The sequence below is a fragment of the Macaca thibetana genome, chromosome 8 (assembly GCF_024542745.1).
Source record: "Macaca thibetana thibetana isolate TM-01 chromosome 8, ASM2454274v1, whole genome shotgun sequence".
Lineage (NCBI taxonomy): Eukaryota > Metazoa > Chordata > Mammalia > Primates > Cercopithecidae > Macaca > Macaca thibetana.
Genome location: NC_065585.1, coordinates 70,766,416 through 70,910,594, shown reverse-complemented (window position 1 = coordinate 70,910,594; position 144,179 = coordinate 70,766,416). Strand labels below are relative to the sequence as shown.

Sequence of the window (144,179 nt, the reverse complement as noted above, 5' to 3'; positions counted from 1 at the left end):
CCTGTGTGGCAGAGTGAGACTCTGTCTCAAAAAAAAAAAGAAAAAAAAAAGAAAAGAAGAAAAAATTCAGTATGATGAAAAAACAAAGATGGAGGATTGCTCTATAATTAAAAGATTTAAGAGACAACCATTAAAGACAATAATTAATCTTCAGTAAATTCCAGTTTAAAAAAATTATTGGGATAATTGGGCAAAGAGTAATGTTGTTGTGTGAAAGTTAAATTACCTTATTGTACCAACAGTACAGTAGTTATAAAGAAAGTCCCAGTCCCTAGTAGAAACAGGTTGACATATTTATGGATGAAGTGTGAGGATTCTGCAATTTGCTGACAAATGATCCATTAAAAATACAAATTTTGTGGCTGGGCATAGTGCCTCAGGCCTGTAATCCTAGCACTTTGGGAGGCTGAGGTGGGTGGATCACCTGAGGTCAGGAGTTGGAGACTAGCCTGGCCAACATGGCGAAACCCCATCTCGACTAAAAATACAAAAATTAGCCAGGCATGGTGGTGGAAGCCTGTAATCCCAACTACTCAGGAGGCTGACATAGAAGAATCACTTGAACCCAGGAGGCAGAGGGTGCAGTGAGCCAAGATCACACCACTGCACTGTAGCCTGGGTGACAGAGTGACACTCCATCTCAGAAAAAAAATACAAATTTTGTGAACACATGCACAAATATATGTATTTATATTATATACAATGAGGGATGGAGAAATATATAGAGAAATACATAATTTTTTTTTTTTGAGAGGAGTCTCGTTCTTGTCACCCAGGAGGGAGTGCAATGGCTTGATCTCGGCTCACTGTAACCTCCGCCTCCTGGGTTCAAGCGATTCTCCTGCCTCAGCCTCCCAAGTTGCTGGGATTACAGGCGCCACCACACCCGGCTAATTTTTGTATTTTTATTAGAGACAAGGTTTCACCATGTTGGCCAGGCTGGTCTCGAACTCCTGACCTCAGGTGATCTGCCCACCTCGGCCTCCCAAAGTGCTGGGATTACAGGCATGAGCCACCGCGCCCGGCCTCTATAGATAATTTTGATGGTTAATTTCTTGCTTTTTTTTTTTTGAGACAAGGCCTAACTCTGTTGCCTAGGTTAGAGTGTGGTGTCTCGATCACTGCTCACTGCAGCGCTTACCTCCCAGGCTTCAGTGATCCTCCAACCTTAGCCTCCCAAGTAACTGGGACTACAGGCACATTCCACCATGCTGAGTTAATTTTTGTATTTTTAGTAGAGACAGGGTTTCACCATGTTGCCAAGGCTGGTCTCAAACTCCTGGGCTCAAGCAATCCGTCTGCTTTGGCTTTCCAAAGTGCTGGGATTACCAGTGTGAGCCACGGCACCTGGCCTGATAGTTAATTTCAAGTATCAATTCTTATAGGCTATAGTACCTAACTTACAATCAAACACTAATTTAGGTGATGCTGTGAAGGTATTTTGTAAACCTAGTTAACATGTATAATCTGTTGACCTTCATAAAATTTACCATCAGTAATCTGTGTGAGGCCTCATTCAATCAGTTGAAGGCTTTAAGAGCAAAAACAGGTTTTTCCTGGAGAATAATCTCCCTTAAGATTGCAGCATCAACTCCTTCCTGAGTTGCCAGCTTGCTACCCTACCCTCCAGATTTCAGACTTGCCAGCCCTCACATTGCATGAGCCAATTCCTTAAAACATATATGCAGATTGAGAGAGAGAATTATTTCTATATAAAGATACAGATAGATGATAGATATTGATATAGATACAGTCTCTTGGCTCTGTTTTGGAAAATCTTGACTGATAGAATAATATAAATACATATATACATAACAGATACCTATACGTATATATAAAGACAGACATACAGCAAATGTGACAAAATGTTAACTGACACACATAAGTGAAGAGTATTCATTGTACTGTTTTTAACTTTTTTCAAGGTATGAAAATTTTTATAATAAAAAATTGGGAGAAAAGATTAAAAAATGTAATTTAGGCCTGGCGAGGTGGCTCTCGCCTGTAATCCCAGCACTTTTTGGGAAGCCGAAGTGGGAGGATTACCTGAGGTCAGGAATGTGAGACCAGCCTGGCCAACATAGTGAAACCCCAACTCTACTAAAAATACAAAATTAGCCCAGGCAAGGTGGCGGGCGCCTGTAATCCCAGCTACTCCAGAGACTGATGCAGGAGAATCGCTTGAATCCGGGAGGTGGAGGTTGCAGTGAGCCAAGATCATGCCACTGCACTCCAGCCTGGGCGACAGAGCAAGACTCTATCTCAAAAAAAAAAAAAAAAAGTAATTTAATAAAGTTGTTCGTTAGGGTAATACCGATCAATCAGCTCAGAGGAGACAGAGGGAGAGTCTGTCTCAAAAAAACATTTTTTTTTTTGTTAGGATAATACTGATTGATCAGCTCAGAGACTTATCCTAATGAAAATACTAAAATTTAAATATAAATGAAAACTCCTATAAATACTGACTTTTAAAAAATCAAGAACAAATCAGTCTGGCATCAGAATTCTCCATTGTAACTGGGTTCGGTGACTCACACCTGTAATCCCAGCACTTTGGGGGGCCGAGGCGGGCAGATCACATGAGGTCAGGAGTTCTAGACCAGCCTGGCCAACATGGCGAAACCCCTCTCTACTAAAAACACAAAATTAGCCGGGCATGGTGGTGCATGCCTGTAGTCTCAGCTACTTGGGAGGCTGAAGCACGAGAATTGCTTGAGCCTGGGAGGCAGAGGCTGCAGTGAGCCAACATTGTGCCCTGTACTCCAGCCTGGGGGACAGAGTGAGACACTGACTCAAAAAAAAAAAAAAAGAAAAGAAAAAAAGAAAAAAATTCTCCACTGTCTTACTAGAAAACTGTTAACTAGTATCTAAAAGAAATTCTTCAAAGAAAGGATAATGTGACCCCAAATTTAAAACCATCTACGCAAAAGCTCATGGAATTTAGTTTCAGAGCCCTTTTATAACCAACTAAAAAAAGAAAAAACATTTTCTTTGAGACAGAGTCTCGCTGTTGCCTAGGCTAGAGGCAGTGGTGTGATCTTGGCTCACTGCAACCTCCACCTCCTGGTTTCAAGTGATTATCCTGCCATAGTCTCCCAAGTAGCTGGGATTACAAGCGTGCACCACCATGCCTGGCTAATTTTTGTATTTTTGTATTTGTTTTGGAGACGGAGTTTCGTTCTTGTTGCCCAGGCTGGAGTGCGATGGCGCGGTCTCCGCTCACTGCAACCTCCGCCTCTCAGGCTCAAGCAATTCTCCCATCTCAGCCTCCCGAGTAGCTGGGACTATAGGCGCCCACCACCATGCCTGGCTAAGTTTTGTGTTTTTTAGTAAAGACGAGGTTTCACCACGTTGGCTTGGCTGGTCCTGAACTCCTGATCTTAGGTAGTCCACCCACCTTGGCCTCCCAAAGTGCTGGGATTACAGGTGTGAGCCACCTCGCCTGACATTTTTTTGTTTTTAGTAGAGACAGGGTTTCACTTTGTTGGCCAGGCTGCTCTCAAACTCCTGACTTCATGTGATCTGCCCGCCTCTGCCTCTCAAAGTGCAGGGATTACAGGCGTGAGCCACCGTGCCTGGTCTTCTCATTTGCTTTTATTTGTACATCAGTTTCAGCATGGATCACTATTAGCCTTAGATCATAAGTAATTACAATTATGTATGTCTATATCATTGCATAGCTGCATTTGCCTGTTTCTCTTACGGATTGTGGCACACTAGACATTTTTATTTCCCATAAATCCTAGTACAGAGCCTTGTACATAGCCGAGTTGATAAATATTTACTGTCTTTAACTAAGCTGAACCCTAGAGATTGCATATCCATGGGGCTGTGTGATTTAGAAAAAAAGACATGATTGAATATTGGCTCTATCACTTATTCACCTGCTACGTGACCTTGGCCAAGTCATTTAATTTCTGATTTTGTTTCCTCAACAGCAAAAAATGGGAATAGTTATCTGAGTGTGGTGGCACGTGTCTGTAGTCTGAGCTACTCTGGAGGCTGAGGAAAGATGATTGCCTGAACCCAAGAGTTCGAGGCTGCAGTGAGCTATGATCATGCCACTCCAGTCTGCCTGTGCAACAGAGTAAGACCCTGTCTCAACAAAGGCGGATGGGGTAGGGGAATTGTTAAATACCTTCTAGTTTATGATTACATGACATAATATGTATAAGGGTACCTAGCACAGAGTGGTCTCACAGTACAGTTTTTTAAATGGAAAGTTTTCTTAACTACATAAAGGAATATAGAATTAGCACATATTGGCTAGGCGCAGTGGCTCATGCCTGTAATCCCAGCACTTTGGGACACCGAGGTGGGCGGATCACCAGAGGTCAGGAGTTCAAGATCAGCCTGGCCAACATGGTGAAACTCTGTCTCTACTAAAAATACAAAATTAGCCGGGCATGGTGGTGCATGCCTGTAATCCCAGCTACTCAGGAGGCTGAGGCAGGAGAATTGCTTGAACCGGGGGGTGGAGGTTGCAGTGAGCTGAGATTGCGCCATTGCACTCCAGCTCTAGGAAACAGAGCAAGACTCCGTCTCAAAAAAAAAAAAAAAACAACAAAACAAAACAAAACAAAAAACACACACACACATATTAAATAACCCAAGCTTCCCAAAAATAAATAATTGGAAAATAAATAAATGCTACATTACCATCATTTTCTGCCTAATAGAAAAGCATCCTACAGTATTAAAGTAGGGGTATTTAATTTAAGATTTTAACCTGGGCCCGGCGTGGTGGCTCACGGCTGTAATCCCAGCACTTTGGGAGGCTGAGGTGGGTGGATCATGAGGTCAGGAGCTTGACACCAGCCTGACTGACATGGTGAAACCCCATCTCTACTAAAAATATAAAAATTAGCCAGGCATGGTGGTGGGCACCTGTAATCCCAGCTACTGGGAAGGCTGAGGCAGGAGAATTGCTTGAACCCGGGAAGTGGAGGTTGCAGTGAGCTGAGATCGTGCCACTGCACTCCAGCCTGGGCTGCAGAGAGAGACTCGTCTCAAAAAAAAAAAAAAAAAAAAAAAAAAAGAAAGAAAAAGAAAGACAAAAAAAAAGATCTTGCTCACCCCAGATCAAGTGAGCAATCCCACTCCCACTACCTCACTTTCATATCTGCTCCAAGAAGATAATTCTGAAAGAAATAAGAAGGAATGATAGAAACGGGCTGCTACAGGATGCAGGGCCCTCAGTTCCCTAGTGCATGAGAACTGAAGGAGTCCAGATAGAGCCCCCCTCGCACACACTGTAACCTAAGGCAACTCTGCGGTACAGCAGGAAAAGAATGGCCTTTTCGGTCAATGACACTGGGTCGACTGGATATTAATATCAGAAAATAAATCTTAACCAACCTCTAACACCATATAGAAACATTAATTCTAGATGGATTGTAATTCTAAGTGTAAAAGGGAGAACTACACTTTCTAGAAGAAAACATAAGAGAATAGCTCTGTGACCTTCAGGTGAACAAAGATGTCTTAAACAGAACAAAGAAAGCACTAAACAGAAAGAAAAAAAATTATTTATTTTTATTTATTTGTTTTTCTTGAGACGGAGTTTCGCTCTTGTTGCCCAGGCTGAAGTACAGTGATACCATCTCGGGTCACTGCAACCTCCACCTCCTGGGTTCAAGCGATTCTCCTGCCTCAGCCTCCCAAGTAGCTGGGATTACAGGCACGTACCACCACACCTGGCTAATTTTGTATTTTTTTTTAGTAGAGATGGTGTTTCTCCATGTTGGTCAGGCTGGTCTCAAACTCCAGACCTCAGGTGATCCGCCACCTCGGCCTCCCAAAGTGCTAGGATTACAGGCATAAGCCACTGTGCCTGGCCTTAAAAAAATATTTATTTATTTATTATTATTATTATTTTTTGAGATGGAGTCTCACTATGTCACCAAGGCTGGAGTTCAGTGGCCTCATCTCGGTTCACTGCAACCTCTGCCTCCCAGGTTCAAGCGATTCTCCTGCCTCAGCCTCCCATGCAGTTGAGATTACAGGCATGCCATCACCATGACTGGCTAATTTTTGCATTTTTAGTAGAGATGGGTTTTCACCAGGTTGGCCAGGCTGGTCTCAAACTCCTGACCTTCGGTGATCTGCCTGTCTTGACCCCCCAAATTGTTGGGATTACAGGCATGAGCCACCATGCCAAGCCTGAAAAAAAAATAATCTGAATGATCTTATAATTAAGAACTTTTGTTCACAAAAATTCAACATTAAGAGTGAAAGCCAAACCACAGACTGATAGAATATATTTTAATACATATAGCAAAAAAAAAAAAAAAGTATATATATAAAGAAGTCCTATAAACCAACAAGAAAGAGACAGGCAACCCAACAGAAAACCAGGAAAAAGGTCTGGTGCAGTGGCTCATGCCTGTAATCCCAGCACTTCGGGAGGCCAAGGCCAGCGATTGGATCGCTTGAGCTCAGGAGTTTGAGACCAGCCTGGGCAACATAGTGAGATGCCCCATCTCTACAAAAAATACAAAAGCTAGCCGGGTGTAGTGGCGTGCATCTGTGTGCCCAGCTACTTGGGAGGTCGAGGTGGGAGGATTGCTTGAGCCCAGGAGGCAGAGGTTGCAGAGATCACAGCACTGCCTTCCAGCCTGGGAGACAGGAGACACTGCCAAAAAAAAAAGCTGAACATATGCATTCCCTGTGAATCAGCAATTTTACTTCTGGGTATTTCTGGGTATTTCCACAAAATGCATATAATTTGAGCACCAAACGTCATGTACAAAAATGTTCACAGTAGCTTTATGCATAACAGCTCAAAACTGGAAACAACCTAAATGTCTATCAACAGTAGAATTGATAAATTTGTCTCTCTCACACACACACACACGCACAGACACACACACACACACAGAGACACACACACACAATGGAATACTTCACAGCAGTGCAAAAAAACTATTTCTAAATGCCACAGAGATGAATCTCACAAACAACACTGAGCAAAAATGCCAGAAATGGCTGGGCATGGGGGCTCATGCTTGTAATCTCAGCATTTTGGGAGGCCAAGGCAGTCAGACTGCTTGAAGCCAGGAGTTTGAGACCAAATTTGGGCAGCAAGGTGAGACCCTGTCTCTACAAAAAACACAAAAATTAGCCAGGTGTGGTGGTAGGTGCCTGTAGTCCCAGCTACTCAGGAGCTGAGGTGGGAGGATCACCTGAGCCTGGGAGGTCAAGGCTGCAGTGAGTCATGATTGCGCCGCTGCACTCCAGCCTGGGTGACAGAGTGAGATCCAGTCTCCGAGAAAAAAAAAAAAAAAGGTGGGGGGGGAGAGCATTCAGCTGCTTGATATCAAAGTTTCTCTCCTATATCAAATACAGTTCACCCCTTGTAGACTTGCACTTCTGGAAAAAAAAAAAAAAAAGGCTACTGACTAAAATAATGCAATGATTCTTGTTGTAATAACTAATGCACTAGCCATACCCCCACAGAGGAGCAACTCAATATCTTGTCAATTATCATTTTTTTTTCTTTTTTTTCTTTTTTGAGATAGAGTCTTGCTCTGTTTCCTTGGCTGGAGTGCAGTGGCACCACGTCTGTTCACTGCAACCTCCGCCTCCTGAGTAGCAGTGATTACAGGTTTGCACCACCACACCCAGCTAATTTTTATATTTTTAGTAAAGACGGAGTTTCACCATGTTGGTCAGGCTGGACTCAAATTCCTGACCTCCGGTGATCCGCCCACCCTGGCCTCCCAAAGTGCTGGGATTACAGGTTTGAACCACCTCGCCCGGCCAATTATTAAATTTAAAAAAATTATTTATTTTTTTGGACAGGGTCTCACTCTGTTGCCCAGGCTGGAGCATAGTGGTGCAATAATGGCTTACTTCAGCCTCAACCTCACCTTAGTGATTCTCCTACCTTAGCCCCCTAAGTAGCTGGGGCTCTCTCTGCAGGGTAATGAGCTCACTCTGCAGGTAACTCCAGGTAAGCGTGTTCCTGCTTCTTCACTCCAAGAAGATGGTAGCAGATTTAGCCGTTGAGGAGAGTCACTGGGGTTGGGAAAATGAGTCCTGTTTAACTTTTGAGGTTCCCACTCTTTTCTCCATCAATGTGCCATATTTTACATGGCAAGCGTCAACTCAATGGACACTTTAATTCAGCTTCTTATTTGATTAAACTTCAAGTTTGCTTTTTCAATTATCAGAAAGCTGTTTGTGGCTGAAGAAGAGTACTAGAAATTTCCTAGGAAGATTCTGACTGTGCCTGGCAATGAGGCTCAGAGATTTAAGGTTGTACTCTTTCTTTAATCCATCCAATACCATTACAAGCAACCATTTCACTTCTCAGGCTATAAATTATGAAAGTTAATTCTTCACATTTTCCATCCTGGGTTTTTTTTTTTTTTTTTTATTAAATAAGCGTTTAATTGAAGCAAGATCAGCCACACCACATGGGAGATGGAGTTATTACTCAAATCAACCTCGCTGAAGGCTCAAAGGTTAGAGGTTTTTGAAAAACAGTTTGATGGGCAGCTGGCTAGTGTATGGGTGCTACTGATCGGTTGGGGATGCAATCATAGGGGTGTGAAAAATGGTCCTCATGCACTGAGTCTGCTTCTGGGTGGAAGCCACAGGACCAGTGGAGTCAGAGGTCCAGGTTGGGCCATCCGGTTGTTAGAAATGCAAAAGCCGGAAAAGACATCTCCAAAGACCAATCTTCATTTCTACAATGGTGATGTTATCTACAGGAGTAACTGGGGGAGTTGCAAATCTATGACCTCCAGAATAATGACTGAATTCAGGCCACTTTCATTCACCTAACTTGGTGGCCTTTTATTAGTTTCATGAGGGCAGTTTAGTTTTGGGGGGGATGATGATTTTTTTTTTCTTAAACTTTTAAGTTCACGGGTACATGTGCAGGATGTGCACACAGGTAAGTATGTACCATGGTGGTTTGCTGTACAGATCATCCCAATACCTAGGTATTAAGCCCAGCATCCATTAGCTATTCTTCCTGATGCTCTCCCTCCCCCACCCCCATCCTGTTTTATTTATTTATGTTATTATTATTTTTTTTGAGATAGGGTCTTGCTCTGTTGCCCAGACTGGAGGCTGGAGTGCAGTGGCACAATCTCTGCTCACTGCAACCTCTGCCTCCTGGGCTTAAGCAATCCTCCCACCTCAGGCTCCAAGTAGCTGGGATTACTGGGGTGTGCCACCATGCTCAGCTAATTTTTGTGTTTTTTGTAGAGACAGGGTTTCGCCATGTTGCCCAGGCTGGTCTCGAACGCCTGAGCTCAAGCGATCTGCCTGCCACGACTTCTCAAAGTGCTGGTATTACAGGCATGAGCTACCGCGCTCAGCCCTATCCTGTTTTTTGATAGGTGCATTGCAAGCATCCAAAGCTCTGCCCTCAATGGGCACTATATGTGTACTTTTAAAAATTATTATTATTTTTATTTATTTATTTTTATTTATTGAGACGGAGTCTCCCTCTGTTGCCCAGGCTGGAGTGCAGTGGCACGATCTGGGCTCACTGCAAGCTCTGCCTCCCGGGTTCACACCATTCTCCTGCCTCAGCCTCCTGAGTAGCTGGGACTACAGGCGTCCGCCACCACGCCCGGCTTTTTTTTTTTTTTTCTTTCTGTATTTTTAGTAGAGACGGGGTTTCACCATGTTAGCCAGGATGGTCTCGGTCTCCTGACCTCGTGATTCGCCCGCCTCGGCCTCCCAAAGTGCTGGGATTACAGATGTGAGCCACCGTGCCCGTCCTCTCTCTTCTCTTCCCTCCGTCTGTCCCTTCTTTCTTTCTTTTTTTTTTTTTTTTTTTGACAGTCTCCCTCTGTCACCCAGGCTGGAATGCAATGGCGCGATCTTGGCTCACTGCAACCTCCGCCTCCCTGGTTCAAGCAATTCTTCTGCCTCAGCCTCACGAGTAGCTGGGATTACAGACACGACGCCCAGCTAATTTTTGTGTTTTTAGTAGAGAAGGGGTTTCACCATGTTGGCCAGGCTGGTCTGGAACTTCCGATTTCAGGTGATCCAACCGCCTCGGCCTACCAAAGTGCTGGGATTACAGGTGTGAACCACTGTCCCTGGCCCATCTTTGCTTTCTTAGAATAAACATTACTTAATCATGGTATAATGGTCCTTGACTACAGTCTGGGTTTAATTTGTTAGTATTTTATTCAGGAATATTGCTTCTATTTGCCTGTGGACCTCTTTTTTAGGGGGTGGCATTCTCATGGTTTATCAGGATTATATCAGCTTGGTAACATTGACTTGGAAATTTGTCATTTTTTTCTATATGCTAGAACAGTTTAGTGTGGGAATCATGTTACTTAAAGATTAAAATACACTCAACCATAAAACAGTCATCTCATGCCTCTTTGGAAGAGATATCTTAACAATTACTTCACTTTCTTCCATGGTTGTTGGTCTATTCACATTTTGTCTTAGGTTAAGTTTTATAATTATTTTCCCAGAAAATCACGCACTTACAATGTAAAAGTTTTTGGTATGGTATAAGTAATAATCGCTTGTGGTCTAAAAGACTTTTCTCTATTTCTGGGTATATAACCTTTCTCATAGCAACATATCTATGCATTTTTGCTTCCTTATTTTTTCCCTTGGTATGTCCTACAAGTTCATCTACTGTTTTGAACCAGCTTTCTTACATTCTGATTTACTGAGTCCTATTTTCTAATTGTTTCTATTTTTGCTAATTCTTTTATCCACTTTCCTTAGCATTGTCTTCAGATTTTTTGAATTTAGTCACTTTTCTTTACTAGTTATTTTGATGTCTAAATGTTCAATAGGGCCTTATGAGTTTATACCTACCCGAATTGCTGATCATATGGTAATTCTATTTAACTTTTATTAAAAGAACTGCCAAACTTTATCACAGCAGCTGGACCATTTTACATTCCCACCAGCAATGCATACATCCTAGACAATATTTGCTATTGTAGCTATGGTATCTCATTGTGGTTTTGATTAGAATTTCCCTGATGACTCATGACTTGAGCATCTTTTCATGTATTGTTGAGGTTATTAATATATCTTCTTTGGAGAAATGACTATTCAGAAGCCTATTCATTTTTCATAGAGTGCCAAAGACTATTCATTTTTCATAGAGTGCCAAATATCTAGATTGGCAATTAACAATCTAGAACCCAGCTTTCCTACTTCCAATTCGGTATCCTTTTCTGAAAGTGGGAGACTGGATGATGTGCAGACATCCCCAGTTAGGCTACTTAAGATCAAATCTTTTATTTCAGCACTTATACACAGTTAAGATGTAACACCAAAGGATCCAGAGGAATGTAATTGAGACACTACCCCTACACATCAATAAATTCAACCCCATAAACATTTACTGAATGCTCACTATGTGTAAAGCATCTGTGCTTGGCACTGGGGGAGATACTGAGATAAACACAACAAACAAGGCCAGGTGCAGTGGCTCACACCTGTAATCCCAGCACTTTGGGAGGCCCAGGGGGGAATATCAAGAGGTCAGGAGTTCAAGACCAGCCTGGACAATATGGTGAAATCCCGTCTCTACTAAAAATACACAAATTAGCTGGGCGTGGTGGCACGCACCTGTAGTCCCAGCTACTCGGGAGGCTGAAGCAGAAGAATTGCTTGATCCCAGGTGGCAGAGGTTGCAGTGAGTTGAGATAGTGCCACTGCACTCCAGCCTGGGCAACAGAGTGAGACTCTGTCTCAAAAAAACAAAAAACAGAAACAAAAAACAAATTAGCTGGGCGTGGTGGCAGGTGCCTGTAATCCCAGCTACTTGGGAAGCTAAGGCAGGGAGAACTGCCTGCACCCGGGAGGCAGAGGTTGCAGTGAGCGGATATCACACCACTGTACTTCAGCCTGGGCAATGGAGTGAGACTCCGTCTTAAAAACAAACAAACCCCACTCCTACTCTCATTCCTGCTGTCTTACAATCTAGTCTTTAGAAGATATATATAGGACAAAAACTGCCACTAGGAAAATAACGAAAACATAGTTACATTTGAAAACAAATCGTGTAACTTTAAATCATGGTTTCATAAGCTTTTGGCCTTTTATGACTCAAAGTACAGCCATTCCACCAGTCCATGTCACTTCATGGACACAAATCTTTAGGAATAGGTTTTCATCAGACAATATCACCACTGTAAGGATATGGTGGTACTTTATCAGGTAGATACTACACTTGTCCAGAACAGGAAAATCATCTTTCAGTGCGATGTTGCAAAAACACCGACAAGTTGGAGTCACAATGCTTAAATCCTGTCTACTTTGAGTGGAGTAACAGAGATGATGTTTTGCATTGTATGACAGCGTTTTATAAAATCCATTTGAATTACAATTTTGATGCAGCTTCTTTCTTCAAAAAGCAAATGCTTGGTGACTGCTTTACCAAAGAAAATTGAATAGAGGTTACCTTTTGAAATTAGTGTTTTCACAAATATACCAGAAAGAAATATTTGAAGTCATGTTAAAGAAAATTTGATTAATTACTTTTATTTCCAAGGTTAGGCTTGCAACTTTAAATTTGGTTCTGTGATGTGACCACTATCTGAGCCAGTTACTGGTTATGTGAGAAAGCTACTCTTAATTTCTTTAGTTGTGCATCTTCTTCCAACCCAGCCTGGCCACTCACCTCTATTCAGAAGGTTTGGATAAAAAACCATTTTACTGACTATTGCAAGACACTGAAAGAAAAGTATCTCCCACCACTGAGGCTATTCAAAAGAACATTTATTATAAGCTCTAAAGGCAGTTCCAGACACATTTGGAGCAACAATAGCCTTATTAAAGATGATGTTCATTTATATAGAAATATTATATATTTATTAAAGTATTTATGTTATAGGCACATCTCATGCATTAATTCCCTACCTCAGTTTGCCATTTTAATATTCTGTATATTGTGTATTTGAATACTTTAACAAAGATGACTTTCACTTCTTGGTGTCTTTCTCTAAAATCTGAGCACCATGTTTGTTCTAATTAACCTGAACTACAATCTGGATCTAGAATCTCACTGCAAGTCAGCTTGTAACCTTAAATTCTCATGGTTTTGTCTTGGACTCTTGTTTTTCAAAAAAACCTCCACACCGAAAATCAAAAGGGCACATAATGGGATTCAAATGGTGGCTTTAAGAAACTAAAGAAACCTGAATTTTCAAAAATCGTTGAATGAAATTATGGAAAGACAAAAACTGCTCTTGATGGTCTGAAGAAAATGCACTTTCCAATTCAAAATTATACTTCATGGAAGCACATTCTTGCCATTTTCTACAGCAGAAATGACGCTACACTGATTTAAAAGATATTTGATAAGTCTACATCAAAATGCCTATAGTTAAAATCCTACTGATGTATTAACAAAACAAAACAAAACACTAACAGTGGATTGGAGCCAATTAGTATGTGTAGGTAGGATTAACCACAAGCTTTACCTCATGTAAAAAGGAGGCTCTGATGAGATCTTAGCTAATTCTGATTAAAAAGTCACCAAATTTGAATTCTTCTTATCCTCACCTGTCATCTTATGCATGCTTTTCTAATGAAGCAACAAAGCCTATCTCAAGTCTTAGTATATAAAATATATGTAGGTCAAATGTAACAAAGTTTTTTATATTAAAATAACTGCAAGCATCTAACACTATAAAGAGGGTGACATGGTTTGGCTGTGCCCCACCCAAATCTCATCTTGAATTCCCACGTGTTGCGGGAGGGACCCAGTGGCAGGCAATTGAATAATGGGGGGCAGGTCTTTCCCATGTTGTTCTCATACAGTGAATAAGTCTCATGAGAGCTGATTATCTTAGAAAAGGGGAGTTTCTCTGCACAAGATCTCTTCTCTGGTATGCTGGCGTGTGAGATGTGCCTTTCACCTTCCACCATGATTATGAGGCTTCCACAGCCACATGGAAACATAAGTTGATTAAACCTTTTTTTTTTTTTTGGTAAATTGCACAGTGTCGGGTAGGTCTTTATCAGCAGCATGAAAATGGACTAATACAGTAAATTGGTACCAGGAGGGTGAGGCGCTGCTGAAAAGGTACCTGAAAATGTGGAAGTGACTTTGAAATGGGGTAACAGGCAGAGGTTGGAACAGTTTGGAGGGCTCAGAAGACAGAAAAATGTGGTAAAGTTTGGAACTTCCTAGAGACTTGTTGAATGGCTTTGCCCAAAATGCTGATAGCAATATGGACAATAAAATCCAGGCTGAGGTGGTCTCAGATGGAGAGGGGGAACTTGTTGGGGACTAGAGTAAAGGAGACTCTTGACATGTTTTAGCAAAGAGACTGGTGGCATTTTGCCCCTGCACTAGAGATTTTTGAAACTTTAAACCTGAGAGAGATGATTTAGGGTATTTAGTGGAAAAAATTTCTAAGCAGCAAAGCATTCAAGAGGTGACTTGGGTGCTGTTAAAGGCATTCAGTTTTTTGTTTTTTGTTTTTGATTTTAGGCATTCAGTTTGATAAGGGAAGCAGAGCATAAAAGTTCAGAAAATTTGCAGCCTGAAAATGCAATAGAAAAGAAAATTCCATTTTCTGAGGAGAAATCTAAGCCTGTGGCAGAAATTTGCATAAGTAACAAGGAGCGGATGTTGATCCCCAAGACAATGGGAAAAATGTCTTCAGGGCATGTCAGAGGTCTTTGTGGCGGCCCCTCTCATCACAGGCCTGGAGACCTAGGAGGAAAAAGTGGTTTCAGGGTGGGCACAGGGGCTCATGCCCGTAATCTCAGCACTTTGAGAGGCTGAGGTGGGCGGATCACTTGAGGTCAGGAGTTTGAAACCAGCCTGGCCAAAATAGCAAAACCCTGTCTCTACAAAAAATACAAAAATTAGCCAGGCGTCTCAGCACGGCATGTGCCCATCATCCCAGCTACTCAGGAGGCTAAGGCAGGAGAAGCACTTGAACCTGCAAGGCAGAGGTTGCAGTGAGCTGAGATTGTGCCACTGCACTCTAGCCTGGGCAAGAGTGACTCTGAAAAAACAGCGGTTTCTGGGACTGGGCTCAGGGTCCCCGTGCTGTGTGAAGCCTGGGCACTTAGTGCCATGCGTCCTAGTCACTCCAGCCATAGCTGAAAGGGGCCAACATAGAGTTTGGGCCATGGCTTCAGAGAGTGCAAGCCTCAAACCTTGGCAGCCTTCACATGGTGTTGAGCCTCCAAGTGCACAGATGTCAAGAATTGAGGTCTGGGAACCTCTGTCTAGATTTTAGAAGATACATGGAAATGCATGGAAGTCCAGGCAGAAGTTTGCTGCAGGGGCAGGGGTCTCATGGGGAACCTCTGATAGGACAATGTGGAAGAAAAATGTGAAATCAGAGTTGGGTGTGGTGGCTCACTCCTGTAATCCCAGCACTTTGGGAGGCCGAGAAGGGTGGATCACCTGAGGTTAGGAGTTCGAGACCGGCCTGGCCAACGTGGTGAAACCCCATCTCTACTAAAAATACAAAAACATTAGCCGGGCATGGTGGCAACATGCCTGTAATCCCAGCTACTTGGGAGGCTGAGGCAGGAAAACTGCTTGAATCCGGGAGATGGAGGTTGCAGTGAGCTGAGATTGCACCACTGCACTCCAGACTGGAGAGTGAAACTTTGTCTCAAAAAAAAAAAAAAAAAAGAATAAAGAAGAATGTGGAGTCAGAGGCCCCCACACAGAGTCCCTACTGGGGCACTCCTAGAGTAGCTGTGAGAAGGCCATCCTCCAGACCCCAGAATGGTGGATCCACTGACAGCTTGCCCTGTGTGCCTGGAAAAGTTGGAGACACTCAATACCAGCCCATGAAAGCAGTCAGAAGGGAGGCTGTACCCTGCAAAGCCACAGGGGTGGAGCTGCCCACGTGAACTCACCTCTTGCATCAACATGATGTGGATGTGAGACATGGAGTCAAAGGAGATAATTTTGGAGCTTTGACTACCCCACTGGATTTCGGACTTGCATAGGGCCTGTAGCCCCTTTGTTTTGGTCAATTTCTCCCATTTGGAATGGCTGTATTTACCCAATGCCTATTCCCCCATTGTATCTAGAAAGTAACTAACTTGCTCTTGATTTTACAGGCTCATAGGTGGAAGAGACTTGCCTTGTCTCAGATGAGACTTTGGACTGTGGACTTCTGAGTGAATGCTGAAATGAGTTATAGTGGGACTGTTGCGCAGGCATGATTCTTTTTTTTTTTTTGAGACAGCGTTTTGCTCTGTCGTCCAGGCTGGAGTGCAGTGGTACAATCTGTTCACTGCAACCTCTGCCTCCCGGGTTCAAGCAATTCTCCTGTCTTAGTCTCCCTACTGGCTGGGATCACAGGCGTCTGCCACTATGTCTGGTTAATTTTGGTATTTTTAGTAAAAACGGGGTTTTGCCATGTTGGTCAGGGTGGTCTCAAACCCCTGACCTCAAGTGATCCTCCTGCCTTGGCCTCCCAAAGCGCTGGGATTACAGGTGTGAGCCACCACGTCTGGCCCATGATTGGTTTTGAAATGTGAGGACATGAGATTTGGGAGGGGCCAGGAGTGGAATGATATATATGGTTTGGCTGTTTCCCCACCCAAATCTCATCTTGAACTCTCACATGTTGTGGGAGGGACCCAGTAGGAGGTAACTGAATCATGGGGGCTGGTCTTTCCTATACTGTCCTTGTGATAATGAGTAAGTCTCAGATCTGATGGTTTTAAAAATCTAATTCTGATGTACCTGTGTCTGTCCTATATGAGAATACCATCATACAAAAATACAAAATTTATAGAATAATTTGATGATTAAGAACATGAGATCTCAAAGCAACTTTAAAATTTCCCCAGCTGGGTGCAGTGGTGTGTGCCTTTAGTCCCAGCTATGGGAGGCTGAGGCAGGGTGATCGCTTGAGGCCATGAGTGGAAGGCTGCAGTGTGCTATGATTGTGCGCCTATGAATAGCCACTGCACTTCAGCCTGGGCAACACAGTGGAGACCATGTCTGTTAAAAAAAAAAAAAAAAAAAAAAATACCAATTAAAAAAACTTGAGGGTGAAGGAATCAAACTACAGAATGAGGATGTAAACTGAATACTCCACAGGGCATTAAAAGTTCATCTTCTGTTTTCAGCTAGAGATCCACAAAGGAGATAAATCATGTATATGCCTAATTCAGGATAACTTACCACATTAGTACATGAATGCAAAGTAAGTTGGAGGTTCACCTGGCATTAAATATATTGGCATGAAATCATAGCACATAAATTTTCCTTTATATCAGCAGTGACTGACAACCAGAGCTAAAACAGGATTTTCTCTATATAGCGGGCAATAAAAACAACTACAAGAATTCTAAATTCATCTAGCTGATATATTTAGTAATGACTGTAATACTTCATGCTTAATCCAGAGGCAGCAAAAAGTCCCATTTTCTCTCTAGTTCATAATTCTAATCTGACCATCTGTAATGTTACACAATCTTAGGCTTAAGCAACATCCACAAACACAATCTTGTTCATTAATTTTTTAAAAGTTGGTAAACATTACCTTATAGATGGATGTGTAACCTCCTAATTCTATAGATGTAAAATGGAGGCCCAGGGCCTTGTTCAAGGTTGCATGGCTAATCAACACAAGATCCCAGACTTTCTCACTCTCAGGTTGGTATGCTAATATACCACAATATTTCTAAGCTAATAAATATTTGTTTAAATACACCATGGCTGGGCGTGGTGGCTCATGCCTGTAATCTCAGCACTTTGGGAGGCCAAGGCAGGCGGATCACAAGGTCAGGAGATCGAGACCATTCTGGCCAACATGGTGAAACTCTGTCCTGTTAAAAATACAAAAATATTAGCTGGGTGTGGTGGTATGCACCTGTAGTCCCAGATATTCGGGAGGCTGAGGCAGGAGAATCACTTGAACCCGGGAGGTGGAGGTTGCAGCGAGCTGAGACTGCGCCACTACACTCTAGCCTGGTGACAGAGCGAGACTCCATCTCAAAAATAAACAAACAAACAAATAAATACACCATTAGGTTTAATACTTAAAAGAGTTAAGCCTAATAGCAATATAAAACCTTATGACAAATATAACTGGCCTGGAAATAAACCAGATTTATATACTGCAAAAAAAAAACAATACACAAAAGATTAATGGCATCTCTGACTACCGGACATTAAGTGTTCTATCAATATAATCTATGTACACACTCTTTACTTTTAAACAGCAATTTAAAAAAGCATTTTTTTTTTTTGAGATGAGTCTCGCTTTGTCTCCCAGGCTGGAGGGCAATGGCGTGATCTTGGCTCGCTGCAACCTCCACCTCCCAGGTTTAAGTGATTCTCCTGCCTCAGCTTCCCGAGTAGCGGGGATTACAGGCATGTGCCACCATGCCTGGCTAATTTTTTATATTTTTAGAAACAGGATTTCACTATGTTGGCCAGGCTGAACTCCTGACCGCAAGTGATCTGCTCACCTCAGCCTCTCAAAGAGCTGGATTACAGGTGTGAGCCACTGTGCCCAGCCAAGAATTTCTTTTTTTCAGAGACAGGATCTTGCTGTGTCACCCAGCTGGAGTGCTGCAGTGTGATCTCAGGTCACTGCGACCTCCACCTCTGTGGTTCAAGTGATCCTCCTGCCTCAGCCTCCTAACTGGCACTACAGGCACATGCCACTGCACCCAGTTAATTTTTGTATTTTTAGTAGAGATGGGGTTTCACTATGTTCCCCAAGCTGGTCTTGAACTCCTGGCCTTAAGTGATCCTCCAACCTCAGCTTCCCAAAGTACTGGGAAAACAGGCATGAGCCACTGTGCCTGGCCATTAAACAATAATTTCATATTATTTCTCAGAATATGTGCACTATTTTCAAATAGCATTGATAAGCTTAGCAAAATTACACTAAGATGACAGCTCCATGCATAGTAAGATGTCTCTAAATGTATTTCTTTGTTAGCATGAGCTGAATTTGCCACCTAAGATAAATCCTTTTTCACAGTATCAACAAATATCTCCCTACTTTTAAGCAGAGATTGGCTGGGTATGGTGGCTCACACCTGTAACACCAGCACTTCGGGAGGCTGAGACGGAAGGACTGCTTGAACCCAGGAGTTTGAGATGAAGCTGGGCAACAAAGTGAGACTCTGTATCTACAAAAGATTAAAAAGAAAAAAAAAATCAGCCAGGTGTGGTAGTGCATGCCTGTAGTTCTAGCTACTAGGTAGCCCAGGAGGCCAAGGTTGCAGTGAGTGGTGATCACACCACTGCACTCCAGTGTGGGCAACAGAGCAAGACTCTCTAAAAAACAAAACGAAAAAATAAAATAAAATAGGAAGACTATCTTGATAATAACTGCATGAAAGATAAGCAATTTAAAAAGTATAACCTAGTGTAAAAATGAAATAACTGAATAATAGAAAGAATTTTGTGGTAATTTTTATGCAGAAAAAAATATACAGAATCTGCACATAATTTGAAAAGTAAACTAATCACCAAGTGTCAGAGAACTGTTAAGATTTCCATGTTATATCTTAAATTTAACCAAGTAAAAATTTCCCATATTCAATCATATGGCAGAAATGTCCTGAGGCAGTTTAACAAATCCTCAGAAAATTAAGGCTAAAAGAAAAATAAATAAATAAGGCTAAAATAAATAAAAATAGAAAAAACAGAAAATTAAGGCTAAAAAAAAAAAAATCAAACACCAAGTGTTCATCATACCTTTCAGTCAACTCAGCCTTTATTAACGTGCAAGCACCATGTGCTTCAAGATATACAGGCTTACCTAGTCTTTGATTCAGTTTAATGTCTTAAGGTTATTCTGATTCCAACACATAAAATAACCTATAAAAACTGGTCAAAGTTAAACTTTATTTCTAGCTATGACCTAGAAATAGCTAGTGAGTTAATAGTGAATTAATAAATAGTGAGTTAATAAAGTAATAAAGGTAATAGTGACCTAGAAATAGGTCATAGCTATTTTTTCTTTTTTGAGACGGAGTTTTGTTCTCATCGCCCAGGCTGGAGTGCAGTGGCACCATCTTGGCTCACTGCAACCTCTGCCTCCCAACCTCTGCCTCCCAGGTTCAAGCAATTCTCCTGCATCAGCCTCCCAAGTAGCTGGGATCACAGGTGAGTGCCACCACATCCAGCTAATTTTTCTATTTTTAGTACAGATGGAGTTTCACCATGTTGGCCAGGCTGCTCTTGAACTCCTAACCTCAAGTGATCCACCCGCCTCAGCCTCCCCAAGTGCTGGGATTACAGGCATGAGCCACTGCGCCTGGCCTGACCTTGACTTTTGAAATCATCATTCAGGTTTATACTTGGCATTATTTGTCACCAAGTGGCAGAATATAATTCTTGTACTTGATAAATAATCTTCTATACTAATATATGTAATAGTATAGCTTAAGAAGTTGCTAAGGCGGCTCTGGGCGCACTGCCTAGAAGTTAGCCCTGCTCTGCAAGGAGTAGCTTAAAAAAAAGTTACTAAAAATATGTAATTTATATTTAACTCCTTTCAATAAGCTGGAATGTATAATGTTTAAGTACAAGAGAAAACATTTCTTTTGTGTATGGTTTTTGCAGTTTCCAGAAAAGCTGGTCCATATCAGGCCAGTCTTTTCTTTTTTTCTTTTGAGACAGTCTTGCTCTCTCACCCAGGTTGGAGTGCAGTGGTGCGATCTCGGCTCAGTGTCACCTCCACCTCCCAGGTTCAAGCGATTCCCATGTCTCAGCCTCACAAGTAGCTGGGATTACAGGCGTGTGCCACCATGGCCTGGCTAATTTTTGCATTTTTAGTAGACGGCGTTTTGCCATGTTGGCCAGGCTGGCCTCAAGTGATCTACCCGCCTCGTCCTCCGAAAGTGCTGGGATTACAGGTATAAGCCACCGAGCTCAGCCATATTAAGTCAGTCTCAAATAAGCTGAAGACTTAAGTTTACAGACCCTATAATGACAACTTTGTTCCACCTCTGAGATAAAGACAATACTAAACCCATCAGGAGTGCTTCTTTTCCCATGCATAAGGAATGATGCTGTCATATTTTTTCAAAAAAGTTTTTGGCTGCTTAATAGAAAAGCTGAATGAGCTTGATTTCAGTAGAAGACCCACTGATTATGGGTATATTTATTGGGACATATTTTAATAGAAGATAATTCATGTAGGATATCTTCAATGCATTGTAAGATTTTCACTGTATCTCTTCACATGTTATTCTATAACATTCTAACTGGATGGAGAAAGACTGGAATAGTTCAGAAACGTGTAGCTTTTAAGATCTGAATAAAGTTAATAGTGAGTCTTTTAAAACACATTTAAACAACTGGAAGTGTAATCACAACAAGGGACTATGAAGGAAGAATAAAAATTGCAAAAGACACTTTATAGTCAATGCAAATACAGTACTTTGAATTATCCGAAATGTATAATGCACAAGAACTCTAAGTCATGTAGTTTACTTGTTGACCATCTGGCTACAGTTCAGTTACTTCTGCAAAAGCTATACCTAGTAACCTTCCAAAATTGTTTTTAAATAAAGTTCTTAAATTATAGCAATAAACAAAAGGACAAAGCACACTTAAAGAATACTGCAGTTTATCAAAAGACATAAGAAATTTCAACTCATACTTGGAGAGTTATAAAAATGTTTTGGCTAAGTTATAAACATGTTTATAATGCAATTATTCGCATAACTCTAGTAATGCTAACGGCAGCTATAAGATCAGAATAGGTTTCTAAAAAACCACTAAAAACATAAAAATACTTAGCCCCATTATTTCCCTGTAGAACGTGTTCATTTATGCCTAAATTTCAGTATTTACTATATCATCATTGCTGATTTTAAGTCACATTCAAAGGATAAGGCAAAACCACCTACAAATTGGCATATTTGTTTATTTCTCAGTTTGTGAAAATGTCCTTAATTTGTTGATGTAGCAAACAAATTTCAACTTTGATTGCTATGCAAAAAAACAGAAGATAATCTGCTTTGCAATGAACTTTATATAGTTCAACTGCATACAGGCAACATGCTATATATGAAAAAGTTACTAACTGAACTACAGGTATTAAATACTGAAAAGAGTTAACAGTTTATTATAATTTATTTTATTTAACAATCTAGGAAGTTCGCAGCCATCAGCAGTTCTAGTGCAATTTCAGGTGCAATTGGGAATTCGGGAATCTCGGTGGAGCTGTTAGTGTAGCGAACCTTGTACGTAAAATACATGCATACTTTTGATAGCACATGTGAAGGTATCTCTCTAAAATTGACCTCATTGGTTTCGTTCTCAGCAAACTGACCTGTAAAACAAAAGAATTATGTATGTTATTGGCTGAATTGTGTCCTCCAAATTTGTATGTTGAAGTCTTAACCCCTAGTACCACAGAATGTGACTGTATTTAGAGATAAGTTCTTTAAAGAGGTAATTAAAAGAGGTCATTGGGGTTGGAATCTAATATGATTGGTGGTTTTTTTTTTTTTTTTCCCCCCGAGACGGAGTCATGCTCTTGTCACCCAGGCTGAAGTGCAATGGCGTGATCTCGGCTCACTGCAACCTCCACCTCCCAGGTTCAAGCGATTCTCCTGCCTCAGTCTCCTGAGCAGCTGGGATTACAGGTGCATGCCATCACGCCCGGCTAATTTTTGTATTTTTAGTAGAGACAGGGTTTCACCATGTTGGTCAGGCTGGTCTTAAACTCCTGACCTCGTGATCCGCCCACCTCTGCCTCCCAAAGTGCTGGGATTACAGGAATGTGCCACTGCACCCAGCCATGATTGGTGTTCTCATAAGAAGAGATCCGGACAGAGATGGGCACAGAGGGAAAACTGTGTGAAGACACGGAGAAGATGGCCACGTACAAGACAAGAAGAGAGCCTCAGAAGAGACCAACTCTACCAATACCTTAATTTTTAACCTCTATACTCCAGAATTGTTAGAAAATAAAGTTCTGTTGTTCAAGCCATCCAGTTGTGGTACTTTGTTATGGCAGCCCTAGCAAACTAATCATCATTAAAACAACCTCAATTAGCACCAAATAAATTACGGAATTCTGATTTTTTTAGTATTAATGACATAATAATTTTTTTTTTTTTTTGACACAGGGTCTTGATCTGTTGCCCAGGCTGGAGTGCAGTGGCATGGTTATGGCTCACTACAACCCCTGCCTTCCGGGCTCAAGTGATCCTCCCACCTCAGCCTCCTCGAGTAGCTGGGACCACAGGTTAGTGCCACCATGCCTGGCTAATTTTTGTATTTTCTGTAGAGACAGGGTTTTGCCATGTTGCCCAGGCTGGTCTTGAACTACTGGACTCAAGTGATTCCCCTGCCTCAGAATCCCAAAGTGCTAAGATTACAGGCTTGGCCACTTGCACCCGGCCAACAACATTAAAAAACCTTCACTAAAATAGTACTTGGGGGCCGGGCGGGGTGGCTCACACCTGTAATCCCAGCACTTTGGGAGGCCGAGGTCGGTGATCACTTGAGGTCAGGAGTTCGAGACCAGCCTGGCCAACATGGTGAAACCCCATGTCTACTAAAAATACAAAATTAGCTGGGCGTGGTGGCGAGTGCCAGTAATCCCAGGTACTCGGGAGGCTGAGGCAGGAGAATTTCTGGAACCCAGGAGGCAGAGGTTGCAGTGAGCCATGATTGCGCCATTGCACTCCAGCCTGGGCAACAAGAACGAAACTCCATCTCAAAAAAAGATAGTACTTGAGATTCATCAAAACTGAATTTTAAAATTCTCTCCCTGTGGGTTGGAAACTTAAGTAGCTTTTCCTAAGAATCTTGGTGATATGATTACTGAAGGGTGAGCAGGATGAAAAAGTAAATCGTTTTTAAAAAAGATCAATCCAGGCAATCAAGTCTTTATGGATCATCAGGATCCCTGTGTTGTACTGAATTGCCATTTAAAAATAAAGCCAGGGCACATAACGGGTTTTTTGATTTGGATTTTCTGAGAATTAGTGAATATATAAAATCACTTGAATCCAGGAGGCGGAAGTTGCAGTGAGCTGAGATCATACCATTGCACTCTAGCCTGGGTGACAGAGCAAGACTCCGTCTTAAAAGATAAAACAAACAAACAAAAAAACTATTTAAACTATTTAACTATTTACCTAAAATAAGAAAAATTCTACTTAAAAGAAATGGGCTGAGCATGGTGGCTCACGCCTGTAATCACAGCACTTTGGGAGACCCACTTGTAGTCTCAGCTACTAAGGAGGCTCAGGTAGGAGGACCGCTAGAGCCTGGGAGTTCGAGGCTGCAGAGTGCCATGATGGCGCCACTGTACTCCAGCGTGGGCAACAGACAGAGACCCTGCCACAAACAAGCAAGCAAGCAAGCAAGCAAGCAAAAGAAACATTTCAGGAAAGGAATTCCATTGTTTCCTCCTTCAGTTTTTTAAAAATATGATCATGTTAATGAGATCTCTTCACAAGACATTTTCCTTTAACAGCATATCATAAACAGTTTTTCAGTCATTCCTCAAAATTTCTGTAGCTACACAAAGGTTGTATCATTTAGCCTTTACATATAGGGATAAAATATTTTCTTAGCAGTCTAGTACTAGCACTGTGTACTAAATATAAAAGGCATTTCACATCTACAAATATACTTTGAGAATACAGTATTTGAGAATATAATATTTTAAAATACTAAAATATATATAAAATGCCTTTTACATATCTGTTGGTTGGGAGTATACTGTAGTAGGAAGAAAGCAGTACAGCAGGACTCAGCAAATAATTCACAACAATAAGGTAAATTTTGGTTTGCCAATAACTAGAACTTCCTTTCTTGAATACATATCTGAAATATTACCAATAGGCACTTATTAAGCTGTTGATACTAAACAAACATTAGTGATTTTTCTAAAAGATGAGATTTATATAACATAAAATTAACCATTTTAAAGTGTACAATTCAGTGGTATTTAGTATATTTACAACGTTGTACAACTATCCCTTCTATTTAGTTCCAAAACATTTTCATCACCCCAAATTAAAACCCAGTAATCCATTAAGCAGTTATTCTTCATCTTCCTCACTCCACCCCCAGCCTCTGGCAAACACCAATCTGCTTTCTGTCTCTATGGATTTACCTATTCTGGATATTTCATATAAACGGAATCATACAAATGTGTGACGTTTTGTGTCTGAGTTCTTTTACTTAGCATGCTGTGGAGGTGCATACGTACTGTAGCATGTTATCAGTACTTCATTCCTTTTCATGCAAACAGTAATTTGAGGCTGAATGTTTTCCTGATCTTTCCAAGATAAAAATCTCCTGTTTAAATTAAAGATCAAATTTATAAAAAGCAAAAGTTCTTTGCTTCTAGCCTGTTATAAAATTAATTTTTAATTAAAATTCTGTTGGCATTTGTGATTTTTTTTTCCCCCTAAAGTACCTCCTTGCATTGTCCTGTGGAAAAGCCCAAAATCAATTCATCATATTCATCAGAGCCATGTTGTATGTGTGTGTATGAGGAGTGAAGGGTGCAATTCAACCAAGGAGCAATGAGTGTCTTTAGCACCCAGATTGGGGCCCCTAAATACCATTTTCTACTAAAACAAAACAGCGATTTTTGAAGAAACAGCTGTTTTCAGGATTGGGGAACAATGTACATGACACGCCTAAGAAATCTTATTACAGAAAGCAGTATAACTACTCAAGACTAACAGAGCCATGTCAAAAGGACATAGGAGTTAACACAATGTGGCTCTTTCTGACATAAAAATGAAGCAAATGGAACAATCTGAGCATCAGTAAGAATGACTGCAACAGACTGAAAAACATGAAATATAAAGTCATGAATTCATGATGACATGCACTCAAGAACAAAACACTCTTTACTACTGGATGATGCTGAAGAACCAATTCATTACTCTGAAAAATTATATTTAAAAGGAAAAAAATCAAGTCTTTATCATCTTTCCCATATAGACCGTATTTCAATGTAACCAAATAGTATCTTATAGGACAATTTTAGCTAATAAATGCAAAAAAATTTTACAGAATTGGAAAGTCACTGTTTTGTAATCTCAAAGCAAATCTTAACAATAATCACATGAATGCTAATTCAGAGTGGGAAATTTTTAATGGATGAATCAGCCTGACAACCTGGAACCCACTGATCAAGCATGACACTGCTAAAAGACATGATATAACAGGAATACAAGAGTGCTACCTACAAAGTATCCTTTGCCTACAAAAATGTACCAGAGTCTAGTCAAGTCTCTGGAATTTTAACTATGAGTTTACAGAATAAAACTCAAATATAATTCAATATGAAATATGGACAGCATACAAATGACCTTGCTTCTCTGTAAAATTAAACGATGGCCTGGAAAAAAAAGAAAAGGTGCAGGGGAACTATTGCAGATTTTGCAAGTGAAATGGCACAACATCAGGCATGTGCTTGAAATACTCCAAAAAAGTAGGGATAATGAAACAACTTAAGATTGGCAAAATGGGCTAGGCACAGGGGCTCATGCTTGTAATCCCAACACTTTGGGAGGCCGAGGCAGATGGATTGCTTGAGGTCAGGAGTTCAAGAACACCCTGACCAACATCTCTACTAAAGGTCAGGAGTTCAAGAACAGCCTGACCCCATCTCTACTAAAAATACTAAAATTAGCTGGGTGTGGTGGTGGCATGCCTGTAATACCAGCTACTGGGGAGGCTGAGGGAGGAGAATCGCTTGAACCCAGGAGGCAGAGGTTGCAGTGAGCTGAGACTGCGCCACTGCACTCCAGTCTGGGAGACAGAGTGAAAGGCTGACAAAATGTTAATAACTATTGAAGCTGGATGATGGGTACATGGAGCTGTATTATACAGTTCTCTTTACTTCTGTGTAGGTTTTAAAATCTCCATAGTAAAAACAGAAAAAGAATTGTGGCCACACACGGTGGCTCACACCTGTAACCCCAGCACTTTAGGAGGCCAAGTCGGGAGGACTGCTTGAGCCCAGGAGTTCAAGATCAACCTGGGCAACATCGCTACAGTAAATAAAATTTTAAAAAAGGTGCACGCCTGTGGTTCCAGCTACTCAGGAGGTTGAGGTGGGAGGACTGCTTGAGCCTAGGAGGGCTTGTGCCACTATACTCCAGCCTGGGCAACACAGCAAGACCCTATCTCAAAAACAAACAAAAAACCCCACAACAACAACAACAACAAAAAAAACCAGACAACACCAGAAAGAATTGCAAGGGATCCCAAATAGCCCAAACAATCTGGAAATAGAAATACAAAGTTGGAAGCCTCATACTTTCTGATTTTGAAACTTACTACAAAGCTACGGTAATCAAAACAGCATGGTACTGGCATAAGAACAGACATACGGATCAATGGAATATAAGTGAGAGCCCAGAAATACAAACATCTACAGTCAACTGAATTTTAACAAGGATGCCATGGGGAAACGGTCTCTTCAATAAATGGTAGTGGAAGAGCCACATGCAAAAGAATGAAGCTGATCTCTTACCTCACAGGATAAACAAAAATTAACTTAAGACCAAAGACCTAAATTAAAGAGCCAAACCCATAAAAGCCTATAAGAAAACACAGGGGAAAACACAGGGTTAGATTTGACAACAGATTCTTATATATGACACAAAAACCAAAGGAAAAATAAGTTACACTTCAAAATTAAAACTTTGGAAGGCCAAGGTGAGTGGATCACTTGAGGCTGGGATTTCAAGACCAGCCTGGCCAACACGGTGAAACTCCATCTCCACTAAAAATACAAAAATTAGCCAGGTGTGGTGGTGGGCACATGTAATCCCAGCTACTCAGGAGGCTGAGACAGGAGAATTGGTTGAACCGGGAGGTAGAGGGTACAGTGAGTCGAGACTGTGCCACTGCACTCCAGCTTGGGCAACAGAGCGAGACTCTGTCTCAAAATAAATAAATATATTAATTAATTTAAAAAGATAAATAAAAATAAAAATGTGCTTCAAATGACACCATAAAAGGCGCGGTGGCTCACGCCTGTAATCTCAGCACTTTGGGAGGCCGAGATGGGCGGATCACGAGGTCAGGAGATTGAGACCATCCTGGCTAAGACAGTGAAACCCCGTCTCTACTAAAAATACAAAAAAATTAGTTAGGCATGGTGGCGGGTGCCTGTGGTCCCAGCTACTCAGGAGGCTGAGGCAGGAGAATGGCGTGAACCCGGGAGGTGGAGCTTGTAGTGAGCCAAAGTTGAGCCACTGCACTCCAGCCTGGGTGACAGAGCAATACTCGATCTCAAAAAAAACAAAAAACAAAAAACAAAAACTATGGAATGAGAGAAAGTATTAGCAAATCATGTATCTGATAAGGGTCTACTACTGAGAATTAATAAAGAACTCTCACAATTCAACAACAAAAATACAAACCACCCAATTCAAAAATAGGCAAAATACTTGAATAGACGTTTCTCCAAAGGAGATACAAAAATGTCTAGGAAGCGTATTAAATAATGTTCAACATCATTAGTCATTAAGGAAATGCAAATCAAAATCACCAGAGAGGCTGGGTGTGGTGGCAGTAATCCCAGCACTTTGAGAGGCCAAGGAGGGCTGATCACTTGAAGCCAGGAGTTTTCAAGACCAGCCTGGCCAACACAGCGAGATCCCGTCTCTACCAAATATACAAAAAGTTAGCTGGGCGTGGTGGCGTGCACCTATAACCCCAGGTACTCAGGAGGCTGAGGCATGAGAATTGTTTGAACCTGGGAGGTGGAAGCTGCAGTGAGTGGAGATTGTGCCACTGCACTCCAGCCTGGGTAAGAGTGAGACTATCTCAAAAAACCACCACCACCACCACCACCACCACCACCAAACAAACAAAAACCCACCAGATAACCACTTCACACCCATTAAGATAGCAGCTTCACGCCTGTAATCCCAGCATTTTGGGAGGTCAAGGTGGACGGATCACCTGAGAGGCAGATGGATCACCTGAGGTTGGGAATTCGAGACCAGCCTGACCAACATGGAGAAACCCCATCTCTACTAAAAATACAAAATTAGCCGGGCATGGTGGTGCATGCCTGTAATCCCAGCTACTCAGGAGGTTGAAGCAGGAGAACTGCTTGAACCTGGGAGGTGGAGGCTGCAGTGAGCCAAGATCTGACCATTACACTCCAGCCTGGACGAGAGCAAAACTCCGTCTCAAAAAAAAAAAAAAAAGGCCGGGCGCGGTGGCTCACGCCTGTAATCCCAGCACTTTGGGAGGCCGAGGCGGGCGGATCACGAGGTCAGGAGATCGAGACCATCCTGGCTAACACGGTGAAACCCCGTCTCTACTAAAATATAAAAAAAAAAAAATTAGCCGGGCGCGGTGGCGGGCGCCTGTAGTCCCAGCTACTTGGGAGGCTGAGGCAGGAGAATGGCGCGAACCCGGGAGGCGGAGCTTGCAGTGAGCCGAGATGGTGCCACTGCACTCCAGCCTGGGCGACAGAGTGAAGACTCCGCCTCAAAAAAAAAAAAAAAAAAAAAAAGACAGTAACGAATATTGGCCAAGATGTGTACAAAGTGGAACCCTTGCACATTGTTGGTAGAAATGTAAAACAATTCAGCCACTATGGAAAGAGTTTTGTGGCTCCTCCAAAAGTTAAACAGAACTGTCATATTTGTCATATAATCAAGCAACTACACTCCTAAGAAGACATCCAAAAGAACTGAAAGTAGGTATTCAAACAATTATTTGTACACAAATGTTCACAGAACTATACATGGTAGCCAAAATGTGTCAACAACCCAAATATTTATCAACTGATGAATAAGCAAATTGTGGTATATTCACATCTGGCTGAATGGATTATTATTCAGTCATAAAAAAGAAAGAAGTACTGTGAACGCACCACATAAATGAACCTTGGAAACATGAAAAATAACAAAAGCCAGATACAAAAGGCCATATACTGTATGATTCAATTTATACAAAATGTCCAGAATAGGTAAATTAGAAAGCAGACTGGTGGTGGTCAGACACTGAGGGTAGAGAATGGGAAGGGATAGTGACAGCTAATGAGTATGGGGCTTGCTTTTGGAGTAATAAAATGTTTTGGAACTAGATAGAGATGATGGCTGCAAAATATTGTGAATGTAGTAAATGCCACTAAATTGTACACTTTAAAACAGCTGCTTTTACATTATGTGAATTTTACTTCAAGAAAAAAACGTTAAGAATAGAGACTTGGACTGGGTGAGGTGGCTCACGCCTGTAATCCCAGCACTTTGGGAGGCCAAGTCAGGCGGATCACAAGGTCAGATGAGAACATACTGGCTAACACAGTGAAGCCCCGTCTCTACTAAAAATACAAAAAATTAGCCAGGCATGGTGGTGGGCACCTGTAGTCCCAAATACTTGGGAGGCTTTTGGCATGATAATTGCTTGAACCCGGGAGGCGGAGGTTGCAGCGAGCTGAGATGCCACCACTGCACTCCAGCCTGGGCGGCAGAGCAAGACACCGTCTCGAAATGAAAAAAAAAAGAATAGAGATTTGGAAGGTGGCAACTTGTATAAACTTTTTATCTAGCTAGGAACACAAATCACCAGTCTGTGGTTAAAAGGCTGACAATGGGCCGGGTGCAGTGGCTCATGTCTATAATCCCTGCACTTTGGGAGGCTGAGGCGGGTGCATCGCCTGAGGTCAGGAGATCAAGACCAGCCTGACCAATATAGTGAAACCCTGCCTATACTAAAAATACAAAAAATTAGCCAGGCTTGGTGGCAGGTGCCTGTAATCCCAGTTACTCGGGAGGCTGAGGCAGAATGACTTGAACCTGGGAGGTGGAGGTTGCAGGTTGCAGTGAGCCGAGATGTCACCACTGCACTCCAGCCTGGGCGACAGAGTGAGACTCCATCTCAAAAAAAAAAAAAAAAAAAAAAAAAAAAAGGCCGACTATGGAAAACTAATGTAGGGAAATCCATTCAGTCTTGTTGAAACGTATAGGATAAATAACTGAAAACAGAAAATGGCAGAAATCAATTTTTTCCCATTGCAACATAATCAAGCAAAAGGCCAGGCACAGTGGCTCATGCCTGTAATCCCTGCACTTTGGGAGGCTGAGATGGGCGGATCACCTGAGGTAAGGAGTTCAAGACCAGCCTGGCCAACATGGTGAAACCCCATCTCTACTAAAAACACAACAGTTAGCCAGGGATGGTGGCACACACCTGTAATTCCAGCTACTCGGGAGTCTGAGGCAGGAGAATCACCTGAACCCAGGAGGGGAGGTTGCAGTGAGCTGAGATCACACCATCGCACTCCAGCCTGGGCAACAGAACGAAACTCTGTCTCTCTCAAACAAACAAACAAAGAAAATAACAAAAATGTAATCATACAACAATGTTAGAAGACTTACTCTCTTTAAATGCTGAATCATTTAATTCAACTTACAAACATCCATCAAACATTAAAAGCGAACATATGAAGAAGACAGAACTGTGCTTACCTGGGCCACTCAACATGGCTTTTATCGTGCCTGATGTTAATGCATGTTCTCTTTTTACAATAAATTCATGGCCATCAGATGATATCAATTTGACATACATGGCATCAGGGCCTTCACAGCCACCATAGGTTTTCTCCTCTCCATCTAAAGTAAAGTAAGTAGTAAAACAATTTTTGAATCACACAATGTATTAAAAATAAACAGGTTTGGCCAGGCGCAGTGGTTCACACCTGTAATCCCAGCACTTTGGCAGGCGGATCACCTGAGGTCAGGAGTTCAAGACCAGCCTGGTCAACATGGTAAAACCCTGTCTCTACTAAAAATACAAAAATCCAGCCTGGGTGACAGAGCAAAACTCTGCCTCAAATAAATAAATAAAAGGTTTATTAACAAGGTTAATATTTGAAGAACTCAGACCAGAAACATTTCTGAAAGGTATTATAATAGTCACCAAGACTTTAACAGTTTTTAACTCCTTGTTTTATACTTCTCTATAAACATCTTCCAATATCAGAATAAACTGTAGATTTAAGAATGCTACTTCAGTGAAAATTTACTAGTATTTTTCAAGGAGGTATTAACAGTTGTTTTGTAACCAAAGCAGCCCATTCAAATTTGGAGACTAAGACAAAATATTTAACTAGTATGACTTTAATTCTATCACCTGAAATATTCATTTTTAAAAATAAGATGTATAGCAGATTTACAAATCAGTGTTTATATGCCATGTGAGCTCGACTTCCTTTGACAAGCCCCAAATTCTAAAAGACTTCTTTTACTCAGCATTTCACACTTGATGGTTAAAAATAATGATAAAAGTACACATTTAAACAATACTCAGTTTAAATTCATGCAAGATTAAAAGTAATTAATACGGACAAAATATTGGTCTTTAAAAAACACCCAAAGCTGACATGAGGAGACAGAGTACACAGATGTTACTCTGCTACCGCCACTGCTGCTGTACTGGCTTCAGTCACAGTAGCCACATACATAGAGCGTAAAAGTTACATACGCGAGTAAAAATCTCCTTAATTTTTACAATTTTGTACTGTAACAGAATTTTAACTTTTATAATTATTAACATGTGAAATAAAATAGCTTAAGGTTTATTCTAAAAACTTAGGAAGCCCTAGAAAGAAGCAGAAGGATGAAGCTGAAGTACTGTTCGGCCACAGATATCCATTTGTTAATTAATTCAGAAATCTCTAAAATTAAAATTAATATAAATCTCAAAATCACTCATGTGCTATCACTGCCAAAAATGTTTAATTTGATTTAAATCACAACAACCAGACAAATTTAAATTGAGGAACAGTCTTTGAAGTAGAAAACTATTTAGAGACTAAAGAGACAAGTTAATGCAGTATGATAATTTAAAAATGTTTTTATCTATCCATCTATTTATTCATCCATCCATCCATCCATCCACCCACCCACCCACCCGCCTATTTATTTGTTTATTTATTTTTTATTTTTTGAGACGGAGTCTCACTCTTGTTGTGGAGTACAGTAGCACAATCTTGGCTTACTGCAACTTCCTTCCACCTCCCAGGTTCAAGAGGTTCTCCTGCCTCAGCCTCCCCAGCAGCTGGGATTACAGGCACCCATCACCATGCCCAGCTAAATTTTGTATTTAGTAGTAGACCACGTTGGCCAGGATGTCTCGAACTCCTGACCTCAAGTGATCCACCTGCCTTGGCCTCCCAAAGTGCTGGGATTACAGGGATGAGCTGCTGCACCCGGACTAGTTATTTATTTATGTTTTATTTTTTTTAAGAGACAGGGCCTTGCTCTGTTACCCACGCTGGAGTGCCGTGGTGCAATCATAGCTCACAGTAACCTGGAACTCCTGGGTTCAAGAGATCCTTTTGCCTCAGCCTCCAAAGTAGCTGGGAAACAGGCATGCACCACCATGCCTGGCATTGGTCTTTGTTTTTTTAAAAAGGGCTTCTGTTCCATGTAAAACTTGTAATAAATATTCCATCTGTGTTATGTCATCTTATGTTATGTAACAAATGTTCATCTATGTTATGTCGATTTAATTCTCAGACCCAGCCAGGACCCTAAGAGGACTGAGATGGAGTTTTGCCAACTCTACAGTATGAATACACACACACACACACACGAAAGCAAACGTGGCAAAACATTAACAATCTGGTGAAAGCTATCTTTTTTTGTCTAATTTTTCATAAAAAGCTGGAGGACCCATAAAGATGTAAGTAGCTTCTAAATTATAGACTATTCAGGTATATAGATTTTTAGCAATTTTTGCCAACCTCTAAAAAGAAAGTAATAATGGTTATTATTTCAATTTATGCTTCTAATATTTTTTGCAACAGAAACCATTTCATGTTTGTCGTGAAAGTTTCAAATTTCTTAAGGTAAAATTACTCACTAAAAATCACAAATTGGAGTTACCAAGATATTATTACTGATCTGCCTATCAGGAATATACAGTCATGCATTGCTTAATGATGGAGATACCTTCCAAGACAAGAAATGCATCATTAGGCAATTTTGTCATGACGCAAACATCCTAAGAGTATACTTACTAAATCTAGAGTGTACTTACACCTAGGCTATATGGTGTAGCCTACTACTCCTAGGCTACAAACCTGTTACTGTAAGCAACTCTAACATGATAGTATTTGTGTATCAAAACATAGAAAAGGTACAGTAGAAATATAGCATAAAAGAGTTTAAAAGGTATACCTGTATAGGTCACTCACCAAGAATGGAGTTTGCAGGACTGGAAATTGCTCTGGGTGAGTGGTGAGTGAATGTGAAGGTCTAACACAGTACTATACTACTACAGACTTCATAAATACTGCACACTTAGGCTACAGTAAATTTACCTGTTGCTCAGGTTGGAGTGCAGTCACACAATCATGGCTTATTTCTGCCTTGAACTCCTGGGCTCACTCAAGCAACTCTCTTGTCTCAGCCTCCCAGGCAGTTGGGACTATAAGCATGAGCCACTGTACCCAGCACAATTTTTCTTTATATCCTTATTCTATATGCTTTTTTCTATTTTAAAAAATTGTAATTTTTGTTCTACTTTTTAAATATTTTTGTTAAAAACTAAGATACAATCACACATTAGCCTAGGCCTACACAAGGACAGGATCATCAAGATGTCACCGTAGGCAACAGGAATTTTTCAGCTCTATTATAATCTTTATGAGACCATGTCACACATGTGGTTCAACACTGACCGAAACATCATTATGCAGGGCATGACTGTGTAGTAAAAATAAGCTGTTGATATGGACAACTAATTTCAGTCTACTGAAATTTCACTTGCGTTCACTGATTTTGAAGATCTTTGAAACAAAAAACCAGTTTCTACTAGTTAAAACACAAAATTAATTATCTTTAGCTTACCCATTTTGTTCTTATGAAATTCTACTTTGCTTCCCCAGGAACTTTAGTAGTTTCCTGAAAATATAACAATATCATATTAAGATTAATGTTGCAAGAGACAAGTTTTCACTCATTGTTATTTAATATGTCCTTGGTGTTAAAAGTTTAAGAACTCTCCCTCCTGGTTACATTACGAGCTCACCATTCCTACGCAGCAAAAACACTGCACTTTAACAAAATCAATTGAATAGCAAAATGCTTTGAGAGCTTGATCAGCTGCCACTTTTGAATTGGAAAAAGACTACTTAAAATAGAAACAATCATTATAAATTGATTGGGGGTGGGGTTGTTGAAGAGGTTATAAGTGTGACATGTTAAAAGTAACAGACATGTAAAAATGTTCATTCCATTAAAATACATACACAGAACATAATTATCAAGAAAAAACTGCCATACTGAGGTGTTCTAAGGCAGAGGTCCTTTATTCTTTTTCTGGGTAAAGGACTCTGCTGAAAATCCGAACAAAACTATCGGTCCTGTTGCATAACAAAGAAGTTGGCTGGTTTTTGATCCTCGTTTTGAGATATGGCCTCTAAATCCTTGGAATTTCCCTAGTGATGCAAGTCTCTGCTATTCATCATGGGTCCTGGTAGTTTACGTTAAACAGGTAACTCACAGTGGGCCTTTGGATAGTTTAACAAGAGGACTCAGGACAAATGGTTCCGAGGTGGCTTTTTGATATCTCCATCACCTCCAGTTGGAGGGGTGCTGAAGACTGAGCTCAGTCTTGTTGCTTATGACTCACCAATCATGTCTACAGAATGAAACCCCAAGAAAATCCCTGGACACCAAAGCTCAAGTGAGCTTTTGAGGTTAGCAATGCTCTGTACACCTCGTTATGGTACACATCAATGTGCTGGAAGGAAGGATGATGCATATTGACTTAACACAGGGAGGACAGAGCAAGTTCTGGATCTTGTACTTAGTACACAGTAGTAGACAATAAGCAAATATTTGCTTGAATGAATGGCATGATATAATAACCAAGGACATTCCAGTAACTTCCATGAGAATAAAAAAGCACAGGGCTGGGTACAGTGGCTCACACCTGTAATCCCAGCACTTTGGGAGGCTGAGGCAGGAGGACTGCTTGAGCCCAGGAGATTGATACCAGCCTGGACAACATATTGAGACCCTATCTCTAAAGTAAATATAGAAATAAATAAATAAGAAAAAAGAGAAGTCTTGCTCTTTAATTAGATAAGCATACACATACATATTTTTATGCTTCCATCTGTTCCATATACAGGCTACCTAAGTTTTGAAATTTAACAATAAAGTGGTCAAAAATTTACAATTTTTTGAGAAATTATAAATTTGACAAAATAACAAGATGATTGCTAAAGAAAATGTTTCACTTTCTCAGTAATTTGTATTTTAGTAACATACTACAGCATTTATTCAGAGAAGGATCTTATTCATACTGATATTCTTTTTTATGTCATTTATAGGAAAAAAGCATTTCCTAACTATCCAGCTCTAAGAAATTCCTGACAAATTTTCTTTCTGGCATTAAGAGAAGGATCAAGAAAATGAACCATAACACTTCAGAGCAGAAAAGGAACTTGCAGGTAACCTCTCTAATGCCTCAGGTTTGAATGTCATCCATGTAGAGAGGCTAAACAATTTGTTTCAGGTAGTGACAGAGCAGGAGCAGAAATCAAATCTTAGTCTAGAACACTTGCTAAGCATGGAGACAGATATTCAAAAATACCTTTTTTTTTTTTTTTTTTTTGAGAGGGAGTCTTGCTCTGTTGCCCAGGCTAGAGTGTGTAGCGTGATCTCAGCTCACTGCAACCTCTGCCTCCCAGGTTCAAACAATTCGCCTGCCTCAGCCTCCTGAGTAGCTGGGATTACAGGTGTCTGCCACCATGTCTGGCTAATTTATGTATTTTAGTAAAGACCAGGTTTCGCCATGTTGGCCAGGCTGGTCTCGAACTCCTGACCTCAGGTGATCCACTTGCCTCAGCCTCCCAAAGTACCATTTCCAATGTGAGATAAAGCAGAGAAAACAGGCAGCAGTAACAATGAAATACGATGAACATTTTGCAGGCCTAATAAGTGGTAAACATTGTACTAAATGCCTTATATACATTAAGTAATTAATTAATTTGTTTTGTTTTGAGACAGAGTCTTACTCTTTGGCCCAGGCCAGAGTGCAGTGGCGTGATCTTGGCCAACTTCTGCCTTCTGGGTTCAAAAGATTCTTGTGCCTCAGCCTCCCGAGTAGCTGAGACTACAGGTGCATGGGATCATGCCTGGCTAATTTTTGTATTTTCAGTAGAGACAGGATTTCACCATGTTAGCCAGGCTGGTCTCGAGCTCCCAACCTCAAGTGATCCACGCAATTCAGCCTCCCAAAGTGCTGGGAGTACAGGTGTGAGCCACTGTGCCTGGCCTATCTTATTTAAAAACAACTCTTCCACAAGGGAATTATTCTGATTTTAGAGATGAGGAACACTGGAAGAGTCTGCTACTTGCTCAAGGCTTCTACAGCTTAAGTGGCATCATTAGGATTTAAACCTAGGTAGGTTTGCCTTCACAGTCCACATTCCACTCCTTCCATTATTGCCTACTGCCACAGTAAAAAATTCTGGCTCCAGTTAAACTTAATTGCCACAATTCTCAACAGCTACTGATGTAAATCCTCAAAGAGTTCTCTAAAATTTAAAAATAGTACTGTCATTTTATGATATTACATAATTTAAAAATTCACAACAGCCATTATTATTTTCTTTTCATTATACTTTGTAATTACTCTTTTAAAAAACAAGAAAAGGCCGGGCGTGGTGGCTCAAGCCTGTAATCCCAGCACTTTGGGAGGCCGAGACGGGCGGATCACGAGGTCAGGAGATCGAGACCATCCTGGCTAACACGGTAAAACCCCGTCTCTACCAAAAATACAAAAAACTAGCCGGGCGCGGTGGCGGGCGCCTGTAGTCCCAGCTACTCCGGAGGCTGAGGCAGGAGAATGGCGTAAACCCGGGAGGCAGAGCTTGCAGTGAGCTGAGATCAGGCCACTGCACTCCAGCCCGGGTGACAGAGCAAGACTCCGTCTCAAAAAAAAATAAAAAATAAAAAAAATAAAAAACAAGAAAAGAAAAAATGCTAGAAAGATTGAAGTGCAAGAATTTCAAGGGCCAACTCTTCTATCTGGAAAATCTCTAGAATAAAACATTGAGGATGTTTATTTAACTAGCAGTAGCTAAGCAACAACGCAAAGTCACATCTTAGGAGCCCTTTGGGCAGCAACAGTTTCTCTAGAGAGTTAATGTAGTAAATCAATTCCATTTATACAACAGAGATTAAGCAGAGGAAGAGGAGACCCACCCTTTCTCCCAACATTGAGAGGGAAAATCAACATTAAGAGTTAAAATTCCTAATTCTTAGGTAGAAGTTAGAAATATTTAAAATATGATTACATTTGGACCTAACCCATAAGTTATCTAAAGAAAATAAGTTTGAGGAGACAAAAATCTCAGCTTGAACATCTATTGCATGACAGAGCTGAATTCTGGAAGTATGAATTGAGCAGGTAAACGCCAGTCATAAGGGAACCGTTGGATTGAGAATAGTTCTAGGCAGAAGAAAGAACATGAACAATGGCCTGAGACGTCATTATGCTTTTAGGGTGTTACATATAAACATTAATCTCTTCAAGTTTTTCTGTGTATGTGTATGTTTAATAACAAATACTTTACAGATCACTCACAAAAATACACTACAGATTAAAGACTCAAATGTAAAAAATCCACGAACTCTGGAAAAACACCAGAAAAAAGAATACAACTAGCTTACACAGGTATAAAAATGCTTGATGGGGCTGGGTACAGTGGCTCACGCCTGTAATTCCAGCACTGTGGGAGGCCAAGGTGGGTGGATCACGAGGTCAAGAGATGGAGACCATCCTGGCCAACATGGTGAAAACCCATCTCTACTAAAAATACAAAAATTAGTTGGGTGTGGTGGTGGCAGCCTGTAGTTCCAGCTATTCTGGAGGCTGAGGCTGAGGCAGGAGAATTGCTTGAACCCGGGAGGCAGAGGTTGCAGTACGCCAAGATTGCGCCACTGCACTCCACCCTGGCAACAGAGCAAGACTCTATCTCCAAAAAAAAAAAAAGCTTGATGGGCTGGGCATGGTGGTTCATGTTTGTAATCCCAGCACTTTGGAAGGACAAGGCAGGCGGATGACCTGAGGTCGGGAGTTTGAGACCAGCCTGACCAACATGGAGAAACCCCGTCTTCACTAAAATACAACATTAGCTGGGTGTGGTGGCACATGCCTGGAATCCCAGCTACCCAGGAGGCTGAGGCAGGAGAATCGCTTGAACCTGGGAGGCCGAGGTTGCGGTGAGCCAAGATCGTGCCATGGCACTCCAGCCTGGGTAACAAGAGTGAAACTCCATCTCAAAAACAAAAACAAAAACAAAAATTAGCTGGGCGTGGGGTGGTGTGCGCCTGTAATCCCAGTTACTCTGGAGGCTGAGGCAGGAGAACTGCTTAAGCAACCTCTCAGGGGCAGAGGTTGCAGTGAGCCGAGATCGCGCCACTGTTGTCCAGCCTGGGTGACAGAGCAAGACTCTGTCTCGAGAAAAAAAAAAAAAAAATTATAGGACACAGGCATATCTTATAAAATTAGGATACCTAAAATAGCAGTCTCCCAATTATGTACCCACTACCATAACTGTTAATAATATATGCGAGTGTATGAAACATGTATTCCTGTACAAGATTTCTGGAATTTCGTGTTTCTTAGAACAGATACAGTTGTTTGAAGATGTTAATTATTTGATATGTCCTCAAATTTCCTAGCACTAAAGCTATCTGCTCTCTTAGCATTAAGACTCTGAGTTTCTGTTCTGAGCTTGTTGTTCCAGTTTTGTCTTCAGTGGCAGTGGGTCAAAGACGGAAGTTCTCTGTTTTTACTAAGAATTCTATCAGGTCATTAAAGTAAACACACTTCTATCTTGAGGGGAGCTCTCAAAAAAAATTAAAATTAAAACACAAAGTAAAAGCATTGATCTCAATTTCCAATCTGTTTCTGATAGCTAATACTTAGTAACAGCTGAACTGTGCTTCCAAATGGTCAAACTTTTAGTAATAAAATGACGACTCATCTAATAATACCCAGTAATCAATGTTTTAATATCTCATTAGCAGGGTCTCAATTTCTAGTAACACACCCTCACAAATGCCAGTCCTATGATCTGTCATGTATTGTGGGGCTTAAGGAATTTTGATCAGAAGAAATCTCTGATACTTAAGAACTGTATTTTAGACCAACCACAAATCACCAATCAGAAATATGACACATGGGCCAGGCGTAGCAGCTCTTGCCTGTAATCCCAGCACTTTGGGAGGTCAAGATGGGTGGACCACCTGAGGTCAGGAGCTCGAGGCCAGCCTGACCAACATGGTGAAACCCCACCTCCACGAAAAATACAATAATTAGCTGGGTGTAGTAGTGGGTGCCTGTAATCCCAGCTACTTGGGAGGCTGAGGCAGGAGAATGGCTTGAACCCAGGAGGCGGAAGTTGCAGTGAGCCGAGATCGTGCCACTGCACTCCAGCCTGGGCGACAAGAGTGAAACTCCGTCTCAAAAAAAAAAAAAAAAAAAAAAAGAGGTATTACATATGGTAGTGGACTGCAACAGGCAATCACAGTAATGTTAAGCGGTCCCTGGATAGTGAATGATGGTTATTTATATTTTGGTGGGCTGCAGTCGTTTCATATCAAATTATAAATGGCAAAAAAAACCCAAAAACAAAACAAAAAAACAGACTTCCTGAATCCTTATACTGGAAAAGTGAGTCAAAGTGTATGGCGAGAAAGGACAGTCTCTTCAACAAAGGAAGCTGGAACAATAGCCATATGGATTAGAAGCTCACTGTTAAACCATACACAAAAAACAATTTCAGATGGTTCACAGAATTCAACTTAAAATGCAAAAGGAGGCTACTAAAAGAAAACAAATTATTTTCATACCCTCACTGTAGGCAAAGATTTCTCAGCGGCTAGATGCAGTGGCCACACCTGCAATCGCAGCACTCTGGGAGGGAGATCACTTGAAGTCAGGAATTTGAGACCAGCCAGGCACTCCAGCCTGGGTGACAGAGCGAGACTTTCTCAAAAAACAAAACAAAAATCTCAGAAAAGATGCAAAAAGCACAAATTGTAAATGAAAAACTTGATAAACTGGATTTCTCCAAAACAAAATTTCTGTTCATCAACTACCACAGCTGGGCATCATGGCTCACACGTATAATCTCAGCACTTTGGGAGGCCGAGGCAAGCCGAATGTTTGAGCCCAGGAGTTTGAGACCAGCCTGGGCAACATAGTGGTGAAACCCTATTTCTATAAAAAATAGAAAAATTAGCTGGGCATGGTGGTGCATGCCCGTAGTCCCATGTATTTGGGAGGCTGAGATGGGAGAATCACCCCAGCCCAGGGAAGTTGAGGTTGCAGCAGGCCATGATGGTTCTACTGCATTCCAGCCTGAGCAACAGTAAGACTCTGTCTCAAATACAAACCAAAAAACCCCCTCAAAAACCAAAAAGAAAAATGAAAAAAATGAGAACTCAAGCCACATATTGGAAAAAAATATTCACAACGCATATCTGACAATGGCTTTGCATCCAGAGTAAATTAAAAAATGCCTGTATGTCAATAAAAAAAATCCAATTAAAGTTGGACAGAAGAATTGAATGACCACATTAAAAAGTGCTCAACATTATTACTTATCAGTGAAATGAAACTCAAAACTGCAACAAAATACTACTATACAGCCACCAGTATAGCTAAAATTAAAAAGACCGTCAACATTAAATGCTGGAGAGGATGTAGAGCAAATGAACTCTCATACACTGCTGATGGGGAGTCCATCATAATAGGAGAATGGATCAATAAGCTGTGGTACATTCATACAGAGCAATACTATTCACAAAAAGGGATGATCTACTGATATAACATGGAAGAATATAAAAATATTACACTAAGTGGAAAAGCCAAACAAAAAAGTATACATTGTATTATCCGATTTATATAAAATTATACAACAGGCAAAACAAACCAATGATGATAGCTCAGCAAGTGACTAGAAAGGAACATTCTGGAGTGATAAAAATGTCAAAACTAAATGGTACAATTAGCATTTCACCATATGTAGGTTATATTAAAGCTAGAATTTTAAAAAATGATAGCATTTCTGAAGTTTACTTTACCTTAACTCCAAAGATATCATCATTCTAGGATGGTTTTCTGCCTAATTAAGCTTTCAAAAGTGACACCAGTAATAAAATTAACCCAAATTCTCTAGATATGCAAATACTAACAGAGGAGGAATAAGCATTGGTCATCCCAAAGAAAGGAAATATGAGACTACAAATCTGCAACAGAAAATCTGTTAAGTGAACAGCTATAAAAGGAAAGTAGCTTTTGATCTGGGTCTCGATGGATGGAGGTTTTTTTTTTTTTTTTTTTTTTTGAGACAGAGTCTCACTCTGTTGCCCAGGCTGGAGTGCAGTGGCGCAATCTCAGCTCACTGCAAGCTGGTAGAGGTATTTTTACCAGGCAAAACTGGAAAGAGAGGGAGATCCAGACAAAGTGAACAGTATGACCTGAGTCAGGCAGCTTGGGGCACATAATGCAACTCAGTGTTGTTGGAAATCAGTTTACAAATTCATTCATTCAATAAATATTTACCAAGGGTTAGTATGCTAGATGCTCGCCTAGGCACTGGGGACAGAGATGAACATAACAAAGATTCCAACCTCATGGGAAGAATGGTGGGGACAGAAAACCAAAACAAAATAATACATACAGCATGGTGAAGAACTAACATTAACAGAGACCTGAAGAAAGCAAGGGAATGAGTCACGGATATCTGAAGGAAGAGCCTTTTATGGAGGGAGAATGGCAAGGAGACCAGTCCGGCCAGAGGAGTGAGTCAAGAAGACAGTGTAGGAAAACAGGAAAAGAGGTGAGAGTTTGGGAAGTTGGACTTCATCAAAGAGGCAAACAGCGATACACATAAGGAGCACACATTGAGATACTGACCAAGCCATGGGTTTTTTTTTTTTTTGAGACAGGTTCTTGCTCTGTCACCCAGGTTGAAGTACAGTGGTGCAATCCGGGCTCACTGCAGCTTCAATCTCCCGAGCTCAAAGGATTCTCCCACCTTAGCCTCCTGAGTAGCCTGCTACCAAGCCTGGCTAAATTTCTTTTTTTTTTAAATAGAGGTCTCCTTTGACCTCTATTTGTTGCCCAGGCTGGTCTCGAACTTCTGAGTTCATGTAAACCTCCTGCCTTGATCTCCCAAGGTGCTGCGATTACAGGTGTGAGCCACCACACCCAGTCCAAGACATGGGTCTTGAATGTCTTAATAGTAAACAATGCTACAGAAGAATGTATTCCTTCTTTGCTACATTACCCTGTTTCATCACTCCTATTTATCCTTTTGCTGCTTTCTATCATTTCTGAAGACTTGATTTCAGCCTTCCATATAATGCAGTGCTTAAAATCAGTCAAACTCCTAGCTATATCACTGTGGGAAAACTAACCTAATCTTTCTGTGCCTAGTTTCCTCAATGGTAAAATGAGGATAATACAGCATCTATCTCACAGAGCTGTTCTGAAGAATAAATGGCTTTACATATACAAGCACTCAGAATACTGCCTAGCACACATTACAACACTGGCCATTATTCTATTTTTGAACCAGAGGTTCATTCCCATATGTATCGAGGGCCTACCATGTGCCAGGCACTGCTCTACATGCTTGGGAGGAATCTGTGGACAAAATAAATCCAATAACCTCTCCTCCACCCGTATCCTGGAATTCACATTTTTAGTGTGGTGGATGACACACTAAAGGACCAGAAAGTAAATACTGTTTGCTTAGCAGGCTGTAAGGTCTCTGTTACAACTATTCCAACTCTGCCACTGGAGTGCAAAAGCAGCCACAGACAAGATGTAAACGATTGAGTGTGGCTATGATCCAACAAAACTTTATTTATGGGCAAAAAAAGGGTAAATTTTATATAATTTGCTCTCTTTTTTTTTTTTTTTTTTTTAAGAGACAGAGTTTCACTATTGTTACCCAGGCTGAAGTGCGGTGGCGCAACCTTGGCTCTCACTGCAACCTCCACCTCCCGGGTTCAAGTGATTCTCCTGCCTCAGCCTCCCGAGTAGCTGGGATTACAGGCAAGCACCACCATGCCTAGCTAATTTTTTGTATTTTTAGTGGAGATGGGATTTCACTATTTGGTCAGGCTGGTCTCAAACTTCTGAACTCAGGTAATCTGCCCACCTTGGCCTCGAGAAGTGCTGGGATTACAGGCGTGAGCCACTGCATTCAGCCAATAATTTTCATGTTATAAAATACGTATTTACTTCGAATTTTTGTCCAACTATTAAAAAATTTAAAAACCATTCTTAGCATTCTTAGCTTGCGGGTAGTATAAAAGCAGGTAGTGGGTCAGATGTGGCCTGTGGTTCTAACTTGCTGACCCTGTTCTAGCAGGTTCTTAATCTGCAGTCCCTTACTCCTCGAGGTTCATAGATAAGCAGCAGAATCCCAAATCCTTGAACCTGTAAGCACAATTTTGTGCCTATGTGCAGTTCAGGGTAAGCGGAATGAGGAGGTCCACAGCTTTTCTCTCTTATCATAAATTAAGAACTAGCCCTGTTGAATGAAAGTCAATGGCTACCTTATATAGACGCGAACCCATCTCCACATCTGAATTTCTACTGTTAGGTATTTCTATCTTGAAACTCAGATAAATTAAGTGATAGGACTTCTGTTTCTTCATCTTCCAAATGAGAGAATTGGACTCATTTATGTACAAAAGTCCATTCTGGCTCCACTATATCATGACTAAATCCATCTGAAATTCATCCTTCCCTAACAACCACCTCTAACTCAGCTTCCCATGTTTATTACCCAGAGTTGCTCTCCCACAACACAGAACTTAAGGGCTCCAGAGTACTGCATATTCTCACTGAGTCTGTCTGCCTCACCCCTGCAAACGACCTAATTATTCTCTCAAATAATATCTACAAACCCCCTTGTTTCAGTTTTAAAATTATGAGCAGATATTCCCAACTTACAATGTGTATGAATCATAGATTTTACATATTATAATTAACAGAACCTTTAGAAAGATTGGCTAAAAATAAACTGAAACCAATCACTTCAGTTGCCTTGTCTCTCCACCTTCAGCGTTCCTGTTTTTGTATAACATACATTTTGTCCACCCTGCTGTTTCAAAATACTGAATAAAAACTGTCCTTCCTACCAAAGGTCAATCTTTCCACTTAAGCAATGATTGCTATCCCCTCACCTAACTAAAGACTCTGCTATGGCCATTATTCCCACCCACACACCAATCTACTATCTACTTCTTAACCTATTCTGATCAGCCTTTTGGCCCACCAGTCCATGTTAGGGGTTCTTATCAAATTTCAATTACTTCACTCAGTCACAGGGTCAATCTTTAATGCTCATTTAGCAGTGTTTTAAACAGTTGCCTACTCCCTCCATCATGAAACACTTTTTCCTTAGTACTCCAGATGTCACACACTCCTTCCATTACTTTTCTGCTTCCATTACTGTATGCTCCTCTTCTGACTGGAGTGCTCCCAGTCATCTGCCTTCTCCATTTAACATTCTCTATTTGATGTCCTCCAGACCACAGGTTATCATCTATAAAATATGACTCCCAGTCATCTCCCTAGTTTTTCTCCTGAGTGCCAGTCGTGAATATACAACTTTTCTACTGCACATATTCTCAGGTGCCTACTAGTTATTGAACTCAGTTAATTCCCATACAGAACTTCTGATTTATCAATCTCAGAAACTGATACACCCTTCCCAGTCTTCCACATTTCAGTACATGCACTGCTGTTTACCCAGATGCTTGGAAAAATGATTGGTTATTCAAAAAACATTTTTTTTTTTGGTTATTTTATTCCTGGGAAGAAAGCTAAACCCATTTGGTTCCAGCTTCAAATTACATTCCAAATCAGACTACTACTCACTTTCAACTCTACACTTCTAGTTCAAATTACCATATCTCAACTGGACATTTGATTTACTTTCCTGCTTACCACTCTGATCTTGTCTCCCACCACTCTTCCTTCACTATGCTCCAGCTACACTGGCCTTTTTGGTATTCCTCGAAATCAGTCAAGTTCACTCTTACCTCAAGGTCTTTGTATTTGTAATTGCTGTTGTCTCAAAAGCTTTTAAATCCTCATCATTTAGATCTCTAAGTAAAATATCAACTCGTCAGAGAGCTCTTCCTTCCCTGATGATCTTACCAAAATTAGACACTCCCATCCCAGTCACTCTAACCCTTAACGTTGCTATATATTTTTTTCACATTTATCACTTCTTGAAACTATACTCGCTTACTTACACATATCCTTTCTTTCCTCAAGTTCCTTGACAGCAGGCCTAGAATAGTGCCTGGCACTTTGTAGATGCTCAATAAATATTCCTTGAGTGAATGTACTATTATTTTCCTAATCGCTGAGGCTTGAAATTCAGGCATTACTGGATGAGCTTTTTCTGCTCTTACTTAATAACAGAACAATAAAGAATTTAGGATAGTTTAGCTGAAATGCATTAACACATAAATATGACCATAGCCGGCCAGATTTGGTGGCTCACGCCTGTAATTCTGGCACTTTCGGAGGCCAAGGTAGGAAGACCACTTGAGCCACCCAAACAAAAAATAAGCTGGGTGTGGTGGTGGGCACCTATAGTCCCAACTACTAGGGAGGCTGAGGCAGGTGGATAGTTTGAGCCCAGGAGGTTGAGGCTGCAGTGAGCTGTGATCATACTACTGTACTCCAGCCTGGGAATGCAGAACAGAGTGAGACTCTGACTCAAAAATACGTATGAGCATAACAGCAAAGACTCCCCTGATTATTTTCCAGTACTAAAAAATCTACCAAAAAAACCCAGATAAACATTTTAGAAGATTTAAACAATTAAGTATCACTTTAGAACTTGATGTATAGGACTGACTATAACTTCTGGCTGTGAACTAGTGCCTATTATATTAGGGAATTACTATCTGGTAATGCATACATGCATATTTTTTGAATGGTAGTTATTAAATTTCATATTTAAGTAAAAGAGGAATGGTCATTTAAAATTAAACAGGGACCCCAAATCATCATTGGCAAGAAACAATAAATACCCATTATAGTACGTACCACAGCTGTTTCCTTGCCATTGTATGTCCAGAATGAATAAATCCACATGTAAACTGCTACGTTTCAACAACATGATTATAATGTAAATGAGATCAGAGATATGTCATTTTAGGTCAATGAACAGAAAAGGAAACAACTTTCGGGGATCAAAAAGCAAATATGGAGCCGAGCGCGGTGGCTCACGCCTGTAATCCTAGCTCTTTGGGAGGCGGAGGCGGGCGGATCACCTGAGGTCAGGAGTTCGAGTCCAGCCTGACCAACATGGTGAAACCTCGTCTCTACTAAAAAACAAAACAAAACAAAACAAAAAAAAACAAACAAAAAAAACCAAAATTAGCTGGGAGTGGTGGTGCGCGCCTGTAGTCCCAGCTGCTCCATAGGCTGAGGCAGGACAATAACCTGAACCCCGGAGACGGAGGCTACCGTGAGCCGAGATCACCCCACTGCACTCCAGCCTCAGGACAGAGCAAGACTCCGTCTCAAGAAAAAAAAAAAAAAAAAAAAAAAAAAAAAAGCAAGCAAAGAAAAAGAAAAAAGAAAAAAAAAAAAAAGCCAAGACGGCAGTTAAAAAGTGAGGTTTTAAGACACTAAAGAATTTCAAGGCCAGGCGCAGTGGCTTACGCCTGTAATCCCAACACTTCGGGAGGCCGACAGGGGGCGGATTACTTGAGGTCAGGAGTTCGAGACTGGCCTGGCCAACCCAACATGTCGAAACCCCGTCTCTACTAATAATAGAAATATTAGTCAGGCGTAGTGGCATGCGTCTTGGTCCCAGCTACTTGGGAGGCTGAGGCAGGAGAATCACTTGAACCTGGGAGGCAGAGGTGGCAGCAAGCCGAAATCGCACCACTGCACTCTAGCCTGGGCAACAAGAGCAAAAGTCTGTCTCCCCCGGCCCTCTAAAAAAGAATTTCGGTTTTCTACACTAAAAGCAATGTGGAGTACAAATGCTCACTCTAAAATGGCACAAACTCTACAGTTATATGTTACTAAACAGATCTCAGTTCCTTAAGAGAAACTCACTGGGCACAGTATTTCACACTAGATACCTCCTTTCAGACAAGACTGGACGGGCAATAGATGCACGAAACCCCCAACTCATGAAGTCGAGCATAGATCATCCAACGAGTTACCCAGAAGGTAAACTTCTCGGGTACTGCTGCTGGAAGAAGCGAGAGACCTCTCCTTGGGCTAGGGACTGGCTTCAAGAAAATAACGAATCTGAGCGGACACGAGGAAAGCAGAAAAAAAAAGCGACAGGGCTACCATGCTCCTAACTCCACCCTCCCGCGCTCAGCCCGGAGAAGGCCCAGTCTCGCTGGCTGCTGCCCCTCCTTCCACCTCTTTCCAAACCCACCGAGCGGCGCCAGGAAAGGTCCCGCCGCCATCCCCTCCCCCAAACCAGGGGCTGGGAAGGCCCAGGGAGGTTAACAGCTTCCGTTCCTTCCCCGCCCAGAAGGGAAGGGGTGGGAAGTGGGATTGCGAGCTCGTCCCCTCTCGGCCTCCCTCGCCCTCCACCCTTACCCGGAGCTCCGTTTCCGCCCCAGCCCGAGACTCAATCGTCAGCCCCGCAGCCACCGCAGCCGGGTCCCCGCGTACTGCCACAGCCCCTATCCCAGGGCCGCCCCCCCCGCCCCCAGCTGCCTGCTTCTGTGGGTTCCGGGGCAGTCGAAAGAATTACTTCCGCTGGGTCACAGCAGCTTTCTGCGACGCTCGGGAGATCCGTACCTGTTGAGGCGAGGACGCAGAGTGCGTCGCTCACTTCCGTCTGGAGGTAGTGCGTAGCGCCCTACTCTCTTCCCCTATAGTAGGCCAGCCTATGAACGACACCGGCAAATTTCGACCAATCCGAGTCTAGCTCTTCTGGATTCCCAGCATGCAGCGCAGACCCTGATCCAATTACTGTAAAGACGCATCCTTAGAGAGGCTCTCGGGAGTCCGAGACAGCACTGCATTCTGGGATTTGTAGTTTCTCTGGTGGATACCGTCGGCCTTGGGACCGAGGCAGCCCTGCATCCTGGGACTTGTAGTTTCTCGCACTGCGTGTGAAGATTTTGGTGGTTTTAGAGACTGTCCCTGCCTCTCATTTAGGGGTACGCCTGGAGGTGGGAGACTGCTGAGGAAAGATTGAAACGTGGGAGGGCGGTTTCTTTGCTAACGAGATCGTGCTCTTTATGAAGCAGCATCTGTCCCTCGTGAAAAGTTGCTGTGCGTGCAGAAGAGCCAGCACAGCAACGACTAGCGCAATCGGCTAGCCTCATTTCCTCTCTTCCCGGTAGAATTCAATGCTAACTGAAAACTAACCAACCCCCCTCCCCCCGCACTACACCCCCGAGGGTCCTGCCTCTGACTCTGGGTTAGCTCAGCTATTCTGGATCCTGAGCTCACGCACAGAAAATCCAGGCGCCTGCCAATACCGTTACTCAGTTTTGGGGACCTTCTTTCTCATTCCACGCCCCCCTTCCCACCCCCAGCGTTTCCTGTGGTAAGATATACAGGCACCTTTCCAGGAAGGCTGAAACAGCTAAATAAAGTTCACCTTCTACTGTTTTCCAGGAGTGTGGCATGAAGAGAATGTATGTAGGGCCAAGACAACATTGCAAGTTGCTCAACGAAGCACTCTGTGTGCTCAAAAAATAGATAACAGGCTATCCGGAGTTTATTGAACTGAGGACTTGACAGAAAGGCCTTTTTTCTTTTTTTAATTTGGTTGATTTGGTAGATAAAAGCATTGGCTTTTTATAATTAATTGCAATAATCAAGATTGTCTTGGATAAATTTTTCAAAGCCTTTGCAGAAATCAGAACAAAGATTTTTTGATAGTAACGGTAGCTCGAAGTAGAGTTTGGTGGGGAGGACAGGCATGGAGATGCAGATGAGGAGGCTAGGATGTAGGCCCCTTTTCTTTTTTCTTTCCTTCTTTTTTATTGAGAGGGTGTCTCGCTCTGTCTCCCAGGCTGGAGTGCAGTGGCGCAATCTTGGCTCGCTGCGGCCTCCACCTCCCAGGCCCAAGCAACTCTTGTGCCTCTCAGCCCCCTGAGTAGCTGGGATTACGGGTGTGCTCCACCACGCCGGGCGACTTTTTTGTGTGTTTTTAGTGGAGACGGGGTTTCACCATGTTGGCCAGGCGGGTCTCAAACTCCTGACCAAAGTGATCAGCCCACCTTGGCCTCCCAAAGTGCTGGGATTACAGGCGTGAGCCACCACGCCCGGCCTAAAAACATCCTTAAAATCGTTCTAAAATCCCATTAGTTTATATTTAACAAATGTCTCTAAATTACTGGAACTGGAAAATCCATCTAACATAAATAACAATTCTATGTAAATCTATAGTACAGAGTTTTCAGAATATAATCTCATTTTATCTATTTAGAAATTTTGAGAACTAGATCAAACAAATGTTTTTATTTTTATCTACTTACAGTATTTGTAGGGGGAACAGCTTTACAGAAGATAAAAAATTTGAGTTCTCTCAATATAGTTAAGAAAAACATTTTTACATTAAAAATTTAAATATATCAGCAAAATAATATAGTGAATATTGATTGTGAATGAATTACCCTAAACAGAAGAGTTTTTAAAATGTAAATAAGCCAAGTGTGGTAGCTTAGGTTCATCCGACACTTTGGGAGGCCCAGGTGGGAGGATCCCTTGATTCCAGGAGCTCAAGACCAGCCTGGGCAACTAAAGGAGACCCTGTCTCCACTAAAAATACAAAAATTAGCTTGGTATGGTGGCATGGCCAGTAGTCCCAGGTACTTGGGAGGCTGAAGTGGGAGGGACACTTGAGCCTGGAAAGTCAAGGCTGCAGTGAGCTATGATGGTGCCACTGCACTCCAGCCTGGGTGACAGAGCAAGACCCTGTCTCAAAAACAAAATAAAAGGTGGGCACAGTGGCTTGCCCTTGTAATTCCAGCACTTTGAGAGGCTGAGGTGAGCGGATAGCTTGAGCCTCAGGAGTTTGAGAACAACCTGGGCTATATGGTGAAACTCCATCTCTACTATTAAAACAAATATTAAAATAAAAAGAAACAAAATGTAAGTAGAAGCTAACTTTTTATAAAATAAAGTTATCCGTATAGAGGTATTATCATTATCTCCTTCTGAATACTCCCCCCAATAGACAGTATTTGGAGTTGCCAACATGATCATGTTGTTCTATTGATTTATTTTTATTTTTACTTTTATTTTTGAGACAGGATCTAGCCCTGGCACCCAGTGTAGTAGTGCAATCAGGGCTCACTGCAGCCTCAACCTCTTGGGCTCAAGTGATCCTTCCGCCTCAGCTTCCCAAGTAGCTGGGACTACAGGTAGGCACCACAACACCCAGTTAAATTTAAAATTTTTTGTAGAGACAGGGTCTCACTTTGTTGCCCAGGCTGTTCTCAAACTCCTGGAATCAAGGGATCCTCTCACCTGGCCCTCCATGTAGTGTTGGAATTACAGGCATGAGTTCCCGCCCTTGGCCACACATTATTTTAAACTATGAATTTGTTCCTCTCCAGTGCAAATAACATACCAAATCAAAAAACAGTTATAGTTCTGCAGTGGTAAACAAAAGTGTGTCTCTATTACTAAGATGCTCATCCTTCAAGACTGAGCTAAATGTGAAGCCAGTCTGAAGACATTCTGAGGCAAAATTAATCATGTTCTTCTTTGCACTTCTGTGGCATTTGTTTGTTCCTTTTTTGAGACACGGTGTCACTTTGTGGTCCAGGCTAGAGTGCAGTGGTGTGGTCTTGGCTCACTGAAGCCTCGAGTTTGGACTCAAGCAATCCTACCATGTCAGCCTCCTGGGTAGCTGGGACCACAAGCACACACTACCATGTGTGGTGTATTTTTTGTTTTAGGTTTTTAAATTTTTTATTTTGTAGTGACGGGGTCTCCCTGTATTGCTTAGGCTGGTCTCAAACTCCTGGCCTCAAGAGATCTTCCTGCCTAAACCTCCCAAAGCGCTGGGATTACAGGTGCAAGCCACGACGGCCGGCCACATTTTGTATATTGCGGTATCTCAATTATATCACATTATATTCTAGCCAATTTTCAGGTGTTTTCCTCCACTATTTAAGCACTGTGGAGTCCCAATTTTATCTAGTATCTTTGTATCCTCTGCTCCTAGCTCAGTCCTGACAAGTCACTCAGTACCTCTTTAACAAGTAATGAATCAATGTGTATATAGTTGTGAATGATTTCCGAAGACAAATCTGATAACACCTATCAATATTACACGAACAAATTCCATTTATTTTCCTCCAACCCGATGATTGAATTAAGTTATCATTCATTTTTGTTCAAATCGTATATTCTTCCTTCTGTGCCAAGAGGCTGGAATCATTTTCCGCAAAGGAAACAGTTTTTAGGGATGTCGTCCACGAGAAAAAAAAGATTTAACCCTGGCTTCTGGGCTTTGTCATTCTCGCACAGCCCTCTGCTCTTCCACACTGTTATAAAGAAGGTAAAACTCTAGGAAGGAGGAGCCGCTCAGCCAAGGACAGAGCGGCGGGCTCCCAGCTCAGCTGGCAGGTAACGCGCGCTGCGGAGAAGGCGGAAGGCGGGCGGCAGATTCTGCGCACGCGCGGGCAGCCCAGCTGCTCGCCAGGCGTCCGGGGCGGTGCTTGCGCCGCTTCTGCAACAGTAGGGTGGGAAGCCGTGTCTTGCCGGCGTGGGCCTCTGCAGCTGGGGCGTCCGCAGCCGGTAGTCACTCGCGGGATGCTGTTTGTGGCCTTAGGCCGCCCGTGGGCGGTCGAACTGCATCTCGGCGGAAGTAGGATTGCATTGTGTGCGGCCGCCGCGCTCCGAGGTCCCCGGGCCTTTGTCTCCCGGGCGTCCTCCTGCTGCAGGCCTTCGGGGCTGGTAGCCGGCGGGAGTACGGGGCCCTGGGGAGCCGCGCGCCTTCTCCGGCGTCCGGGCCGAGCGCAGGTGGGGCGTCCGAGGTCTGGTGTCCCAAGTGAGGCGGGGAGGGCGGGCGTCGCGTCGGGCCTGGGGAGCCCCGGCGGCTCTTCGCGACCTCTCCCGGGTGTCCGTGACTGGAGCGCGGGAGGAGCCCCCTCTGCGGGGCTTGGAGAAGTAGCAGGCCGAGGGCCCCGGGGTCCTCAGTCTCCGCGAGTCCGGGAGAAAGGCTGGAAAGTGCTTACTTTTGTGGTGGTTCCAAATCCACAGGGTTTGTGTTGACGACTATATGTAGTTTTCTACCCTTGAGCAGAAGCTTAGAAGTGTAATAATTTGCAAGAAATTGGATGCAGCACCTGGAAATAGAACCGAAAGAGCCAGGTTAACCTGACTTTGAGCTTGTTTTACTTTTATTAGGTGGCTGTACTTTTAAGAATTACTTTGGTCCCTTGGAAAGGGGGAGGATGCAGATGTTAATTCTTTTATTTTGGTCTGAATAAATTGTCTCCTAATTGTACTCTGTAAAATATCAGGATTGGCAAACCTGGTTAAAACTTGGAAGAAATGCTTAAAATGGAAATTGGAATCTAATTACATTTCAGGATTGAGGAATTAGGCATGCCTTTTACATTTTGAAGTGTGCACTGTGAAACTCCTTTTCAGATGTTTGGGGAACTCTTCTTTTCCCTTGAAATTTGATGTAGGATTTCAAGTAAATTTTATTTCTTTTTTTTGGAGGTGAAGTCTCACTCTGTCACCCAGGCTGGAGTGCAGCGACGTGATCTTGGCTCACTGCAACCTCCGCCTTCCGGGTTCAAGCGATTCTCCTGCCTCAGCCTCCCCAGTAGTTGGGATTACAGGCGCGCTCCACCACACCCCGGCTGATTTTTTTGTATTTTTAGTACTGACGGGATTTTACCGTGTTGGCCAGGCTAGTCTTAAACTCCTTACCTCAAATGATCCTCCTGCCTCGGCCTGTGAAAGTGCTGGAATTACAGGCGTGAGCCGCTGTGCCCAGCCAAATTTTGTTTCTTGGCAAGAAATAAGAAGACCAGGGGATACACAGTATTTACAAGGTCTTTAGAGAAAGAATTGATATCTTTTAATACTATTGTACAAATATTTTAGAAGTATTTATAAAAGGCCTGGACTTGAAATATAATCTGAACTTGCAGAGTGTTTTACTTAAATTATTTTAGTAAAATTAAATTTTATTTTTTAGAGATGGGGTCTTGCCATGTTGCCCCGGCTGACCTTGAACTGCTAGGCTCAAGTGATCCACCTCAGCCTCCCCAGTAGCTGGGGCTACAGACATGTTCCATTACACCTGCTAAATGTATTTATTTTTTGAAAAGGTGTTGCATTTAAATAGAATGGAAATGATGTCCTCATTAACAGTGGAGTAGAAGAAACTGTTCCACTATTTTTACTTGTTCAAGGTCATACTAGAAACCTGAGAGCTGGGATGCAAAGCTAACAAACTCCAACTCTGCAGTTTTCTACTTGTGACTAGAATTAAGGCAGGCCATTCTATCAGCCAACTGATTTCTTTAGCTCTGTAGATTATTTGGGAGAATTCCTTATGTCACCTCGTGTGACAAGTTCTCTTCATTACAATTTTATTTTATTTGAGACGGAGTCGCACTTTGTTGCCCAGGTTGGCGTACAATGGTGTGATCTCAGACCACTGCAACCTCCGCCTCCTGGATTCAAGCGATTCTCCTGCCTCAGCCTCCCGAGTAGCTGGCAGGTGCCCGACACCACGCCCGGCTAGTTGTTTGTATTTTTAGTAGAGATGGGGTTTCACTATGTTGGCCAGGCTGGTGTTGAACTCCTGACCTTAAGTGATCCGCCCACCACAGCCTCCCAAAGTGCTAGAATTACAGGCATGAGCCACTGCTCCTGCCCTCTTCATTACTGTTTTAAAAATAAACTTAAACCAGGCATGGTGGCTCATGCCTGTAATCCCAGCACTTAGGGAGTCCAAGGTGGCAGATCACTTGAGGTCAGGAGTTCAAGACCAGCCTGGCCAACATGGTGAAACCCCATCTCTACTAAAAATATGGAAATTAGCCAAGTGTTGTGGCAGGCACCTGTAATCCCAGCTACTCAGGAGACTGAGGCAGGAGAAATACTTAAACCCGGGAAGCGGAGGTTGCAGTGGTGAGCCGCGATCATACCACAGCCCTGCAGTCTGGGAGACAGAGCAAGACTCTGTCTCAAAAAAAAAAACTTTAAAAATTTAAGAAGGTTGGTCGACCATAATGATCCCTGTTTCAATAGATCCCTGTTTGTTGGGAAGGATATGTTCGATGCTTACATACGCCGTCTGACAAATCAGAAGATGGAAGGCTAATTTATACTGGCAATATGGCCCGAGCAGTGTTTGGTAAGTAATTGGAGGTGACGGTACTTACTTTTTTTTTTCTCTTTTAATTGTAAAAATATCCTTACCATATCTTACTTGTTGTTATGGCATCCCTTAATTACAATGCGTAAGGAAAATTAGATTGTCATTTTTTCCTTGAGGTGTGTTGATAAGATGTAGAGAACTTTGCATTTTTAGATTTTTATTTGAGACAGAATCTCACTCTGTTGTCCAGGCTGGAGTGCATTGGCATGATCTTGGTTCACTGTACTCTCTGCCTCCCATGTTCAAGCGATTCTCCTGGTTCAGCCTCCTGAGTAGCTGGGATTACAGGCATGTGCCACTACACTTGGCCAATTTTTGTGTTTTTAGTAGAGACAGGGTTTCACCATGTTGGTCAGGCTGGTCTTGAACTCTTCACCTCAAGTAACCCACCTACCTCGGCCTCCTGAAGTATTGGGATTACAGGCGTGAGCCACCACACCCGGCCTCTATTATGTTTTAATATTTGGAAGGGGTAACTTCCCCTCATTGCTTTATTTATTTTTTTATTTTTGCTGCTTTTGTTTTTCCAAGTGAACTTTAAAATCAACTTGTTTAGGATCTCAACTTTTTTATTTTCCAAACAGATGGTATTTTTTATTAGGATCATATTAAAATTATAAATTAAAGGTAAGATAAATTTACATTTTAAGTCATTTTTTATTGTGGTTAGATAAACATAAAATTTTTCACTTTAATCATTTTGAAGTATACAGTTTAGAAGCCATTTTTTAAAAATAATTGTTATTTTTTAGAGACAGGGTCTCTGTCATCTAGACTAGAGTGCAGTGGTGTGATCATAGTTCACTGCAGCCTCAAACTTGTGGGCTTGAGTGATCCTTCCACTTCAGCCTCCCAAATAGCTAGGCCTGCAGACATGTGCCACCACCCCTGGCTGATTTTTTTTTTTAAGCTAGTCAAATTTAGCAGTGGGGGCGTTGTACACCAACTTCAGTGACACCAATGTTAAGTTCTGATAACTCATTACCATCAGACCAGCCTTGGCTAATTAAAAAAATTTTTTTTTGTAGAGACAGGTCTTCCTATGGTGCCTAGGCTGGCCTCAAACTGGTCTCAAGCAGTCCCCCTGCCTACACCTTACAGTGTGCTGAGATTACAGGCATGAGCTACTGCACTGCGCTAGAAGTCATTTATTTTTAATCTTTCTAAGGTAATAGGTAAAAATGGTATCTCAGTGTTTTATTTGTATTTTTTATTATTTATTTATTGAGACAGAGTTTTGCTCTTGTTGCCCAGGCTGGAGTGCACAATCTCGGCCCACTGCAACCTCCACCTCCCGGGTTCAAGCAATTCTCCTGCCTCAGCACCCCCAGTAGCTGGGATTATAGGCGCATGCCACCAAGCCTGGCTAATTTTCGTATTTTTAGTAGAGACAGGGTTTCGCCATGTTGGCCAGGCTGCTTATCTCAGTGTTTTAACTTGAAAGTCTTTCCGTACTAAAGAAGTTGAATATCTTTCCCATGTGTTTCTCTCTCTTTTTTTCTTTTTTTTTTTTGAGATGGAGTCTTGCTTTGTCTCCCAGGCTGGAGTGCAGTATGCAGTCTTGGCTCACTGCAGCCTCTACCTCCTGGGTTCAAGGATTCTCCTGCCTCAACCTCCTGAATAGCTGGGATTACAGGCACATGCCACCATCCCCAGCTAATTTTTGTATTTTTAGTAGAGATGGAGTTTCACCATGTTGGCCAGGCTGGTCTTGAACTCCTAACCTCAAATGAACCAACCAGGTCAGCCTCCCAAAGTGCTGGGATTACAGGCATGAGCCAGTCCCATGTGTTTTTTAACCACTGGTGTTATTTCTTTGGTGATTTGCTGTTTTAATCCTGGGCATTTAGCCTGATAGAATTTACCACGTTTGAATATTTTATGTTAGATATACTGGAGTGCTTGTTAATAAAGAGTTTTGTTGATAATCTGCTCTCTGAATCAACTTTTGTAGTACAGTATTAGTAAGGATCTTTAAGTAATATTAACTACTTTATTGTGGAACTGAGGTAGGGCCACTTAAACCCTAAAGCAGTTTTCCTGCCTGGAGAGGCAGTGCATTCTAATGGTCAGTGGCATGGACATTGAAGTCAAAATATTTGTAAAGTCCTTAAAACAGAGGTTGGAATATAATAAGCATGGTATTTATGGTTTGATTTTGTTGTCTTGAGCTGATACAGTAAGAAGAAAAATGGAAGAATTAGTGGGATAGATTGATTCTTTTATAAAATTTACAAGTATTGATCCTCTCTCTTTTTTTCCCATTTAGGTGTGAAATGTTTCTCTTATTCTACGAGTCTGATTGGCCTTACATTTCTGCCATACTTTGTTAAACAAAATAATGCTTTTTTTGAAAGTGTGTCTCTGCCTGTTCAAATCATATTTTATGGCATCATAGGAAGCTTTACGTTGATCACCCCAGTGCTGCTTCACTTTATTACAAAAGGCTATGTCATTCGATTGTACCATGAGGCCACAACAGACACTTATAAAGCCATTACCTACAATGCTTTGCTTGCAGAAACGAGTACATTGTTTCACCAGGATGATGTGAAAATTCCAGATACTACACATGTGTTTACCACATTTTATGCTAAAACAAAATCACTGTTAGTTAATCCAGTGCTCTTTCCAAACCGCGAAGACTTTATCCATCTAATGGGTTACGACAAAGAAGAATTCATTTTGGATATGGAAAAACCCAGTGAAGAGAAACAGCATAAAGATGAGAAATGAGCCTATTTTTAAATGTTCGTGCTTAAATGTGATTTACGTTTTAATGTATAATAATAAAATAGCCTTTTGCATTCTGTTAGTGACTGATTGTTAAATAATTTGAATTAGCAAAGCTTTTAATTTCCAGAGAATGATGTTTATTTATAATAAAACAAGATATGTTTGAAAACCAAAACGTAGTATCTGCCATTCGTGTTTTAGAAAAAGGTATGTGAATAAATATGTTCATGCTGGTATAAGAGTTCTGTATTACTGTGGTTGACTCTAAACTGGGGATCTGATGTCAGTAGCAAATGGGAGAGTTACTTTATTCTTTGTATATGGATTTTTCTAAGTGTATAAATATTTTCTGACATTAAAAGACATTTTCTCTTTGAGGAAGACACAGTCATAGGTGGTGCGGAGCTGTGGTCCACCTGCTCTTGCTCCTGACTCACTGCTCTTTGCTTTAGCCTGAGGACCAAATCTGTCAGGAAGCTGGCTAGGAAGCCTTGCAGCAGCCATGGCTTTTAAAGATACCAGAAAAACACCCGTGGAGTCAGAGGTGGCAATTCACTGAATTCAAATCACTAACGAGTTGCCACGTAAAATCCCTGGATAAGTTGTGTGCTGACTTGATCAGAGGAGCAAAGAAAAAGAATCAGTGAAAGGACCAGTTTGAATGCCTACCAAGACTTTGAGAATCACTACAAGAAAAACTTGTGAAGGTTCTAAGACATGGGATCGTTTCCAGTTGAGAATCCACAAGCGACTCTGACTTGCACAGTCCTCAGATTGTTAAGCAGGTTATTTCCATCAGTATTGAGCCAGGAGTTGAGATGGAAGTAGCCATTGCAATGCTGAAGTCGATTATTTTCATAAATAGATTATCAGTTGTTAAAATTTTTTTTTAAAACCCCAAAATTTCAAGAAATTCACAAATTATGGGAACAGTTTTAAGTCTCCTTTGGTTCAGAACACAGGTTTTTGCCTAACCCCTGGAATGATTGCCCATAAGAACATTCATGCGCAGTTGAACTGGTGGTTAGCTATAAGGGAAATGATAAGTAGTGTTGTCTTCAGTAGTCTTAATTTGTTTCTCCAACTGTGCACTCCTCCTCTGGTGGCACCCTATGGGTTTAGGAAACCACTGTTACTAAGTAGGTGAAAAATACCTTGTGTAAAATTGCTGTCTCTATGCTAGCTTTGTCAAGAATATCCATTGTAAGATTTTTTACCTCCACTGTAAAGTGGAGATTGACTCTTGCCAAGGATTTTTAGCTAGGAACAAGAGGCCTCAAACCACACTAGATCAGTAGATATTTACTAAGTGCCCAGTACTGTGCTGGTTACTAAGATCATAGTTAAGAACAAAACACCCAGTCTGTCTTTATGGAGCTACCTAACATTGTCTACGGCCACCATGATAGTAAATTTAAACTTTATGGTGTACATGTGTATGAGGGAGGTTGATGGGGAAGCAGTAGGAACATCTGATCAAAGAGATCATTCAATTCCCAGGCTTCTAGAAATTTATTCGTAGGAGATAAGACAGCAAAGCTGTCTTTCTGAGACTTAGAGCCTGCCCTCTGCTTGGATTGTCCAGCTCACCAGACAGAATTCTCACCGCCATTCCTGTGTCATCTTCTGCTCAGGGTGGGTTTCTGCCTGCTTGCTCCTCTGTCCTTTGTCCCCTAGATGTATCCTAGCAATGAATGAGAGATATCTTTCTTTTTTTTTCATAGCAACCTACTAGATAAGGCAGGCTTGTCCAACCCACAGCCCAGGATGGCTTTGAATGTGGCCGAACACAAATTCATAAACTTACATTTTATTTTTGAGATATATTTTTTAAACTCATCAGCTATCAGTATATTTTATGTGTGGCCCAAGACAATTCTTCCAACGTGGCCCAGGGAAGCCAAAAGATTGGACACCCCTGAGATAAGAGATATCTTTCTATAAAAAGTTATTCCATGATCAAATGTTTATTATGGATACATTAGAAAGTAGAAGGAAGAAAGGCTGGGTCTGGTGGCTCTTGTCTGTAATCACAGCTACTTGGGCTGAGGTGAGAGACCCGTTTGAACCTGGGGAATCAAGACTGCAGTGAGCTGGGATTGCACCACTGCACTCTATCCAGGGTGACAGAGCAAAACCCCATCTCAAAAACAAAAAAGGAAAAATCAGTCCTAGTTCCCCCTAGAAAAAATTGCATTGTTTACGTTTTAAAGATCTCTTCCAATATTACCTCTCTTCACAACTTAAGTACAATATATTTCTTTATGTTATAAATAAAGTTTTGGTGCCGCAAAAGAAATAGCACTCAAATATAAAATTTTCTTCTTTTCTTCTCAGCAAGGCAGTTTACTTCTATAGAAGACTGCGCCCTCACAGATGGAGCAATGGTGAGTGCACACCTGGACAAGGGAGGAAAAGGGGGTCTTATTCCTGACACACGTGGTCCCTGCTGCTCTGTCGTTCCCCTATTGGCTCCGGTTAGACAGCACAGGCTAAACTAATTCCGAATGGCTAATTTAAAAAGAGCGACAGGGTGAGTGGTTTGGCGGGAAAAATGGTTGTGGAGAATGAGCAGGTAATTGGAATGAGTCAGGGTGGAACAGGTAATCGGAAAAGGTTGGTTTATGAGGAAGTTATGTTTAAAAGTAGAAGGTAATTGAACATACTGACATATTGATTCTTTGAAGAGAAATTTAGAACTCATATCTAACATTTACATGTTCTATATCCATGTGATCATTTTATCACTGTGCTCTCGGTCCTGCAGCTGTGAGGAGGACGCTCTGCAGATTCACTGCTCACTGGCTTCCTCCCCCGTGTCCCTGTGACCGTCCGAGGGGAAGATGGCCTCAGGAGTGCAAGTAGCTGATGAAGTATGTTGCATTTTTTATGACACGAAAGTTCGTAAATGCTCCACACCAGAAGAAATCAAGAAAAGAAAGAAGGTTGTCATTTTTTTGTCTCAGTGCAGACAAAAAGTGCATCATTGTAGAAGGCAAAGAGATGGTGGAGATGTTGGCATAACCATAACTGATCCTTTCAAGCATTTTGTGGGAATGCTTCCTGAAAAAGATTGTTGTTATGCTTTGTATGATGCAAGCTTTGAAACAAAAGAATCCAGAAAAGAGGAGTTGATTTTTTTTTTTGTGGGCACCAGAACTAGCACCTCTGAAAAGTAAAATGATCTATGCAAGCTCCAAGGATGCAATTAAAAAGAAATTTCAAGGCATTTTACCACTGTGGAGTGGAGTGAAAAACTTGTTTTTATTGGTTGATATCAGAATAATTCTTCAGAAAACAACTTGGTAGTCTAGGGGAAAAATATGCTTACACTAAGTGGGAAAGGTGACATCTTAAGGGCATGATCTGGAGTGAGAAACTAGGATAGAGAAAGGATCAGCATGCATAGGATAACAGGATGATTCATCACTGAAATAATCAGCAGAACCAACTCAGGCCAAGGTTAGGAGAAACTTAGGCACCTCCCTCATGCCACTTTGCTACTCTATCCCAGGCAGAGTAATCTCAGGAAGACTGGGAAGGTAATGAATCTCTCACTGTTTAGGGAAAGTGAGTCATTTATTTGCATCACAAAAGTTACCTATTTGCATGTGAAAAGGCAGGGTGATCCTAGCTGACATCTGGGTTACATCAGGTAATAACCCCGTTAACAATAAAATATTGCAATCCTTTTCCCTAATGCAGATTTCACCGCACTGAAAGGCTTTTGGAAGCAAAAGTAACAAGATGACCATTAGATATAAATGACAGTCTTAGCTTGAATGTATTTGTAAAAATTTTATTCTGATTCTTTTAGAACACCTTGTACTTGTTTTTATTTTTATTGAGAATTTCAAACACAGAAGTAGAAGAGTACAGTGAACCTGCATGACTCTGTCATCCAGATTCAACAATGACCAATTTATAGTCAATATTGTTTCATCTAGACCCTAATCATTTCTCCTCTACTTTTTGGGGAAAGCAAATTCCAGTCATAATAATATTTCTTTCTTAAGTATTTACTTTTGTAACTCTACAAGATGAGACTTCTTTAATAATGTAGCCACAATACCATTATCAGATCTACAAAAACGAAACAACCCCACAGCTCTAATGTCATCAATCTATCAGTCTGTTTAAATTTCCAATTGCTTCATAATTTTTTCCCACATTTGGTTGGATTTACGATTCAAATAATCAGACCAGAATGAAGAGTTGGTTAAAAAAATTATATATATGTGTGTGTGTATATATATATATATATCTCCAAATAAGTTTCATATCTTACACTTATCAATTGTTTAAATGGCTTTTAAGACTGTTCTAAAAGACATTTAGAAAGCATTTAGACATTGAGTCTACCCCCTAGACTCAAGCAATCCTCCCACCTCAAGCCTCCAGGGTAGCGGGACTACAGGCGTGTGCCACCATGCCCGGCTAGTTTTTGTATTTTTTGTAGAGACAGGGTTTTACCTGTTGCCCAGGCTGATCTTGAACTCCACCCGTCTTGGCCTCCTAAAGTACTGGGATTACAGGTGTGAGCCACTGTACCGGCCAGGCCTTTCCATTTTTTTTCCCTTGCAAATTATCTGTTGAAGAAATAATTGTTTGTCACTTAGATCTTCTCATGGTCTAGATTTTCTACTTGTATCCCTGAGCTGTATTTTAACATGTTTCTCTGTCTTCTATATTTCCTATATATTGATAAGTAGATCTTAAAACTTCACCAGAGTGAGGTTTGATTATTTTGGACAAAACTACTTTTATAGATGATCATATTTGTTATCTTGTTGCATAACGAATTACCCCTAAAACTTACATGCTTAAAGCCACAATAAACATTTCTAACACTGCACAGTGTCTGTAGGTGTGGAAATGAGGAGTGGCCTAGCTGAGTGGTTTTAGCTCAAGCTCTCTCAGGAGGTAGCTGGTGCTGCTGTCATCTGAAGGCTGGGCTGGGGCATGAGGAACCCCCCATTTCCAAGATGGCTCACTTACAAGACTGAGAGTGTGGTACTAGTTCTTTGGCAGGAGGCCTCCGTTTCTCACCGCATGGATCTCTCTTTAGTGCTTCTTGCTTCTCCCAGAGTAAGTGATCCAAGAGAGTAAGGTTATACAATGTGTTGTGTGACCTACATGAAATTTGCACACTGTCATTTTACAATACTTTATTGGTTACACAGTCAGCCTTATTCGATGTTGGAGGGGATTCACAAGGACCTGTACACCAGGAGGTAAGGCTCATTGGGAGCTATTTGGAGGCCAGTTCCCGTAGTATTCTCCCATTAAGAGGTACATAATGTTGTTTTGTCTTTGTGATGGTAGCAACCATTGATGCTCAATGCGTAAGTCCACCAATTCATTAGATGTTGAAAAATGGTTATATTCTATTATTCCCTTTTCACTTATTAGCTGAAATACTTCTAAAAATAGAGCTAAAAGCACAAGAAGGCAAGAAAAATTTGCCCCTCTCTGCTATTTGGTAACTGAGTAGTTCAGTTTGTGTGGAAAAGTCAGGATAAATGCTTGATTCTGTCCTTTTATTTGCTAGTTTTAAAAATAGATTTGGTTTCCTAGCATCATCTGTTGGTAAGTAGACTTAAAAAATTCGTTATGAGGCTGGGCACGGTGGTTCACGCCTGTAATCCCACCACTTTGGGCACCACTTTAGGAGGCTGAGGGGAGGATTGCTTAAGGCCAGAAGTTCGCGACCAGCCCTGGCAACATAGTGAAACCCTGTCTCTAAGAAAAAACTAAAAAAATTAGCTGGGCATAGGGGGTGTATGCCTGTAGTCCCAGCTACTTGGAGGCTCAGGAGGGAGGATTGCTTGAGCCCAGGAGTTTAAGGTTGCAGTGAGCTGTGATCATGCCACTGCCCTCCAGCCTGGGTGAAAGAGGTAGATCCTGTCTCACAAAAATGATAAATAAAATATTATGAGCTTATGGATTTAAATATATTAAAGTATTTCAACTTATTGCAATTACTATCTTATTAATGTTCATATAGTCATATGAATAGGCTAAATAATGGCGCAAAATGTTCACCTCCTAATCACTGGAAGCTGTGAATATTACCTTACATGGCAAAAGGAATTTTGCAGATGTGATTAAATTGAGGATTTTAATTTGGATTGTGCTGAATTACCCAGCTGGGTCCATTGTAATCACTGAGGTCCCTATAAGAAAGAGGCATGAAATCAAAGCAGAAGGTGATGAAGTGGGCCAGGCGCAGTGGCTCAGGACTGTAATCCCAGCACTTTGGGAGGCGGAGGCAGGCGCATCACAAGATCAGGAGTTCAAGACCAGCCTGAACAATATGGCGAAACCCCATCTCTACTAAAAATACAAAAATTAGCTGGGTGTGGTGGCGCATGCCTGTAGTCTCAGCTACTCAGGAGGCTGAGGCAGGAGAATCACTTAAACCTGGGAGGGAGAGGTTGCAGTGAGCCGAGATTGTATCACTGCACTCCAGGCTTGGCGACAGAGGGAGGCTCAAAAAAAAAAAAAAAAAAAAAAAAAGGATTGAAGTGATGCATTTTGAAGATGGAGAAATACAAGGGTTGTAGCTCTAAAAGCTGAAAAAGGCAAGGAAACATATTCTTCCCCTAGAGTCTCCAGAAGGAAACAGCTCTGTTGACACCTTGACTTTAGTACAGTGAAACTGATTTCAGACTTCAGACCTCCAGAACCGTAAGAGAATACATTTACAGTTTTTGTTTGTTTTTTGAGATGGAGTCTTGCTGTGTCGTCCAGGCTGGAGTACAGTGGCACAATCTCAGTTTACTACAACCTCCGCCTCCTGGGTTCAAGCAATTCTTGGGCCTCAGCCTCCCGAGTAGCTGGGATTACAGGCGCCTGCCACCACTCCTGGCTCATTTCTTGTATTTTTAGTAGAGATGGGGTTTCACCACGTTGGCCAGGTTGGTCTCAAACTCCTGACCTCAGGTGATCCGCCCACGTTGGCCTCCCAAAGTGCTGGGATTACAGGCATGAGCCACTGTGCCCAGGCTATGTTGTTTAAAGCCATGAAATCTTTTGGCAATTTGTTACAGCCATTATAGGAAACTAGAAACACCTGTCTTTGGTCAGTGGCACCATCTTCAAATTGGTTATCTAATATAACAAAGTGTTTTAGGCTCATTTTGTACATTTTCTACCCCAGACTCCAAGGAGTGCTGGTTGCTAATAGTGGGAAATGGTATTTTGAGACTGCTAAGGGTGTTCATGGGATTTTGCCTTTTTTTCCCATCTTTTAAATTTATTTTAAAATTGTGTTTTTTAAAGAATTTACCATCTTAACCAGTTTTAAGCATAGAGTTCAGTGGTGTTAACTATATTCACATTGTTGTGCAACAGATCTCTAGAACTCTTTCATCTTGTCAACCTGAGACTCTATGCCCATTGAACAACTCCCTATTTCCCCCTCCTCCCTTGGACTTTTGCATTTTTGAAAATGGCAGGGCCAACAGCCATGGCTCAAACCTGTGGTCCCAGCTGAGCCCAGGAATTTGAGGCTGCAGTGTGTTAGGATCACACCTGAGAATAACCACTGCACCCCAGCCTGGGCAACACAGTGAGACTTTGTCTCTAAAAAAATGGAAAGAAACACACTTCTGTTGTAAAATATTTTTACCAACATATTATTTTCTTCTTAAGTGTGCAGATTTTTAGCCAAAATTCCATGCCATTTTTGGCTACTAACCCTAAACTATATCCTATAAAGGATTTCAAGTAGCAAAATATCTAAAGGAATAGCTGGCTTTCTAAAATGGAGTCAGAGTTTTGAAATGAAATACATGTCACAACAAAATGATGACATTTCATTATCAGGACTCAAAATGTTCTCTTGAGGTCTAGCTTGTTGTAGGTGAATGCATTATTAAGACTGGTGGAGTCCCTGCCCACAGCACAGAATTACAGCTAGTGTCCCCTGTTTGGGGTCTTATCTGGCCCTGTTGTGTCCTGTAACTAAACCTGCTGCTGAAAAGAAATAGTTCCCATGAGACTGTTCACTTCAGATCCATAAGTGCAGCTCTCTGGGCCATGATAATTTGATTTGTTGTTGTTATTGTTGTTTTTTGAGACGGAGTCTCGCTCTGTCACCCAGGCTGGAGTGCAGTGACATGATTTTGGCTCACTGCAACCTTCACTTCCTGGGTTCAAGCAATTCTCTTGCCTCAGCCTCCTGATTAACTGGGACTACAGGCACTTGCCACCACACCTGGCTAATTTTTGTATTTTTAGTAGAGACAGGGTTTCACTGTGTTGGCCAAGCTGGTTTCAAACTCCTGACCTCAGGTGATCTGCCCACCTTGGCCTCCCAAAGTGCTGGTATTTACAGAGGTGAGCCACTGCGCCCGGCCTGTTTGTTTGTTTTTGAGACGAAGTCTCACTCTGTCGCCCAGGTTGGAGTGCAGTGGCCCGATCTTGGCTCACTGCAACCTCTTCCTCCTGGGTTCAAGCGATTCTCCTGCCTCAGCCTCCCGAGTAGCTGGGACTACAGGTGTGCACCACCATGCCTTGCTAATTTTTGTATTTTTAGTAGAGACAGAATTTCACCATGTTAGCCAGGCTGGTCTTGAACTCCTGACCTCAAGTGATCCACCCGCCTTAGTATCCCAAAATGCTGGGATGACAGGCATGAGCCACCATGCCTGGCTGAGAATTTGTTTTATAAAGTAGGAGTCCCCATCCGCTGGGAGCCGTGGACCAGTACCAGTCCATGGCCTGTTAGGAATCTGGCTGTGGCTTGTTAGGAACTGGGCTGCACAGCTGGAGGTGAGCAGCAGGTGAGCGAGCATTACCACCTGAGCTCCAGCTTCTGTCAGACCAGCAGCAGCATTACATTCCCAGGGGGGAGCAGGAACCTTGTTATGAAGTATACATGCAAGGGATCTAGGTTGCATGCTCCTTATGATAATCTAATGCCTGATGATCTGGGGTGGAACAGTTTCACCCCAAAACCATCCCTCCCAATCCCCTCAGTCCGTGGAAAAATTGTCTTCCAAGAAACTGGTCCCTGAGGCCAAAAATGTTGGGAACTGCTGGTATACAGAGCTGTGGGAGAGAAGAGCAATGCAGAGGGAAAAGGAGTTCCTGTCTGTTGAGACTTTCAGGGGGACCTAGGGACTGGTTTTGTTACAGTTGACTGGAAAGTGTCTTGTTTATTTTATTTTATTTTTCATTTAAAATATTTTTTTGAAATGGAGTTTTGTTGCCCAGGCTGGAGTGCAGTGGTGCCATCTCGGCTCACCGCAACCTCTGCCTCCCAGGTTCAAGTGACTCTCCTTCCTTAGCCTTCTGAATAGCTGGGATTACAGGCGTGCGCCAACCACACCTGGCTAATTTTTGTATTTTTAGTAGAGATGGGTTTCACCACGTCAGCCAGGCTGGTCTTGAACTCCTGACCTCAAGTGATCCACCTGCTTTGGCCTCCCAAAATGCTGGGATTACAGGCGTGAGCCACCACACCTGGCCAAAGTGTCTTGTTTTATTTTTAAGGCTTTGATCACTCTCATTTACAGTAAGTATTTGAAGAGTACATTCTAAATCATTTTTCTCTCTTCCTTTGCAGGAAGTGCTCAAATGTTAAGCACACACACACACACACACACAAAGAGGAAACAGTTGGATAGGAACTCAGAAATCATGTGACCGATGACTAAGTTAAATATTTTCTGCTTACTGAAAAGGAAGAGTCTGATGATTACCTATTGATCCTCTTTGCATTTGTAAAGTTTTGGAGATATTGAATCATGTTACCATTTCTGTTTTTTTCCACCCTATTTTCTTTCATATTTACTGAAGCTCAGAAGCACTATTGGGTCTGCAACTCATCCGACGCAAGTATTTCATACACCTACTGTGGTAAGTAAAACTGCAAAACAAATAATTGTAACATCAACTATTTTAAGGGTAAGTTTTCACAAGAACCTTACACTGTTGTGGCTGGAACACAGGAAATGTCAGTGTGTTCCAGCTGCTGTGGCGGACGCCGCCAGCAGGAAAAGCAATAGCTGGCAGCTACCCCGTGAGAATCTTTTCGACCCTTCACGGAGCTCGCGAGTCTCTAAACTGTGCTGTGCTTGACCTCCAAGTGCTTCTGTTCCCTGTGTCATCTTTCTCTACCCTGAGCCCAGTTTCGGGTTCTGCCCAGTTTCAGTAAAACCGTCTGCTTCTGAGCTTTCGCCTCAGCCTTGACACTTACTAGTTCTTCTTCTTGAGATGGTAGAGCAATCCCAGCTGCTTCCTGTAGTTGATTTCTGCTCCAAGCTGTGACTTTTGAGGGCTCTTGGAATCATCTCCCTAACTGGATGTAAGCCTGTTTCTGTCACTAGCTGTGTGACCTTAAGCAAAGTACTCCAGCCTTTTTAGCACTAACGTAAAAGTTTATAGCCTACTTGATAAGGGTGTTGTGAGGTGAAGTTTTTTAGCACAGGGTCACGTAAAGACAATACTCTTAATTTTTTTTTGGAGTCAGCCATACCCTAGTGCTATTCACTGGCTGTATCACTGTCCGCTGCCCCAGCTGCTCATTAGCAAGCGTCCTCGGGTCTGAAGGCACAGTGTCAGGCCTGACAGCTGTTTTGGTTCGGTACTTTCCACCGTGCGGCTCACCATGGATTGGCTGCCCTTTTCCACCCGCTGGCACTATCCGGAAGGTTTAAAGTGGTGCTTCCCAAAATACCAGTTCTTTGAGATTCTTTTGGGAAAATAGGATCTATGGCCTAATCATCTGGGAGAGATTTACAGATGTACTTTGAGTTCTGAGAAGTTCTGCAGTAAAGGCACCTGTCTCGCTCTGTCGCCCAGGCTGGAGTGCAGTGGCGCGATCTCGGCTCACTGCAAGCTCCGCCTCCCGGGTTCCCGCCATTCTCCTGCCTCAGCCTCCCGAGTAGCTGGGACTACAGGCGCCGCCACCACGCCCGGCTAATTTTTTTGTATTTTTTTTTTTTTTTTTTAGTGGAGACGGGGTTTCATTGTGTTAGCCAGGATGGTCTCGATCTCCTGACCTCGTGATCCGCCCGTCTCGGCCTCCCAAAGTGCTGGGATTACAGGCTTGAGCCACCGCGCCCGGCCAAGGCACCTGTTTAACCACAACATTTTCAATTTCATTTGTTGTTTGTTTGGTTTTTAGTTTGGAGTGTATGTTAACTCTCTTGAGAAACATGCTCTGCCAAATGCTAATATAAAGTGACTTTCGGGAAATTGGGATAATTGCCACATTAGGAGAAGGAGACTTAGGAATGTGGCCAGTCACACACCATGGCCCTTCTTCTCCTGGTGGGTTGCACTGAATTCCCTCTCAACGTATCTCTAAAATCTCCCCATGCTACAAGATCCTTTTGCATTCCGCTCTTCCAGCAAGGCTCCTACTCTACTTGGCCCCCACTTCCCTTTCCTCCTTTGGCCCTTTTGTACCATGTGCGAATTACACCACTCTGTGTGTGTGTGCATGTGTGTGTGTGTGCGAACGCATGGAGTTTTGCTCTGTTGCCAGGCTGGAGTGCGGTGGCATGATTTTGGCTCATTGCAACCTCTGCCTCCCAAGTTCAAATCATTCCCCTGCCTCAGCCTCCTGAGTAGCTGGGACTATAGGTGCATGCCACAACACCTGGCTAATTTTTGTTTTTTGTATTTTAGTAGACACAGGGTTTCACCATGTTGATCAGGATGGTCTCAATCTCCTGATCTTGTGATCTGCCCCCACCGGCCTCCCAAAGTGCTGGGATTACAAGCATGAACCACCTCACCTGGCTTATGCCACTCTTTATATGATCTTTATGGATATAACATTTTGTATTATTATTTAGCTTTTAGTCTTTTCTTAACAATAACTCAATTTGTCTTTTAAAAACATTTCACATTTTGTAATATTTTATCATTTATTTTTGAGACAGGGTTTTGCTCTGTTGTGCAGGCTGGAGTGAGTGGCATGATCTCCACTAACTGCAACCTACACCTCCCTGGCTCAGGCTATCCCCCTAGCTCAGCCTTCCTAGTAGCTGGGACTATAGACATGTGCCACCACGTGTCTTGGTTAATTAATTAACTTGGCTAATTATTAATTAATTATTATTTCTTTTGAGTTTCACTCTTGTTGCCCAGGCTGGAGTGCAATGGCGTGATCTTGGCTCACTGCAACAACTGCCTCCCGGGTTCAAGCGATTTTCCTGCATCAGCCTCCTGAGTAACTGGGATTATAGGTGCCCACCACCTATAATTTTTGTATTTTTAGTAGAGACAGGGTTTTGCCATGTTGACCAGGCTGGCCTCGAACTCCTGACCTCAGGTGATCCACCCATCTCGGCCTCCCAAAGTGTTGGGATTACAGACGTGAGCCACCACAGCTGGCCTAATCATTAATTTTTTTGTAGAGATGGAGTCTTGCTATATTGCCCAGGCTGGTCTAGAACTCCTGGGCTCAAGAGATTCTCCCACCTTGGCCTCCCAAAGTCCTGGGATTACAGATATGAGCCACTGCACCTGGCTTAAAATTTCACATTTTAATCACTTTTGAGTGTTTGGCTCAATTGTATTAAGTATATGCACATTGCTGTGAAACCATCACCATTGGTTTATCTTTTTATTTGACTTTCTAATTTTTTTTTTCTTTGAGACAGTCTCACTCTGTCTAGACTGGAGTGCAGTGGTATGATCTCAGCTCACTGCAACCTCTGCCTCCTGGGTTCAAGCAATGGTCGCGCCTCAGCCTCCTAAATAGCTGGGATTACAGGTGTGCACCACCATGCCCGGCTAATTTGATTTGACTTTATGAAGGAGGATCTTCCTTCTTTCTCTCTGAGAAATCCTGTGGTCCTTTCCTGCTGCCCCACTGACAAAGGGACTGTGGGCAAGCCACTGGAATACACATCTACAGCAAGATGCTGCTTGCTGCCGTCCCCACTGCCATATGACTGCCTTCCCGGCCTGAGAGAATCCATCCCACCAGGCCAAAAATGCATTATCTGTGGGAAGCACTGATTCCTCTAGGTACCATTGTGATTCCTCTAGGTACTATTGTGAGGGTGTTGGTGACAACAACCTCTGATTCACTGTGACGATGATCTCCATGAAAAAGCAGAGCTAGATTTCCATTTGGTCAAGCTGCTGGGCATCTAAGTGTATGGTTTTTTAAGCACAGGGTCTTGCTGTGTCACCCAGGCTGGAGTGGAATGGTACAATCATGGCTCACTGCAGCCTCAAACTCTGAGGCTCAAGTGATTTTCCCACTTCAGCCTCCCAAGTAGCTGGGACGACAGACCTGCACCATCATGTCTGGCTAATTTTTAAATTTTTTGTAGTGACGGAGTTTTGCCATGTTGTCCATGCTGGTTTTGAGCTCCTGGACTTAAGCAATCTCCCTGCCTCAGCTTCCCAAAGTGCTGGGATTACAGGCCTGAGCCACTGATTCAGGGCTACAGTGTCTTCATTAGTTCAGGTGCCATAACAAAATACCACAGACTGGATGGCTTAAACAACAAACATTTATTTTTTCACAGTTCTGGAGGGTAGAAGTCCAAGATCAAGGTATCTGCATAATTGGGTTCTCCTGAGACCTCTCTCCTTGGCTTGCTGCTGTGTTTTGAATTTTGTGCCCTTGCAGACTCATGTTGAAATTTAATTGCCATTGTGATGATATTAAGAGGTGGGACCTTTAAGAGGTGATTAAGCCATGGAGGCTTTTCCTCTCATGAATAAATTAATGTCATAATTGAGGGAGTAAGTTTCTTATAAAAGGACAAGTTTAGCCCCCGTATGTCTCTTGCTTTTGCCCCCTCTTGCCCTTTTGCTCCTCCACCACCAGATGAGACAGCAAGAAGTCCCTTGTCAGATGCCAGTACCTTGACATGGAACTTACCAGCCTCCAGAACTGTGAGAAATAAATTTCTGTTCTTTTTTTTTTTTTTTTTTTTTGAGATGGAGTCTCACTCAGTCGCCCAGGCTGGAGTGCAGTGGCGCGATTTCGGTTCACTGCAAGCTCCACCTCCGGGGTTCACGCCATTCTCCTGCCTCAGTCTCCTGAGTAGCTGGGACTACAGGCGCCCGCCACCGCGCCCGGCTAATTTTTTTTTTTTTGAATTCCTGGACTCAAGTGATTCTCCTGTCTCAGCCTCCCAAAGTGATGGGGTTACAGGTATGAGCCACTGCACCAGGCCTAATAGCTTGTTGATAGTATATAGTAACATTACTGATTTTTGTAGGTTCATTTTATATCCTGCAATTTTGCAGAATTCATTTATTAGTTCTAACAATTTTTTACATTTTTATTTTCTTTAAAATTTTTTGTAGTTTGTAATAGAGACAGGGTCTTGCTCTGTTGCCCAGGCTAGTCTTGAACTCCTGGCCTTATGTGATCCTTCCACCTCTGCCTCCCAAGGTGCTGAGATTATAGGCACGAGCTACCATGTCCAGCCAGCTGTAACAATTTTTAATGAAGTCTTTAGGGATTTCTATATATAAGACCATGTCATCTGCAAAAAGAAAATTTTACTTCTTCCCTTCCAATTTGGATGCCTTTTTTGTTTTTTCTTGACTAATTGCTTTGGCTAGGACTTCTAGTACTATGTTGACCAAGGGTGGTGAGAATGGACATCATTGCCTTGTTCCTGATCTTAGAGGAAAAGCTTTCAGTTTTTCACCATTGAGTATGATGTTGACTGTGGGCTTTTTATATATGACCTTGCCCTCAAAGTCCTAGCCTATCTTAATGATCTTTGAAATGCCTTTCAGGTCATTCTCCCATTGTCTTGATGTAGAAGAACACTTGGCTCCCTTCTATCCATACTAATTTCGTTATCGAATTTTACTATAAGTGGCCAAAAGAAGCCATGCAGCACCTTGAGCACTTTCCTGCTTATCTATTTCTTCTACCAGACAGTATAGATCCTTGCTCCTAAGTTCTACTTTTCACATAGTTTTAGGGAACAGACAAAAGTCCATCAAGTTCTTTGCAACTGTGTAGCAAGGATGGCCTTTACTGCAGTTTCCAATACCTTGTTTTTCATTTGTGTCTGAGGCCTCATCAGAATTGCCTTTACCTTCCACATTTCTACTAACATTCTGATTATGACCACTTAAGTAATCCCTAAGAATTTCCAGACTTTCCCTACATTTCTTCCCTTCTTCTGAGCCTGCATCAGAATTGCCCTTAATGCTCTGTTCATGGCAATATGGAATTTTTTCTAGCCTATTCCTCCAAACTCTTCCAACCTCTGCCTATTATCCATTTTCAAAGCTGCTACCATATTTTTAGGTACCTGTTATAGCAACACCTCACTTCTCTGGCACCAATTTTCTATCTTCATTTGTTTTTTTGCTGCTATAACAGAATACATAAGACTGGATAATTTATAATAAACAGAAATTTATTTGGCTCATGGTTCTGGTTGTTGAGAAATCCAACATTGAGCAACATCTAGCAAGGGTTTTCTTGCTGCATCATCCCATGGCAGAAGGGCAGAAGGCCAAAAGAGCACGTGTGAGGGGTGGGGAAGGAGGCTGTACTCATCCTTTTATCAGGAATCCATACCCACAATAACTAATCCACTCCCGCAACAACAGCATTAATTCATTCATAAGGGCAGAGCCCTCACGAACTGATCATCTCTTGGAGGTTCCACCCCTCAACACTCTTGCACTGGGGATTAAATTTCCAATGCATGAACTTCAGGGAATGCATTCCAAACATAGCAACACCTTATAGTTTTGACAGTCTGTTTTAAGCTAATGACAACTTAAATTGAATCACACAAACAACTCTACACTTTAGGAGTTGGAGACCAGCCTGGTCAACAAAGGAAGACTCCATCTCTACAATTTTTTTTTTTTTTTTTTTGAGACAGTCTCGCTCTGTCATACAGGCTGGAGTGCAGAGGTGTGATTTTAGCTCACTGCAACCTCCACCTCCTGGATTCAAGTGATTCTTGTGCCTCAGCCTCCCAAATAGCTGGGATGACAGGCACATGCTGTGCTGACATGCCTAGATAATTTTTGTATTTTTTGCAGAGATAAGAGTGTTGCTATGTGGGCCAGGTTGGTCTTGAACTCCTGACCTCAAACCATCCATCTGCCTTGGCCTCCCAAAGTGCTGGGATTACAGGCATGAGCCAGCACACTTGGCCTCTACATTTTTTTTTTTAATTAAAAACAAACCAAACCACACAAAAAACAGACCACATGTGGTGACTTATGCCTGTAATTCCAGCACTTTGGGATGCTGAGGCAGGAAGATCACTTGAGTCCAGGAGTTCAAGACCAGCCTGGGCTACATAGTGAGACCTCATCTCTACAAAAAATAAAAATAAAAAAAAAATAAAAATAAGTAAAAATAAAAATAAAAAACTTAGCTGAGTGTGGTGGTATGCACCTGTAGTCCCAGCTATTGGTAAGAGGATCACTTGAGCCCAGGAGTTAGAAGCTGCAATGAGCTATGATTACATCACTGCACTCCAGCTTGGGTGACAGAGCAGACCCCCATATTTAAAAAAAACCAACAAAAAAAACTATTTCATTGGGCTTCTTGGATTTGTATTTCCATTATTTCCATTTTCTTTCCTAGATTTGGGAAGTTTTCAATCTTTCCTTCCTTCCTTCCTTCCTTCCTTCCTTCCTTCCTTCCTTCCTTCCTTCCTTCCTTCCTTCCTTCTTTCTTTCTTTCTTTTTTGAGACAGAGTCTTGCTCTTTCATCCAGGCTGGAGTACAGTGGCATGATCTCGGCTCACTGCAAGCTCTGCCTCCTGGGCTCAAGTGATTCTTGTGCCTCAGCCTCCTGAGTGGCTGGGATTATAGCCATTATTTCTTTGAATAAACTTTCTGTAGTCTGTTCTTTTTTCTTCCACTTCTGGAACTCTCATAATGCATATATGGTTCTGGTTGGTAGTATCTCACCATTACCTTAAGTTTTCTTCACTCTTTTAAATTATTTTTTCCTTTTGCTCCTCTGATTGAATCCTTTTGCAGTGATCTATCTCTGAGTTCACTGATGCTTTCATCTACTTGGTCTAGTCTGCTGCTGAACCCCTCTAGTGAACTTTTTTAGTTCAGTTATTGTGTTCCTCAGCTCCATGATTTCTTTTTCTTTCTTTCTTTCTTTTTTTTTTTTTTTTTTTTTTGAGACAGCATCTTGTTCTGTCATCTAGGCTGGAGTGCAGTGGTGCAATCTTGGCTCACTGCAACCTCCACCTCCTGGGTTCAAGTGATTCTCCAGCCTCAGCCTCCCAAATAGCTAGGATTACAGACACATGCCACCATGCCCAGCTAATTTTTGTATTTTTTTTCATAGAGATGGGGTTTCGCCATGTTGGCCAGGCTGGTCTAGAACTCCTGACCTCAGGTGATCCACCCGCCTTGGCCTCCCAGAGTGCTGGGATTACAGGCATGAGCCACCGTGCCCAGCCTTCAGCTCCATGATTTCTGTGTGGTCTTTTAAAATGTTTTCTTTCTTCTTATTGAAGTTCCCACTGCATTCATGTATTGTTCTCTTGACCTCAGTGAGCATCTTTATAAGAGGTATTTCAAATTGTCTGTCAGGTAAATCGTATAACTTCATTTCCTTAGCATAAGTGAGGAAGATGTGTCTTGCTCCTTTGTTTGAAACATCTTTGCCTGATCTTTCATTTTACTTGTTTCTCTGTTTGGCATCTGCACATTACAAAGCAGACATCTCTTTCAGTCTTCACAAATTGGCCTCACACAGGAACATAACCCACACCTATTGTTGTGGGAATCAGGAGGATGAGAGAGACCTCAGGGTAAAGCAGGAGGATCTTTATTGAATGCACTCAGACCCAGCAGACTTAACATCTAAAAACTGGGCCCAGAACAAAGACAGCACTTGACTTTTATACACACTTCTAAAAGGTGGTAGGCTAGCTTGAAGCAGGCTTACAGTGGCATGAAAGCAAGGATATAGAGGCAGAACAATTAATCAAATTGTGATAGGTTTATAACTCAGGATTACACATGACCATTACTATGCAACCCAGATGTCTGTTATCTAGGTTTTGCTCAAAAGAGCCTTGCAGTGGTTTATCTCATAATCTTCACCATGGTGCCCAGATGGCTATAGTTCAGGCCTGCTCAGGCTTCTCATGACCTTCACTGTACTTCTTAAATAAAACAGAATACTTGAAGTTACTAGTTACAGAGAGCAAGAATCTATAAACTCATACCATAAAAGAAAGGAAAATTTGTTTTTCCTCTCCCTATGTTGAGGGAGTGCTGAGCACATTCCTTTGTGTCCTAGCTTCTCAGATAGTGTTTATCAAGACTTTTCCTGGGGCTGGGCCTTGCCTGCTACCACCTTTGAGATGAGTTGACCTAATACAGGAAAGCTTATTTCTTTCTCTTTTTAATTTTATTTTTATTTTTCTTTCTTTCTTTAATTTCCCACTTCACTAGTAGCCTGGTTGGAGATTCTGGGGTCCGCTACCAACTCTTTCTCACTTCAGGGAGATGCAGGCAGCTGTGTTTTTTTGTCCACCTATTCCGTGCTGAGCCAGAGATGGGGTGGTGGAGGGAACTGTGGCATCTACCAGCCCAAGCTGTTGTCTCCATTCCCCTGCCAGGTAGCTAGACTATGCCAGACCTGTCAGAGCTCTAGGACTGATGAGAAAGATGTAAGTGTTTTGGGGATCCCCAGAGAAGTTGGGGTGCTGGATGCATGGATTAACTCTCCCTCCCCAGGAGAAAGCTGAGAACTAAGATTTTTCATCTGCTCAGTCTGTGCTGAGCAGAGGGGAGGATCAATGATGCCTATCTGCCCAAGACACTGCCTTTATTCTCCCCTGGGTGGTAGACTGTGCCAGACTCATCAGAACTCCAAGACTGGCAAGACAGAAGCCAATCCTCTGGGGAGCCCTCGTGAAAAAGTTGGGGTTCTGGACATGTGAAACAACTTCTTTCCTCCCATGGGTGGAGCTAGGAGCTTGGGGTGGGGGGGTCTCTTCCTGATTGTATAACACCACACCAGGGTAATAATCTCTGGTTAAAGAATGTCCCAAGTCTCCCTACTGGCTTTGTTGAATCTGGTTTTGAGTTCTCCTTGGGTGCAGGAGTCTTTCAATTAGTTTGATTTCTCACAAAGGGAATTTTTCTGTAAATTGTTGTGCTAGTGGAGGCAAGAAGAGTTCAGGGCTTCTGATTCTGCCATGCTGCTGATGTCATTTCTCTGGGGAGACATTTTCAACTGTCATCAATTTTTCTTATTTTATGATTTTAATGCAAAATTCATCTTAAAAGGCTGATATCCAGAATACTAAACTTATTGGAGATGATTTGTAGTAATTTATTGACATTATCTTTATTGCTTTTAGATAAAATGCAATACCCAATTTCAATTAATGTTAATCCCTGCATAAAATTGAAGGGATCCAGAGGATTGTTGCACATTTTCTACATTCCAAGTAAGTCCAAATTTTTGCTTTTATAGACCAATCAAAGGAGTTAAGAAATATCAATGATAAATGATTGTGTTTCAAATATACTTGTGTTCATTATCTATTGCTATATAACAAATTACCATGATCTTTGTGGCTTAACACAGCACACATTTATTATCTCATCATCTTTGTTGATCAGTATTCTGGGCATGGCTTACCTGTGTCTGCTTCCAGGTCTACCATACAGCTACAATCAAGGTGCTTGCCAGGCTGGAGTCCCTTCTGAGGCTCAACTAGGAAATATATACTTCTAAGCTCACGTAGCTGTTGTCAGTATTCAGTTGTTAGTATTCAGTCCCTTGCTGGCTGTTGGCCACCATCAGTTCCTTACCACATGGACATTTTCAATATGGCTGCTTGCTTTTTCAAAGCCAGCAAGGGGGACAGTCAGCTAACTAGGCAAAATTCACAATCTTATGTAGCATAATCATGGAAGTAACACTCCATCACCTTTGCTGTGTTCTATTGGTTAGAAGCAAATCACTAGGCCAGTCCATACTATTGGGAGAGGATTACACAAGAACATGTGGGTAGAAATGGAAATAACTTCAGATGTCCAATAATTTTACAGGTATATCCTTTGTCAATCATTAGCTATAAGTAATATTGGGTTTCCATTAGTGGAAGATCTGTGTGTGAGCAAGCCAGGACTTTAAAATTTTTTAAAGATGGTCTTTCTAGAGAAAAATACAGTAATAATGTGATGACAGAAGGCAATGTGTTTTGTTTTGCTTTGCGTTGTGTCTTGGTTTTCCTCTCTCTGACTCTGCTTGTTATCAGCTTAGAAAAAGCTAACACAGGTGGGGTGATAGCATGGGGCTGTATCTCAGTCTCTGTGCAGACACAAAACTTTTTCTTCTCCTACCAGTTACCCAACATTGCTTATTGCCTGTAAGCTCTGGAATCCCAGAAAACTTTAGTTTTAATCTTTATCATCATCATCATCACCATAATTCACATCCTAGTTTAGATTTGGAGCTTGTTTTCTATTAATGCTTTACAGAGTAGTTTTACATAAATAAGCTTAAACATTTTCCCCCGATATTAGTTATCTGGCTTACCAGAAAAATGAAAAACAACAACAACAACAAAATCCCCGAAACTGAGAACCCAGGAATGATAGACAATAAACTTGTGTTTTAATTTTCATGATTCTAGTTGTTCAACCTGTTTTTTTTGACACTCCGTATCTGCATTCATTTATTCACTAAAAAATGCTTAGTAAATTATAAGTATCGTGCTAGGCACTGTGAATTCATTGATAAGATATTCTCTCTCTCTCTCTTTTTTTCTTTTTTTTCTTTTTTGAAATGGAGTCTCTGTCTGTTGCCCCGGCTGGAGTACAGTGGCATGATCTCGGCTCACTGCAGTCTCTGCCTGCTGGGTTCAATCCATTCTCCTGCCTCAGCCTCCTGTGTAGCTGGGATTACAGGCGCCCACTACCACGTCCAGCTAATTTTTGTATTTTTAGTAGAGATGGGGTTTCATCATGTTGGCCAGGCTGGTCTTGAACTCCTGACCTCAAGTGATCCACCCGCCTAGGCCTCCCAAAGTGTTGGGATTACAGGCGTGAGCCACCGTGCCCACCCAATAAGACATTCTCTTGAAATTCAGGAATCCATCAGTGCAATAGGAGAGACAAATCTGCAGATAGTATGGTATAAGTGAAGTGATAGGAATAGAGCTTAGTGACAGCCAGAGCAAAGGATGATTAACTCTATTTCCTCCAATTTCCTGGCCAAGGATAAAATAAATAATCTAAAGTTTTGCTTGGCTAAGACTCTACAGTTTCTTCCTTTTTCCTAGGTTCTGTTTTCTGGTCTGTTGGCAGGTTTTACCCCTACGCATTTGCCATAAAGGATGATTTACATAATGAGTAATCTCACTTTCAATTGAATCCCTTCCCCTTACACACAGGAAACAGGTTGTATCTTTCCAGGCCAAGATAATAAGACAGTACGAAATCATTTAGAGTTCTCTGAAAAGCAGACATTAAGAAGGAATTAGGCTAGAGATTTCTTGGAGGAAACACCTGTGAACAATAAAGGAAGCCAGAGTAGGCTAGGAGAAAATTCAGATTGGGGTGCAGCTCTGATAACTTTGAAAAGAGAGAAGGGAGGAAGGAGAATTAAGTAGGATAACCCTCAGACCAGAATGCATCCCTGAGACACTCTTGGCCTGAGCAACATAGGGAGCCCCAGAGCAGAATGCCTGTCGTAAGAGTCCCATGACAGGCGGGAGTAGCCTGGCTCTAGGGTCCTTGCAGTGCTGGATCATTATAGGAGCAGCCTATGAGAGGGTGGCCTCTGGCTGAGTGCTGAGATAGATGTGAAGGTGCAGCAGCTGCAGACTGTCTGCCAGCTACTCTCCTCACAGCAGCTGCTTTTGAAGGGAAATTTGAGGAACATATCTCAATGGCATCACAAATGTTTTATAATTTCTCACTAAATATGACATTTATATAACAAATTATATTAATTTATCAACACAATAATTATTCAGTCACATTTTTATAGTGCAATTATGACCTGAGTTTCCATAGAATATACTATAATGTTGGTATAAAGTGTGAGGCCACATTCATGGAAATCGACCTTATTTTTATGGCCTTATTTCTACTTGAATTCGGAAGGAGATACAAATACAAACTTGAACCAAAAATAGGTTGAGAATGGAAATGATATCTTTTGAGATGTCATAGCCTTGCTAGTAAATTATTTGTATATTATTAACTGATTGACAAATAGAACTGGAGCATAAGCTTCCTTTAAGGTTATTTCTGGAAGTTCCTGGAATTGTCTTTGGTAAGCTAAAAAACAGTCCTCTTATATACCACATGACAGCCACCATGTTTATTTTCTTTTTTTGAGACGGAGTCTCACTCTGTCACCCAGGTTGGAGTGCAGTGGCGTGATCTCGGCTCACTGCAGCCTTCGCCTCTCAGGTTCCAACAATTCTCTACCTCTGGTAGCTGGGATTACAGGAGCCTGCCACCGCGCCCAGCTGATTTTTGTATTTTTAGCAGAGATGGGGTTTTGCCATGTTGGCCAGGATGGTCTCGAACTCCTGACCTCAGGTGATCTGCCCGCCTCAGCCTCTCAAATTGCTAGGATTACAGGCGTGAGCCACCGTGCCCAGCCCATGTTTCTTGTCCCTCACTCCAACACCCACATTGACATCCCTAGCCTGCTGAGCCACAAAAGTGGTGTCTCATTGTTGCCATTGTTCATGTTCTTAACATGACCACAGGGGTGTCCAAGGCCAAGGAGTTTCTCACAACGTAAACTATTGAGTTGTCAAAGCAGGACTTCCTTTCCTGGAGTTATTGAAGACTGGAATCATGCTGTGTTTCATGAAGAAATGGAAGAAGGTCCTTTGCCCTGCATTGTCACTGGACACCACGGTGGCACTGTCTTGTGCTTCTGTGTCTCCAGGAATTCCTTGTGAAAACGGTCTTTCAGCTTCTACACACAGCCCTGCTTTTGGAGAAGTTCAAGCCAAAGTCCATGGAGTAGGCCATGGAATCACTGTTTGAAACAGACCCCATGATAGTCTTCTCCACAACCTACCCTGAAAGTTGAGAAGTGAAGACAAATTAGGAAGGTTGGTGGTGCTTCAGGTTCAGAGCAATGAGGGCCTGCATGAAGGCAGCACGGTAATGGGTATGAAAAGGAGGTTAGAAAGATTTACTAGGACTGGGAATTCTAGTGCCAATTTGGTGATGAAGAGGAGGAAATCACTTTTAGATCTGTTGGGTAAGGTAACTGGGCAACATTTGAGTAGAGATATTGAATAAATACATGGGATCAATGCTCAGGAGAAAGGTTGAGACTAAAGTTGATTTGAGAATTGTCACCTTATGTGGTATTTGGTCTGAGAGAGTGTGCAGAGTGAAAATTGAGGAGAACTGAGGCTAGAACCTGGAGAAATCTAGGAGTCAATGAAATAGACTGAGGAGGAGGAGTCAGAGAGATTGGAGGACACCTGGAAGAGAGTGGTTGCACCAACACCAAAGAAGGTTTAGGGAAAGAAGCAGGCAGTTCTATTAAGCATAGCCAAGTTCAAATTAAAGTTAGAAAAGTTGTCTTTTGATTATGGTTATAATGAGTCATGGTGATCTTACTAGGAAAATATTTTCAGTGAGGTAGTGGTTGCAAAATTGTTTTCATTGTGAAAAGGATTGTGCATCTTTTTTGCCTGGGCACAGTGGCTCATGCCTGTAATCCCAGCACTTTGGGAGGCTGAGGCGGGTGGATCACAAAGTCAGGACTTCAAGACCAGCCTGGCCAAGATGGTGAAACCCCATCTCTACTAAAAATAAAAAAAATTAGCTGGACGTGGTGGCAGGCGCCTGTCATCCCAGCTACTCGGGAGGCTGAGGCAGGAGAATCGCTTGAACCTGGGCAGCGAAGGTTGCAGTGAGCCAAGATTATGCCACTGCACTCCAGTCTGTCTCAAAAAAAAAAAAAAAAAAAAAAAAAAAAAAGAAAAAGAAAGAAAAGGATTGTGCATCTTTTTCATTTGGGCCAACTGAATAAGTTGGAAGAGTTGAGAAAAATGCATTGATTACTGGAATTTTTCATGGTAGTTGGAAATACGGAGATCACAAGGAAATTAAAAAATAGCCATATATTTATTTTTCATCAAAAGATTCTATTTTATTCTCAAGAACTCTTTCATCAGAACTCCTAGAAAGTTGACTGTCTCACTGTCTTTCCTTTCCCTTTCTTTTCTTTTGAATTTTCTAGCAGAACCATGATTAGAACTAGACATTTTATGTCTTTATTTCATAGTTTTCTCTATGAAGTTATGAAGGCTCTTCTGTTTTTAGGCAGAGCATGCATAGTTTTACCGTGGAACATTGTATTTGATTATGATTTACTAGTTGCCCTCTCAGAACTTCAGTTTTCTCATCTGCAGAAGAAGAGTAATAATACCCACCTTTTAGATAGTTGTGATGATTAAATGAAATAATGTAAGAAAAGCACAGGGCCCCTTTTAACTATACAATAAATGTTAATCATTATGTATAAAAGAATCTACTATTTGAGGACCTAATGGGAGTTTTTCTTTTAAAGGGAGAGATGTAAAGCAATTATATTTCAATCTCTACATAACTGTCAACTCCATGACTCTTCCAAAGCGCAAAGAAGTTATTTGCCGAGGATCTGATGATGATTATTCTTTTTGCAGAGCTCTGAAGGGAGGTAAGTGTTCAGTTCATATTACTTTTAGAATAGGAAATAATTCCTTATGAAAATGTTGTGAAAATTAAATACATTGAAAATGAAAACTTCCTTTTCTGGTAATAATTCTTTTTCTATCCAAAGTTTTTACTTTTAGCAGCTTAAATAGCATTTTATAATTATGTACTTGAATTGTTAAGATGACACTTATATGATTTGTATTGTTAATATTTTTCATAGTAACCCACCAGATTTTCTATACAGTCATTGGTTTCTTCAGTGACTTCTGCCTTTATGTTCCTCCTTGGAATTATTTACAGAATCATAACATCCAGAAATTAGGACCCTTACAGAGATCTTGCACCAAGGGATAAAAAATAAAAGTAAAAAATAAATTTTAAAAAAGGAATTACCACTTTAAAACTATATTCCAGCTTTTCCGTTTACCAGCAATGTGACTTTCAGCATGTTATTAATATTTAACTCTTCTTGGCCTCATTTTCCTCAGCTATAAAATGGGGAAGTAAAACACATCATAAATAGTTTTAAGAATTAAATTAGAGAATGTGTGTAAAAGAAAAAAAAAAGCCTAGTACAGTGTTCAGAATAAGAATCCTTCTTTTGTTACTGATTTTCCAGTCCTGTCATCTTTATAATGAGGGAACTGATGTTTGCAGTGGCTCAGTAAGGTGTCCATGGTCATTTGGAGAACTAGTAACAGAGTAGCCTCCTAACTCTAAGATATGACTCTTCTACTGTGTCATGCTTTCTCTTTGAAAAAAAAATTCCCTTAGCAGATTACTGTTTTTTTTAAATTGTGCATTTCTTTTGCACAACTGTTTTACAATTATTTTACACAATCTCTGTGGGATTACACTGATATTTTACCTGAATCTTCAAAGTTTCTCTTTCTTGAGACCTCAGAGGTGTCAGACTCAAGTCAGCTTGTCTACTTCTTCTCTCCCTCCTCCCACTTTCTTCCATAAACATCTATTGAACCTAATTTGGGCAAATCATGATTTAGGTTCTGGTTATCTGAAGTTGAATGGTAGGATCTCCTTGCTCAGAAAGTCACTCTGGGGAAAACTGGATTGCCATATGCAGAAGAATGAACCTGGACCCCTATCTCTCACCACATTCAAAAATCAACTGAAGATGGATGAACAACTTAAGCATAAGATCTGCAATTATAAATATACTAGAAGAAACCTAGGGAAGATTCTTCTGGACATTGGTCTAGACAAAGAATTTATGACAAAGATCTCAAAAGCACAGGCAATAAAGACAAAAGTAGACAAAAAGGATTTAATTACATCAAAAAGCTTCTGCATAGCAAAAGAAATAATAGAGTGAACAGACAATCTGTAGTATATGAGAAAAAATTCACAAACTATTCATCCAACAGGGTACTAACATTCAGAATGTACAAGGAACTCAAACAATTCAACAACAACAACAACAACAAAAACAACCGCATTAAGAAGTGGGAAAAGTGGCCGGGCACAGTGGCTCATGCCTGTAATCCCAGCACTTTGGGAGACTGAGACAGGTGGATCACGATGTCAGGAGTTCTAGACCAGCCTGGCCAACGTAGGGAAACCTTGTCTCTGCCAAAAATACAAAAATTAGCCAGGTGTGGTGGCATGTGCCTGTAGCCCCAGCTACTTGAGAGGCTGAGGCAGGAAAATCCCTTGAACCCAGGAGGTGGAGGTTGCAGTGAGGTGAGACGATGCCATTGCACTCCAGTCCAGGTGACAGAGTGAGACTCAGTCTCAAAAAAAAAAAAGAAAAAAAAAGTGGGAAAAGGACATGAGTGGATACTTATAGATACTTTTCAAAAGAAGAGATAGAAATGGCCAACACATATATTAAAACATGCTCAGCATCACTAATCGTCAGAGAAATGCAAATTAAAATTGCAATGAGATATCATCTTACCCCAGTCAGAATGGCTATTCTTAAAAAGACGAAAAGTAACAGATGTTAGCAAGAATATGGAGAAAAGAGAACTCATCCACTTTTGGTGGGAATGTAAATTAGTACAGCCTCTATGGAAAGCAGTATGGGGATTTATCAAAGAACTAAAAATAGAACCACCATTCCATCTAGCAATTTCACTACTAGGTATCTACTCAAAGGAAAAGGAATCAATACATGAAAAAGATACCTGCACTCATATGTTTATTGCACTAGTCACAATAGCAAAGGTATGGCGTTCACCTAAGTGTTCATCAACAGACGAATGGGTAAATAAAATGTGGTATATTTACACAATGGAATATTATTAAGCCATTACAAAAATGAAATCATGTATTTTTCAGCAACATGGATGGAACTGGAGGCCATTATCTTAAGTGAAACAAACCAGGCACAGAAAGTCAAATATTGCATGTTCCCACCCATAAGTGGGTGCTAAAAATGTGTACACATGTACTAGAGAGTGGAATGATAGTGAAGAGTTGGAAGGGTGAGGGGGTGGATGATGCAAAATTAGTTAATGGGTATATGTTACTTGGGTGATGGGAACCCTAAAAGCCCTGACTTGACCACTACACAACCTATGCAGGTAATGAGATTGCACATGTACCTGGTAAATCAGTATAAAAAAAAAAAAGTCACTCCATTCTGGGAAATACTGTCACAAAAACAAGATTTACAATAAAATTACATGTAATTACCTGTAATGAATTTTATTGTAAATTCATTACAGGTGTGAGCCATTGCCATACAATAAAATTATATGTACATATAATTATACTAAATATAATTTTATTGTAAATTAATTGTAAAAAAGTATATGTAAACAACATATAGTTCTATTAGCAATAGAATTATAGGTTATTAGTTTTAACTATATAGTTACTAAATAACTGTGGCAGAAAAACTGGGATAAGGTGTTTTTTTTTTTTGAGAAAAGATCTTGCTCCATCACCCAGATTGGAGTGCAGTGGTGCAATCATAGCTCACTGCAGCCTCAAACTCCTCAGCTCAAGTCATCGTCTAGTCACAGCCTCCTGAGTAGCAAGGACTACAGGCACAGGTTTATGCCCAGCTAATTTTTTTTTTTTTTTTTTTTTTTTTTGAGACGGAGTCTCGCTCTGTCTCCCAGGCTGGAGTGCAATGGTGCAATCTCAGCTCACTGCAACCTGCACCTCCCGGGTTCAAGTGATTCTGCCTCAGCCTCCCGAGTAGCTGGGACTAAAGGTGTATGCCACCATGCCCAGCTAATTTTTGTAGTTTTAGTAGAGACAGGTTTTCATCATGTTAGCCAGGCTGGTCTCAAACTCCTGACCTCAGGCCATCCGACCGCCTCGGCCTCCCAAAGTGCTGGAATTACAGATGTGAGCCACTGCACCCGGCCCTAATTTTAAATTTAATTTTATTTTAATTAAAAAATAGAGATAAGGTCTCACTTTATCTTGAGCCCAGGCTGGTCTTGAACTCCTGGGCTCAAGTGATCCTCCTGCCTCAGCCTCCCAGAGTGCTGGGATTACAGGTGTGAGCCATTGCTCCTGGGCATTTTTAAATTTTTTGTAGAGACAGGGTCTCACTATATTGCCCAGGCTGGTCAGACAAGCCTTCAATGGAGTATTTTATTAGAGTCTTGAATCTGAAAGCATCAGAGAGTGATGGGGAAAAACATTCCCTGGAGAGGAAACAGCATATGCAAACACATCTAGTCATGAAAGAGTATGGTTTATTTGGAGAGTAGTTTTTTTGTAGTTGGAGCAGAATGTGCTTGTGGGGAATTGCTGGAGATGAGCCTAGAAAAGGGGGCAGTGTGAGCATATAAGTCATGCGCAAAATATTGGCCTGTATCCTATAGTCAGTGGGCAGGGATGACCCACTGAGATTTCCATTTTTGCAGATAACTAGCATCCATATGGCAGGAGGTGGGGGTAGGCTGAGGCAGGAAACTTGGGTGGAAGGAAGAGCATCCAGGAGGCTCTGTGAGAGACCATGAAGGGTGAACGTGATGGCAGCCAGGGAGTAGCAGGCAGGAGATGAAAGAGAGCGTTTTGGGAGACAGAATAGGCAGGATACACTGATTTAATGTGGCAGGCAAGGATTAGGTAAGATCAAGAACCTCTTGGGCTGGTTGCCTGTAATACCAGCACTTTGGGAGGCCGAGGATAAGAGTTTGAGGCCAGACTGGGCAAGGAGGTGAAACCCCATCTCTCAAAAAAAAAAAAAAAAAAAAAAAAAAAAAAAAAAAATTAGCTGGGTGTGGTGGTACCAGCCTTTAGTCCAGCTACTTGGGAGGCTGAGGTGGGAGGATCACTTGCACCCAGGAGGTCTTGGCTAGCTGTGATCCACCATTGTACTCCTGACTCAAAAAAAAAGAAAAAAAAAAAAAGATAAAGAAAAAAAAGCACCACACTTGAGGGCCAGTGACTGGATGTATGGAAGTGCTATTATCTGAGATGATGTGTACAAAAGAACAGGCAGGTTTTTTTTTTTTTTTTTAGGGAAACATAATGAGTTCTGGCTTGGGCATGTTAAGCTCAAGGTAATTTTGGAACATTCAAATAAACATGGCCATCTGGCAGCTGAGTATGTGGGCCCAGAACTTAGGACTTTCTGATTTAAGAAGCATTGACGTAGCAAGAGTCCCTTGAAATTTGGGAGTCAAATTTGCAAGTACCATACATATCTATGTTTAAAATAATTTTCCTTTTGGTTGTTATAAAAGTTATACATCTTTATGATACGATATTTAGAAAATATGGACAAGCAGTTATAAAGTAAAAGTTACCCATAATCTCACCAGTTTTTACACACACACACACACACACACACACACATATCTGTTTCTTTCAAAAACACATTTATGAATCAATAGATGGATATTTCAAAGCATCTTAAATTTAATAAGCCTGAGCTGGGCATGGTAGTTCATGCCTGCAAGCCCAACACTTTGTGAGGCCAAGGCAGGTGGGTTGCTTGACATCAAGAGTTTGAGAACAGCCTGGACAACATGGTGAAATGCCGTCTCTACCAAAAATACAAAAATTAGCTGGGCCTGGTGGCTCATGCCTGTGGTCCCAGATACTTGAGAGGCTGAGGCGGGAGGATCACTGGAGCTTGGGCAGTGGAGGCTGCAGTGAGCTGTGATTGCACCACTGCACTCCAGCCTGGGCAACAGAGCAAGATCTTGTTTAAAAAAAATTTCATAAGCCTGTAAGTTCTGTTACCAGGATTTTGCTGGGGCTGCTGTTACTAAGTACCATAAACTGAATATCTTAGAAAAACAGAAATTTATCATCTAACAGCCCTGGAGTTCAGAAGTCTGAAACCAAGATAATGAGGCCATGCTTCCTCTGCAGGAGCTAGGCATGGATCTGTTCCAGGCCTCTCTCCTAACTTCTGGTGGCCTATGGCATGTCTTGCCTTGTAGATGGCCATCTTTTTCCTGGGGCCCTTCACTGTGGTCTTCCTTCCTATGTGTGCCTATCTCAGTGTCCAAATTTCCCCTTCTTAATAACGGATATTGGACTAGGGCCCACCCTAATGACCTCATTTTAACTTGACTGTCTGCAAAGATCCTGTTTCCAAATAAGGTCATGTTCACAGGCACTGGAAGTTAGGCCTTCAACATATCTTTTTGGGGGACACAATTCAATGTACAATACCATCTGAGGCTCGGATCCCGCTGCCTGCATAGTTGCCAGGAAAACTAGACTGGACCATGAGTGAGCTGCATGGACACCTTTTGGGAAGAGGAGAGGAGAGCCTAAGAAGGGGTTCTGTTCTCCCTCGCCCTTCCTAAGTTCCCTCTTGCCTTCTTCATTGTGGGCAAAGCTTCAAGCTAACTTCCTAAGAAAAGAATGGAAGGGTCCATTCCAAGATGGCCGAATAGGAACAGCTCTGGTCTGCAGCTCCCAGAGTGATTGACACAGAAGATGGGTGATTTCTGCATTTCCAACTGAGGTACCTGATTCATCTCATTGGGACTGGTTGGACAGTGGGTGCAGCCCATGGAGGGTGAGCCAAAGCAGCACAGGGCATCGCCTCACCCGGGAAGTGCAAGGGGTCAGGGGATTTCCCTTTCCTAGCCAAGGAAAGCTGTGACAGACTGTACCTGGAAAATTGGAACACTCCTGCCTTAATACTACACTTTTCCAGTGGTCTTAGCAAACAGCACACCAGAAGATTGTATCCCGCACCTGGCTCAGCAGTGAGCCTTGCTCACTGCTAGCACAGTAGTCCAAAATCGAACTGCAAGGCAGCAGCCTGGCTTGGGGAGGGGCGTCCACTATTGCTGAGGCTTGAGAAGGTAAACAAAGTGGTGGGTAGCTCGAACTGGGTGGAGCCCACCGCAGCTCAACGAGGCCTGCCTGCGTCTCTAGACTCCACCTTTGGGGGCAGAGAATAGTTGAACGAAAGGCAGCAGAAACTTCTGCACACTTAAATGTCCCTGTCTGACATCTCTGAAGAGAGCAGTGGTTCTCCCAGCACGGTGTTTGAGCTCTGAGAACGGACAGACTGTCTCCTCAAGTGGGTCCCTGACTCCTATGTAGCCTAACTGGGAGACACCTCCCAGTAGGGGCTGACTGACACCTCAGACAGCTGGGTGCCCCTCTGAGACAAAGCTTCCAGAGGAAGGATCAGGATCAATATTTGCTGTTCTGCAGCCTCTGCTGGTGATACCCAGGCAAAGAGGTCTGGAGTGGACCTCCAGCAAACTCTAACAGACCTGCAGCTGAGTGTTCTGACTGTTAGAAGGAAAACTAACAAACAGAAAGGAATAGCATCAACATCAACGAAAGGGACATCCACACCAAAACTCCACCTGTACGTCACCATCATCAAAGACCAAAGGTAGATAAAACCACGAAGATGGGGAGAAACCGGAGCAGAAAAGCTGAAAATTCTAAAAACCAGAGCGCCTCTTCTCCTCCAAAGGATCACAGCTCCTCGCGAACAATGGAACAAAGCTGGATGGAGAATGACTTTGACAAGTTGACAGAAGTAGGCTTCAGAAGGTCAGTAATAACAAACTTCTCCGAGCTAAAGAAGGATGTTCGAAACCATCGCAAGGAAGCTAAAACCCTTGAAAAAAGATTAGATGAATGGCTAACTAGAATAAACAGTGTAGAGAAGACCTTAAATGACCTGATGGAGCTGAAAACCATGGCATGAGAACTTTTGCGATGCATGCAGAAGTTTCAGTAGCCGATTCGATCAAGTGGAAGAAAGGGTATCAGTGATTGAAGATCAAGTTAATGAAATGAAGCGACAAGAGAAGTTTAGAGGAAAAAGAGTAAAAAGAAATGAACAAAGCCTCTAAGAAACATGGGACTATGTGAAAAGGCCAAATCTACCTTTGTTTGGTGTACCTGAAAGTGATGGGGAGAATAGAACTAAGCTGGAAAACACTCTTCAGGACAGTATCCAGGAGAACTTCCCCAACCTAGCAAGGCAGGCCAATATTCAAATTCAGGAAATACAGAGAACACCACAAAGACACTCTTTGAGAACAGCAACCCCAAGACACATAGTTGTCAGATTCACCAAGGTTCAAATGAAGGAAAAAAATGTTAAGGGTAGCCAGAGAGAAAGGTTGGGTTACCCACAAGGGAAGCCTATCAGACTAACAGTGGATCTCTTGGCAGAAACTCTACAAGACAGAAGAGAGTGGGGGCCAATATTCAACATACTTAAAGAAAAGAATTTTCAACCCAGAATTTCATAATCAGTCAAACTAAGCTTCATAAGTGAAGGAGAAATAAAATCCTTTACAGACAAGCAAATGCTGAGGGATTTTGTCACCAGCAGGCCTGCCTTACAAGAGCTCCTGAAGGAAGCACTAAACATGGAAAGGAACAACCAGTACCAGCCACTGCAAAAACATGCCAAATTGTAAAGACTATTGATGCTAGGAAGAAACTGCATCAACTAATGGGCAAAAAGACCAGCTAACATCATAATGACAGGATCAAATTCACACATAACAATATTAACCTTAAATGTAAATGGGCTAAATGGTCCAAATAAAAGACACAGACTGGCAAATTGGATAAAGAGTCAAGATCCATCAGTGTGCTGTATTCAGGAGATCCATCTCATGTGCTGAGACACACAGGTTCAAAATAAAGAAATGGAGGAAGATCTACCAAGCAAATGGAAAGCAAAAAAAAGAGTAGGTTGCAATCCTAGTCTCTGATAAAACAGACTTTAAACCATCAAAGATCAAAAGAGAAAAAGAAGGCCATTACATAATGGTAAAGGAATCAATTCAACAAGAAGAGCTAACTATTCTAAATATATATGTAGCAAATACAGGAGCACCCAGATTCACAAAGCAAATCCTTAGAGACCTACAAAGAGACTTAGACTCCCACACAATAATAATGGGAGACTTTATCACCCCTTTGTCAATATTAGACAAATCAACAAGACAGAAGGTTAACAAGGATATCCAGGATTTGAACTCAGCTCTGCACCAAGCAGACCTAATAGACATCTACAGAACTCTCCACCCCAGATCAATAGAATATACATTCTTCTCAGCACCACATCGCACTTATTCCAAAATTGACCACATACTTCCAATTGGAAGTAAAGCCCTCCTCAGCGAATGTGAAAGAACAGAAATCACAACAAATTGTCTCTCAGACCACAGTGCAATCAAATTAGAACTCAGGATTAAGAAACTCACTGAAAACTGCACAACTACATGGAAACTGGACAACCCACTCCTGAATGACTACTGGGTAAATAACGAAATGAAGGCAGAAATAAAGATGTTCTTTGAAACCAATGTGAACAAAGACACAACATACCAGAATCTCTGGGACATATTTAAAGCAGTGTGTAAAGGGAAATTTATAGCACTAAATGCCCACAAGAGGAAGCAAGAAAGATCTAAAATCAACAACCTAACATCACAATTAAAAGAACTAGAGAAGCAAGAGCAAACAAATTCAAAAGATAGCAGAAGGCAAGAAATAACTAAGATTAGAGCAGAACTGAAGGAGATAGAGACAAAAACCCTTCACAAAATCAATGAATCCAGGAGCTGGTTTTTTGAAAAGATCAACAAAATAGATAGACCACTAGCAAGATTAATAAAGAGGAAAAGAGAGAAGAATCAAATAGGTGCAATAAAAAATGATAAAGGGGATATCACCACTGATCCTACAGACATACAAACTACCACCAGAGAATACTATAAACACCTCTACACAAATAAACTAGAAAATCTAGAAGAAATGGATAAATTCCTGGACACATACACTCTCCCAAGGTTAAACCAGGAAGATCTTGAATCCCTGAATAGACCAATAACAGACTCTGAAATTGAGGCAATAATTAATAACCTACCAACCAAAAAAAGTCCAGACCCAGATGGATTCACAGCCAAACTCTACCAGAGGTACAAAGAGGAGCTGGTACAATTCCTTCTGAAACCATTCCAATCAATAGAAAAAGAGGGACTCCTCCCTATCTCATTTTATGAGGCCAACATCATCCTGATACCAAAGCCTGGCAGAGACACAACAAAAAAAGAGAATTTTAGACCAATATTCCTGATGAACTTAATGTGAAAATCCATAATAAAATACTGGCAAACCGAATCCAGCAGCACATCAAAAAGCTTATCCACCAAGATCAAGTTGGCTTCATTCCTGGGATGCAAGGCTGGTTCAACATACACAAATCAATAAACATAATCCATCATGTAAACAGAACCAAAGACAAAAACCACACGATTATCTCAATAGATGCAGAAAAGACCTTCGACAAAATTCAACAGCCCTTCATGCTAAAAACTCTCAATAAACTAGGTATTGATGGGACATATCTCAAAATAATAAGAGTTATTTATGACAAACCCACAGCCAATATCATACTGAATGGGCAAAAACTGGAAGCATTCCCTTTGAAAACTGGCACAAGACAGGGATGCCCTCTCTCACCACTCCTATTCAACACAGTGTTGGAAATTCTGGCCAGGACAATCAGGCAAGAGAAAGAAATAAACGGTGTTCAATTAGGAAAAGAAGAAGTCAAATTGTCCCTGTTTGCAGATGACATGATTGTATATTTAGAAAACCCCATCATCTCAGCCCAAAATCTCCTTAAGCTGATAGGCAACTTTAGCAAAGTCTCAGGATACAAAATAATGTGCAAAAATGACAAGCATTCCTATACTCCAATAACAGACAAACAGAGAGCCAAATCATGAGTGAACTCCCATTCACAATTGCTACAAAGAGAATAAAATACCTAGGAATACAACTTACAAGGGATGTGAAGGACTTCTTCAAGAACTACAAACCACTGCTCAATGAAATAAAAGAGGACACAACAAATGGAAGAACATTCCATGCTCATGGATAGGAGGAATCAATATTGTGAAAATGGCTATACTGTCCAAGGTAATTTATAAATTCAATGCCATCCCCATCAAGCTACCAATGACTTTCTTCACAGAATTGGAAAAAACTACTTTAAAATTAATATGGAACCAAAAAAGAGCCTGCATTGCCAAGACAATCTTAAGCAGAAAGAACAAAGCTGGAGGCATCACGCTACCTGACTTCAAACTATACTATAAGGCTACAGTAACCAAAACAGCATGGTACTGGTACCAAAACAGAGATATAAACCAATGGAACAGAACAGGGGCCTCAGAAATAATACCACACATCTGCAACCATCTGATCTTTGACAAACCTGACAAAAACAAGAAGTGGGGAAAGGATTCCCTATCTAATAAATGGTGCTGGGAAAACTGGCTAGCCATATGTAGAAAGCTGAAACTGGATCCCTTCCTTAAACCTTATACAAAAATTAATTCAAGATGGATTAAAGACTTAAATGTTAGACCTAAAACCATAAAAACCCTAGAAGAAAGGTTCTTCTAGGCAATATGATTCAGGACATGGGCATGGGAAAGGACTTCATGACTAAAACACAAAAAACAATGACAACGAAAGCCAAAATAGAAAAATGGGACCTAATTAAACTAAAGAGCTTCTGCACAGCAAAAGAAACTCCCATCAGAGTGAATAGGCAACCTACAGAATGGGAGAAAATTTTTGCAATCTACCCATCTGACAAAGGGCTAATATCCAGAATCTACAAAGAACTTAAACACATTTACAAGAAAAAAATCAAACAACCCCATCAAAAAGTGGGTGAAGGATATAAATAGACACTTTTCAAAAGAAGACATTTATACAGCTAACAGACACATGAAAAAATGCTCATCATCACTGGTCATCAGAGAAATGCAAATAAAAACCACAATGAGATACCATCTCACACCAGTTAGAATGGCGATCATTAAAAAGTCAGGAAACAGCAGATGCTGGAAAGGATGTGGAGAGATAGGAACACTTTTACACTGTTGGTGGGAGTGTAAACTAGTTCAACCATTGTGGAAGACAGTGTGGCGATTCCTTAAGATCTAGAACTAGAAATACCATTTGACCCAGCCATCCTATTACTGGGTACATACCCAAAGGATTATAAATCATGCTGCTATAAAGACACGTGCACACGTATGTTTATTGCAGCACTATTCACAATAGCAAAGACTTGGAACCAACCCAAATATCCATCAATGATAGACTGGGTTAAGAAAATGTGGCACAAATACACCATGGAATACTATGCAGCCATAAAAAGGAGGTGTTTATGTCCTTTGTAGGGACATGGATGATGCTAGAAACCATCATTCTGAGCAAACTATTACAAGGACAGAAAACCAAACACTGCATGTTCTCACTGATAGGTGGGAACTGAACGATGAGAACACTTGGACACAGGAAGGGGAACATCACACACCGGGGCCTGTCATGGGGTGGGAGGGATGGGGGAGGGATAGTATTAGGAGAAATACCTAATGTAAATGATGAATTAATTGGTGCAGCAAACCAACATGGCACATGTATACATATGTAACAAATCTGCACGTTGTGCACATGTACCCCAGAACTTAAAGTATAATAAAAAAGAAAAGAAAAGAATGGAAGGTATGAGCAAGATATGAGCTTTCTGGGCAGGTGCAGTGGCTCACGCCTATAATCCCAGCACTTTGGGAGGCCGAGGCGAGCGGATCACCTGAGGTCAGGAGTTCCAGACCAGCCTGGCCAACACGGTGAAACCCAGTCTCTACTAAAAATACAAAAGTAGACGGGTGTGGTAGCACATGTTTGTAATCCCAGCTACCCAGGAGGCTGAGGAAGGAGAATCACTTGAATGAAGGCAGACATTGTAGTGAGCCAAGATCCCACCACTGCACTCCAGCCTGGGCTACACAGTGAGACTCCAGTTTCAAAAAAAGAAAAACAAAAAAACAGCTTTCTAAGACAGACAAAACAATTGAAAAAGAGGTCTATCCAACAGAGGAGGTTAGAACTCCGTCTGTCTACCTGACCTGCTAAGTGTTAAGACAGTCTCCCTAAATAGAAAACTAGGGGTTGTTCTTTTTTTTTTTGAAACAGAGTCTCGTCCTGTTGCCTAGGCTGGAATGCAATGGTACAATCTCGGCTCACTGCAACCTCTGCCTCCCTGGTTCAAGCGATTCTCCTGCCCCAGCCTCCCCAGTAGCTGGGATTACAGGTGTGTGCCACCATGCCCAACAAATTTTTTGTATCTTTAATAGAGATAGGATTTCACCATGTTGGCCAGACTGGTCTCGAACTTCTGACCTCATGATCCACCCGCTTCGGCCTCCCAAAGTGCTGGGATTATAGGCGTGAGCCACCACACCTGGTCTAGGGGTTGTTCTTAATTTCTTTCTCAAATCCTCAAGTCTCATCCATCTTCCTCCCCCACCCCTTCCACAAAGTTGACAGAGTTGGCTTCATGACCAGAGCCCAGGGCCCCATATACAGAAGGGCCCTGTGCTTGGGGTTTAATGCCCTGTGATCACAATCTTGAAATTCTTAATAATTTTATTTTCGAGTGTGTGTTTTGTGTAAGTGAAATCTAATGAGACGATGGGGTATGAACCCACCTTCCCTGGACTGGTTCTTGGTTCTCGCTGCCCACTTCCCTGCTGGCACCCTGGGATCCTCTCCCCTCTTCTGTCCAGTGCCACCTGCTAACCTCTGCTCCTGGTGAAGTCCTGGCTACAGGGAGGGTCAGGATCTGGTGTGGGTGCCCTGCAGTATCTTGCGTGGGCATGACAGTGGCTGCCCTACCTTGGCTGGCAGCACCATGGCCCTGTTCAGCAGCTGACTAGTTGGGCACACCATCCCCTGTCCCACCCCAAAACAGGTAGTGTGTGGAGGTATTGCATGGAGATTGCAGTGCATTGAGAGTCACTGTTGAATAGCAGGCCTGTGGGAAAGAAAGGTACTTGCTTGGACTTCCTGCCCCTCACTGGCGCATGGGGCATCTGGCAGTTTGTGGAAGGAGGACCCTGACAGGCAGCTCTCAGGCCGAAGCTTGCACAGGAGCCCCCAGTCGTGGAGGAGCCCCTGGGTGTTTCTACACTCACCTGTGCTGCTTGCTGAGGGGGCGTTCCCTCAGGCTGTTCCATGCCTTGGGGACCTTCTCTTTCTCCCTTCAAACTTCCTGCCTCTGGCTTGTGTTAGTTTCCTCTGGCTGGCTCCGCTCGAGGCACCCCCTGGGGATAAGCAGGGAAAGACAAATTATGTAATTTCAGTGATTCTACCTTGAAGTTAAATGCTTTGATATTTGCATTTAAAACTGGCATTGTATTATAAGAAGATGAATACTGAAATTCATACTAATAGTTTAAAATGTTCTCTTTCTTACAAATGATATTAAATTGCAATAAAAACATTATGGCAAGTCTAGAGAGAGAAACACATAGAAGAAGGGCAAAGTTTTATGTTCTAGTAACTTTAACAGGTTTCCCCTATCTTTTGAATAAGCAGCCTCATATCGTCATTTTGTGCTGGGCCTTGCAAATTACGGATTTAATTATGTAATGATGTATTGCATTACTTTTCATGGCAAAAACTGCAATTACTTTTACACCAACCTAATAGTTGGTCCTGAAGCTGGGTACTGAGAATTAGATACTAGGAGCCAGATTCAAAAATGTCCAAAGCAAAACCCCTGTCCTCATGGAAATTACAGACTAGTGGAGAAAACAAGATCCTAATGAAGTAATAAAATAAAAAAAAAGGAGAAAAATGAAATATGATTCAATTTGTGAAAAATATTCTCAAAGAAACTAGCAAGTTAATAAGATAGAGCCTATTATTGTTATTATATAATATATACATATATAACTAATATATTAATGCATTAATATTCACAAGGTATGAATATGTTATTATTCACAAGATGCCATTGGAAGGAGGGTCTAGAAGCGAGAAAGAATAATATTAAATGTTATAAGTAACATTTAGTGGTAATAATATTTAATAAGTGCTGTGTCCCAGGCATTGTTCTTAGCACTTAACATGTATTAACTGGTATAGCCCTTGTGATAATTCTATGAGATACGTGTTATCACCCATCACTGTTTTACTGAGCCATAGAAAAATTAAGTGACTGGTCCGAAGTTACACACCAAGTAGAGGAGCTGAGATTCAAACCCAAGCAGTTCTGGCCCCAGGGCCATCACTCTTACGAAGATGTTATATTTATCCTTACTGCATCTTTCCCATTGCATATTGTATTTGGAATGGTTTCTTCTTATTATTTTGGGGGTCTTTTTTTGTTTTTTTAAAATTTTAATTTTAATTTAATATTTATTTATTTATTTATTTTGAGACAAGGTCTCCCTGTCACCCAGGCTGGAGTGAAGTGGTACAAACACAGCTCACTGTAGCCTCTACCTACTGGGCTCAAGTGATCCTCCCACCCCAGCCTCTCAAGTAACTGGGATTACAGGCACACGCCACCATACCCATCTTTCTTTTTTATATTTTGTACAGATAAGGATCAACCATGTTGCCCAGGCTGGTCTTGAACTTCTGAGTTCAAGGGATCTACCCTCTTCAGCCTCCCAAAGTGTTGTGATTACAGGCGTGAGCCACCGCTCACAGCTGGAATGGTTTCTTAAATATCTATATCTTCAATAGACTTTAGCTCTTTGAGAGAAGGGACAGAGTTGTACTACCATTGTCTTCCCAGGCCCTGGTGGGTAGTAGGCTTTCAATAAGTAGTTGTTGAATTGTTAAGTTTTGAATTGGATTGGCCTTGAATGAAAGATCATAAGATTATGAAGACATGATCACTTTACCGAGCAGAAGAAACACCTCAGGTATCAACTCCTTTAGTAAGGATACACCTGCCTAGGTGTGTTGGCTCATGTCTGTAATCCCAGCACTTTGGAAGGCCGAGGTGGGCAGATCACCTGAGGTCAGGAGTTCAAAACCAGCCTGGCCAACACAGAGAAACTCCGTCTCTACTAAAAATACAAAAATTAGCCAGGTGTAGTTGTGGGTGCCTGTAATCTCAGCTACTGGGGAGGCTGAGGCAGGAGAATGGCGTGAACCTGGAAGGTGGAGCTTGTAGTGAGCCAAGATCGTGCCACTGCACTCCAGCCTGGGCGACAGAGCGAGATTCTGTCTCAAAACAAAACAAAAATAATAATAATAATAATACACCCTTTATTTGCTTTAAAGAAAAAGCAAAAAGAAAAGAAAAAACAGTTGGGTGCAGTGGCTCATGCCTATAATCCCAGCACTTTGGAAGGCTGAGGTGGGCAGATAGCCTGAAGTTGGGAGTTTGAGACCAGCCTGGTCAGCATGGTGAAACCCCGTGTCTACTAAAAATACAAAAATTAATCGGGCGTGGTGGCAGGTGCCTGTAATCTCAGCTACTCAGGAAGCTGAGGCAGGAGAATCTCTTGAACCCCTAAGGCAGAGGTTGCAGCGAGCAGAGATCACACCATTGTACTCCAGCCTGGGCAACAGAGTGAGACTCCATCTCAAAACAAACAAACAAAAACAAAAAAAGGATACACCCAGAAGTAAATAAATAAATGCTTATTTGTGAGACTAGAAGTATACATGCAGACATTATTTATTTACTTCTGAGAACAATATTATAGTTTTCGATTTAACTATTTATATTAAAAATATTTTTGGCCACTGTTTCTTTTGTTTGAGATTCAAAACATGTATTTCCATCTTTACCCCATCACATCACATTCACTACTTTGTTCTGACTAGAACAGTAGGGTGTGGATTTTCCCGCATTTTTGACTCTGTGCTCCACAGCTTGTGTGGGGCCAGGCCCATGGCTATGCACTTAAACAGAAGCTAACGTGAGCTTCTCAGTGGTGTAATTGGGAGGCGCTTCAGTATTCTGGCTGCCTCCAAAATATCTCATGTGTCTTTGGAAAGATTATTCTCTATTCTACTCAGCTTAATGTGCATCAATGTCTCTGAAAACTAGTTTAAAATACACATGTGTAACTTGGTCTGACGCATATTAGCACTAGCTTGTTCATCGTTTATTCATTATTGAGACCCGCAGATCTTAACAGTCTGTGTCCCCTAAGGGATAAGACAGGGGCAGGTGTACAGAGAGGCTGTAGGGGCAGGGAAAGGAAGCCACAGGAGAATAGTAGCCAGGGTAAAAAAGGTTCATTATTTTTCTACAGTTTTGCTTGGGACTGCCTCTGTCAGTAGTTAAGTGTATGCCATAAAGGTATACTCTATGCTACCAAGGAAAAATTCACCTAACCGTGACCAATAACGTCTTGTATTTTATATTTTGTTTGCAGAGACTGTGAATACAACAGTATCATTCTCCTTCAAGGGAATAAAATTTTCTAAGGTATTGTTCAATATTTATTTTGTATTGTCTAACCTTTAGCAGTAATAGACATGTTAAGCATTTGAAACAAGCAATTCACAACTTCTTCCTTTTTTTTTGAAATGGGATCTCAGTCTGTCACCCAGACTGGAGTGCAGTGGCACAATCTCTGCTCACTGCAACCTCCACCTACTAATCCCCACCCCAAGCAATCCTCATGCCTTTGCCTCCTGACTAGCTGGGACTACAGGTGCGTGCCACAATGCCAGCTAACATTTTGTATTTTTGGAAGAGATGCAGTTTCACCATGTTGCCCAGGGTGGTCTTGAACTCCTGAGCTCAAGCAATCCACTCCGCTTAGCCTCCCAAAGTGCTGGGATTACAGGTGTGGGCAGCTATGCCCAGCTGACAATTTCATGAATAGCAATTCAAGATTAAGATGTTCAAGGTTTTGTCCTTCACTTTTATTTAGAATTAGCTTTTTTTTTTTTTTTTTTTTTTTTTTTTTTTTGACTGAATCTTGCTCTGTTGCCCAGGCTGGAGTGAAGTGTGTTCTGGGCTCACTGCAACTTCCGCCTCCCAAGTTCAGGTGATTTTGTGCCTCAGTCACCCGAGTAGCTGGGATTACAGGCACATGCCACCATGCCCAGCTAATTTTTTAATTTTTAGTAGAGATGGGGTTTCACCATGTTGCCTAGGCTGGTCTCAAACTCCTGGCCTCATGTGATCCACCCACCTCTGTTCCTGGACCAAACTGAGGGTCAGGCTGCCATTTCTTGCAGCCCAATAACAAGATGCAGATGAACTGGGGAGGAAGAGAGCTTTCATTTCTGTAACTGGTTACAGGGAGAAGGTCTGGAAATTATTGTCAGACCAACTCAAAATTACAAATCTTTCAGAGTTTCTATTCATTCTAAGGAATATGTCTATGTGTAAGTGTGCATTCATCTGAAGACACAAGTGATTAACTTCTTTTAATCTATGACTAAGGTCTGAGTCCTGAAGACCTTCGTCTGGAGCCTCAGTAACTTTACTTAATCTAAATGGGTCTGGGTGCTGGGGGGATTACCTTTATCTTGTCTCCTGCTAAATCATGGAGGTTTGAGGAGTTCCTTCAGACCCCCAATAAACTTGGTTGTGGAAACCTGGGGCACAATAAAACTTGATTAATCCTAAATGGGTCCTATTAAGAATTTCTCAGTTATTTTGTCATGCTTTAAGGCCCAGGAAAGGCCTGGCCAAAACTCCTGATGGGCTTTTCTTACATCCCATCCTTTGTATAAGGGCACTGGCTTTCAATATTTAACTTAACCACTTGGTCAGTACTGAAACAGTTGTTAGTGAGACCTGGCCTTGGCCTCCGGAAGTGCTGGGATTATAGGTGTGAGCCACCGCGCACAGCCTTAGTATTAGGTCTTTTGGTATTTTTTCTTTCTGTAGACTATGGAAAAATTGCACAAAAGACAGCATTTTTTTCCACTTCATTTTTTCCCTTTAACATACATGGGCAAGAGTAATTTGAATGCAAGAGCTCATTACTAATCTGTTGAACAGTCTTCAGATGAAAGCACTGAATGACCACTGTGTATAAGCCAGTAAATCTCTATAACTATTCATGTAATATACTAGATATAATGTGAACATTGTTTAGGAGAATAAAAATCATGTAAATTACAGACTTATTTTGTTCAAGATTTTCTTGGGAACTTAGCCTGGTCATCCATGCCTTTGTAAAAATAATTGCTGCTTCGATGAATAATACCATTGTGATTTTAGATGTTTGCATGATGTATCTAGTAATGAAAATTTATGCATTTTACTTTTGGTGACCATTTTAAAATAAAATGTAATAATGCATATTCTTTCATTATTTTGTTATAAACTAATATCTAATATTTCAAAACCTCTTAGGTTAGTTTTTAAAAATAACATAATTTTATAATTGGGAAATAAATGGGCTTATGCTCATCTAATTCAAAGACATGGAAAATTTTGTCTCATTGGAAAACTAATAAAATCAATCCAATTTAAATGGCTTTCTGCTAGTAAGAGAAAGTTCTTACAAAGCCTCTGAAATAGTAGCATCTAACATTTTGTATTACTTGTATTTCTTATACTTCATTTTAGGGAAAATACAAATGTGTTGTTGAAGCTATTTCTGGGAGTCCAGAAGAAATGCTCTTTTGCTTGGAGTTTGACATCATACACCAACCTAATTCAAATTAGAATGAATTGAGTATATAAACAAATTTTTTGAAGGTATTGTTCCTGTTTTAAGGGTACCCAGGATTTGTTTTAATCAGATATGGTAGGATAGGAAGACACAGAAATGACTGTCATGAAGAAAGAAGCTTATCCTCACAGATCTCTAGAAAACGGAGGCGTGGTGCACCATGCAGAGCCACCTGGGGAAGCACCAGGGTCTGTGAGAACGTGGAGGGAGGGGGAAAAATGTGGGCAAGAGTGTTTATTGTGTTTTCCATAGGAAGCAATGGGCAAGGTAGGGTAAGTAATTGATATGGTTTGGCTGTGTCCCCATCCAAATCTCATCTTGAATTGTAGTTCCCATAATCCTCACGTGTTGTGGGGGACCCAGTGGGAGGTAATTGAATCATGGGGGCGGTTACCTCCATGCTGTTCTCATGATAATGAATGAGTTCTCATGAGATCTGATGGTTTTATAAGGAGCTTTCCCCACCCACCCTTTTGCTCTGCACTTCACCTTCCTGCCACCATATGAAGAAGGATGTGTTTGCTTCCCCTTCTGCCATGATTGTTTCCTGAGGCCTCCCCAGCCCTGCGGAGCCATAAGTCAGTTAAACCTCTTTCCTATATTTTATTTATTTTTTTTGAGACGAAGTCTCACTCTGTCACCCAGGCTGGAGTGCAGTGGTGCCATCTCGGCTCACTGCAACCTCTGCCTTCAAGGTTCAAGTGATTCTCCTGCCTCAGCCTCCCAAGTAACTGGGATTACAGGCACCTGCCATCACACTGGCTAATTTTTGTATTTTTAGTAGAGATGGGGTTTCACCATATTGGTCAGGCTGGTCTTGAACTCCTGACCTCAGGTGATCAGCCTCCCAAAGTGCTGAGATTACACATGTGAGCCACTGTGCCCAGCCTAAACCTCTTTCCTTTATAAATTACCCAGTCTTGGGTATTTCTTCATAGTAGCATGAGAATGGACTAATATAGCAGTGTTGACCTAAAAGGAAGAAGCTGAGGCAGAATTAGTGTAAGTAGAGAGTTTACCTGGGCCAAACTTGAGGATTGCATCCTGGGAGCATTACAACTTGAGTTGCCTGAATATATACTCCATAAATTAGCAGCAGTTACAAGAGGGTTTTTAAAGGGAAAGAAGAGGGAGTTTCTGAGTTGTTTACCAAGAATTTACATTAAAAATGCTGGGTGCAGTGGCTCACGCTTGTAATCCCAGCACTTTGGGAGGCTGAGGTGGGCAGATCACCTGAGGTCAGGAGTTCGAGACCAGCCTGGCCAACATGGCGAAATCCTGTCTCTACTAAAAATACAGAAATTAGCTGGACCTGGTGGCATGCGCCTGTAATCCTGGCTACTCGGAAGGCTGAGGCAGGAGAATCGCTTGAACCTGGGAAGTGGAGGTTGTAGTGAGCCAAGATCATGTCACTGCACTCCAGCCTGGCGACAGAGGTGTTTTTGGTGATGTTTATAGAAACAAAAGGATGGGGTCTTTTCTGCTTGGAGACCCCTCTCTCTATATAGAGAAAGCTGTTTCTCTTTCTCTTCTCTTCTGCCTATTAAACCTCCACTCCTAAACTCCTCATGTGTATTTGTGTCCTAAGTTTTCCTAGTGCAAGATGACAAACTCTGTTGCGGGAGGGAAGTCAGGGACACCGAATGGAAGGACTGGCTGAAGCTGTGGCAGAAGAACATAAATTGTGAAGATTTCATGGACATTAATCAGCTCCCAAAATTAATACTTTTATAATTTCTTATGCCTGTCTTTACTGCAATCTCTGAACATAAATTGTGAAGATTTCATGGAGATTTATCACTTCCCCAATTGATACTCTTATAATTTCCTATGCCTGTCTTTACTTTAATCTCTTAATCTCGTCATCTTTGTAAACTGAGGATGTATGTCACCTCAGGACCCTGTTATGATTGTGTTAACTGTACAAATTGTAAAACGTGTGTTTGAACAATATGAAATCAGTGCACCCTGAAAAGGAACAGAATAACAGCGATTTTTAGGGAACAAGGAAAGATAACCATAAGGTCTGACTGCCTGAAGGGTTGGGCAGAATAGAGTCATATTTTTCTTCTTGCAGAAAGCCCATAGACGGATGTGCATGTAGGAGAAATATCACTGAATTCTTTTTCCAGTAAGGAATAGCCCTGGGGAAGGAATGCCTTCCTGGGGGTAGGTCTATAGACAGCCTCTCTGGGAGTGTCTGTCTTATGCAGTTGAGATAAGGACTGAAATACACCCTGGTCTCCTACAGTGCCCTCAGGCTTACTAGGATTGGGAAATTCCAGCCTGGTAAATTCTAGTCAGACCAGTAGTCTGCTCTCGAACACTGTTTTCTGTTAAGATGTTTATCAAGACACTGTGTCCACAGCGGGACATAGAACCTCATCAGTAATTCTAATTTTGCCTTGCCTTGCAATCTTAATTGTCCTTTGAAGCATGTGATCTTTGTGACTTACTCTCTGTTTGTACACTCCCTCCCCTTCTAAAATCCCTAATAAAAACTTGCTGGTTTCATGGCTCAAGGTAACCATCATGGTCCTACCAATATGTGATGGTACCCCTGGAGGCCCAATTGTAAAATTTCTCTCTTGTGCTCTTTCTCTCTATTTCTCAGACTGGCCGACCCTTAAGGAAAATAGAAAAGAACCTATATTGAAATATTGGGGGCTGGTTCCCCTGATAAAACCCTGGGTTTATACTCCAGACAACATAGCATCTTCATATTGGAGGTTCATCTGGGATACCAAGGTACAACATTCATTGAAACGGTGAGCAGAGGAGCAGATTCCAACTCTGTCCTTTCATTTCAAGGCTCTCAGTCTCCATTTAAGAACCAAATCAAACCAACTACTGGGCTACCTTCAGCCATTTAGAAAAAATTAGCATGGCTGCCAGCCTCATAAGACTTGGAGGACAGGCTTTCTGGAGAGAACATGGAGAATTCCCCTGTACCCATGGGTTGCTGGGCATATTGGTCCTGTTTGAACCAGCTTACTTTCAGAGAGGACTTAGCTGTTGCATGGGGCTGGAAGAGGTTTTGGAGCAACTGAGGATTTCTGGCTGGAGCTACCACCCGGTGTTATCCAAAGGCTTCTGGAGTGACCCTAGCTTCTCACCACCTGATGGGGTGTCGGTAACAGGATCTCCACTTTTCCTATCATAATTTCCTCCTTTCCTGTCCACAACTACCATGTCTCTCATCCTCTCTGTAAAATGTGGAGTATATGCCTCCTGCTGGTCTTTTCCACTTGGAGACCATTACTCTTTCTTTTCTCTTCTGCCTATTAAACCTCTGCTCCAAAAAAGAACAAAAAACAAAAAGACACAAGGATGTGTTTTTTTGCTAAAGAAAATGTAATTTTGCTGGGTGCAGTGGCTCACGCCTGTAATCCCAGCACTTTGGGAGGCCGAGGTGGGCGGATCACAAGATCAGGAGTTCAAGACTAGCCTGGTCAGTATGTTAAAACTCCCTTTCTACTAAAAATATAAAAATTAGCCTGGCGTGGTGGTGGGCACCTACAGTCCCAGCTACTCAGGAGGCTGAGGCAAGAGAATTGCTTGAACCCAGGAGGTGGAGGTTGCGGTGAGCCGAGATTGTGCCACTACTGCACTCCAGCCTGGGCGACAGAGTGAGACTCCATCTCAAAAAAAAAAAAAAAAGTAATTTTTTTTTTAGTTAAGTGACTAAGAATTGCTTTAGAGTAAAGGAAAAATTATACAGATAAAACTAAATGGATAAAGAGAAAAATTAAGCTCAGGCAACAAAGTTGCCTCTGAGACCTGTGGTTACCAAGAAGACAGTCAATGTGGAGGAAGGGCGAAATGAAGTAACCATTAAAACAAGAGGGTAGCCAGTCATGGTGGCTTCTGCCTGTAATCGCACCACTTTGGGAGGCTGAGGTGGGTGGGTCACCTGAGGTCAGGAGTTCCAGACTAGCCTGGCCAAAATGGTGAAACCCTTGTCTCTACTAAAAACACAAAAATTAGCTGGGAGTGGTGGCACGCGCCTATAATCCCAGTACTTTGGATGCTGTGGTGTGAGAATCTCTTGCACCTGGGAGGTGGAGGTTGCAGTGAGCTGAAATTGTGCCACTGCACTCCAGCAAGGGTGGCAGGGCAAGATCCTGTCTCAAAAAACAAAATCAAAACAAAGCAAAAAAAAAACAGCCAACCAACCAAACAAAAAACCCAAAAAGCCACAGGGTGTTATGTAAAGGAATTGTTCCATTTTGTAGATTGGTATCATCATCTCCCTGAGAAACCTTTACTACAATTAAGGGAGGAGACCACCCATCATACTGTCTTATGCCCAATTTCTGCCTCCAAATGAAGAAGAAGTAAAAACTAAAAGGCAGAAATGAAATCCACAAGCAGACAGCCCGGCACTGAGCACTGGCCCTGGTAGCTAAAGATCAACCCCTGACCGATTCCAGACATTGTATAGAAAAGCACTGTGAAATTCCCTGTACTGTTCTGTTCTGTTCTGATTACTGGTGCATGCAGCCCCCAGTCACGTACCCTCTGCTTGCTCAATCAATCACGACCCTCTCATGCGGACCCCCCTAGAGTTGTAAGCCCTTAAAAGGGACAGGAATTGCTCACTCAGGGAGCTCGGTTTTTGGAGACGTGAGTCTGCCGACGCACCCAGCTGAATAAAGCCCTTTCCTTCTACAACTCGGTGTCTGAGGGGTTCTTGTCTGCGGTTCATCCTGCTACACAAAAAATTGTAAAAATAACTACTTTAAGGATAGAATCATTAATTTTAAATGCTACAGAATGAAAGAGCTTGCTTGGGTTGATGCAGGACCACAGCTCACGATTAAACAATTGCTGGTGAATGTATGTGATCGAAATACACAGGAGGTGATTCCTGAGAGAACAACAAGCCTAGTGTTCATCCTGAGAAGGAGATTGCCCAACTCTCCCTATAAAATGCCAAGTGGAACACCCCAGATGAAGCAGTTGATATGCTTCATATGCAAGCCATGTGGGACTGGCTTCATGGTGACCCGAATATTCTCCAACAACAATTTCTATTACCCACGTCATGGTAAATTGTGGGGTTTAGGGAGCCCTTTTTACATGGGCACCCTGGGTGACATTACTACGGCAGCATCATAGGACTATGTGAGAAGCCTTATCAAATTTGCTGTCTCTTGTGGGTCTTACAGATGCTTAATAAAATATCAGGGGCAATTAACGAAAAAAAAAAAAAAAGACAGGAAAAGAGAAAGGGAGTAAAAGAGCTCACCCCAGAAGGGTGATACAAATTTTTGGATGGTTATTAAGAAATGAAATAAATAAAATGAAAATTTAGGGAGTTAAAACAAAGGCCTTTAAAACACTACTTGCTCCAGATTGGAAAATTTAAGAAAATTCCAAAGACAATGGTTATAATGAGAATGCTACGTTGCCTGTGGCAATAATGGGGCAAATTAAGATAAAGATTGACAAAAGGGACTGAGTGCCTTGGCCCAACCCCTGCTGGGGACCCATATCCTTTTGATATAGGATCTTGCTACCTGAGGAATGCAAGGAGGAGAATACTCGAGCAGAGGGCCTCTTTTTCCCCTAAGACTGATTCTAACTAAGTAGGAGCTGCTAGATTCTGCAAAGCCTGATAGACAGCTCCCATCTAACCAGAACTGTTTCACTTGTGAACTTCCAAGGTGAACAAAGGACATCGTGTTTGGAAGGCTGCTGCTGTGGTTAAAGAGGAGTCAAGCAAATCTTTTTCTTTTGAATTATTTATAGTTTAGAGCAATTAAGTGAAGAATGTTTTTGTGAGCAAGTTTACTTTTCTCTCTGAGCTCTCCAGAATTCAGAAACTGTTCATGAGTATTCTGATTGTATGACAATATAGTTATTTGGATAAGTTTAGTAAGATTCATTTCTTTCAAAACAGGACAATCGGAGACACTGTTTTTTTTTTTTCCCCCAGGGCTTAGACTAGAATAACATATTTCGAGGCAAAGTTCCAGCAAAGCCAACTTAAAAGGAGCCTATGTGGCCAATTAATTCTTGCTGCACTTTATGTGAATAATCAGGCCAAGTATAATAAGCCTAAAACTTATTTTGCACATAAATTGGTCTTACTATAATTTCTCTTTAGGCTGGGTGCAGTGGCTCACACCTGTAATCCCAGCCCTTTGGGAAGCCAAGGTGGGTGGATCACTTGAGGCCAGAAGTTTCATCAGCCTGGCCAACATGGAGAAACCTTGTCTCTACTAGAAAATACAAAAATTAGCCAGGTGAGGTGTGCACGCCTGTAACCCCAGCTACTCAGGAGGCTGAGGCATGAGAATTGTTTGAGCCTGGGAAATGGAGGTTGCAGTGAGCCAAGATTACACCACTGCACTCCAGCCTGGGTGATAAAGTGAGACTCTCTGACTTAAAAAAAAAAAATTCTTTAATAGAAAAGGAGAACTAGAGAAAGAGGTCGTTTCAAAGGAGAAGTGTAACACTTTTTATTAGATTTCAGCCCCAACTTTTGTTTTTGAGTGCAGACTGAATCATGAATTATATAATCCTCTAAAGAGTGCCAGGTTAGCATTTTTCTTCGTATTTTTAGTTGGTGCCCTAATGGAATAGGTTCCTTTTTCTATTCTGACACACAAATACTCTTTTGATTTTCAAAAATACTGTTATTTATTTTTCCTTGTTTTACCTCCAAGGAAACCAGAATCATGGTATTCTGAAGAGTAGAGATGCGAATCTCCCTCATTTGGCATCACACTGGCTCCAATTTGCTTTTCACTGAAAATGCCCTGCTGCTAAGACTATACCAACACCGTCCCTCTAGGCCCGGAGACTGTCATGGAAGAGGTGAGCATATGAGACTGTAAGGGCCAGTTTTCAGGGATAGAATTAAGTCAAGGTCAGACCCTCCAAATCAAGGATGGGTACAAAGATGCCTAAACAGCCAGTAAAACAAGGGACTTTGCCTTCTGAGCTGTTATGTGGCACCTTTTCTAATTCCCGTAGAATTAAAGGAAGATAATTACAGACAGGATAAAGATACCTTGTGACAAAGCCTCCTGGGTACAAAATTCCCAGTTATGAGTTGTGAAGATAGATATATATTTAAAAACTTTTTGTTTCAGAACAATGTTTGCATTTTATATAGCTAATTGCTAAAAGTCTGTAACTAAACCTAACATTACTGTAGCTCAAGGCATAGAAGTTAAAGATAGTCAGTTTTGTAACCTTGCCTTCGGCTTTTTGTTTATTGACTTTTTACATAAAAACATTTTTTTTAAGGGATAATGAATGCCTCTCCATGTCTATTCCTATCTGGACATTTAATTGGCTATAAGTCTTTTGACTCTAAGTCCCTTGGCTTAGAGTTCCTTTGACTCTAAGTCCCTTGGCCATACCAAGAGACTGATTTGAGTGGAAACTCCAGTTCTCCTTCATATTAATTAGAGTTTCCTTACTGCAGTGCCATGGTCTCAGTCAATTGCAGTGGGCAAGAAGAACATATCAGGCAATCGATTACACATTAAGCTCTCTAAGTAGCTCTGTGGAGTCCCCTCTCACTTAGCTTTGAGGTAGAGCAGGTTTTTACCCAACCCTGTTTCAGTTCTTATGGGGAGGGGTTTGGAAACAGGACTCACAGCATAGCTTTCTCTAAAAACATCCTCCGCAAACCCTCTCTCTTAGATTTTTCTCTTGGATTAAAAGATTCTTTGACCTTCTAATGTACTTGATGTGAGGACAGGGTTCAGAGATGTGGAATGGATTATGAGACATGTCATGTTTCCTGCTCTTTTTCTGATGTATACCACATTTCTACTTTAGGGTGGATCTTGATTTGCTAGGTTAGCCATGTGAAGTATTCCCAGGGTATGGTTAATTGGTCTGGTTTGTCACATGACTGAGGTTGGCTCAATCAGAAGCGATGAATTCAAATTCCTTGGTTGTCTCACTAGATGTAAACAAGGAGGAATGTTGCCCACATTTCTGTGGACAATCATCTGATGACCATGAAAGGGAATTAGTATCTGAATGAAGCTGATACTGTAAACAGAAGAATGGTTAGTCTAAAAAAATAAGAGCCTGGCGTGGTGGGTCACACCTATAAACCCAGCACTTTGGAGGCTGAGGTGGGAGAATTGCTTGAACCCAAGAATTCAAGACCAGCCTGGGCAACATTGTGAGACCCTGTCTCTACAAAAAATAAAATAAAAATTAGCCAAGCATGGCAGCACCTGCCTGTAGTCACAGCTACTCAGGAGGCTGAGGTGAGATGATAGCTTGATCCCAGAAGTTTGAAGCTTCAGTGAGCTGAGACTGCACCATTGCACACCAGCCAGGGCAACAGAGTGAGACTCTGTTTCAAAAATAAAATTTAAAATAATTTTTAAAAATTAAAAAAATAATAACTCAAATTGCAGATACTGTGGGGTCATTGAATCACCCAAGCCTGGGTTTTGCCATACTTCTGGACTTTCTGGTTATTGCTTTAGTGAGTTGGAGTCAGAATTTTATTATCTGCACCTGAGAGTATTTCTAGTTGATTCCCAGCTAAATTGTCTTACCATTCCCTTCTGAGTTTTCCCATTGCTTTCAGCCCTTCTCTTGCTAATGGTTGCAGGGTAACTTATCCATTAGGTAGAGTAAGCACAGTGCCGACAGTCCTCAAAAATGTTTTGTTTCAAAAAAATTTTATTTTTTAATTCTTGTGGGTATGTGGTAGGTGTATATATTTAATGTTTACATGAGAAATTTTTTAAATCAAAATAGACTTCCAAGAATACATAAGGTATTTTGACACAGATATGCAATGTGTAATAATCACATCAGGGTAAATGGGGTATACATCAGCTCAATCATTCATCCTTTTTGTTACAAACAATCCAATTATACTTTTTTTGTCATTTTAAAATATACAATTAAATTATTTTTTATTATCGTCACTCTGCTGTGCTACCAAATATTAGGTATTATTCATCTTTTAAACTATTTTTTTTGTACCCATTAACCAACCCCATTCCTCTGTGCCACCCCCTGTTCCCAGCCTCTGGTAACCGTCCTACTCTCTATCTCCATGAGTTCAATTGTTTTAATTTTAGCTCCCATAAATAAGTGAGGACATGTGAAGTTTGTCTTTCTGTGCCTAGATTATTTCAATTAGCATAACGACCTCCAGTTCCATTCATGTTTTTGCAAATAATAGGATCTTGCTCTTGCTCTTATTTTTTTATTTTTAATTTAATTTAATTTTTACATAGAGATGGGGTCTTACTACATTGACCAGGCTGGTCTCGATCTGTTGGCCTCAAGGGAGGCCCACTGTCTCAGCTTCCCAAAGTGCTGGGATTATAGGCATGAGCCAGTGCACCCAGTCTCTCATTCTTTTTTGTGCCTAAATAGTATTCTATTGTGTAAATGGACCACATTTTCTTTATCCATTCATCTGTTGATGGACATTTATGTTGCTTTCAAATCTTGGCTATTGTGAATAGTGCTGCAATAAACATGGGCATGCAGATATCTTTTTGATATACTGATTTCCTTTCTTTTGGATAATCCAGTGGGATTGCTGGATTATACGGTAGCTCTATTTTCAGTTTTTGGAGGAAACTCGAAGCTGTTCTCCACAGTGGTTATACTAATTTACATTCACACCAACAGTGTATGAAGGTTCTCTTTTCTCTATATCCTTGCCAGCATTTGTTATTGCCTGACATTTAGATAAAAGCCATTTAACTGGGGTGAGATGATATCTCATTGTAGTTTTCATTTGCATTTCTCTGATGATCGATGATGTCGAACACCTTTTCTTTCTTTTTTTTTGAGGCAGAGTTTCACTCTTGTTGCCCAGGCTGGAGCACAATGGCATGATCTCAGCTCACCGCAACCTCTGCCTCCCAGGTTCAAGCAATTCTCCTGCTTCAGCCTCCCTAGTAGCTGGGATTACAGGCATGTGCCACCACGCCCAGCTAATTTTGTATTTTTAGTAAAGACAGGGTTTCTCCATGTTGGTCAGGCTGGTCTTGAACTCCCGACCTCAGGTGATCCACCCACCTCAGCCTCCCAAAGTGCAGGGATTACAGGCATGAGCCACATGCCGGGCCAATCGAACACCTTTTCATATGGCTTGTTTGACATCTGTATGTCTTCTTTTGAGAAATGTCTATTAAAGTCTTTTGCCCATTTAAAAATTAAATTATTAGATTTTTTTTCCCTGTAGAGTTATTTGAGCTCTTTATATATTCTGGTTAGATAGGTAGTTTGCAAATATTTTCTTTCATTCTGTGGGTTGTCTCTTCATTTTGTTGATTGTTTCCTTTGCTGTGCAGATCTTTTTAACTTGATGTGATCCTATGTAGGGTCCAGCCCTACAGGGCTTAGAGGGTGTTCTCCCCGTGTGTGGAGATGAGAGACTGTAATAAATAAAGACACAAAACAAAGAGATAAAGAGAAAGCAGCTGGGCCTGGGGGACCACTATCATCAAGACGCAGAGACCGGTAGTGGCCCTGAACGGCTGGGTGTGCTGATATTTATTGCATACAAGACAAGGGGGGCAGGGTAAGGAGGGTGGATATTCTAAGTGATTGATAAGGTGAAGCAAGTCATGTGATCATAGGATGAGGGCCCTTCCCTTTTAGGTAACCAAAGCAGAGAGAGAAGGCAGCATATGTCAGCATTTTCTTCTATGCACTTATAAGAAAGATCAAAGACTTTAAGACTTTCCCTGTTTATTCTACCACTATCTGCTATGAACTTCAAAGAGGAACCAGGAGTACGGGAGGAACATGAAAGTGGACAAGGAGTGTGACCATTGAAGCACAGCACCATGGGGAGGGGTTTAGGCCTCTGGATGACTGTGGGCAGGCCTGGATAATATCCAGAGTCACACAAGAAGCTGGTGGAGCAGAGTGTTCCCTGACTCCTCCAAGGAAAGGAGACTCCCTTTTGTGGTCTGCTAAGTAATGGGTGTCTTCCCAGGCACTGGCATTACCGCTTGACTAAGGAGCCCTCAAGTGGCCCTTATGTGGGTGTGACAGAGGGCTCACCTCTTGGCTTCTAGGTCACTTCTCACAACATCTCTTCAGTACTCAACCTGCCAATTATTCCTAGGTTATATTAGTAATGCAATAAAGAGTAATATTAAAAGCTAATGATTGATAATGTCCATGATCATCTCTATATCTAATTTGTATCATAACTATTCTTATTCTAACTATTTTCTTTATTATACCGAAACAGTTTGTGCCTTCAGTCTCTTGCCTTGGCACCTAGGTAATCTTTTGCCCACAATCCTATTTGTCCATTTTTGGTTTGGTTGCCTGTGCTTGTGGGGTATTACTCAAGAAATCTTTGCCTAGACCAGTGTCCTGGAGAGTTTCTTCAATGTTTTCTTGTAGTAGTTTCATAGTATGAGGTCTTAGATTTGTCTTTAATCTATTTTGATTTGATTTGTGTACATAATGAGAGATAGAGGTCTAGTTTCATTCTTCTGCTTATGGATATCCAGTTTTCCCAGCACCATTTATTGAAGAGACTGTTCTTTCCCCATGTATGTTCTTGGTTGCCTTGTCAAAAATCAGTTCACTGTAGATGTATGAATTTATTTCTGGGTTTTCTATTCTGTTCCATTACTCTATGTGTCTGGTTTTTGTTTTTGTTTTTGTTTTTTGATGGAATCTCGCTCTGCCACCCAGGCTGGAGTGCAGTAGCATGATCTCAGCTCACTGCAACCTCCACCTCCTGGGTTCAAGTGATTCTTCTGCCTCAGCCTCCCAAGTAGCTGGGACTACAGGCATGTGCTACCACGCCTGGCTAATTTTTTGTATTTTTAGTAGAGACGGGGTTTCACTGTGTTAGCCAGGATGGTCTCGATCTCCTGACCTCATGATCCACCTGCCTTCTTGCAACTTTTCTATAAATTTGAAACTATTATGAATCTGAGATTATTTAAATATTTATTTAAAATTAGTGTTGCAGGAAGTCAGGGACCCCGAATGGAGAGACCAGCTGGAGCTGAGGCAGAGGAATAAAAATTGTGAAGATTTCATTTTAATATGGACATATATCAGTTCCCAAATAATACTTTTATAATTTCTTATGCCTGTCTTTACTTCAATCTCTGAACATAAATTGTGAAGATTTCATTTTAATATGGACATTTGTCAATTCCCAAAATTAATACTTTTATAATTTCTTGTGCCTGTCTTTACTTTAATCTCGTAATCCTGTTATCTTCATAAGCTGAGAATGTACATCACCTCAGAACCACTATTGTGTTAACTGTAGAAATTGATTGCAAAACATGTGTGTTTGAACAATATGAAATCAGTGCACCTTGAAAAAGAACAGAATAACAGTGATTTTCAGGGAACAAAGGAAGACAACCATAAGGTCTGACTGCCTGGGGGGTTGGGCAGAATACAGCCATATTTTTCTCCTTGCAGAGAGCCTACAAATGGACGTGCAAGTAGGGAAGATATCACTAAATTGTTTTCCTAGTAAGGAATGTTAATAATTAAGACCCTGGGAAAGGAATGCATTCTGGGGGGAGGTCTATAAACGGCCGCTCTGGGAGTGCCTGTCTTATGCGGTTGAGATAAGGACTGAAATACGCCTTGGTCTCCTGCAGTACTCTCAGACTTATTAGGGTGGGGAAAAAACTCTGTCCTGGTAAATATGAGGTCAGACCGGTTTTTGCTCTTGAACCCTGTTTTCTGTTGTTTAAGATGTTTATTAAGACAATATGTGCACAGCTGAACATAGACCCTTATCAGTAGTTCTGTTTTGCCTTTTGTCCTGTTTCCTCAGAAGCATGTGATCTTTGTTCTCCTTTTTGCCCTTTGAAGCATGTGATCTTGTGACTACTCCCTGTTCTTGCACCCCTTCTTTTTTTGAAATCCTTAAGAAAACTTGCTGGTTTTTCAGCTCAGGTGCGCATCACGGTCCTGTTGATATGTGATGTTACCCCTGGAGGCCCAGCTGTAAAATTCCTCTCTTCGTACTCTTTCTCTTTATTTCTCAGCTGGCCAAATAGGATTGTGGGCAAAAGATTACCTAGGTGCCGAGGCAAGAGACTGAAGGCACAAACTGTTTCAGTATAATAAATAAAATAGTTAGAATAAGTTGGCCGACACTTATGGAAAATAGAAAGAACCTACATTGAAATATTGGGGGTGGATTCCCCCAATAAATTAGCTATAAATAAACATTTTTAAGTTAATTAAAAACAACAAAGGCATGCATGCATTACTGTGTACCTTTCTAGTCAAACTAACAGAATTTGAGACTGCGGCTGGGCACAGAGGCTCACGCCTGTAATCCCAGCACTTTTTCCAGGTTGAGGTTGACTGGAATTTGCTCATATTAGTTGCCAAGGAGGTTGACACATGTATATTTGTCATTTTTTAATTGGCCTTATCTGCTTCAGTTGGCATACCTGCTTATTGTTGGATACTTGGATTACATACACTGGTTGAAAATATAAACAATACTATGAAGATCTTAATATAAATTAACTTAAAAAAATTAATGATATAAATGAACTCTTTCATCATCTATCATAGATGATAAAAATTAATGAATGCCTAATTAACTAAAAGAGGATACTTAGGCATGTAAAATTAAAAGTAAAAGTTTTAGTATTCTAATATTGTTTCATTTTTATCTTTGAGACATGGTCTGGCTGTTGCCTAGGCTGAAATGCAATGGTGCCATCATGGCTCATTGCAGCCTCGACCTCCCAGGCTCAAGTGATCTTCCCGTCTCAGCCCTCCAAGTAGTTGGGAGGTTGCCCAGGCTGGTCTCAAACTCGTGGGCTAAAGGGATCCTCCTGCCTCAGCCTCCTAAAGTGCTGGGATTATAAGCATAAGCCACCAAGTCAGAGCAGCATTGTAAAGTTTAAAACAATGGCCAGTGCCAGAGCAAACATGAGAAAGGTAAGCAACACTTAGTAAGCAAGGTGGAAACATGTATGTTATTTTCTTTTGTACATTAAGAAAAATTTATTTCTTTTTCTTTTTTTTAAATAAGATCTCACTGTCACCCAGGCTGGAGTGCAGTAGCACAATTATATCTCACTGTAACCTCCAACTCCTAGGCTCAAGCAATTCTTCTGCCTTAGCCTCCTAAGTAGCTGAGACTACAGGCATGCACGACCATGTACAGCTAATTAAAAAAAAATTATTTTGTAGAAATGGAGTCTTGATAAGTTGCCCAGGCTGGTCTTGAATTCCTGAACTCAGGCAATCCTTTTGCCTTGGCCTCCCAAAGCTGGGATTATAACTGTGAGCCACTGTACCCATCCCAATGTATGTAATATGTTCTTACAACTTAGCCAGAGAGGCTGTATAATGTGAGTCAAAAATTAGATAAATATCAAGATGTTGGTAGGGTAAGAAAAAAATTAGAGCTGATCAGAGCATGGGAAGAGGGCAAAGCAAATGGAGATGGTGGTGAGGGACCTTTGGAAGCTGAAGGGCTCACAGACTCACATTACCTTTTCATTCTTTTCTCCTTCAAAAATTCAAAGATGAAGAATTTTTTTTCTCTGAGCAAATTATCCCCTTTAAACATTCATGAATTAACCACATTAACCTACCTTCAATGCAAAAAAGAAAAATGGTTTCTGTCTCCTACATTTTAGCTGCCTTGTCAGTGGGTTGTCAAGTTGAAGGATTTCTTTTACATTCCTATGAATCCCTTATTCTCTATGAACGAAACTTTACTTCGAAATGGAAAGTAGGTTTGGGTTCATCTTTGATTTTTGGCTCACATTATACAACCTCTGTGGTTAAGCTGTGAGAATGTATAAAATTCCTGTCAGCCATTGCTGGTGCTTCAGAGCATGACTGGGTGGTACCCAGGTGGGCAGAGCACTGTCTGATAATCTTTTCTCCCTAATAACTGAAATCCAGAATAGATGATATTCTCCATTCATTCAAAATGCCTGTCCTGTGCTTCATGCAGAGGATACAAACAGAAAAACACTCGGTTCCTGTCTTCAGGGCATTCACAGGCTTGTCAGTCCAGCTATTAGAGAGGATAAAAAATAAACCAAGCAATAATCAATGGGAAAAAGCTGTTTCATGCCTTAACATGACATAAATATAAAAACCATACAGGGAACAACAGATGAAAATAAAAACACAAAGGCTACAATAAATGCCAATGACAAAAACAAAGGCACTATTCAGTTCTGCTTGACAGCAAACAGATTTAGGAATCAAACCCTGACGCATTTTAAGGTTCTAGGTCTACTGTTTAAAAAATCCAAAAAATGTTATCCAAGTCTGAATACATTAACGAGACACTGTAAAAGCTTTTAGCTGTAAGGTATTATTACTGTGTCAGTCAGAGTCCTTGAAGAAACAGAAGACACATTTAAACTGGGGTTACTTAAGGAGAGTTTAATAAAGGGAATGTTTACAGAGCTGTGGACAAGGTGTAGGAAACCATGAATAGTGCAGTCCCCCAGTATTAGTAGTAGCAGTGGGGCCCCATTATTGCTCGAAGTCTAAAGGGTCAAGGGTGGGAGAACCAGGAGACAGAGGGGGCCTGTCTGAGAGTAGCAAAAAGTGAATACCACCCCCCTTCACCTCCTTTATGTAACTAGACCAGCTGGAAGTAACCGTACAGGGAGGGATCGCACTGCTACACCCTCAGATCTCCTGCTGGGCTCCCCATTGCTGGACCCACTGGAACCAGAAGACAAGGGAGCCAGCTGATTTAGTCTATACGGGCCAGCTTCCCAGAGCACAGAGGACAGTGGAGAAGGGTAGAGAGCATCTGAAGGGGTGAATGGAAGATGTCCAGAACTAGGCTGGGCACAGTGGCTCGTGCCTGAAATCCCAGCACTTTCAGAGGTCAAGGCAGGTGGATCACCTGAGGTCAGGAGTTTGAGACAAGCCTGGATAACACAGTGAAACCCCGTCTCTACTAAAAATACAAAAATTAGTTGGGTATGGTAGCATGCACCTGTAGTCCCAGCTACTTGGGAGGCTGAGGCACAAGAATCACTTAAATCCAGGAGGCGGAGGTTGCAGTGAGCTGAGATTGTGCCACTGCACTCAGGACTGGGTGACACAGTGAGACTCCTTCTGGGAAAAAAAAAAAAAAAGAAGAAGATGCCCAGAACAACTAAGTGACCAAGAATCTGAGAGTCAAGTGTTCACAAAGACCTTTGCAACACCTTCTCAGTCAATATTTGACAACTCCCAGAACTGGTAATTTAATGGTTACTGAATGTGGATAGCAAAACCTTAACAGCACACCCATCAAAAATCTTGCTATTTATTAGGAACACATTTTTCAAGTTAGTAAGGCAGTGTAAGTTGAAGAAGAAAATTCTGCATACCAAAAAGTACTCTTCTGTGTTTTTTTCAAAACAGAATATAAATATGCACACCCCCCACACAAGAAAACCCCAGACAGGATACATGAACATTTTCTGATATTAACAATAAACACAAAAGTCATTCTGAACTTGTTTTTTTGGTGGCATATGATCAATAACAAAGACTGAGAGAGCTATACTAAGAAACAAAGGCTATTCTTAAATAACACACCCTCTGCTAATTGTGAAGGGTAAACTATGGATCGATCTTCATAATCCTTCACCTTCTCTTCCAGCAATCCCCCTTCTCTTTCCTACATACATGTTTTTCTAAATTAGAACTTATCCCTTATGGCTTTTTGGGGAAAGTGAACGTTTTTACTGACCCACCCATTCTCATTCTCATTCTTTTTTTTTTTTTTTTTGAGACTGAGTCTCGCTCTGTCACCCAGGCTGGAGTGCAGAGGCACGATCTTGGCTCATTGCAACCTCCATTTCCTGGGTTCAAGCCATTCTCCTGCCTCAGCCTCCTGAGTATCTGGGATTACAGGCTCACAGCACCACACCCAGGTAATTTTTGTATTTTCAGTTGAGACGGGGTTTCACCATGTTGGCCAGGCTGGTCTCAAGTGATCTGCCTGCCTCGGCCTCCCAAAGCGCTGGGATTACAGGTGTGAGCCACAGCGCCTGGCCCTGACCCACTCATTCTACATGGATTTTCTATATGAAAAGATTTGGTCCTGAATTCATGGAAGAGCCTGTTTTCTGCACTAGAGGGACTATTTCTTCCTTAATACACTTTCTGGCACAATAGCACAGACTCAAACATCATCTGACTTCTTTGCACAGCCAAGAAGGTGTGGTGGAGTCTGTTTCTCACACTATGCTTCTGTCCCCACAACTTATGGGTAAGCGTGGAGGCAGAGGGTTCAGGAGCATTTCTCCACCAGAATCAGGGTAGAGGAGGAAGAATATCTTAGCAGGTCAAGTTGGCTGTCTACTTTGAAAGTTGGGTAAAGCATCGTGCCCAGTAATACAATCTTTGTGCACAAGATACAAGAGAAAAGCTATTCTGCTACCCCAGTGCAATGCCAGGGGACTGGTAAATAAATTATGGCAATGCTGGTAGAACACTCTCTGACCTGGCTTTGTGTCCTGGCTCAGCCACTAATTGTGTGCCTAAAGCCAGAGTTTTCACATCTCTAAAATACAGTTACTAATACTTACCTCCTCACATCGTTGTGAATTTCTTTCTAGATTGCTGTGGTATTATCCAAACCATAATCCTAACCATAATCCCAACTAAAGCAATGTATCTGAAACACAAATCTGATAATATCATTACCCTGCTTAAAATATTTTAACCATTTCCCACTGCTTTTTTTTTTTTCTTTTTAATGAGACAGGATCTCATTCTGTCTCCCCTGGCTGGAGTGCAGTGGCATAATCACAGCTCACAGCTCACTGCAGCTTTGACTTTCTTGGCTCAAACAATCCTCCCACCTCAGCCTCCTGAGTATTTGGGACCACAGGTACATGCCACCACACAGCTAACTTTTCTTTTGGGTGAGGGTCTTCCTATGTTGCTCAGGCTGGTCTCGAACTCCTTGGACGCAAGCCCACCTGGTCTTAGAATGAAGACTCACATCTCTGATATGGCCTTCAAGTCCTTGGAGCCTGGGAGCCTGGCATCAGCTCCCACCATTATTTTAATACATTCTTACTCTAGACTCTAAGCCACAGTGGCCTTCGTTTAGTCCTTTTTTTTTTTTTTTTTTTTTTTTTTGAGACAGAGTTTCACTCTTGTTGCCTAGGCTGGAGTACAGTGGCACAGTCTTGGCTCACTGAAACCTCCGCCTCCCAGGTTCAAGCAATTCTCCTGTCTCAGCCTCCAGAGTAGCTGGGATTATAGGCATCTGCCACCATGCCCAGGTAGTTTTTGTGCCCAGGTAATTTTTGTAAATCTGGTGTGGGCCTAAGCAGCCCAGGACTTATCTGGAGGCTCCGATGTTGGGAACCCAGGATCCTTCTGCCTTGTTGGGCTCCCTAGCTTGCTTTGGGAGAATGCTCTGCCACATCCACATTCCAGCCAGTGGAAGGAAGAAAGAGAAAAGGAAGGAAACAGCTGCTCTTTATAAAAGCATGACCCAGGAATTGCACTCATTACTTTTACTCACCTTTTACTGATCAGAACTTGGTCGTGTGCTTGCTTCTGTAGCACATATACTAAAATTGGAACCATACAGAGATTAGCTAAGGCCCCAGCGCAAGGATGACATGCAAATTCATGAAGTGGTCCATGTGAAGGAAGGAGAGAAAGAAAGAAAGACAAAGAGAGAGAGAGAGAGAGAGAGAGAGAGAGAGAGAGAGAGAGAGAGAGAGAAAGAGAAAGAGAAAGGAAGAGGAAGGAAGGAAGGAAAAGAAAAAGAAAAGGAGAAAGAAAGAGAATGAACGAATAAACAAACTTGGTCACGTGGCTACACTCAGCTGTAAGGGAGGCTCAGAAAAGTAGCCTTTATTTTAGCTGCCTTGTGCATAGCTGTGTACCTGGAACTCTGTTATTGTAGATAGAATGAGTGGATATGAGGACACCTAGTGGTCCCTGGAGCAGAACGCCCAACTTAGATTAATTAGTGTGATTATTGATTAATAGCTATCTACCCCACTAGACTGTATTTCCACAAGAGCAGGAACCGTATGTGTTTTTGCTCACCATTGTATCTTTACCATCTATTCCAGTGCCTGGCACACAGTAGGATCTTAATAAACATTTGTTGAATACATACGTGAATGAATCAGGTCCCTACCTCTTGCTATCCCTGTCATGCTTGACACTCCAGCCAGACCACACCACTTGTGATTGCCTAGCAATGTATTCATTATCAGTTAAAAGGAAATCACTGCTAATCTGGTAAACAAACATAGTCACCTCACTGTTGCTTACATTTCTTTGGTGAGTTTTCAGGTGATACACATTTTCACATCTTTATTTATACTTCTCATTTTGAGATTTGACATGATAGCATGTCAATTCTGATAGCATCACCTGAGGTACATGAAGATACATGATAACATTGCCTGAGGTACATGAAGAGCTTGACATGGCTGATTGCAGTCAAAAAATAAGGGCCAAAGGAAAAAAAAAAGTTCAAAAAGAAAAAAGCAAACAAACAAAAAGGGCCAAGTTAGCCAGCACACACAGGGACTTGCTTGCTGTGGAGTGAAATAGATACTTGAATTAGGGCATTTATGCAATTCTACATGAGTGCTGTTTCTCAAACCTCAGCTTTCCGTGAGAGTTGGGAAGCAAAGAGTTGAATGTTATATTCTCTGTTTAGAATCTAGAAGGATGGTATTTTAAGTTGCTAATTAATGGAATATCCATGAGTTTTAGCAGTCAATATATATTAATATTGTATTGATCAATTAATAAGCTTAATTTAGACTTGGTGGAGCCCGACATTGTGGTGTACATCTGTAGTCCCAGCTACTCTGCTGGCTGAGGCAGGAGGGTGGCTTGAGCCCAGGAATTTGAGACTGCAGTGAGCTATGATTGCATCACTGAACTCCAAACTGGGCAACAGAGTAAGACTCCATCCCTAAAAATAAATAAATGCAATTAAATAAATTAAGTATGACCAGGCGTGGTGGTTCACACCTGTAATCCCAGCACTTTGGGAGGCCGAGGCAGACGGATTACCTGAGATCAGGAGCTGGAGACCAACCTGGCTAACATGGTGAAACCCCATCTCTACTAAAAACACAAAAATTAGGTGGGCATGGTGGTGGGCATCTGTAATCCCAGCTACTCAGGAGGCTGAGGCATGAGAATTGCTTGAACACGGGAGGCAGAGGTTGCTGTGAGCTGAGATAGCGCCACTGAACTTCAGCCTGGGTGACAGAGCCAGACTCTGTCTCAATTTAAAAAAAAAAAGTTAAAATAAATTAAGTATGAATTAAAATATTAAAAAAAAAGACTTGGTGTGAATGATGGCCACCTCACCCATAACACACACCCACCTGCCCACTCCACCATCCGTCACCAGGTACAGATGTTTTGCTTATCATTATCATATTGTAAAAATAGGAATATAAAATAATATATTTAATATGGACACTCTTAATGAAGCCATATGAAAAATGTGTGAAGGTGGTGGGCTTTCAATTTTATTATTGTTATTTTAACATGTCTTCTTTAATGTTGTTTTCATATTGTTGCTAATTAAATGAAATTATAGCACTATTACCATCACCAAAACATAATTACCACCACTAATCCTGTTAGCAATGCTCTTTTAAAAGTTATCTAAGACTTGGCTGGACACGGGGGCTCATGCCTGTAATCCCAGTACTTTGGGAGGCTGAGGCAGGTGGATCACGAGGTCAGGAGTTCGAGACCAGCCTGACCAACATGGTGAAACCCTGTCTTTACTAAAAATACGAAAATTAGCCAGGCATGATGGCACATGTCTGTGACCCCAGCTACTCAGGAGGCTGAGGCAGGAGAATCGCTTGAACCCAGGAGGTGGAGGTTGCAGTGAGCTGAGATCGTGCCACTGCACTCCAGCCTGAGCGACAGAGTAAGACTCTGTCTCAAAAAAAAAAAAAAAAAAAAAAAAAAATTATCTAAGACTCATAAGATACTGTTGGTAATAGAGGAAAGAAGATGGGGTTGTTCTAAACATAAACACAAATGTGGCCAATGGGCAGAAGACACATTTTCTTGTATAACATTCATTTATAATTCTCAGAGCCAAGAGAGGAAGCAGTAATTCAAAGCAAGAGAAATGAAGAGCTTCTGTTTCCTTAGTGTTCATGAGTCGGCCTGATCTGGATATAACTGCTAATGAGAACAACATGCTTTCAGGCAAAAAGTACACAGCAGGCTTTGGTGTGCAGATAACCAAGGATTAGTGCTCGAGAATTCAGTTGTTTTGCTCTTGGTGTAACTTGGGCACGAGATAAAAGACTGAGAGTAGCTTCTTAAATTGTTCAGTGGCTGCTCAGAAATGCATTTGACTGTAGGTAGGTCCTCCAATCCATGTATACTTCTTAGTAATTATCTTAATAATTCATGTTTCTCTCTCATGATACTGAAATTTTTAGCAGGTACCACGGACTGAATGTACCCCCAAATTCATTCGTGTGGCTTCCCCAGAATTCCTGTGTTGCAATCCTAATCCCCACTGTGATGATATTAGGTGGCAGGGACTTGGGGGAGGTAATGAAGTCGCGAGGGTGGGGCCTTTATGAATGGGATTAGCGCCTTACAAAAGAGACCTCAGAGAATGCCCTTCCCTTTCTATCATATGAGGACACAGTGAAAAGTTGGCTGGCTGTGAACGAGGTACTCGGCCTTCAACAGACACCGGATTTGCTGGTGCCTTGATCTTGGATTTCCTAGCTCCAGAACTGGGAGAAATAAATGTTTGTTGCTTGAGCCACCCAGTCTATGGTATCCTATTATAGCAGTTCATACATACTAGGACAGTGGGGTTCAATTTCACTCCTTAATTCAAATTATTGAATTTTCAAGTTCAACTCCTGTATGAGTAAAATGTATTCCTATACATGTTTAGTACAGCTGTATAAGTAAAATTTATTCCTACAGATGTTTAGTGCAGCTGAAGGTGTAAAACAAGAAAAGGAAAGGAAAAATAAAAGAAAAAGAAAAATACTTGGCAATATTGTTGGGGAGAGAAGAGGTTATTTTGGAGAAGGGAAGGAGGTTTTGGTGGATGGAAGGTTTTTGCCAGTAGGAGGGGACTGTGTATGTGAGCACGTGCCTTGAGTGTGCGTGTGGGAGGCCCACAGGGGCTGGTGGGAGTGCTAGACAACAGGGCCTAAGAAAAGAAAGTAGAAGCGTGACATAACTGCCTCCGTCACAGTTTCAGTTAGGGTGCCAGGCAACCCTGTGTGCACACAGATACTTGGAAGGGGTGCAACCTTTAGCTACCCCCACGTTAGCCTGGTTGGCCTTGTGCAGGCTGCTCTGTTTCTGACTCTTCCTTTCCTCATCTAATATAGACCTACTCTTCTTTTATTAGAAGTAGGAAGATGAAAAATAGAAAAAAGAAGAGAAAAATATGAGATTAAGGCTCAGATATTAAAGGCCTGGAAACTGGAGACTCCTTTTGGGACAGAGTTGTAGCAGCAAGCCTAACTATAGAAGAAGGGAACTGTGGCCTGTTGGTGGCATGGTGACCAGAAATTTTGGTGTTGGTAGGCTGGTGGCAGGAGCTCCACGTGCTTCTAGAAATGCACCTAGGGAAGTAAGGTATATGTGAGTGATGGGAACTTGATTCAGGGGATGATGCTTAGTTCTAGCACATCAATTGCATACATCAGAGGTACTGCAAATTCAGATCTAAGGGGACCAGATAGAGTAGGATGGATAATAGCTGGATAGTAAGGAGGGATGATTGTGGTGAATAGACGAACACACGCAGCATTTAAATTTGCCATGTGGGAATATTGAACCAATGCTGTCACATCTTCTGATTTTTCAAGAGAAGGGGTAAATTACATTTTTATGGAAAATTTAATCATAAAAAGTTGGCAATTGATTTTAAAAGTTTAACAGTACCATGTGGGACATTATTGTACCTGCCAAGCAACCCTTGCACATCCCACGGCCCCTGAAACTCCACATGTCAAAAATGGAACTCCATCTGTAGTCCCTATTTCAGCAAGTGATGCCACAGACTGCCAGGAACCCAAGCTAGGCAGGTGGGCAAGAGTCCTGACTCCTCTTCTACTCCACTCCTCACTTTTGATACATGACTTTGCCATGTGGATTCAGCCTCCTGAAATCTCTGTTTCTTATATTTGTCCCCTTTCTTTATTCCTACTCTCAATGTCTTTTAGATTTTCACAATTTCTTTGCTGATCTAACCCATATCTCAGTCATTTCTCACCCATTTCTAATCCTTCAGTGATCTGTCTAAAAATAAAAATTGAAGCAAGTCATTGCATTGAAGCCCTGCCTTCTAAATTCCCATCTTCCCCCACTCCCTATAGAATAAAATCAGTGTGATTTAGCATGTTTAGCTCACATACTGACTTCTGCCTGCAACTTCAGCGTCATTCCTTGCAGCGTTTGTGCTCCACATACTGAAACATCCACAGCTCCTCTAGGGGTCACGCTGTTTCATTACTCTCTACCTTTACTCTCACTGCTTTTCTTGCCTAGAATGAATACCCTTTCCTTTCTGTATTAGGATGTGTTCAGTTGTAAGCAACACAAACCCCAACTCAAACGGACTTAACTAATGCTATGATTTGAATGTGTCTGCCAAATTTCATGTGTTGGAAAGTTAATCTCAAAATTCATAGGTTGATTGGAGGTAAGCCTTTTGGGAGGAGTATAGAATTAGATAAGGCTGTCAGGGTAGGACCCCTATGATGAGACTGGTGGCTTTATAAGAGGAAGAGAGATCTGACTTGACATGCATGGACTTTCCCTCTTGCCATGTGATGTCTTCCGCCATTTTATGATGTGGCAAGAAGGCGCTCACCAGATGCTGGTGCTGTGCTTTTGGACTTCATAATTGTGACTTTGGACTCTCCAGAATTGTGAGCTAAATAAACTTGTTATTTATTTATTTAGACAAGGTCTTGTTCTGTCATCCAGGCTACAGTGCAGTGCTGTGAACATGGCTTTCTGCAGCCTCAACATTCTGGGCTCAAGTGATTCTCCCATCTCAGGCTCCTGAGTAACTGGGACCACAGGTGTATGCCACAGTGCCCAACTATTTATAAGATATTTTGTAGAAATGGGGTCTCACCACATTGGTCAGGCTGGGCTCAAACTCCTGGGCTTAAGCAGTCCTCCCACCTCAAGCCTTCAAAAGTACTGAGATTACAGGCATGAGCAACCGTGCTTGGACAACTTCTTTTTTAATAAATTACCCAGTCAGTAGTACTCAGTTATAGTAGCAGAAAACGGACTAAGGACACTTATTATCTAATGCAAGTGGTAGGGCAGGCTTCAGGGTTGGTCTGATTCAGTGACTCAGTGATGTCACCCGGAATACTGAGATTCCTCATTTTATTTTCTTTCTTTTCTTTCTTCCTTCCTTCCTTCCTTCCTTCCTTCCTTCCTTCCTTCCTTCCTTCCTTCCTTCCTTCCTTCCTTCCTTCCTTCCTTCCTTCCTTCCTTTCTCCTTCTTTCCTCCCTCCCTCCCTCTCTTCCTTCCTTCCTTCCTTTTTATTTGAGATGGGGTTTCACTCTGTCACCTAGGCTGAAGTGCAATGATGCGATCATGGCTCACCACAGCCTCAACCTCCTGGGCTCAAGTAATCCTCCTACCTTGAATAGCTAGGACCACAGGCATGTGCCACCATGCCCACCTAATTAAAAAAAATTTTTTTTCTATGTTGCCCAGGCTGGTCTCTAAACTTGGGACTATAAAAAAATCATGTGCCACTCTATTTATAAAAAGTTTTTGATGCAGGGTCTCATTCTGTTGCCTAGGCTGGCTTGCAGTGGCCTGATCATGACCTACTGCAGCCTTGACTTCCCCAGGCTCAGGTGATCCTCCCACCTCAGCCTCCCGAGTAGCTGGCACTACAGGCCAGCACCACCATGCCTGGCTAATTTTTCTACTTTGTGTAGAGATAGAGTTTTGCCATGTTGTCCAGGTTGGTCTCAGACTCCTGGGCTCAAGCAATCTGCTCGCCTTAGCCTCCCAAAGTGCTGGGATTACAAGTGTGAGCCAACATACCCGGCCATCATGCATCATTCTTAAGGGCGCAGATACTATGGCTGGCTGAATTTTTATGTCCTGTTTATATATAGATGGAAAAGACTGTATGCTAGTTATTTATTTATTTTTTGAGACTGGGTCTCCCTTTGTCCCTCTGCATTTGAAGCTCACTAGTGCTAGTTAAAAATTGCATGACCTTGGGCAAGTTATTTAAGCTTTTTTCCTTGGTCCCTATCTGTAAGATGGTTATGATATTCAAAGTGTCAGTCATAAGGTTTTGGTGAAGTTTAAATCAATTGCTGTATGTAGTGCATCCGGGACATTATGTGGCACAAACGCAAGACACACTATGCATAGTAGACAGAATGGTCCCTCAAAGATACCCACATCCTAAACTTGAGTTGTGAATATGTTATGTTACACAGCAAAAGGGACTTTGCAGTTAAAATCAAGGTCATAGGCCTTAAGACATCGATCATCCAGGTGGCACAATCTAATCACATGATCCCTTAGGAGGAGATGACTTTTGCTGGCTGGCAGCAAAAGCGATGGAGCAGAAAGAGAAGTCAGATTCCAAGTATGAGAAGCTTTTACATCAGCACTGCCGGCCCTAAGATGTAGGAGGCCATGTGGCCATCTGCAAGGACTGGACCCTTTTGGCTCTCTGAGCAGCATGATGGTGATTGGCAAGAATAAGTGCTTTACAAAAAGCAGCAAAAAGGAAGCCAAGAAGAAAGTGGTTGATAACATTTTCTAAGAAGATTGGTACAATGTGAAAGCACCAGCTATGTTCAATGTAAGAAATATTGGTAGAACACTAGTCCCAGGGACACAAGGAACCAACACTTATCTGTTGGCCTCAAGGGTTGTGATATTGAGGTAAGCCTTGCTGAGGTGGAGAATGATAAAGCTGCATTTAGAAAATTCAGACTAATTACTGAGAATGTTCAGGGTAAAATCCACCTGCCCAGCTTTCATGGCATGAATCTTATCCATGACAAAATATGTTCCATGGTAGTTCATGACTGAAGCTCATATTGATGTTCAGGCTACCTGTGGTTACTTGCTTCATTTGTTCTGTGTGACCCAGCAATCAGTTTGCATTACGTTTATGCTCAGCACCAACAGGTCTGACAAATCTGGAAGAAGATGATGGAAATCATGATCCCAGAGGTGCAGACAGATGTCTTAAAAGAGACAATCAATAAATTGATTTTAGACAGCACTACAAAGACATAGAAAGCCTTGCCAGTCTAGTTACCCTGTCCATAAGGTCTTCATTAGAAAAGTAAACATGCTAAAAAAGCCCAAGTTTGAATTGAGAAAACTCAGGGAGCTTCATGGTGAAGGGATCAGTTCTGGAAAAGCTACTGGGGATGAGACAGGTGGGAAAGTTGAACGAGCAGTTATATATGAGCCACCAGTTCAAGAACCTGTTTAATAGTTAGACTTTTCACGATGACAAAAGTCTTGCTTGTTGTGTGTGAGGAGGAGAACTGGAGACAGTCCCCTAGGAGCTAAAGGCAACACTGGCTGGCAGTCAGTGAAGAAACAGGGGCCTGAAGAAGTTTGGAAGTGGATTTTCCCCCTAAGGCTTCCAGAGAAGTGTACGGGCTGGTGGACAACTTGATTTTGTCCTTGTAAGACTCTGAGTGTGGAACTAGTTGAGCTCACTGGATTTCTGACCCATAGAACTGCGAGGTAATGAGTCTGTGTTGTTTTAAGCTGCTAGTTTTGTGGTAACTTGTTATGGCAGCGATAGACAACTAAGTTATTATGTAAGCATTAGCGTTATATAGTAGCATCATCATCACTTCCATTTGCCCCAAGCACAGACTCCTAGCTAACAAAAATGGCAGAGATCAGAAGGAGAGAGTTTGTATGCAGAAAGGCTATCTTGGAAAATACATTGTGTAGTTTCAGCTTCTTGAAGATTAAATCACACTCTTCATACAGACAGTGATTTCACATAGCGCACCTTTCCCCTTGCAACACTAAAGAATTGAACATGCATATCTCCTCAGCAGTCCCCATTTTCTAAGGCTATGTTGGGAAGCTCTCCTACCTTTGATGGCCTCAAAAGAAGCCTGCAGGCTTTTAAAACTTTTGGGATTTCACCATTGATTACTCTGGGGATTATGACACTTTAACACAAATGGCAAACATATAGAGATTACAAAGTTTACAAAATATCATAATGTTTTTATAAATGTTACCTTAATGTGTATTGGATAATCCTTCTCAGAAGGTAACTGGAAGGTCATTTAAATTTGATTATTTTCTCACTTTTAGAAAAAGAATATGCTGACTCCCTTATTCTAAGAAAGCCCTCAGAGGCTCTTCAAACAGAGCAATGTCTCATATAGGTGACTGACATTTCTGAGGAACTCTGGAATAGGCCCAATTTCACTGTCCCCTGCCACACAGAAATCATGGTTGTTTGGGCATATCTTCACACTCCCACTTAGGTTTCTCTCATCCTGCTAAGGCTTTCTTTAGGTCATTGATACGGATCAGTTTTGATTTTAGTGGTCTGAACTCATTAAATGGTTACTGGGTGGCCAGGCTCACACGTGCAATTTTACTCTAATAGCTTAATTTCCTTTTACGTTTTATTCTCTGTTAAAGTAATCCAGGGGATGAGGTGTTAGCATAAGTTATGCTTCAGTATAAATATGTGGAATGGAAGGCATAGAAAAGGGCAGTGAAGGGGTTGTTTGTTTTTTTCTTGTAAATTTGTTTGAGTTCTTTGTAGGTTCTGGATATTAGCCCTTTGTCAGATGAGTAGATTGCAAAAATTTTCTCCCATTCTGTAGGTTGCCTGTTCACTCTGATGGTAGTTTATTTTGCTGTGCAGAAGCTCTTTAGTTTAATGAGATCCCATTTGTCAATTTTGGCTTTTGCTGCCGTTGCTTTTGGTGTTTTAGACATGAAGTCTTTGCCCATGCCTATGTCCTGAATGGTACTACCTAGGTCTTCCTCTAGGATTTTTATGGTATTAGGTCTAACATTTAAGTCTCTAATCCATCTTGAATTAATTTTCGTATAAGGAGTAAGGAAAGGATCCAGTTTCAGCTTTCTACTTATGGCTAGCCAATTTTCCCAGCACCATTTATTAAATAGGGAATCCTTTCCCCATTTCTTGTTTCTCTGAGGTTTGTCAAAGATCAGATGGCTGTAGATGTGTGGTATTATTTCTGAGGACTCTGTTCTGTTCCATTGGTCTATATCTCTGTTTTGGTACCAGTACCATGCTGTTTTGGTTACTGTAGCCTTGTAGTATAGTTTGAAGTCAGGTAGCGTGATGCCTCCAGCTTTGTTCTTTTGACTTAGGGTTGTCTTGGAGATGTGGGCTCTTTTTTGGTTCCATATGAACAAACAACCCCATCAAAAAGTGGGCAAAGGATATGAACAGACATTTCTCAAAAGAAGACATTCATACAGCCAACAGACACATGAAAAAATGCTCATCATCACTGGCCATCAGAGAAATGCAAATCAAAACCACAATGAGATAGCATCTCACACTAGCTAGAATGGCGATCATTAAAAAGTCAGGAAACAACAGGTGCTGAAGAGGATGTGGAGAAATAGGAACACTTTTACACTGTTGGTGGGATTGTAAACTAGTTCAACCATTATGGAAAACAGTATGGAGATTCCTCAAGGATCTAGAACTAGATGTACCATATGACCCAGCCATCCCATTACTGGGTATATACCCAAAGGATTATAAATTATGCTGCTATAAAGACACATGCACACGTATGTTTATTGCAGCACTATTCACAATAGCAAAGACTTGGAATCAACCCAAATGTCCATCAGTGACAGATTGGATTAAGAAAATGTGGCACATATACACCATGGAATACTATGCAGCCATCAAAAAGGATGAGTTTGTGTCCTTTGTAGGGACATGGATGCAGCTGGAAACCATCATTCTTAGCAAACTATCACAAGAACAGAAAACCAAACACCGCATGTTCTCACTCATAGGTGGGAACTGAACAATGAGATCACTTGGACTCAGGAAGGGGAACATCACACACCGGGGCCTATCATGGGGAGGGGGGAGGGGGGAGGGATTGCATTGGGAGTTATACCTGATGTAAATGACGAGTTGATGGGTACAGCACACCAACATGGCACAAGTATACATATGTAACAAACCTGCACGTTATGCACATGTACCCTACAACTTAAAGTATAATAATAATAAATAAATTAAAAAAAAAAAAAAAAAGAAAAGGGCAGTGAACATCTGTAGGGTAGAAAAGGGCTCCAGCTAGAGGTGAAAACATGCATTCACTTTCTGGGATCCAGCCTGCCATGATTACCTTCTTAGGCTGTCAATACTTCGTGAGCCTAAGGACAGTTAGTAGTCCTGTTTGAAGAGGATACTTCCCCAGGTCTAGGCTTGAACAAATATGCCTGGGAGACTCCTATGACTCTAGCAAATTAGGTAGATGTTTCAAGAAACACTAGGACAGCCTTTCTTTTGATCCCTTGTAAGAGTGAAAAAAAACCCCAAAAACTAAAATATTACAACACAGATTATGCTGAACACATTCCCATTATCTTCCAGGGTGGTCCATTAAAAAGAATTTCCATTTTATTTGTTTCATGATAGTTTTAATTATATTAAGCTGATCCAGAGGAAACTTCTGGATTATAACTTTGATTTCTACCTTAAGCCTAAACTTTCTGCTACTCATGAACTTCAGTTTTTGAAAATATCATCCATTGCAAAACCTTTATGGAGAAAAATTTAGGTTTACTAGAGAATATATTAGTCAGGGTTCTCCAGAGAAACAGAAGCAAAAGGATACTGATATATCTACACCCATCTATCTATCTAGAAGGACTTTTTTTTTTTTTTTTTTTTTTTTTTTTTGAGACAGAGTCTTGCTTTGTTGCCCAAGCTGGAGTGCAGTGGCGTGATCTCGGCTCACTGCAAACTCTACCTCCTGGGCTCAAATGATTATCCTGCCTCAGCCTCCAGAGTAGCTGGGATTAAAGGCATGTGCCATGGCGCCTGGCTAATTCTTGTATTTTAAGTAGAGACGGGGTTTCATCATGTTGGCCAGGCTGGTCTTGAACTTCTGACCTCAGGAGATCCACCTGCCTCAGCGTCCCAAAGTGCTGGGATTACAGGTGTGAGCCACCATGCCCGGCTGAAAGAGATTTATTATAAGATATTGGCTTATGCAGTTATACAGAATGAAAAGTCCCACAATTTGCTGTCTGCAAGATGGAAACCTAGGAAAAGCCAGTGACATAGTTCAAGGTCTGAGAACCAGCAGTGCCAAGGGTTGGGAACTGATGTTTCAGCTCAAGCAGTCAAGCAGAGAGAGGATTAATCCAAACTTCCTCCACCTTCTTGTTCTATTTAGGCCTTCCATGGATTGAATGATGTCCACCCACATTGGGGAAGGCCATCATCTTTACTCAGTCTACCAATTCGAATACTAACCTCTTCTGGAAACACCCTCGTAGACACAACCAGCAATAGTGTTTAATCAGATATTTGGGCATCCTGTGGCCCAGGCAAATTGGTACATAAAATTAACTATCACAAAGGATATGAAAGAAGAGCTGAAGAAATGAAGAAATCTAACATATTTATGGAAGCAAATGCTTGATAGAAAGATATGAATTCTCCATAAATTAAATTATGAATTTAATGCAGTTCTAATCAATATCCCAACATTATTGTGTGGAACTTAACAAACAGATTCTAAGAACTTCTAGCCAAGACATTCTAAAAAAGAAGCAGGAGGTGGGGATTTCTCTATCAGATAGAAAGACATTTTTAAAAAGTTATATAAATAAAACTGTACTATTGACACAGAATAGACAATGAGATCTGGGAACAGATGATATTTATAGGAACTTTCCATATACCAGTTGGAAAAGGGTAAATTCAATAAATGGCGTTGCCAAAATTCACCTTCCTTATGGAAAAAAAATAAAATGAAATGTCTAATTCACATTTTTTAGTAGTTAAATTTCCAAAAAAGTTAAATTTCCAATGGATTTAAAGACTAAATGTGAAAAGCAAAACTTCAAAACTATTATACAAAAATCTACTTAAAACTATTAGGAGAACAGCTTTATGATCTCAGGGCAAAATATTAGGCATACAAGACACAAACAACAAAAGTATAAAATTAAAAAAAAGATAAATTTTGTTACATCAAAAACTTCAAACTTTGCTTGGGCGCAGTGGCTCATGCCTGTCATCCCAGCACTTTGGGAGGCTGAGGCAGGTGGATCTCTTGAGCTCAGGAGTTTGAGACCAGCCTGGGCAACATGGTGAAACCTCGTCTCTACTAAAAATACAAAAATTAGCTGTGCATGGTGGTGTGCACGAGTGGTCCCAGCTACTCAGGGGGCTGAGGTGAGAGGATGGCTTGAGCCCAGGAGGCAGAGGTTGCAGTGAGCAAGGATCATGCCACTGCACTCCGCCCTGGGGGAGAGAGCCAGACCTTGTCTTAAACAACAAGAACAACAACAATGAAAAAACTTCCAACTTTTATTGTCAAAAGAAAAAACACCATTAACAAAGGTAAAAGTCAAGCGTCTGTCTGAGAGGTGTTTTCAGTTATCATAACAAACAATTGATATCCGGAAAATGTTTCTTAAAATTTTATAAATCAATTAGCAAAGTTACAAAAAATCTAATGGGATAGGCAATAGGCCATTCTTAACCTTCGGGTCTTGGCTTAAAATTCACTGCCTATCGGAACCCTGACTTTCAGTCGGGGTAATTGTATCACAACACTTTTCACTCTGAAATCATTTTTCCTTGTTGAGCAACTAGACAGTAAGCTCCTAGAGAGGAGGGAACAAATCTGGGGTGTTTTTTCTCTCCACTTTTGAGTCTCAGTTTCTTGCACATAATAGGTGCTCGATAAATACATGTTGCAAGACTGATGGAACAAATGAATAAACCTGAGTCCCTCCTTGACCCTTGTGTACTGCACAGGCATAGCCCCGTCTTTGCTGTGCAAATCTAGGGGGTAGATGTTGGAACTCCACAACCAAATTCATTTCAGGTAGTAAGCTGAGGGGTAGTCTGGTCACTCCTTGCCCTCAGGTTTTCTCCTCTAGCTTAGAAGATTATGTTTCCTCAGGAGAGGTAAATTGATCTACTTATTTAACACTTGGGGTAATTCCAGGCCCACATGGTCCTTCCAAACCTCTTTCTGGTAATCCAGTTTTCCAGTTGCCGTGGCAGGTTCTGAGCTTTGTTATTTGCTATCAAAAATACCATCCCTACTCAAGAATGACAAAATGTTGAGCATTTCTATATCTTTGTGTCCTGGAGAATGGACCTCTGTTTGTGTTCAGAGATATAATGCTATGTATTTTTTCTACTGCTTGTAGGATGAAGGCCAAATTCCTTGGCATGCCAAATCAAGCCCTTCAAGGATCTGGCCTGCTCCCTTCTCTAGGCTCCTGTGACAACTGATCGCTGTTATAGACTGAATGTTTGTGTCCCATCCCGGTTTAAAATGTTGAAACCATAACCTCCAATGTGATGGTTTTAGGAGGTGGGGCCTTTGGGAGGTAATTAGGTCTTGAAGGTGGAGCCCTCATGTGAATAGGATTAATGCCACTATAAGAAGAGACTTGTAGAGCTTGTTTCCTCTCTCTCTGCTCCCCAGCACACTGGAACAAAACAAGATGACTGTCTGCTTTGCAGAAAGAGGGCTGTCACCAGACACTAGATGTTCACTTTGATCTTTGACTTCTCAGTCTCTAGAATTGAGAGAAATATGTTTCTTAACAGAAATGAATGTTTGGGGGATGGAGGAAGAAATAAGGAGATGGTCAAAGGGTACAAAGTTTCAGTTAGACAGCAGGAATAAGTGTGTGAGATCTGTTGCACAGTAGGGTGACTATGGTTAATTATAATGTATATTTCAAAGTTGCTAAGATAGTAAATTTCTAATGTCTCACCACAAAAAGTGATGAGTCGATTTTTTTTTTTTTAGAAAAAGAGGATATAGAAAAATGGGCAGCGAACGTCTATGTTTTATTATTCAGATATTCAGGTAAAACCTTAGTTGTGCATCTTCAACTTTTCTTATATTGTCAAATTGCTCTCCAGAATGGTTGCCCCAATTTATACTAACACCAGCAAACCACAAAAACTCTCATGTTCTACATCTTTGCTAACATTTAATATTGACAGAGCAATTCCTAGGGGAAGAGTAGAGGGAGGGAGAGGATTTTTCTGTATGTATTTTGTGGTTTATTCTTTAAACTTTTGGATTGAAGTACAGTGTACACACAAAAAAGTGCTCCAATCAGACATGTACTTTTTGGTAAATTATTGCAAAATGAGCATGCCCAAGTAACCACTACTCAAGCTAAGAACTGATACTTTTTGCCAATTTTATGGGTAACAAATGATATCTCACTTTGCTTTTAATTTGTTTCCCTGATTAATAGTGAGGCTGAGCTTCCTATTTGACATTCAGATTTACTCTTCTGTAAATTAATAACAGCAGGTAATATTTCTCAGATGGACTGGTGGCCAGGTACTCTTTTAGTATCTTTTTTTTTCCTTTAATTTTTATTTTTAGTTCTGGAGTACATGTGCAGGTTTATTATACAGGTAAATGTGTACCATGGTGGTTTGCTGCACCTACGAACCCATTCACCTATGTATTAAGCCCAGCATGCATTAGCTATTTTTCCTAATGCTCTCCCTCCCCCCACCCCAACCCCAGACAGGCCCCAGTGTGTGTTGTTCCCCTCCCTGTGTCCATGTGTTCTCAATGTTCAGCTCCCACTTATAAGTGAGAACATGCGGTCTTTGGTTTTCTGTTCCTGCATTAGTTTGCTGAGGATAATGGCTTCCAGCTTCATCCATGTCTCTGCAAAGGACATGATCTCATTCCTTTTTATGGCTGCATAGTATTCTATGGTGTGTGTATACCACATTTTCTTTAACCAGTCTATTGTTGATGGGCATTTGGGTTGATTCCCTGTCTTTTAGTATCTTTAGTTGTATCAACTCAATCCGTATCAACTCAGTCCTCACAGTGGTCCTATGTGGTATGTTGCTAATATCCCTAGTTTACAGATGAGTAAAATGAGGCAGTCACATGACTAGTCACCAGCCATAGTCATATGGTTAGTCAGTGTTGAAGCCAGAATTTGAATTTGGACAGTCTGGCTCAGATCTTGTGCTCTTAGGCACTATGTTATTAATGTACAACTTCCTGCATTAGTTATCTATAATAGCGTAACACATTACCACTAAGCTTAGCAGCTCAAATGCAGCAAAAATTTAACTCATAACTTCTGAGTATCAGAAATCTTGGAGTGTCTCAGCTATGTCATTCTGTATCAAGATCTCTCATAAAATTGAAGTCAAGATGTCAGCTGGGTTATCTGAAGGCTTGACTGGGGCATAGAATCTGCTTCCAAGATGGCTGACTCATATGGCTATTGGCTGAAGGTCTCAGTTCCTTGTCACATGGACCAACCCATAGGGCTGCTTGAGTGTCCTCATGACATAGTGGTGAGCTTATTCCAGTGTAAGTAATTCAAGAGTGAGCAAGGAGGAAGCCATGATCCCTTATATGACTTATTAGAAATCACACATATTATCTTGTTTCCATCTTATTCTACTTGTTAAATTTGTTACTAAATCCAGATCATACTCAAGGAGAGGAGAATTAGCTCTGCTTTTTGAAGGGAATATGGACAGAATTTGTTGACATTTTAAAAACCACCACCTATATATTGATGATCCCCTTGTGTTTTAAAAAAATTTGTCCTGTGGTATTTTTTTGTGTATTCTGGACAATCATTTTTATTGGATATTTGAATTACAAATATTTTCTCCCAGTCTGTGGCAGTCCCACTGAGATTGTGATTGGAACTGCAATAAATTCACATCTGTTCACTTAGAAGGAAACTAATAGCCTTATAACGTTAAGTTTTTCTATACATGATTATATCTATTTATTTAGATCTATGATGCACTTTATAAATTTTTATGATTTTCTTCATAAAGATCCTGTACATCTTTTGTAAAATTTGTTCCTAATTATTCTTAAAATTTATATTTTCCAACCTTCTTTGCTATAGTGTAAGAATGTAACAAATATTTGAACATTAAGTTTATGAGCAGCCTCTTTTGCTGTGCTCTTATTAAATTTTTGTCTTGTCAAATTTTGGATTGTCTGTACAGTCAATTAGATTGACTGTAAATATGGACAGTTTAGTTTAATCCGTATATTGCAGCTTAGGGAAAATAAGTATTTACTAAGAGAGATTCTGGCACAAGTGTATAAGGAGCCATTAAAATAATTTATAGTAGCCTTTGTTTCCAGCCAAGAAAAGGCAAAGAAACAAACAAAAACCAAACAACCAAAAAACCAACATAAAAACCAAAACAAGAAACAAAAGGCTGATAATGATGACAATGTCCATTAACAAGAGAATGAATGACTAAATTATGATATAGTCATTCAATGAAAAATTATACAGCAGTGAAAATGAATAAATAAACGTATATATGTAATATAGATTGGATATTTGTCCCCTCCAAATCTCATGTTAAAATGTGATCCCCAGTGTTGGAGGTGGGGCCTAGTGGGAGGTGTTTGAGTCATGGGAGGTGGATTCCTCATAAATGGCTTGGTGTCATCCTCATCCTTAAGAGAGTACCCACTCTATTAGATCACAAGAGAGCTGATTGTTTATTTTTAAAAATTGTTTATTTATTTTTTCACCAGTCAACTTTAAGATTCAGAGAGCTGGTATTTTAAAAGTATGTGGCACCCCCTCCCCACTTTTACTCCTTCTCTGGCCATGTCATATGTGAGCTCCCCTTCTCCTTCTACCAGTATTGGAAGCTCCCTGAAGCCTTCACCGGAAGCAGATGGTGGTGCCAGGCTTCCTGTACAGCCTGCAGAACTGGGAGCCCAATAAACCTCTTTTCTCCATAAATTACCTAGCCTCTGGTATTCCTTTATAGCAATACAAAATAGACAGATATAATGTATCAATATGGCTAAGTCTCAAAAATGCAAAAAGTGAGAAAAATGTAAATCACAGAAGAATACACATAGTATAACAACACTAATAATATGTTTAAAATATGAAGTAATATTGTACATTGTACGCTCTACATAAGCTGTACATTAGTGTGAAGGATAAGAACTCATTAGGGGTACAGGTTTGGTGAAGAAAATGTTACTGGGGGTGTAAACCAAAAACAAAATTTTAAGCCCCCAGCTGACTGAATGGACCCCCTGTGGTCCAAGTGAAACCTGAAAAACTGAATTTCCAACCATGATGGGAAGAGAGATCTGACATGCCTCATCATACTCGCTCCCTTTTGGAGTTTAGGCACAACAGACCAGCATTAACCTAAAAATAGAGATCATAAGACTGACAAAACAGACTATCTGTGACAATAAGATACCAAATTCCAACTTGACTCTGGTATAGCATAACATGAGATAGTAAGCCCTGGAGGAAATCAAAATATTTTACACACAAATATATTTCTTTGGCATATTTTTAAATGGCTCTGCAAAAGCTGTCTTTTGTGGGGGAAATTTGCATATGTAGAAAATTTCCTTCCCTTTCTAGTTTTTTTTTTTTTTTTTTTTTTTTTTTTTGTGAGACAAGGTTTCACTCTGTCGCCCAGACTGGAGTGCAGTGGTGCTATCTTGGCTCACTGCAGCCTCTATCTCCTACGTTCAAGTGATCCTCCTACCTCAGCTTCCCAAGTAGCTGGGATTACAGGTATGCTCTACCATGCCCTGCTAATTTTTTGTAGAGTTGGGGTTTCACCCTGTAGCCCTGGGCTTGAACTCCTGGGCTCAAGCAATCCTCCTGCCTTGGCCTTCCAAAGTGCTGGGATTATGGGCATAAGTCACTATGTCCAGCCCCTTTCTAGGTCTTTTTTGTATCTAGCAAAAATTTAACTAAGAGTCTGACACCTTTTAAGGTCCGAAAAGAGACATTTACCATCCATTTTCTCTGAAGCCTGCCATTTAGAGACTTCATCTATGTAACAAGAACTTTAGCTTCTACAACTGCCCTTATCTTAACTCAAGCATTTCTGCATTTCTTTCTACTGACTTCAACTCCTTTTTTTTTTTTTTTTTGAGACAGGGTCTTGCTCTGTCACCCAGGTTAAAGCACAGTCACGCAAATACAGCTCACTGCAGCCTTGACGTCCCTGGCTCAAGTGACCCTTCCGCCTCAACCTCTTGAGTAGCTGGGACCATAGGTGCATGCCAACCAGCCAGGCTAATTTTTCTAGAGATGGGGTTTTGCCATTTTGCTCAAGCTTGTCTTGAACTCCTGGGTTCAAGCAGTCCTTCCACCTCAGCCTCCCAAAGTGCTGGGATTACAAGCATAAGCCACTGTGCCCAGCCATGACTTCAACTCTTTAGACAAAGCTTAACTCATAACCAGTTGCTCCTCAGAAAATCTTTGAATCCACCAATGACCTGTAAGATCCCATTTCTAGATGTCTCACCTTTCTGGGCCAAACCAATGTATACCTTACATGTAATGATTTATGTCTTTGCCTGTAAATTCTGTCTCCTGAAAATGTATAAAACCAAGCTATAACCTGATTACTGCAGACACACATTCTCAGGACCTTTTGAGACTGTTTCCCAGGTCATAGTCACTCATATTGACTCAGAATAAACCTCTTTAAATATTTTTACAGAGTTTAGTTCTTTTCATCAACAGGCTTCAGCTGTATTTGCACTGTATTTCTTGTAGGTGTGCACATGAGTTTTGGTTGTATTATTCTTATACCTTATTCTAAGACATCACATAAGGAAAAGAAATAAAAGAGTTTCACAAGTTGTAAAGTATTATGCAAACATGAGTAGTTATTGAAGCACAAAGACTTATCGTGTGGGTTTTGTAGTGAGGTTATTTGAATTCAAATTCTGGTGCTCCCCCACTTATTATGTAAACTTGACCAAGCTCTATAATTTCTCCATGCCTTGGTTTCCTCATCTGTAAATGAAAATTACTAACATTACTTATCCATTGGGACAACTGAGATGATAAAGAAGACAGAGTGTATATAAATCACTTAACCCAGTTAGCATTGAATTACAGTAGCTATTAAGACAATCTTCACAGCTGAGACAGAAACACATTTCTGAGGCATTTAAATTAAAAGGGGAACGTTCTGCCATAGTCTGGTAATGGAGGAATGCTCTTGGAGTTGAATGCAAGCCCCTGAATTATACTGGTGAGTACAGAGGTGAAACTGTTAACATGTTATACGTGGCACACTTTGGACATGCAGGACAATTCAAATGTATCTGGACATTCTATGTCTTTATTTGCTAAATCTGGCAACCTTGTATGTGAAGGAAGAGTACCATCTTAGTCTGGGTTGCTATAACAAAATACCTTAGACTAGATAATTTATAAATAATAGACATTTATTTCTCATAGTTCTGGAGGCTGGGAAGCTCAAGACCAATGCACCAGCAGATTCAGTTTCTGGTGAGGGCTCACTTTTGGCTTCACAGATGGCACCTCTTGCTGTGTCCTCATATGGCAGAAGGGGTAGTGGTAGAAGAGACCAGCAGAATCCCTCCAGTCTTTGTATAAGGACACTAATCCCATTCATAAGGATGGAGTCCTCATGACCTACTCACCTCCTGAAGGCCCCACATCTTAATATTTTTGCACTGAAGATTAAGTTTCAGCATGAATTTTGGAGGGACACAAACACTCAAATCATAGCTGACACCCCAAGCAGAGGACTCACATGTGCAAAGGTGTGGAGACATGATGGATAAAGGTGTCTTTGGGGATTATTAAGGAATTCAGTATGATGGTAGGATAACATGGGTGTGAGGGAAGCAGGTATGCATATGTATTTTGTGGGGGATGGGTGTGGAGAAAAGAAGTATAAAATAAAGCTGAAAAAATAGGTAGCATCTAGGCTTAAAGACTTATATTGAGGATTTGTGCTTTAACCTGTCAGCATTGGTGAGACATTGACAGACTGCAGCAGGGAAGAAATAGGAGCAGATTTGTGTTTTTAAAGATTTACCTGGAGGAAGGATGGACCCAAGGCAAGAGACTGGAGGCAGGTGGACCAGCAGCTACAATCTAGTCAAGCTGGGATGAAGGTGTCAACCTAAACAGAGGGAGATTCTCCAAAGATAATATCCAAATATTTATCCAAAGATTTATTTGGGAGTGCTCAGGGTATCTGCAAATGCAGAATGTGTGGGCTTTGGGGATCACATCTGTCCAAAGAGGTTCAGGCAGGGGGAAGCTTTTAAAGGCAAAAGAGAGAAGTATAGGTAATTTGTTTTGAAACAAAGAGAACAATGGTTACAGGGGTTGACACTAGTTCTTTAGTGGAGACAGTGTGTCATGCAAGTGTTCTTGTGCATCCCGCTAGCTGTCCTTGTGACTCATGTAGCAAGCTGCAGTTTGGAAAGTCCTTGGCAAAAGTTTTGGTTACAGGCATATGTGCATAAAGCCCTTCAGAGAGTCTTTGTAATAGTTATCATCATAGGTACATGTGCATGACAGCCTTCCCTTCTTAACCTCCCGGCTTTATTTATTTTTTTGAGACAGAGTCTAGCTCTGTCACTCAGGCTGTAGTGCAGTGGTGCAATTACACCTCACTGTAGCCTGAACCTTCTGGGCTCAAGTGATCCTTCCATCTCAGCCTCCCAAGTAGCTGGGACTGCAGGTGTGTACCACCATGTGTAATTTTTTATTTTTTGTAAAGATGGGGTCTCACTATGTTGCCCACGCTAGTCTCGAGGCTTCAAGTGATCCTCTTGCATTGGAAAGTGCTGGGATTACAGACGTGAGCCACTGCGCCTTCCATGTGTTTTTTTTTGTTGTTGTTGTTAGTTTGACACAGTGACTCCATTTTGATCCTGACAACTTTCACAAAAGCAGAAGTGGGACAAGAGAGGACTACCCAAATTCAACTGATGCTCAGTAGCAGAACTGTCAGAAGTTGACAACCATTTGGATATGGCAAAGGCTGGGGGAGATGGAGACGTTGAGGTGTATTCTGAGGTTAATGCTGAGTTTTGAAAAAAAAAAATCTTTGCAACTGACATCACAATCAAGATATAAAACATACCCGGGCTGGGCGCCGTGACTTACGTCTGTAATCTCAGCACTTTGGGAAGCTGAGGCGGGCAGATCACCTGAGGTCAGGAGTTCGAGAACAGCCTGGTCAACGAGGTAAAACCACGTCTCTACTAAAAATACAAAAATTAGCCGGGCATGGTGGCACATGCCTATAATCCCAGCTACTCGGGAGACAGAGGCAGGAGAATTGCTTGAACCCAGGAGGTGGAGGTTGCAGTGAGCCAAGATCGTGCCATTGCACTCCAGTCTGGGTGACAAGAGTGAAACTCTGTCTCAAAAAAAAAAAAAAAAAAAAAAAAAAAAATAGGACTTTTCCATCATCCCCCAAAGGTTTTCTTGTTGTCTTTCCAGTGAGCATCTGCCAATCCTGGGTCCAAAAATCCAGCAGTCTGTCTTCTGTCTCTGCATATTAGAGTTTCCTTTTCTAGATTTCATATAAATGGAGTCATACAGAATGCACTCTTTCACTCAGCATAATCTTTTGAGATTCATTCATGTTGTATGTATTGGGAGTTTGTTTCTTTTTATTGCTGAGTATTGTTATCTGTTATAAAGATACACAATTCATGGCTGGGCATGGTGGCTCACGCCTGCAATCCCAGCACTTTGGGAGGCCAAGGCGAGTGGATCATGAGGTCATGAGATCAAGACCATCCTGGCTAACATGGTGAAACCCCATCTCTACTAAAAAAAAAAAATTAGCCAGGCATGGTGGTGGGCGCCTATAGTCCCAGCTACTCGGGAGGCTGAGGCAGGAGAATGGCATGAACCCGGGAGGCGGAGCTTGTAATGAGCCGAGATCACACCACTGTATTCCAGCCTGGGCAACAGAGCAAGACTCCATCTCAAAAAAAAAAAAAAAAAAAAAAAAAAAGATACACTGTTCATTTACCTTTTGACAGACATTTGCGTAGTCTTTGGTTTTAGCTCTTATGAATAAAGCTGCCATGAATACTCATGTACATATCTTTTTTTTTTTTTTTTTTTTTTTTTTTGAGACGGAGTCTCACGCTGTTGCCCAGGCTGGAGTGCAGTGGCGCGATCTCGGCTCACTGCAAGCTCCGCCTCCCGGGTTCCCGCCATTCTCCTGCCTCAGCCTCCTGAGTAGCTGGGACTACAGGCGCCCGCCACCGCGCCCGGCTAATTTTTTGTATTTTTAGTAGAGACGGGGTTTCACTGTGGTCTCGATCTCCTGACCTTGTGATCCGCCCGCCTCGGCCTCCCAAAGTGCTGGGATTACAGGCTTGAGCCACCGCGCCCGGCCTTTGTGTGAACAAATGATTTCTGAGTAAATACCTAAGAATAGAGCTACTGGGTCATATGGTTAATATATATTTAACTCTGGTAAATTTTCAAAATGGTTTCCAAATTAGTTGTACTTTACTTTCTCACCAGCAGTGTATGATTACTCTACATTCTCTCTAATACTTGATATTGTCAGGGTTTGGTTTTAGTCATTAGTAGGTATGCAGTGGATGGCATTGTGGTTTTAATTCGCAATGATGTTGAGAATTTTTTCATGTCCTTATTGGTCATTCATATGCAATATCTTGTCTTATGAAGGATCTTTTAGAATCTTTTGCCTTTAAACAATTGCTTTTTTTTCTTATTACTGAGTTTTAATAATTATTTTTGAGACAGTCTCACTCTGTCACTCAGGCTGGAGTGCAGTGGCGCAATATCAGCTCACGCAACCTCCGTTTCCAGGGTTCCAGCAATTCTCGTGCCTCAGTCTCCCAAGTAGCTGGGATTATGGGCACGCACCACCATGCCTGGCTAATTTCTGCATTTTTAGTAGAGACAGGGTTTCACCATGTTGGTCTCGAACTCCTGACCTCAAGTGATCTGCCTGCCTTGGCCTCCCAAAGTGCTGGGATTACAGGTGTGAGCCACTGTGCCTGGCCAGAGTTCTAATAATTCTTGAGATATTATGAATACAAGTCCTTTGTCAGATAAATATATTGTGAATATTTTCTCTCTGCGATTTATCTTTTTATACAATGTCCCCTGAAAAGCATAAGTTTTAGATTTTCCTGAAGTTCAATCTATTTTTAAAAAATAGTTTGTGTCTTTTGCCTTTCCCAAGGTCATGAAGATGTTCTCCAACGTTTTCTTCTAGCAGTTTTATCCATTTAGGTTTGGGTCTGGGATTTGTTTTGAATCAAAGGTGTGAAGTGGGCATTTTGTGGCTAGCATAGGTCAGAAGTGTTGTGCCCTTCACGCACATATCCTCAGGAGACCTGGGGAAGGAAGCCTCATTCCTGTGATGGACAGTGACATTCACACGCGTGACCAGGAAGAAATCTACGTGGTGTTTCCATAGCACCATTTGCATGTTCAGTTCCCCATCTACCATCCACCTAACACTTTTTT

At 41.5% G+C, this 144,179-nt stretch overlaps 3 protein-coding genes, 1 non-coding gene and 1 pseudogene across 6 annotated transcripts; 4 read left to right on the top strand and 1 right to left on the bottom strand.

Moving 5' to 3' along the window:
- Window positions 1–21,820: 21,820 nt before the first annotated feature.
- ELOC (elongin C) lies at window positions 21,821–48,764 on the bottom strand. 2 transcript variants are annotated; one of them, XM_050802325.1, is made up of 4 exons: window positions 48,566–48,764; window positions 34,780–34,833; window positions 31,393–31,536; window positions 21,821–22,244 (listed from the first exon to the last, which is right to left on the bottom strand). In XM_050802325.1, exons 2-4 carry the CDS (start codon window positions 34,781–34,783, stop codon window positions 22,054–22,056), a joined length of 339 nt encoding a protein of 112 aa, XP_050658282.1. In that variant the 5' UTR covers window positions 34,784–34,833; window positions 48,566–48,764; the 3' UTR covers window positions 21,821–22,053. The 2 variants fall into 2 exon arrangements, with proteins under 2 accessions (XP_050658282.1, XP_050658283.1); XM_050802326.1 differs by lacking the exon at window positions 48,566–48,764 and adding an exon at window positions 48,399–48,520.
- Window positions 48,765–52,608: 3,844 nt separating this feature from the next.
- Window positions 52,609–58,318, top strand: TMEM70 (transmembrane protein 70). The gene is made up of 3 exons (XM_050802312.1): window positions 52,609–52,960; window positions 55,214–55,319; window positions 57,613–58,318. The coding sequence occupies exons 1-3, from the start codon at window positions 52,751–52,753 to the stop codon at window positions 58,077–58,079; spliced, it is 783 nt and encodes a 260-aa protein (XP_050658269.1). The 5' UTR covers window positions 52,609–52,750; the 3' UTR covers window positions 58,080–58,318.
- A 9,370-nt stretch (window positions 58,319–67,688) lies between these two features.
- LY96 (lymphocyte antigen 96) lies at window positions 67,689–106,681 on the top strand. Of its 2 annotated transcripts, none has more exons than XM_050802323.1 (5): window positions 67,689–67,946; window positions 77,396–77,485; window positions 82,600–82,728; window positions 99,380–99,432; window positions 103,233–106,681. In XM_050802323.1, the coding sequence occupies exons 1-5, from the start codon at window positions 67,835–67,837 to the stop codon at window positions 103,239–103,241; spliced, it is 393 nt and encodes a 130-aa protein (XP_050658280.1). In that variant the 5' UTR covers window positions 67,689–67,834; the 3' UTR covers window positions 103,242–106,681. The 2 variants fall into 2 exon arrangements, with proteins under 2 accessions (XP_050658280.1, XP_050658279.1); XM_050802322.1 differs by lacking the exon at window positions 103,233–106,681 and adding an exon at window positions 101,539–101,651 and having other exon boundaries at window positions 67,691–67,946.
- Window positions 106,682–120,153: 13,472 nt separating this feature from the next.
- Window positions 120,154–120,258, top strand: LOC126961884 (U6 spliceosomal RNA). Its single transcript, XR_007728470.1, has one exon. It is a non-coding gene; the product is annotated as a U6 spliceosomal RNA (small nuclear RNA).
- Window positions 120,259–127,335: 7,077 nt separating this feature from the next.
- Window positions 127,336–134,136, top strand: LOC126960673 (40S ribosomal protein S3a-like; annotated as a pseudogene).
- The last annotated feature ends 10,043 nt before the right edge of the window (window positions 134,137–144,179 follow it).

Excerpts from the sequence above, each read along its gene's own strand:
- ELOC (XM_050802325.1), bottom strand. Across the intron at positions 22,245-31,392 it reads AGCCATGTTGAGTGGCCCAG|GTCAGTTTGCTGAGAACGAA; the intron begins GTAAGCACAGTT and ends TTTGTTTTACAG.
- TMEM70 (XM_050802312.1), top strand. The coding sequence starts at position 52,751 with ATGCTGTTTGTGGCCTTAGGCCGCCCGTGGGCGGTCGAACTGCATCTC. Across the intron at positions 52,961-55,213 it reads GGCGTCCGGGCCGAGCGCAG|ATCCCTGTTTGTTGGGAAGG; the intron begins GTGGGGCGTCCG and ends CTGTTTCAATAG. Across the intron at positions 55,320-57,612 it reads TATGGCCCGAGCAGTGTTTG|GTGTGAAATGTTTCTCTTAT; the intron begins GTAAGTAATTGG and ends TTTCCCATTTAG.
- LY96 (XM_050802322.1), top strand. The coding sequence starts at position 67,835 with ATGTTACCATTTCTGTTTTTTTCCACCCTATTTTCTTTCATATTTACT. Across the intron at positions 67,947-77,395 it reads TATTTCATACACCTACTGTG|ATAAAATGCAATACCCAATT; the intron begins GTAAGTAAAACT and ends TATTGCTTTTAG. Across the intron at positions 77,486-82,599 it reads GCACATTTTCTACATTCCAA|GGAGAGATGTAAAGCAATTA; the intron begins GTAAGTCCAAAT and ends TTTCTTTTAAAG.